A 109,991-nucleotide genomic window follows, 5' to 3' on the forward strand; every position below is an offset into this window, starting at 1 on the left:
TAAGGATATTATCAAGAAAAGCTACTGCGATCGGCCCTTCAAAACAAATTGATACGTTAGTAGCCGTTATCCTACCGATACCCACATGGTGCCGCAAATTAGTTCAGTGTACAATTTCCATGGCAATCAGAAAGAGCAAGGGGAATATGGACTTCCTTTGCTGGAGTCCCTTAGTCATTGGGCTGTGATCCCCTACTTTGCATTCGCTACTATGGACACGAAGCCGGATCCATGATTGTCTTGATCATTGAAATGGCTGCCGCGATGCCAAGTTATGTCTAGTTTCATCCAATATGTCCAGATAACTTGATCATCTAGCCCGCCGCAGATAACTTGTTTGCCACCATCTCTTAATAGTCTTAGTGTTTGGAGAACCTGAACAAACTCCCAACCGTCTAAATGTGTCTTCCTTCGGGGGGTGGGAGGGGAGGGAACGACAACACTGTGGCTCGATCGATGTCATTCACTACAAGGCCTGCGAGCTCACATGAGGACCCATCGCTCCAACCCAACTACTATGATAGTATTTCCATTGGGTTTCAAAATAAAGTGCGTCTGAGTCGTTCTTGTTGACAGTCCTGGTGAAAGTGCTCTACTTGGTCTTCACTTTTCAAGAGGCCACAATCTTTTACGAGCTTGTTAGAAAGGCAAACTGGACCTATCACTCAGAGCATGCCTTGTTTTGTCACCTACACACTTGAAGCTTCATTGAGAACTTATTTGATCTATTCCTACTCTCACTCTCTCCACCTAATCTCATGCCGGATCTCGTCGGTCTACCGTTCTGATCTTTGGACTAGGTCTCTTTCAGGCAGCCTCACCTCTATACTAAGGGAGCTTCACTGAAATTTGTCTATGAAGTCTGCTTTCTGTTTCTGTTATTTACCTTTTTTGTTTCACTGCCCATGGCCCATTTCGGGAGCATTTGGAAACACGAACATTTGTTAAATATTCCATGAATCTGTCTCTAAGATTAAGACAGGTCTATGGAATACTGGTTCCCCAGAGTTTCATGAATTTGCTCTAATCTTTCTAATAAATTTATGAAATACTAATGCAATATTTCCATATTCTAATGTATCCAGAATGCTCCTTTTGCCAGTGTAGTAGGTGCGGGCTGTGCAGCCTTGCAAGGTCTCGTCTCTTCATCTCCTTCTGAAAGCTCATTGATAGTTGTCCTCTTTTCACATTTCCTTCTTTGGCAAAGTTTCATTCCAACTCTGCACTTCTCATTCAACACACTTTTACCGAATACTTTTTTTTTGCCTGAAAATGAGACAAAAGATTCTATCTCTAAAAGAACTCATCCCAAACTTGAGAAGTTTGTATGGGCAAATTTTTTCTTGCTGGAAAACTTTTCCCGTCAATCAGATTCCCCAGCATATTGAAGATAGCCATAGCTGAACATTATAAGAGTTCACAAAAGCTACAGGCTGCAATGTTTGTACACATGCTCTTCATGCCAACTAACCCCAGCTTGCTAATTCATAGCGATGTTAAGAATTAGTTCTAGTTTTTCAATAGCGAGAGATAATGGAGCAAAAGTTGTTGAATAACTACAAAGCTAGTTACCAAAATTAACGAGGTGAAGCAAATAAAGAATGTGGCAACCCAATTGCCAATGGAAAGGAGGAGAATGTGAGGATATTCTAATCACTTCAGCTTCTTATATTGTGATAAACAAATGAAAATGTGTTTTTACTTGTGTTATTTGTTAACATTGCAAAAGCTTAGATGTGCTTTAATTATTGTTGAAGCCCCAGAATTTTAGGCATATTATGACAAAAACTTGTGGTATATGACAATTAAGCCTGAGCACCGGGCCGGGCCACCGCCGGGTACCCGTACCCAGCCCGACTCGGGCCCAAACCCCAAAAAAACTGCCGGGTACCCATACCCAGCCCGACTCGGGCCCGAACCCCAAAAAAACTGCTTAATGGGCTGATTTTGTCAGGCTTTGGATTGTGAAAGTCGACGGCCTGAAAAGCCCGTCAACAACTTAAAAAAATTATGTATCTTTTTTGAGAAAAATTAACTTAGGGTTTTCGTTCTCCTCTAATCTTCCACTCCCTCTGTGCTTGCGGCTCTGCGAGAGGAGCGGGCTGCCTGCCTCCTCCGGTCCTCCCCATCAGCTGTCGCCGTCTCCCATCGGCTGCCTCCTCTAGTTATCTGCGCAGGCCGATTGTATGCTTTTGAAGAAGCTCACAGGTTGGATTCAACATCTGGTGGATGTGGTGTTCGTCAGTTTAAAACTGTGTTCTTCAACTTTTAGAAAGGGTAATGGGAAGAACACTGACGGTTCACGTGCTTCAAACTTGTGGCATTGTCATCTCAGATGTATCTAACCATCGAGCAAGGATCTAACAAAAGCCTAGGTGTCTGGAGATCGTCCCTACACAATTTCAAAATTTTTGAAGTTCATGGGAAGAATCTGTACATTTTTTTAGTACCGTCTGTCTTCAGGAAGCCGCTTGCGGACTGCTTCCCCATTCCTCTTCATATTTGGGAATTATTGCACCGGTGATTTTTTGAACATTATCCTTACTTTGTAACATGTGTGAACTCAATTAATATGTGAAATGCGTTATTCTTATTAATTGTGAGAGACGATCGGGTTGAAGAATCGCGTATCCTCTGTTGCGGAAGAACCAGGGAGCATCTGAAAGTTACAACGAGAAAGCCTGGCCCAGCCCCGACAATAATCCGAGGTCCGATAATACAAAAGCCCGGCCCGATATACCCAACTCTAATGACAATATGTTTTCTCGTATATTTCAACCTTGATTCTTTGGAAAAAGAATCCCACTGCCTGAGTGAGAGCCGAAGGCCCTCTTCCTCTGTTTCTACTGTAGACAAATGAACCACCTTAAGAGGTGGTTTGATTGTTGTCCATTGAGAGAGAACAGACAGGACGTCCTGTCCATTACACTACTGTCCCGTTCTCATGGACAACGATGTTCCTTATCCACTGTTTAATGATTTCAGGAACAGAACAATACGTTCATTCTGTCCGATGTTTGTTTCACATATGTCTGTTCTGTCCATCCTGTCTAATGTTTGTATCTTCTATGATCAGTTCTGTCTGTTCAGTCTGTCATATCTGGTGTTTGTTTAAGTTATATTTGAAATGTAATATACCCTCTATAGTTTCAAGAGTAAAACATCAATAGCTTCGCTTGTTTTTTCTTTATCAGTTTAGAAGTACAGTAGTAGATAAGAAAATTAGTTTAGAAGTACAGTAGTAGACAAGAAAATTTTAAGTAGTACAACCTGGTCGAATCATCCCAGCTCATAAATTGGGGAGTTGGGATATGCCCTGATCACGGTCTGATGAGAAGAATGCTGTTGGTGGTTTTCTACATGAATGTAAAATAGGGTAAATAGCCCATGCCCCAAAGTCTGACCCAGCATCCCCTAATTTTAATCATCATAGCCCAGTCTGATTGAAGAAGTTTGATAGATTAATCATCATCACCATCATCGCCATCTTGCTGATCACAGCTCCACCTTTTCCAACCATGCCATTCCCGTCTAAGCCTTCGCCTCAACCTTCATATATCATCCTCAAATTCTGCATTTTGCTGGTTCCCACCATATTGTTGATTCCTCCATTCTCTTTCCCGATCAACAAAATGGTCATGTGAAAATCGGTGTTCACCCTCTTCTACGCAACAAGAAAAAAAAAAAGCACGTTAGTTAAGGGAGGAATGACCTGGACAGGTCCACAACCTTTCTGATGTGATCAATTTGAAAAATGTAACGTTCTTCAGGGAGAAGGATCTCATCTTGGAATATAAATTATAATCCATCATGAATGTGAACAAAATGCCTCAATCCCAGAAGTGAAAAACGTGTTGATCTATAGATATAAGCAGTACTAGACTCTAGTGACTTCAAGCATGACATGAATGGTCATCCTTAAGTGCCGTTGCAACTAGACATAGATGATGGCTAAAGCTCACCAACAGTACATTCATCTGAATGGATGATGCAATGCGATCAATAAAGGCCTAAATATATGTGAAAGCGTCTTGGTTGTCTCTGTACGGGAGTCAAGAGTATCTGTCAGCCCTTTTGAACCTTTGATTCGTACGAATAATCAGCTACATCAGCGCCAAGCAAGCTATCTATAAGACCTAGCTAGTTAAATTCATTATTGGTTTGTCATCTTGGTCCTGTCTTTCGCAAAATATTGTGTGTTCATTAACTTAAGATTTATGATGATCAATTTATGATGATCATTAACAGAAAAAAATGTAGCAGGACCTCAGCATTGAGTTGAATCTGCAGTACCCACGAATTCATTCTGCTTTTATTTGGGCTGGCAAGGCAAATTAAGTTCGAAGCTTTGGGTTGAAAGAGATCTAAGGTTTAATACTTTATTGCGTGTTTTCTCTTTTTCATTCTTTTTTCTTTTACAAAAAGAAACAAAGTGATAACATCAAGACAGAGGGAAAAGAGAAAACACACAATAAAGTATTAAATCTTAGATCTCTTTCAACCCAAAGCTTCGAACTTAATTTGCCTTGCCAGCCCAAAGAAAAGCAGAATGAATTTCTGGGTACTGCAGATTCAACTCAATGCTGAGGTCCTGCTACATTTTTTTCTGTTAATGATCATCATAAATCGATCATCATAAATCTTAAGTTAATGAACACACAATATTTTGCGAATGACAAACCAATAATGAATTTAACTAGCTAGGTCTTATAGATGGCTTGCTTGGCGCTGATGTAGCTGATTATTCGTATGAATCAAAGGTTCAAAAGGGTTGACAGATACTCTTGACTCCCGTACAGAGACAACCAAGACGCTTTCACATATATTTAGGCCTTTATTGATCGCATTGCATCATCCATTCAGATGAATGTACTGTTGGTGAGCTTTAGCCATCATCTATGTCTAGTTGCAACGGCACTTAAGGATGACCATTCATGTCATGCTTGAAGTCACTAGAGTCTAGTACTGCTTATATCTATAGATCAACACGTTTTTCACTTCTGGGATTGAGGCATTTTGTTCACATTCATGATGGATTATAATTTATATTCCAAGATGAGATCCTTCTCCCTGAAGAACGTTACATTTTTCAAATTGATCACATCAGAAAGGTTGTGGACCTGTCCAGGTCATTCCTCCCTTAACTAACGTGCTTTTTTTTTTTTCTTGTTGCGTAGAAGAGGGTGAACACCGATTTTCACATGACCATTTTGTTGATCGGGAAAGAGAATGGAGGAATCAACAATACGGTGGGAACCAGCAAAATGCAGAATTTGAGGATGATATATGAAGGTTGAGGCGAAGGCTTAGACGGGAATGGCATGGTTGGAAAAGGTGGAGCTGTGATCAGCAAGATGGCGATGATGGTGATGATGATTAATCTATCAAACTTCTTCAATCAGACTGGGCTATGATGATTAAAATTAGGGGATGCTGGGTCAGACTTTGGGGCATGGGCTATTTACCGTATTTTACATTCACGTAGAAAACCACCAATAGCATTCTTCTCATCAGACCGTCATCAGGGCATATCCCAACTCCTCAATTTATGAGTTGGGATGATTCGACCAGGTTGTACTACTTAAAATTTTCTTGTCTACTACTGTACTTCTAAACTAATTTTCTTATATATTACTGTACTTCTAAACTGATAAAGAAAAAGCAAAAGAAGCTATTGATGTTTTACTCTTGAAACTATAGAGGGTATATTACATTTCAAATATAACTTAAACAAACACCAGACAAGACAGACTGAATAGATAGAACTGATAATGGAAGATACAAACGTTAGATAGGATGGACAAAATAGACATATCTGAAACAAACGTCGGCAAAAGGAAAAGGAACGTATTGTTTTGTTCCTGAAATCATTAAACAGTGGACAAGGAACATCATTGTCCACAAGGACAGGACAATAGTGTAATGGACAGGACGTTCTGTCTGTCCTGTCTCAATGGACAACAATCAAACGACTTCTAAAGGGAATATTATAGCTAGTCGAGCTAGGAGTCTGCAAAGATGCAAGTCACTAGTTCAATTTTTGCAAGTGCCATGCCTTTGCTTATTAAGTGGTGGGACACGATACCTCAGTTGAATGGTACATGTCACACGACTGCTCTTTCTTTCTTTTTTCTTTCAAAGAGCCGAGCACCATAGACCTTTCAAGGCCAAGTCTTTTCGTTCATTCAGGTAGTGTTTGATGGCAAGGAAACCTGGAATTGGAAATATATTTCTGGAAATATATTTCTTGGAATAAAGGAATGAGAAAATTTTTTCCGATTCTCATTTTGGTGTGTGTGTGATGACTGAGAAATATATTTCTAGAAATATATTTCTGTGTTTGATGATATAGAAACATATTTCCAGAAATATATTTATGTGTTTGATAATAAGGAAACATATTTCCATATTTACATAATCTTTATATAGTTTCTTAAACACATAGATAAATACAGTAACCATGTACGAACTCACGACCATCGATAAAATGAACATGATCTTTACTAAGCAAGAACTCCATTATCAAACTCAAATTTACTGACTGAGAATGTCATAATCAAGTGTCAACTTTCATGTTCAAACTAATAAAATTCATATCCCAAAACAGCATGATAGAAAGTTTAGTTGAACCTTCCAAAGCAGCTGATACACATGCAACTTGGCTACTCTCAGCCCCACTAGCAATATGGGTGGCGTCATTCTAAGAGTGGGCATCCCCGTACAAAATGTTAATTTACATATGATAGAAGCATCAACGTTAAATACATAGCACAGACAAAATGTAACTTTCATCATGTATATCATTTTAAACAAAAAGGTTCTTCCAAAATATGGTGATTGTATTTCTTCATATGTCCCTTGAACGACACTCGAACATGACATTGTCAGAGAGTCAGGGCTTCATCTCCGATTACCTATGAACATAAACATAAAGATCAGCGTGATCAACTCAAACTCTACATACAGTAACAAACATAAGTAAAATATAAATAAAATAAACATATGAATAACTAATAATCATCAACACAATTGTTTCCATGTGTCATAAGTTCCTATGCACCTACTGCAGCACTGGGTAGCACATACAAAAAAGTAACATTCGTCAAATCTAATCATACCATCTACAAATAATACATTCTAATATGCAAAGCGGAAAGGAATTAAGAGTCATAAAACGAACATGTATGTATCAAGTATAAAGCAATTTCAATAGCATATAAGTTAGAATGAACACAAACAAAGAATTATGAAGAAGTAAGAGAACATGTACTACTTACTATTCATGATTGAGATTAAGCAGCAACCAAGGAACACGTTCGATAGGCAGAAGTTTGAAGAAGATGGCTGGCTTATTTCCCTCCTCCATTAGCATGAGGGCTCTTAAGTGCAATTGATTATCAATCTCTCCTGAGTTGAGCATTTCACGCAATATGTCCAAGCATTGGTCTAGTTTTTGTCCTGATGATGTGTTTACTATTGTTCGAAAACTATCGGCTATGTCATGGAATATCGTTCGATATTCCTCATCGTTCGTACTTAATCTTGCTCTTTTGTTTGATGAATTTGTTGCCCTACTATCAGATGCAGCAGGTTGTGAATCTTGTTGAACATGTGCTGGTGATGGAAAAGTAGAGCAAATTAAGAGCAATTACGTGAAAATGAATAGAAGCATACTACCATCACAAGAACATAGATCAAAACAAAGTCAACAAAAAAGTATTCTCAACTCCATAGTTCATACCTGGCCAAGAAAGCTTACAGCCACCACAGCAGGAATGGAAAAGGCATTTCGTACAAACCTCTGTGCCAACAGGGAATGCAGCTATCCAACTGTAGCGACAGTTTATAATTCTCTAGTGACAGTTTCATGGTTGTTTTAGCTACTCATGTCAAATATTTAGCAATTCAATAAGATATGACAGTCGAATGATTTATATATATATATATATATATATATATATATATATATATATATATATATATATATATATATATATTAAACTAAAAAACATCAATTTGTCGCAACTTTTTTAGTGAGATCACGTAAATGATTTTAAATTTACAACCTCAGTTACAAAAGATGAGGCAATGAAATAGCCTGTAGCGTGCAATCAACTCGGAGATAAGGTTTTTCTGCTTCAAACTTTTCCAACAAAACTTCTTAATTTATAAGTAAAGTTGAAGGTTCTGCTGAAATACAAATCAGACTTGATGAGCTGACGGGTTCATCTCAGCTTAGAGCTGATGACACGACAAATGGTGCAGCAACTATTTTGTTTCACAGATTCTTGATGAAGTTGAAGCTGCTATATGATCACGATATTCGTTACAAGACAAGAAGAGGCATCAACATCAACTACTGTCATGCTTCTTAATGAATGCTTCTGATGAACACAGATTCAGATAAAATGAAGGCAAGTCTGCAGAACCGTGTGAAATAAGAGGCAGAAAACAAAACAACAAAAAGAAGCGAACAGATAAAAGGAAGGCAAGTCACGCACGCACGGACAGGAAACCAGAAAACAAAAAGAACAAAAATGGCAGAGCTAAATATCTGGAAAATCAACCAAAAAGTTTAAAGGGGGAGAGAAGGGAACTGACCTTGGTGAAGGTATGGGAGAATGAGAGAAGATGAAAAATAGGTGACGGAGCAGGAGGAGCAGGGGAGGGAAAAGCAATCTCCTCAGTTGTTCTTCTTCGTCTGTCAATCGACCCCAACTGCTTCAACGACAACAAAATCAGGCTATCTTCAACAACAGCAAAATCATGATTTCTACCCCAGCAAGGATTTTTAGGCCACGCCCTATGTTTCCTTTCGACATACAGCCCTCTATCCGTTCGCTGAGGAGGCGCAAGGAGGAGAATCAAGAATGTATCCTGAAAGCAGAGGGACCGTCAAACGCCTTCACTCGTATAGAATCTCAAAGGTTGCCAAATGAAAAGGTAGAAATCAGAGTGGAAGAAAAGGGGAAAACAAGGGGAACTCACCGTGATGGTCTGCAGCAAAATCAGGCGTTCACGCACAGGTAGGGAGGGACTCGGGAGGGAGCGACACGGCGTAGGGAGGGAGACAAGGGAGGCAGCGAGAGAGATATGAGGGTGAGTCTCCGGAGCAGGAGAATGAGAGTGCGTGGGACGACGAGGACGTAGCGGCTATGGCTGGGTGAGGAACTCGCGGTAGGGAAGAGGCAACGCGAGCTGCGAGCGCTGATGCAACGGTCCGAAAAATAACTCCGGAAACATTATTCCACCCCTCCGGGTGGAATAGTGTTTCCGGAAACATTATTCCGGAATCGACCTGAACGGTTGAAAATATAATTCCGCGTTTGATACGCTGGAATTTTTTTTCAAATTTGAATAATTATTCCGGTGCTACAGTAGAATACCAGGCTATCAAACACTACCTCAACTAAAGAATGGACTGCGCAATTGCTTTCCAGATACATTCACAAGGTCTGGCAGATGGCCTTTTATAAGTGCACCTATATTTACGACTTAACCAAATTTACAAGTGTATATAGAGAGAAGAAAGCATGGCACTTGGCCAACGACCACATGTTGTTGCTTCAGCCTGCTCACCTTTCATCGAAGGATTGATCCCGCCTTTTTCCACCCACATTTGAATTTCAAACATTGAAGTGGTTTAGCCATCCGAACAGCCCATATCTCTAGTGGGATTTGGGACGATCGTCTACAGCAGTCCAATCGTGTGTCACCCACTCCTCTCTGCACGGTTGGGCCAACCAACCAGTACAAGGCCTTTATCCTCTGAAACATGCTTGCCTGCTTGGATACTTTGAAGAGTCTCTGTCCCGAATATCCTCATGAAAGAACCTGTTTGAGCAGTTACCATAAGATCTTTGTCATTCATTGACTGCCCAATGGTTTAGCCAGTTCTTCCCGTCGTGCACCAACGAGTGCCTGCTTCGGATGTATGATGTTTGCTTAACTCAGGAATCACCCTGAGGTTAGACATAGGTAACTAACTCCGAATAGTAGCTTTAAACAATGCCACCAGCTATGTCTCGGCAAGCAAAGAGTTTTTCCTTGGCCAAGTTACATGCCTTCCCGACCTACTGTGTTCAAAGTCCCTATTGAACCAGCGAGGTAGTGTAGCACTTCATCCTCGAACTGTCAAAGGAAACTATCTCGTTACCAACTATTTTCACCATCCAGGAGGCCTTTCCATTTCACAAAAAACTCCTAGTAGTAGCTGGTCTTATGTGTTTTTTAGTTGATGGTCTAATATTCTTTCAATCTCACATTTGAACTACGTCCTTACACACGGAGGGGCTCGAATAGGGCTTCGGCCACTGAGCAACTTGCTCGCCCTTGTGGACGGGCTTGAAGAAGCTTATATGGAATACTGAGTGGGACTTGATTCGAGCTAGAAGCTTTAAATTATAAACATTACTGCCAACTCTTCGCACGATTTGGAATGACCCATCATACCGTGGGACTAAACCATGGTGCACCAGTTTTCAATTGATTTTCTTTCAAATCTGCAACGTCAACTTGAGCATCACCTCATCACTAACGTTGAACTTACTTCATGTGCTGGTCAACCATCTTCTTCATGAGATGGATGGCCTTGGCATTTTTGAGTTGCTCCTATTGCTCCTACATGACTCCAGTCATAGCTGGGCACTTGTCCTTCTTGGCCATTACTAGGTCAGTGGGAGTCAAGGGTTTCTGGCCATTGACTACCTCAAACGGGATGCTCTCCATTGCACTAGTTTTCTGCAGATTGAAGCAAAATTGGGTGACATATAGAAGAGAACACCAATTCTTCTAGTTTCCCGTCACGAAGTGCCGAAGGCACTCCTCAAATACAGTATTTACCTGCTCAATTTGACTATTACTTTGCGGATAATTGCTTGTGCTGAATTTGAGTTTTGTGCACAACAACCCAAATAGACTCATCCAGAACTGTCCAATGAAGAGTGTCTCAATTGTTGACAATGTCCTAGGGCGCTCCATAGGACTTGACAACGTCTTGCAGGAACAGTCTAGCTACCTTTTCCATGAGCAACGATGAGGCGCAAGAATGAAGGACCCGTAGTTGGGGAAGCGATCGACCACCACCAAGATCGAGGACATGTCGTCCACCTTTGATAGGCCAGTGATGAAGTCCATGGACACACTTTGTCATGAACACTTCAATAGAGGCAACGGGATGAGGCAAGTACGCACAAAGTGTTGTACATCACCCATCAACCTTAGCTAGAAGTAAGAATAGACAACCAATGCATAAGTTTGATCTTGCCCTGGATGCCCAGCCCACTTGGTGTCATGTAATTCTTGGAGTATTGTGTGCCTCAGGCCATCAACAGCTGAGACATAGGCCTGTGTCCCATGCCATCCACATATAGGACTCTTTCTCAGAGTTAAGAGCACGTCCCTGCTTGTACATATTCCACTATTTGCCTCGTCCCTTGGTCGGCTGAAGTGGTCCATATAAGGTATTTTAAATGATCATGCCGATCACGTCACCATGATGATCATGACCACATACTCCACCCTACTCAATGCATTTGTAGCGGCATTGGACTAGCCGGTCTGATGCATAATAGTGTAGTCAAACTCGGTTAAAAACTCCTACCACCTAGCTTGTTTTGGTGGTAGTCTTTTCTGAGAGGAAAAGTAACTGACTGCTAAGCTGTGTGTAATAGTCATGTCCAAAGCATTTATTTTCACTTCAATTGGTCAGCTAAAATTAAGAAGCCAAAGCATAGGTTCTTGGGCCAAAACATAATTCAACCAATTGAATACTTCATGCAATGGGTCGTTCACTTCCATAGCTATCCTTCTTCTACAACTCCATTAGGGGCGTCGCTATATGAGAATATGCTTGGATAAACCATCTGCCATATCTACATTCCTTTTTTCAACAAAATGCCCTAAAAAAGACACTCATTTCTATGTAAATATGCACTTGTCTCTCTTCAAGTATAGCTTATGTTCCTTATGTTGCTCGAAGACAAGCCGATAATATTTGCAGTGGTCTTTTAAAAGGTCGCTATATTTGCAGTGGTCTTTCAAAAGGTCACTGTAGACCGTTATCTCATCGAGATAAATGAATACAAAGTCATCAATGTATGGTTTGAATACATCATTCATTAGAGAACAGAAAGTTGTCGGACCATTGGTAATCTCAAACGACATTACATGAAATTCAAAAAAATCAGTTTAATCTCCTTAAGCTATACAGACCTAGTAATTCCTTGACTCCTCAAGTCCAGCTCTGTGAAGATAGTGGTCCGACTAAAATGATTAACTAGATCCTCCACCTGAGGGAGCAAGTGTTTGTTCTTGATCGCCAGCTTGTTCAGTGCCTTATAGTCGATACACATCTGTAGTGTGCCATCATTCATTTTCTGAAATAGCACGAGAGCTCCAAAAGGAGCCTTCCATGGCTAGATGAAGCCGACCTCCAACAATTCATTCAACTGTTTTCCGAGTTCTTCTAACTCTGGAGAGCCATCCAGTAAAGGGCTTGAGTAGGGGCCGAGATCTAGACAACTCAATGGCATAGTCAATGTCTGGGCGAAGAGGCAACACCTTAGGCTCACATCTTCGTGGTCTTGCATCAACTATGTTACTTCTTTGGGTATCTCCTGCTCTGAACATGTCCTGTTCACATTTTTAATGTAGACAAGGTATGTCATTTCCCATCGACAAAATCCATCTTTCAATTGGAGAGAAGACAGTAAAGGGGTTGATGACGACGGTTTGAAAACAAGGCCACATACCACTAAAATAGTGTAAAGTAATGACTCGTCCAAGAACATCAGCAGCCGTAAGTGACGAAACATAACTACTTTGGCTTGCACAAAGAACTCGGCTCCAAGGATGACGTCAAAGTTGTCAAAGACCACAACTGAGAACTTGTTCATTACAAGCCAGTCCCCCACCCAAGTTGGCACTCGCATCAGGTCACTTGTTGCATTTGGAGTAGCATTGATGGCCTTTACAAGATGCAACTCCTCGGACATCCTGGCATGTTGCTGCAGAATCACTCGCACGACCACAAAATTGTGGGTTGCACCAGTATTCAGCATTCAAGTTACCAGTATTCAACATTCAAGTTATCTCTTTGTCGTTGATGAGAGCTTGAATATAGAACAGCCCTGGCAATAGCTCAACGGGATGGCCCTGCAAAGTGTGAAGCATTTGCAAATGATTCAAGCATACCTCAACAATGGAAGAAGGCTCAGCCTACCCCTCTACGAAAGCAGTGTTCAAATCCTTTCGTTCGGGACAGTCATTTGCTCTATGGTGACCTTTACAGATAAAGCACCCTGTCAAAAAGCTAGAGTTCGTAGTAGAAGTAGCTTTGCTCTTATTGTTTTCCTCATCTTCTTGTTGGGTTGGGTCCAGCCTCAAGAGAGGACCCGACCCGGCCCGTCACTTAAGTGACGGGCGGGCGATAAAGGGGAGGGCACTCGATGGTGCCCCCTATTCCTTTCTCACGTGTCTCTCTCTTTTGGGTCCTCTCTTAGGGTTTCTTTTTGAGGAAAAGAAAGGGTGCTCTCTCTTGGTGGCTAGACAACAAAAGGAGAAGAGGAGAGGAGAGAAGGAGAAGAGGAGAGGAGAGAAGAAGAAGAGGAAAGCTAGAAAGAGAAGGTTGCGAGCTTGGCTTGAGCAAGATTCGATTCCAACGAGGAGGCGGAACGCATCTCCTCCCAATCCACGTTTTGGGCATTCCATCGGTGATATTTTCCCTTCTTTTCTCATATAGTTTTGATGAGATATTATTGTTTGAGGGTTGGCTTTGTGTAGCCCCTCGTGGGAAAACTTATATCATTGATTATAGTGGATTGAGTTTTGGGTCGTAGTACCCCGTGGTTTTTACCCTCATTGTTTAGAGGGGTTTTCCACGTAAAAATCTTCTTGTACAATTTGTGATTGTGATTGCTTTGTCGTTGATCCGTTGCTTATTGCATGATCGGTTTGGGCTATACTTCGTTGTTGAATCTTTTTTAGTAGATTCGTGTTTATCCGCATTTTTATCCCAACAAAGTGGTATCAGAGCCAACATGGTGGATAACAAAATTGATTTTGGTACTAACCGTATGATTAGTCTAAATGGGACTAATTATAGTCTATGGAAAAATAAGATGAAAGATCTCTTATATGTGAAGGCTATGCACCTCACAGTTTTTGCCAAAGAAAAGCCCGATTCTAAGTCTGATGAAGAATGAGAATTTGAACACGAACAAGTTTGTGGTTTCATTCGACAATTTGTGGATGAAAATGTTTATAACTATATCCAAGATGAAAATCATGCAAGTAGTTTGTGGGCAAAATTAGAAAATCTTTATGCCTCCAAGACAGGAAGTAGTAAATTATTTCTTCTGAAAAGATTGATGAATTTAAGATTCAGGGAGGGCAGTTCAATGTCAGATTTTCTAAATGATTTTCAGGGGGTCATTAGTCAGTTATCCAATATGGGCATTAAATTTGAAGATGAGATTTTGGGATTATTATTGCTTGCTACTTTGCCTGATTCGTGGGAGACATTTAGAGTCTCGCTTACTAACTCTGCAGCTAATGGGGTTGTTGCTTTAGAGACTATTAAGTCAGGTATTCTCAATGAGGAGATGAGAAGAAAATCCCAGGCTTGCTCTTCTCAGACGGAGGTTATTTTTACAGAGAACAGGGGGAGGAGTAAATTCAAGAGTGACAGGGGCAGAGATAAAAGTAGAAGCAAGTCCAAATCGAGATATAAGAATTTGGAATGCCACCACTGTGGAAAGAAAGGACACATAAAGAAGTACTGCTTCCAGCTGAAGAAGGAGAATAAAATTGGGGAGAAACAGGAGAAGAAAATGACCGAGATGACAATGTCGCAGCTACTGCACAACATGAAATGTTTGTTGTTTGTGATGCTAACATGATTAATGTTGCGAGAGACGATACTTGTTGGCTTGTTGATAGTGGTTCAACTCTTCATGTTACTTCCCATAAGGTTTTTTTCTCTTCATATATTTCTGGTGATTTTGGTACTTTGAAAATGGGTAATGGTTCTTTGTCTCAGGTTGTAGGCAAAGGCGACGTCATTCTGAATAATGCAAATGGAGCTCTATTGAAGCTGACAGATGTGAGGCATGCACCTGACATGCATCTGAACCTTATCTCTGCAGGAAGGCTCGATGAAGAAGAGTATCACAACACTTTTGGTGATGGCCAGTGGAAGTTTACTAGAGGTTCCTTGATTATTGCTCGAGGCAAGAGATGCAGCAATAATCTTTATACTATGCAAACATCGATTTCCAGAGACATGGTACATGTGACACAGGACGAGAAATCTATAGAGTTGTGGCACAGGAAGCTGAGACATATGAGTGACAAAAGACTGCAATTCTTGATCAAGAAGAATCTTCTACCAGATGTAAAGAAGGATAAACTTGATAAATGCAGTCATTGTTTTGTAGGGAAGCAGACACGAGTCTCTTTCAAGAGTCATCCACCTTCCAGAAAGTCAGAAGCACTTAAGCTGGTTCATACAGATGTATGTGGTCCTATGAAAGTAAGTTCACATGGTGGTGCACTTTATTTTGTCATATTTATTGATGATTTTTCCAGGAAAGTTTGGGTCTATTCTTTGAAGAGGAAAGACCAAGTCCTTGGTGTTTTCAAGGACTTTCATGCACTGGTTGAAAGGCAGTCTGAAAAGAAGCTGAAGTGTGTTCGCAACGATAATGGGGGAGAGTATATTGGTCCATTTGATGAGTATTGCAGATCTCATGGCATCAGGCACCAGAAGACTCCACCTAAGACTCCTCCATTGAATTGCGTGGCAGAAAAGATGAACAGGACACTCATGGGAGAGTTAGATGTCTCCTATCTGAAGCTAAGTTATCTGATTCTTTTTGGTGTGAAGCTTTACATACTGCTGCTTATATGATTAACTTGTCTCCACATGTTCCTTTGGATGGTGATATTCCTAACAGAGTTTGGTATGAGAAGGATGTATCCTATGAGCACTTACGTGTATTTGGGTGCAGGGCATTTGTGCATATACCAAAAGATGAGAGATCGGAGTTGGAATAAAAAAGCAGACAGTGCGTGTTTTTGGGTTATGGCCATGATGAATTTGGTTATAGATTGTATGATCCAGTTGAGAAGAAGCTTGTCAGAAGCATGAATGTTGTATTTGTTGAAGATCAGAATATTGAGGATATTCAGAAAGCAGTAAAGGATTCTTCTCATAACAGCTATTTGCCAGTTGATGTGGACCCTATTCCCTTGCAGAATACTTCAAGAGCAGTGTCAGATGATGCTGTTGGGCAGATACATGATAGAGAAGGACAAGTAGACATGCCATATATTCTTAATTCGGATGACGAAGGTGACGATCATAATTTGGAGGGTTCTTCCTCAAATGTAGATCGGCAGCGAAGATCCACGAGGGAGCGACGTCCCTCAACTAGATATCCCGCACATGACTATATTTTGTTGACTGACAGTGGTGAGCCTGAATGCTATGAAGAAGTTATGCATGATGTGCACAAGGAAAAGTGGATGGAAGCCATGAAAGATGAGATGCAGTCACTTTACGACAACCACACCTTCGTGCTTGTGGAGTTGCCCCAAGACAAGAGGGCATTGAGAAACAAATGGGTTTTTAGAGTGAAGCATGATGAAAGCTCTCTAAACCCAAGATACAAAGCTAGGTTGGTTGTGAAGGGGTTCAATCAGAGGCAAGGAGTTGACTTCGACGAGATATTCTCATCGGTGGTCAAGATGTCATCTATCAGAGTTGTTCTTCGTTTGGTAGCCAGTCTTGATTTGGAGATCGAGCAGATGGATGTGAAGACAGCTTTTCTTCATGGTGATCTTGATGAGGAAATTTACATGATGCAACCAGAAGGTTTTCTGGTGAAAGGTAAAGAAAACCATGTTTGTAGATTAAAGAAAAGCTTGTATGGTCTGAAGCAGACACCTAGGCAGTGGTATAAGAAGTTCGAGTCATTTATGGGGGAGTATGGCTACACCAAGACTACTTCAGATCACTGCGTCTTTGTGAAGAAATTCTCAGGTAATGATTTTGTCATTTTGTTGATTTATGTTGATGACATGCTTATTGTTGGCAATAATATATCGAGAATTTCAAGTTTGAAAAAGGAGTTGAGCAAGTCTTTTGCTGTGAAAGACTTGGGACCTGCTAGTCAGATTTTGGGTATGAAGATCACACGAGATAGGAAGTCGAAGAAGCTATGGCTATCTCAAGAGAAGTACATTGAGAAGATACTTCAAAGATTTCACATGGACAAGGCAAAGCCTGTTAGTACCCCTCTTGCAGCGCATTTCAAGTTAAGCACCAAGCAGAGTCTAATGACAGATTCAGAAAAGGAAGATATGGAGAAGATTCCCTATGCCTCAGTCACAGGTAGTCTGATGTATGCTATGGTATGTACTAGACCTGATATTGCTCATTCAGTTGGAGTTGTTAGTCGGTTTGTCTCAAATCCAGGAAAGAAACACTGGGAAGCAATTAAATGGATTTTGAGATACCTTCGTGGGACTAGCAGTTTTTCACTTTGTTTTGGGGTAGAAAAATTTATTCTTATTGGTTATACAGATTCAGACATGGCAGGAGACATTGACGGGAGAATATCTATATCTGGTTTTTTATTGACATATGCAGGTGGTGCAGTTTCTTGGCAATCCAGACTTCAAAAATGTGTAACATTATCTACTACTGAAGCAGAGTTTATTGCAGCTACAGAGGCGAGCAAGGAGCTTCTATGGATGAAGAGGTTCATGCAGGAACTTTAGTTCAGTCAAGACGAGTATGTGCTTTACTGTGACAGTCAGAGTGCTATTCACCTTGAAAAGAATTCTACTTTTCATGCAAGGTCAAAGCATGTAAACGTAAGGTATCATTGGAAACGTGATGTTCTAGAGTCGAAGCAGCTTGTTCTTGATAAGATCCATACAGATGATAATCATGCAGATATGATGACTAAGTCTCTACCTAAAGAGAAACATGATATGTGGAGAGACTTAGTTGGGATGACTGCCTTTAAGGCAGTTCATTAATTTTGTTCATTTTTTGCAGGTATGTTTCCTCACTTGAAGGTGGAGGGGGAGCTTGTTGGGTCGGGTCCAGCCTCAAGAGAGGACCCGACCCGGCCCGTCACTTAAGTGACGGGCGGGCGATAAAGGGGAGGGCACTCGATGGTGCCCCCTATTCCTTTCTCACGTCTCTCTCTCTTTTGGGTCCTCTTTTAGGGTTTCTTTTTGGGGAAAAGAAAGGGTGCTCTCTCTTGGTGGCTGGACAGCAAAAGGAGAAGAGGAGAGGAGAGAAGGAGAAGAGGAGAGGAGAGAAGAAGAAGAGAAAAGCTAGGAAGAGAAGGTTGCGAGTTTGGCTTGAGCAAGATTCGATTCCAACGAGGAGGCAGAACGCATCTCCTCCCAATCCACGTTTTGGGCATTCCATCAGTGATATTTTCCCTTCTTTTCTCATATAGTTTTGATGAGATATTATTGTTTAAGGGTTAGCTTTGTGTAGCTCCTCGTGGGAAAACTTATATCATTGATTATAGTGGATTAAGTTTTGGGTCGTAGTACCCCGTGGTTTTTACCCTCATTGTTTAGAGGAGTTTTCCACGTAAAAATCTTCTTGTACAGTTTGTGATTGTGATTGCTTTGTCGTTGATCTGTTGCTTATTACATGATCGGTTTGGGCTATACTTCGTTGTTGAATCTTTTTTAGTAGATTCGTGTTTATCCGCATTTTTATCCCAACACTTCTTAGGGGCCGCATTGCTCTTGACATGCCCCTTAGACTATTGTCTCTTGTTCTTTGATGTTTCGTTCAACGAGACAAAATGGAAGTCTACCAATCGCCCGGTCGTACCAAGAGCTGATGGCAAATTTCTAACTTTCTACCTCCACAGCTCGGCTTGGGCCAAGTTTTGCAGGTCAGACATGAAGTTGAAGTGCTTGTCCTCCTCTAACATGCTCGTGACTTCAAGCAAATGCCCAGAAAAGGCTTTGACATAGTTGCGAATGGAGCCAATTACTTCAATTGGTGGAGGAATTCATGTGCTTGCCGAACGACACTCACGAGCAAAAACCGACTTCTTAGTTCCCACTTCATGTCCTCCCAAAGAAAGATAGGAGGCCATTCTACGAGCGAGTCTTCCTCCATTTTGGTTCATCAAGAGAGCTTTGCATCACCATGAAAAATACATGTCGGCGACAGTCACTTGATCACCATCATGAGTATGGGTGGCCTTAAATACTGTTCCATATCCGAAAGGTAATTTTCAAGTTTGTTCAAGCTTCGGGTACCATGAAATCCCTTCAGTTCAGGTACCTTATGGCATCAAGGTTCTCCTCATGCTCCTGCACCAATAATTCATTTAAAAACAATAAAGTCCTCTTACAGAGACCGACAGGGATCTTGCAGGGCCTATAGTAGTCAATACATCTGTCTTGATGGTGGTAAAATGTGCCTCTATGTCAATACTAATGACACTTACCTAGGAGTCAATCGTTCCAATGCAAACCATGCCTTAGTAGCGTTCCACAACAACTCATCGATTTGGGTGGAGAAACCTTCAAGCAATTCATTCATCTGATCAACACGACACTGAGCTCCCAGATCATGGTCATCTCTCGGCTCTAATACCAACTATCATATAATTGCTCTTGTTTTCTTTCATAAAGCCAGTAGTGGCTTAAGGTTCTCAAACCTTAACAACCTTCAGACCTCCTGGACAATGAAGCTTCATAGATAGGATGCTGTAGAAGTGCTTGCAACAGTACTTCCACCAAGCAAAGGCGGGGCAATACTAGAGATCTTTCAAAGGTGATGCCCTTCTTTCATTCAACTAAACAATGGACTGTACAATTGCTTCCTAGATACCTTTGCAAGGTCTAGTAGACGACCTTTTATATATGTGCCTTTACATTATTTAAGACTTAACCAAATTTACAAGTGTACAAGGCTGAAAGGAAGCGTGACACTCGGCCAACAACCATGTGTCGCTGCTTCGGCCTGCTCACCTTTCGTCGAATGACCGATCTCGCCTTTTTCCACCCGTGTTCAAATTTCAAATGATGAAATGGTTTAGCCGTCCCAACTTTTGCAGTAGAGTCTGCATCACCGACGGGATCTAGAACGATTGACTGCGGCAGGCCAAGCATGTGCCATGCATGCCTCTCTGCACGGCTTGAGCCAGCTTGCCAATACAAGGCCTTTATCTTCTGTAACATGCTTGCCTAATTGGATACTTCTAAAAATCTCTACTCCCAATATCCTTGCGAAGGGACTTGTCCGAACTGTCACCATTGGATCTTTGTCATTCATTGACTGCCCAATGGTCTGGCCAATTCTTTCCGTCGCATGCCAACAAGTGCCTGTTTTGGATGTAGAAAAGTTTGCCTAACTCAGAGCTTAAGCAGCAGGTAACTAACTCTAAATAGCGGCTAAGTAACAAGGCCGCCAACTAGGCATCGGCAAGCAAAGAGCTTTGCCTTGGCCGAGCTCCTAGCCGTGTTATAGTATACCATTTCCCTTGTTGATGCCAACCAAGAAACTAGGAATCGAAAGGTGGAGGGAATGGAATGAGTGGGGAGGGGGCTGCCGGCCTCTTTGGTCCAAAGAGTGGGTTGTTAATCCCTCACTTTTACTCATTACCCAAAACCGCAGACAAGTGCTCCCTTGAAAAAATGGAGCTGAATTCTACAAAAGGACAAAAGAAGAATTTGCCCTGGATCTAACAGCCCATGCTCTTTTGAGTGTTTCATATGTGAAGAACCCCCATTTACCGATTGTCTAAAGCAAGACTCATTAATTGATGTACTAATGGGCTCATAATGTTTTAAGTTATAACATGTTTACAAGCCACTTTCAAGTTTTGTTTGTGATATGAAATCATGTCTCCTTTTTCATTTGTTTTCTTTTGGCTAATTGTTTTACGTGCGATTTAGGCATTGTTACGGAAGAAATCAAAAGACATCATTTTGTCACACTGCTGTAAAATATGATGCTTGTGTTATCAATTTTTCTTTTATCTGCACCAACAACTTGTCATCATTGTTCTATTAAACGAGAAAAAAGGGTTTCTGGGCTCCTTTTGCGCTCTTTACTTTATAGGAGGCAGGGGAGACTTTGAGATCTTATAGCAATGACTAACAGAGGTAGTTAACATTTGTGCTTATTATTTGAAAAACTAAAAGTCATTATCGTATCTTTCAACATCACAACGATAAGTATACCAAATAATAAGTATACCAAGATGTAAGAGGGTGTTTGATAAGAAGAATATCATGTTCTTGAAATGCGTTTTCTTAAAATGCATGTTCTATTGTATATATTTTAAAGAATCAGTAAACTTTTTTTTTTTTAAATAAAAAAAAAACAGGTTCTCAAAACTTTGGAAAAGGAAAAACCTGAGAAAAAAATTTCGATTGCATATAAACAGGCCTTCAAGAAAATATTGCGGCTGAGAACTGAATCATACTATAGCTATTTGAATGCTTTTTCATAACAGGATGATTAATATACACTGCCAAGATGTGCTTTGAATGGTAGATGAAACAGTCCTACACAGCTCTCGACATTACGGACATGGCGAAGGAGTCCCTTCCCGAGACACTCAACCAAATCACATCGAAACATGGAAAATTTTGTCTGAAGTGCCATAAAGTAACGAGAAGAAAAGGTCGTGCGATTTTGCATTTCCGGACATTCTTCACAGCATTCAAACGCACCTAGGAAATAGACGGATTGGCAAATAATATTTATGCTTGAAGCCTCTTTTAGTAGTCAATAATAAGCCTCTCGCAAAAAAAATTGCTTGACTTCTTTTTACATTGATTCTCTTCATTGAATAAGTATGTTAATATACCACTTGGCCCCGCCAAGAATTTTAGTTAAAAAAATTTTCTACAAAATTTTAGTGCTGTAAGCCTGTAACAAAAAACATAGTTGATTCGGATTTCTTTTGTTTAACCACTTATTTTGTATGTACTTTACTAATTTATGCCGTCAAATGAAAGAAATAAAAAATTAAACACCTTTCTATTGTTGTAGCCTCAAACTGGATTATGCTTTTGTAATTTTTTTTAATCATTTTATCAATAGCTTGTGAACGTCATCGAATTTAGCAAGAACGCAACAGCTTTTAGCTCCTTTGGCGCTTTTTATCTATAGGAGACAAAAGGAAAGTTTGGGATCCTATACCAATCAATGAGGAAGCAAATTTTGTCCTCAAGATTTTTTTTTTTTTTTTAGAACAAGATGTGATCAAGATATTACTCTCTAACACCACCAAAATATCCCGAGGGCTTCGACCACCAGATAAGATTTAAAGTGGCGGCTCAATCTATCGCTTTCCCATTTTTGTGAAATTTGTCGGCATGGGAAATGTCCAAGGCCATTGTGAGCCTTTTGAAGTATTCTAAAGGTGTTTACAAAAACACTCGCCACAAGTTTCAACTGTTGTTCTTTGGCTCACACGCAATCTAATGGGTTTGAATGTAACACTCGTGTATCGAAGATTATGAGGGATCTTCAAAAACTTATAAAGGAAGACCATTAATGAAATGATTGTTTTAGTTGCTAGCCTTTTTTAGGCTGAAGCCGAAACTGCTAGGAAGCGGGTTGTGATCTACCGAACCATGGGCTCGAGCCTGGGAGTGGGTCGAGTTGCTATCACTTGTCAATTTGTTAAATTCATTTGAGCCATCTAAGTTGAATTTATTATAGATCGATCCAAACCCCAAAACAAGTCAGAACCAGAAAAACATAAGGATAGCATTGGGGACTTTATGCGATGACAATTTCTACTAAATAAACATAAAAAAGATCTTAAATACAAAAAAACCAACTCCATTTGGGTAGATTTAATTAATTGGATCTGAATTCAATTTTGCACGTGACTTTTTGAAATCCAATCCAGATCCAACAAGGGTAGGTTCTGATTCAATTTGATATTTAAACAATTAAACGAAACTGATAATATTCAATTTGAAACTAAACAATTAAAAATAGATTGGAATTCAGATCCATTTTTCTTATGAAATCATATTAAATGGATCCCATTTCGTATTGATAATGAGATTTTACCAAACCCATGGACGGGCATAGGCCTTCTTAGCATAGAGTTTACCTTGAGTGCCGCAATAATCTTTTCAAGAATCAGTAGATACAAAAAGGGATACTTCATAAGTACACTAAAAGGGTGTTTGTTTACTTGATTACTTGGGATACGATATCCAAGGTGATTTGATCCTAGATCGTTGAGATCTTAGATCTGAAGATTTGGGATTAAATCCTGCTCCCCATATAACTTCAAATCTGAGGTTCTGACTAAATAAATGAGATATAAAATCCTTGTTTTTATATGGTGACGAAATTCGATGTTTGTTTATTCGGTGCGACTCAAACAGGAGTTAATTCATATCAGGCGTCGGATGTAAAATCCGAAGTTATCAAACATCGCCGGCCCGCTTATTGAATGGGAGGAAAGGCCAGAGAGTGAGCTGGCACGGGCACACATTCAAACGTTATCCGAAAAGGTGGGGCCCGCGGGCTCCTCCCCTCAACACCGGATTACCCTTTTTTTTTTTCTTTTCAGAAAAATCCGTTAACTGCCGTCATCCTGTTTTCCGTTTCTTCCTGTGGGCCGCCGTCCCTCTCTCTTTATCAGCCCTCCGCTTTCATCCCATAGGAGAAGCTCTGATCACTTCATCCAATTCTGAACCCTATCCTCTCTCTCTCACTCGGGAAGAAGATATTGGGGTCTCTGTTCTCAGAGGACTCTTCTAGACGATTGATGGACTGTTGCCTTCATGCTTCCCTAGCGAAGAACCCGGTCTTCGCTCGCCATAGTTCGGCCGTCGCCTTCGTTGATCGCGCCTTCTGTCGTCGATCGTTGGCTGGATCCCGATCGCCGAAGCTTGGTTCCGTCTCCTTCTCCGGGTTCTCGTCCTGCTTCCTGGTTCGTTTCCTCGATCGGCTTTCTCTTTTGTTCGGGGGAGTTGGCTTTTACTGTATGAACTGATCATGTTTGGATATGCTCTTGACATTGGAAACCGTTCACTTGTTCGCGATTTGTTCGTTAGTCCAGGTTTCTCGTCTGCGTTTCTGTAGATTCGACTCTGGTAGTGGTGCGGGGAGTAGTTTGAAAATTTGACTTCTGGTTTGACTTTTAATTGTAGGGTTTACTTTTGAGAGATGGGGCCGGACAGTGTGGCAGTAGAGTCAGATACGGGAATTCGACCTGTGTGATCCTTCCATTAGCAAGCGCTGGAGTCAATGAGCGCGAAACCGACGCGGTCACTACGCCGTTGGAGCTGACATCTCCTGCGGGCAAATTCCTGACTGGTATACTGCGGAACCAGCGGCATTTATTTGCCGCCGCCGTTGCCGAACAGTTGGAGCAATTGGCGGAAGATCGACATGGTGCTATCTCTCGCAAGCGGAGTAGCGCGGACACCGTTGAGTGGTTGCTTCACAGGCTAGTATTTCTTGCTTTGCTATCACTCATAGTTTCGTCTCCTTGGATATACCATTAAGAAATGGTAATGTGAACTAGACTAGTTGCAAGCGAGTGGTGAATTTGATTATTTTCTCCCCTGATTTGCTGTCTAACCGTCCTCTCGAATAGGAAGGATGAAAGGACGACTAATAGAATAAAAACGACTGTCTTTCAAAATTATCATGAAGAGGTCAGCATTTGATCTATATAGACGGTGATTTACAGACATATCATCGTCACTGATAAAAGGTGACTATTACACACAACAGATTCTATAATCTCGATAGGTACAGTAAGAGAACTCTTGGTAATTTAGGAAACTTCTATCTTCACGTCCTTTCTTTGTGCCATGACTGATTCTGCTGGGCGAGATTTGTGGCCATATCAGATATGGTCTTCATCCTTAACAAAGGTTTCACGTCAACTTGTTTATGGAAAAAAAAAAAGCAAGTCCTAGCGTGGATTAAGATCCTTTAGAACCTTCGTAAATGGAAGACCTGTGGCGACGTTAAGATTGAGATCCTATTGTGCAGCTTCCATGATAATGTGCGCAGGTATTGGACTGGCTTCAATGATATGATCTATAATTTGCTGCTTGTTCTGGATTTCTGCTATCACAAGATTAGGAGCTAAATTAAGATCGGAAACAAAAACTCAAGAGGATTGATGGTTTCTTTTTCTGCTTCCTCATCTGGCATTACGTCGATGTATGTAAACACCCAATTGGCAGTTCTTAGGAGTTTGAATCATCTGTGCGCACCTCTAGACTATTTTCAGCCTAGTTTTGGGATTGCCTTTCTGAGCTAAAGATGCTTAGCTGCTTAAGTCAGCTCATCAAATTAGAATGCTGATCTATAGAATCCAAAGCAGCTGGATGCATCTGTAACTATGGCAACCTGAAGGGTGCTCATTGAATATGTAACTAATTTAGTCATTATAGCTGATTTAGTCACTGGTTTACTGGCTAACGTGTGGGGATTAACTTGTCTAGCATCGAGCAAACAGCAGAAACAGGGTACATGAATATCAATTGTGATAACAATGAACTTCAATTGATACAGTATGTTCATGCCAATGATTTGCTCCTTTTGGGGGATCGTTACATTTGTGTCAAAGTGGCAAACAGGGTCCGTCTGGTTCTGCCCCATGATTTGGTTTGGTATTACTTGATTGAGCTATGATATCTATTAATATTATAGGATGGGTCAGTTTCGGATTTATTCAAGTTCCTCCGTAATTGGATTTTCCAAGTATATGGCAGAGATTTGGTTATGTCTTTACATGGAAGTGGGAGCACTGATTTAATCAGTCAACTAGAAACAGTATATATAACCAGCGCAGTACATATAGTGGAAAAAGCAAAACTATTGAAATAGTGGTATTTGTGGCATAGTCAATTTGAAGTTTCCAGAATTACTATGATCTTGGGAAGCAGGTGGGTGTTCTGCATTCTACTTGATGTTTGGTCTAACTTATTTGTAGGTCCAGATGCAGACTCTCATCAAACTTGTTCAAAATTTTTAAAGTTGTTACAGAAATTCATGACATTTTAAGAGCCGGTTTATTGATGGCCTGTTTATTTTCTTTAGGTTATTGCCCAGAAGGTATAATAACAAAGGTAGGTGGTGCCCTGGTGGGACTGAAATATTTGTCTATCTTGAATTCTTGGTGGAGTATTTTGTTCTCTCTTAACTGTATTTCAGAATTGGTCAATCTCCTGTGCAGTAACAGTGTTTGCAGTAAGGTTGGAGACAGAAGGGCTCTGGGCTTGAATTAACACACGTACACACCATATAAATATATATGTACCTAATTACATTAATTTGGACTAGAGACAACCTGACAAACATAGATGTATCGAAGATATGTCAATGCAACAGGCAGGAACTAGCGCAATCTAAAAGAAACATAATACCCATTCTAACTTGGCATGCTTGAAACACAAATTAAACTATTAAGATATATATAATACGTATAAACATTATCACAATGAAATGCATATTCGAAAGAAAGAACAAAAGTATAAAAGTTGACTAGAAGATTACAGCAGCATAGCCCTTATAAAATAAATTTAGAAAACCAAGAAGAAGAAAATGAAGAAAAGGGTCAGCAACAGAGAGAGAGCGAGAGAGCTTTTTTTTCTTTTCCAATAAAAGTTAAGTAGTTTGAGTGGATTCCTAAAGCAAATCCTCTTTTCCTAAATTACAAATATAGGCCAAGCAGGGCATTTAGTTTTCACTATGTTTTGTGAATTTTCTTAAACTAGTTATTTCGATTTTTTAATTTAGGAAGGATCATGACATCTTCATAAAAGCTCTGGGGCAAGACATAGTACGAGGAAACTATTGGGGAGGCATAATTTATTCTCCAAAAAGTTTTTATGAACAAAATTATACTTCTCTAAAATTCCAATGAGTGCCCAGCCTCCTGGGTATGTCCCTGGGCTTTTTTATTTTTTCCTTTAAATTTTAGAGCACACCTGGACATGATTGCTTATCACTAAAGGGCAGAAGATGATTGACCAACGTGATTGTACTCTGTTATTGTTCTTGAAGTACTATGAAAATCTTTCCACTGAACCAAGTTTTTGGTATAAGTAATTTAGGATACTCTGAAAGGAATATCCATGTAATAGATGGTCGTCCTGAATCAGGTGGTGGATAATAGGTATGTGCATGCATAACACAATGTTTTCTTGCATGCTTATGATGCTGTTGCAGCGGAGAAGAAGAGAGTGAGAGAGAGAAGCTGCCGTGAGATTGAACCTTGAGAACTCTCTATTACGATAACCCTCATCTCTCTTATAAAAGAGATTAGGGTAAAAAGGGATTTACAAAATAACTCAATGGAAAATAAGGAAAATATTAAAGAGATCTTATAACTCTTTAATATTACAAGGAACCTCTTAAAACATAAAACTTTTCTTGTTCAACACTCCCCCTCAAGCTGGAGCATACATATTAAACATGCTCAGCTTGTCACAACATCTAGAGAAATCACCAATAGGAAGAGCTTTGGTGAAGATATCTGCAGCTTGATCTTCTGAAGGAACATGAACAGTGGCAATGGTTCCTGCTTAGCTCCTAGCATCCCTGTGTCCTGCAATAAATCAAGAACATATTTTCGTTGAGAGAGAACAACACCCTCCCCATTGCGAGCAACTGCTATTCCCAAGAAGTATCGTAGAGGACCCAGATCTTTCGTCACAAAGTGTTTTTGAAGAAACAACTTTGCATCAGAAATTTCTTGATCAGAAGCACCCATCAGGATAATATCATCAACATAAACCACGAGAACAGTTATACCTCGGGAAGCCTTCTTGATAAACAAGGAATGATCAAGAGGAGATCTCACAAAGCCACACTGTGAGACTACCTCGGAAAACTTGTGAAACCACGCACGAGGACTCTGTTTGAGTCCATAAATAGCTTTCTTCAGCTTGCACACTTTTCCACACTCCCCCTGTCGTTCAAATCCCGGTGGTTGTTGCATATAGACAGTCTCATCAAGATCACCATACAAAAAGGCGTTTTTGACATCCAGTTGATACATGTGCCAGTCATGGTGGACAGCCACAGAAATAATAAGACGAATGGTTCCCAACCGAGCAACTGGAGAGAAGGTCTCAAAGAAATCCACACCGTAGGTCTGCGTGTAGCCCTTAGCAACCAATCGAGCTTTGTATCGTTCCAAAGAACCATCAGAATTATACTTAACTGTGAATACCCACTTTGAGCCAACAATATCACATCGAGGAGGAGGATCAACAAGTTCCCAAGTGCCCCTCTGCACTAAGGCATCCATCTCATCTTGCATAGCCCGTCTCCATTGGGTGTCTAATAAGGCCTGCTGGTGACACGTATGAACTGTATGAGCAGCCAAAGCATGAATGAATTGTTGCATATTTTTACTAACCCCATCAGTAGACACAAAATGAGATATAGGATGTAAAGTACATTGTCGTCTGCCTTTGCGAAGAGCAATAGGTAAGTCTTGACAAGGATCAGAATGAGTAGGACTATGCGCTTCAGATGTACTTACCTCCTGAGAAACGGCTGGCAAAAGATTATGAGAAGGGTCCTGTCGACGTGTGTAGACCAGCGGTGGATCACGAAACTTGGACACAACAGACGAAGGAGATTCAACAGGGAACGACTCCAAAGGAATAGGAGGAATAGGTAGTGGGTCTGGAGACCGTGGCATCTCAGTAGACATAGGAGTGAGGCTATAATAAGGTTGAGACTCAAAGAATGTGACATCCGCACTGATATACTCTTTTTGAGTCAAGGGAGCAAAGCATTTGTAGCCTTTATGGTTTCTGGAGTAGCCAATGAAAATGCATTTAATGGCTTGGGCTCCCAATTTGTCACGTGTGGGTCCAAGAATGTGAACAAAGTATGTGCAACCAAATACTTTGGGAGCCACTGGAAACAAGGATCTTTGTGGGTGCACAAGTTTAATGGGGATCTGGTTATCAATGGAGGATGAGGGTAAACGATTGGTTAAGTAGCAAGCAGTAAGAATAGCATCTCCCCAAAAATATGCAGGGAGATTAGTATGAAGCATAAGGGAACGAGCCACATTTAAAAGTTGACGATGTTTTCGCTCAACTATTCCATTTTGCTGGGAAGTATGGGGACATGTAAACTAAGGAGAAATGCCATTATCTGAGTAAAACTTCATTAAGGTAGATGCCTTAAACTCAAGAGCATTATCAGTGCGAATGTTTTTAACAAGAATACCAAACTGGGTCTTTATTTCAATAATAAGGTTTTTGAGAGTACATACGACTTCAGACCTTTCCTTCAAAAGAAGAACCCAGGTGACTCGAGAATAATCATCTACGATGACAAGAAAATAACAAAATCTTGACCTACTAGCAACTCTGCTAGGACCTCACACATCAACATGAAGAAGATCAAATAGTCCACAACTGGACGTACTAAGACTCGATGAATAACTACTACGAGTGTGTTTGCCAAGTTGACAAGCTTCACACTGGAACGACTCTGGTAAGGAGAGATGTGGAAGGAGATGACGGAGCTTGGAGACAGATGGATGACCAAGTCTGAGATGCCACTGGAACGAGGAGGACAACGATGTGATCGATGATGCTGCAATACCTACGGGATCCGACATGAAGTAGATGCCCCCTTTCTCATAGCCTCCACCAATCGTCTTCCCAGTTGGCAAGTCCTGAAATGAACATAAACCATAGTCAAACGTAACACGACAATGTAAATCATTAACCAATTGTCCAACAGATAACAAATTTGTGGGAAACTTAGGAGCATATAACACATTGGGAATAGTCATAGATTGAGAGAACTTGATATCTCCATATCCCATAATGGGTGACAATCTACCATCTGCAAGTCTCACCTGACGTATCTGAGGTAGTGAGTGTAGCACAGTAAACATAGAAGGCATACTACAAAAGTGCCTCGATGCCCCTGAATCAATAATCCAAGTAGTACCTGTATCATGTGAGATAGTGTCAACAGACATAGGGCTGTCAGTCATAACTGTGGAGGCCGATGGCTGAGTAGATCTGTGTGCTTGAAAGTCCTCATACTCTGACTTATTGATACTCACAGTCATTGTCTCAGGCTGAGAAGAAGATAAAGACCCATCTACTACTGATGACGCTGCTTGGGCCGCTCCAATAGAAGACTGTAAAGAGTTCTTCCCCAGCTTTGATGTAACATTTCTGCCTAAGAATGGCGCTGCAGTAGGGCGACCATGTTTATCCCAACATCTGTCTTCCAAATGACCTATTTTCCCACAATAAGTGCACTGAAATCTCCCCCGACCTCCTCCTGACCCACGGCCCATGCCTCTTCCCCTGAAGAAACCGCGTCCACGTCCTCCTGAAGCTGCTAAGGCAGAGGCATGGATATCACTGGCCAGTGAAGAGAGGGTCACAGCAAGACGACTAAGCCTGTTGTAGGCTTCAGCTAGATCAGGGATTTCTGCTCCAGTCAGCATCTGAGCCTTTGCTACTGCATATTCAGAGGAGAGACCCTGTAGGAATTTCGCAACCATAGACTGTTCACCATGGATCTTATAACATGTTGGACATGGAGGACGTAATGCTTTAAGTCGCTCAGAGATGGACTTAAGGGAAGCGAAGTACTGAGCAAGACTTTGGTCACCCTGTTGCAGATTAAGTAGTTCCTCCTCTACCTGCAATATTTTGCTAATATTCCTGTCATTCGAGTAAGTCTGTTTCAAGAAATCCCACATTTGCTTAGCCGAGGTGTAGTATGCAATAGTTGATGCAATTTGGGGTTGCACACTATTCATGATCCATGACATGACAATATTATTATCTCCCTTCCATGAACTATATTTTCCACTCTTTTCAACAGGTTCGTTTTCTTCTATAACATGCTCCTTTTGATGTCCAATCACAGAATCATAAACACACGAGACCAAATCTCATAGTTAGATCCATCTAACTTTACAGTAGAACCATACGAAAATGGATTTCCTCCACTTTTAACTTCATGAGAAAAATCAGATTTATTACTTTCAACCATCATAAATCTGTCCACAAGAAATCAACCACCAATAGCGAGAGAATATATATATATATATATATTTCTATTGAAAAAGAAACTGATCAACAAGAACAGACATCCCACACGGCAACGTTAGATGCGCAGAAACAATCAACCTGCTGTCCAACTGTTGACAGCAATACCACAACAAAGAAGACTGCAATCTGAAGACAGAAAAACGCTGCTACCAGCAAGCCCACAACTGAAAACGAATCCCCACTGTTTGTATTGTTTGCGCTGACCAACGACTTATCTATTTATGCATCTAACGCTGCTGTACCACAGTTTATCCTTCACAGATCATGAATAATGACAGCAAATAAAACCATCAACATAAACTTGCCATAGACGTCATAGATAGCAGTCCTCCACTTGGCTGCGTTGATCATATAACATATCAAATCATAGGCGATTAATCAGCGCAGACTCCCACACAGCTGCGATACTATATACACTTCTGAAAAATCCACGGCTGGAGTCTATTCACGCATCTCTCCTAGCGTGAATAGACTCCTCCACACTGTTCCGTTGCTGGAAAACAGCAACTAGAACAGGCGAGAGGTGAAGGAGAAAGAAAACGGAGGAAGTAGAAGAGATCAAGCCTGAAAGGGGACGGAGGATCGCCGACGGTGTGCGTCACGTCCGCGCGCTGGCTGTGTGCTTCAAGTCTCCAGTCACGTCCGTAGCTCTGATACCATGTTGCAGCGGAGAAGAAGAGAGTGAGAGAGAGAAGCTGCCGTGAGATTGAACCTTGAGAACTCTCTATTACGATAACCCTCATCTCTCTTATAAAAGAGATTAGGGTAAAAAGGGATTTACAAAATAACTCAATGGAAAATAAGGAAAATATTAAAGAGATCTTATAACTCTTTAATATTACAAGGAACCTCCTAAAACATAAAACTTTTCTTGTTCAACACTCCCCCTCAAGCAGGAGCATACATATTAAACATATATTAAACATGCTCAGCTTGTCACAGGAATATTTTGTTGGTTGTCACCTAAGATTGTGAGTTTTCTACAAGCATAAAGCAGAAATATTTAGGAGCTAACATTCATGTGTTGCTCCTGAACTGCAGTTTGTCTTGGTCAAATGACATGTCGTTATCCCTACATTCGTAAGTCTAAACCGTAGTATTTTAACAAATAAGAGCCAGTGGGAACATGGTCTTTGCACTTATCATTCACAAACTATCCTTCCCGTTGGGATATTGTTAGTTGTAGTGTTTACTTCTGGGGACAATGTAACTTTACATGCTTGTGTTTTGCTGCAGCGGACCATGAATTGGCACACTTTGTTGTTTTTTTGTTCCTGAAGTTGATCTGTTGGTCGTCACCTAACGATCTGATATTATGAACTATTTGCATCTGCTTTCTGAATAATTAGCCAGAGCTCCTTCCTTATTTCCGTTCAGATTTTCTGTTCAATATGTAGGAATATAGATATAGAGTAAATTGTACAGGAATAACAGCTAAATCCGTGATATACTAAAAGATTTTCTTGGTTTAAATTGCATGACCAATATGCAGTAGGATAGCAGAACTCAAGGAAGAAGAATGCAAGGTTGCTGTTGAGGAGGTCATGTACATGCTGGTTGTTCACAAATTTTTAGAGATTGATGTCCCCATGGTTCCAAGGCTCACTAGATGCACCTGCAATGGCAAACTTGGTACATGGCCTCTAAAGGACCACGAACTTGAATCAGTTCATGGAAGTGAGATTCTTGAGATGGTAGAAGAACATCTCTGCAGGGTCCTTGGTCAGAGAGGGAATGCTGTAGCCTCTGACAACTGGACTGCAACCAGGATTCGCAGGCTTCACCTGGGACGAGTGTATGCTGCTTCAATTTTGTATGGCTATTTTCTCAAGTCTGCCTGGCAGAAGCATTGCCTCGAAAAGAACTTCATCAATACAGATCGAGATTTCCCTGTCACCTGTACCATAAGGCTTCCACCTCCTGGCTTCTGGCCCGGAGCTTCAGATGAAGAAGTAATTGCCACCGCTGCAACAGCCAAGCTTCAACCATATTCTACTTGTGCTTCTCGTGCACAAATGCAAATGAAAAATGTGTATAGAAGCACCTTCAAGAAATACATTCTTTCATTTGATATGGAATCTTTTCAAACATGTGCAACACTGAAATCAAAGGAAGCAGTGAATCTGGTGGAGAAGCACTGTTGGGCACTGTTTGGTCGATCTGGAAATGCTGGCCTAGGTGAACTCCAGGATGATGAGATACTCACAGTGACATTTTCCAGCTTGAGGAGGTTATTATTGGAGGCTATTGCTTTTGGTTCTTTTCTCTGGGATGTGGAGAGCTATGTTGACTCTGTTTATAGATTAAATGAGTAGGAGCGGTTTTGTGCATCTCTCTTTCTGGTTTTAGGTCTTCCATTAGATTAGTTTCAGGAAGTTCTTAACAAGAGAACTTGAATTTGAATTTCATCGACCGGATGTACAGTGTAATTAAATCTATGTGAATAGAGATGAAGCGAGTGGTGTTCCTTTGCCCAGCCCTTGTTTCCTCTGAGCAATTCCGTTTCTTTAGTTCTTAATGTACCAAAGCTTTATAGAGCTTGTAATAATTGCATACAACTTAAAATTTTCTCTTTGGGAGTTAAAAGTTCCTTAAAACATCATGCTTCATCTGTATTTCGGTCATTTTCCAATTGAAATTCCTCTTAGTGCTTCCAATATTTTCTACAACTAGATTTTTCTCTGCTGGAGTGACAGTTACATGGATATCATGTTTCATCCGCTCATTTCAGTCCTGTTACCGCCAACTTAAATTCCTCAGGCTTTTTATAGTAATAGTTCGAAGGAATCCACGAGGAAGGAAGTCTTATCGATGATTATACACGATTTTAATAGATAAAACAAAGACAGTTAACTTCCAGAAAACTCTAGCTCCAGAGGGAGATATTTATGCTTAAGAAATAAAAATGATTATGATCCAACATCCAAATTTGAAACTCATGTAACTAACTAAACCAAAGTAACCTACAGTATTTCAGCAACTTTTAACATGGCAGATTATACCCTTAAGAGTTAAGACCAATATTCTTCCAGCGCATGGTCCAGCAACTACAAGATATCTCACTGTTTATTCTCTGCCCTTTTTATCATCCAGGTTCACCTGGAGGGGTCTGCTGACTATTTCTTCTGGATCTATAGCTCCATGAAAAAGTCATCTGAAAAGTTATGCACGGAAAAGCTCCTCGGTATGATTGTTAATGGTAAACGCTTATAAGCTTACGCTTTTGTCAACAATAACTTAGCATATCTGCATCTCAAAAACATAAGCTTCTTGAGAGAAAGTTCCCCCATGAACTGTTACTTGATTGTGCATTCATATGATCACAAAATGAAGATAATTGATGGTTTTGTGCAGGCAACATTGTCACAGAAGAACTAACAGCAAAATATTCTTTCTCGTGTGCAAATATAAGAGAGTTAAAAGGAAGGATGTCGATGCTTTAGTGCTGAAAACAAGCAAGCAAGAAGCAAAGCTCCAGAAACGATCTATCCAGGAGAACCAGAAAGAAGAAAATGAGGAAGATTAAACATGCTGCCTAGCCAGGAAACAAAAATGTGGTCGCCAAGTGGTGGAGAAATGAAGTCTTCCTCCGGCGTGGGGTAGTGGCTCTTTGTTGTAGAAGTTGTGGCCTTACTGGACCCGGGTCGGTGCCCCTGAGGGATGAGACCCGACCCAAGCTGCTTCATTTCCGTCCTTCCACAGCAAGCGAAAGAGCCCGAATCGTCTGTCTGTCCAACGAGCTTGACAAGTCGCATCGTCGCCTAATGGCAACCAGGGTCCCGCCGTCGCCCACCGGCAGCCCACCGTGTGAGTCTGTCTGTCTCTCTCTCTCCCGCCGTCGTCCAGCCAGATCCCGCCGTTGCCCACCAGCCGCAGGCCGCATGACTCTCTCCCTCTCTTCTTCTTCTTCTTCTTCTTCTTCTTCTTGATTTGGGGGATTTTCCTTTGGCCATTTTGGGCGCTTGGCCACTTTGGGGTTTGGATGTGTGGGGATTTTTTGTTGGTCCTGCTTCGTGCTCTTGATTTTTTTGTCTTTCACATTGTATTGGAGCTGTATATGTCTTTGTTTTATGCATCTGTTTACAGGGCACTTTTCAGTATAAATGCACGTACCTGTTGGTAGACATCTTTGTGGCATGATCGTGGGCCATAATCATTTCAAATGTCTAATTGATGTATTCTTTTTCATGAAACTTGGAGAATTTGATTTAACGGTGGTTTGACGCTTATGCTGATTACATTCCGCATTGATGATCATCAAATCATCAATTACTTGGGAGATTTTGTTTTACCTCTGTTTTAAATTTTTGATTGTCCTTATCTATTATTTGTAATTGTGTCTTGCTAATGATTGTATTTTTCTGTTGCAATTATCTTTGCATGCGCACCAGAGGCATGGTAAAACATGTTCTTTTTCACAGGCTTGTGTAAATGTTATTGGCTTGAATAACATTCTAAAGTAATTGGGAGGAGCTACTTTTTCTTGGTCTGCAAAAGTCACTGAGGGCGTGTTTGATTGCCTAGATAAAGTATCAGGGATGCTCTTGCTGTTTAGGCAAACGCAAAACTATAGGTGCTGAATTTGTTCTCTGGGTGTAAATTAACACTGAAAAGTGAAAACATACGGCTATTATGGATTCCAGTATCAAAAATTTGATTTTTCATCCGTACTTGTAAACTATGACATGGCAAGCGCTTCAGATTTTAGCAGGCATCCTGCTGTTCTAGTTACCCCTTATGTTCATTCTATCCATTTCAGGTGAGACCATTTAAATGCTTGAGATCAAGGATATAGCAGTGGCAGCCTGGCTGCATTCACGTCTATAATAATGTAAAGCAATGTCTCGTTGATGCACTAAATGCTTGCTTGCATTCTTGCATAACTTTAAGTATGTTTTATCTACTATGTTAGTGCTACTACTAAGCCAAAAATTTCTGGCTCTGCCACTTTGGGTGTCATGGTTATAGGCTAATTGTTTTTTTGTGCAACCATGGCTGGATTGCCATTCAGTCACCTGAAATTTAAACAAAAGTTTCCACTGTAATTGAGTGTTTATCCACCTCCCAATTAGTAACCTACTATGATCCTATTCTTTCCTCTTTAGAAAGTAAAGAAAAAGAATAGGTGTATTTGTTGTTCTCCCATAACCAAAGATAACCATGAATGGAATTTGTCAGGTCAGACTGCCTGTATGTCCAAGTCAATCTTGATGATGTGTGTGATTGGTACAACTTGACAGATGCATTATAGGTAAGAAACCTAAATTTGGTCCTAGCCATGCTCCAGTCTTCCCATTTGTGCCTGAGACTGCATGCAAAAATCATGAGAGTTAATAGGAACATTGTGACTTATGCTTCTTTGCGGAATTTTTCATCTACGTGCCATGTGTCTTTATGTTATTCTTTTGGTACTAATACTGGTGACAACATAACGTGAAAGATGCTTCATACTGCAAATATATATATCCAACTACAATCAAATTTGCAGTATGAAGCATCTTTCACGTTATGTTGTCACCAGTATATTAGTACCAAAAGAATAACATAAAGACACAAATGGCACGTAGATGAAAAATTCCGCAAAGAAGCATAAGTCACAATGTTCCTGTTAACTCTCATGATTTTTGCATGCAGAATATATATATATATATATATATATATATATATATATATATATATATATATATATATATATATATATATATATAGATATATATATATATATATATATATATATGTATGTATGTATGTATGTATGTATGTACAGAGAGAGAGAGAGAGAGAGAGAGAGAGAGAGAGAGAGAGAGATTAATTCTTGTGGAAAAGATTTGGAAACGATAAGAAAGTACATAAGACCATTTACACTAGTATCAATGATATTTTTTAATTTCGTCTTTATGGTTTTATTTAATTCTTCTCAATTTCCCCTGTCCTACATATAGATATCCCTCCTCCCTTGTGCAATATAAAATCTCCCGACTCCCATTTTAACTCCTAGTGTAGAGATGGATTTTGAGTTAGTTATGGTAATTATGGCTTAGTTGGTAACCTTGGTTTGTTTGGACGTGAGCCAGGAAAAGGAATGGGAATGAATTGGGAAATACTTGTATTAGGGAACAAAATTTTCTTCCACCTTATCCATTTTCCGTGTGTAAGTGGACACATCAAATGATCACTTAGTCTTGGGGCATATGATAAGCTGGAAACTGAGTAAACTGCTCTGAACTTGTTTTGCAAACTTTTTTTTTCTATCATGCTTTTGGATAGTGAGTGCAGGAAAAATTGTTAATGGATAGGTTGATATGTGTCGCTTCTGTTGCACCCTATCTTGCCCTCTGTTGGACAATCTTATCCAGCATAATCTAAGTTTCTTCAGAATTATGGACCTTGATGAAAATTTTGGTTTCTTCCTCACTTCAATAATGAGGGGAAGTGCTGAGTGCTTTGGATGCTAACCAGAAGGTGTGCGTTTATCTGTCTTGTTCTTGTTGTCTCCCAATGTAAAACTGCTAAGTATCCTTACTTGCCCATCAGAAACGTCTCCCAATTGTTTGGTTGATGACAAACAGCTCATTATGCAGATATTAAATTCTACAGCTCTTTCAACTTGGAGTTTTTAGACCAAGCCACCTACTGAGTGTATGGAGCCCTCATGGGTCTAGCTTAAACTTGACTTTTTTCTTGCATTATTTGTTCTGTTTGCTAAATTCCATGATAAAGTTTGTCAAATAAAGCTGCAAAAATCTGATCTGTTTTGGAAGGCGTTGTCCTTGTTGTGAGGGCTACTATTTGTTCAATTGTTCTCATTAATTGTGTATGCCGTTCAAATCACTTGTTCAATGCACTGCATTCCTTTTTGTTATTGAATGGTTTGGTCATGTAACTTTTTGGGCTCTACTTTTCTCTATCTTGTCTCAACATTAGGTCTGAAGGTGGTTTGTGGTTGTGCAGATGCTTCTATTGCACTGGGAGACTGAGAACATGGTTTCTTTTCTAGTTTGAGAATTCCAGTTTTCCGTTTGCTCTTACTGAGAGATGATGAGGAGGAGGTTTGATGTCAAGGAGGAGGCAGGAGAGGAGCTGCAGGAACTCCTCAAGGGAGATAGAACACACTCTGTTAGTCAGAAATCTATAGATAATCCTCCTCCTGTGATCAAGGTGTTCGGAATTTGTCTTGTCTTCAGAATTGCCAATGCCCTCCTTATTCATACCTACTTCAATCCTGATGAGCACTGGCAATCTCTCGAGGTTGCACATCGCATTGTCTTCGGGTATTGATTTTTCTTCTCTGTCCTTGACAATTTTGCATCCACTGTTTCTCACCAGCATTTTTGGATTCTTGCAGCTACGGTCACATGACGTGGGAATGGAGTGCAGGCATCCGCAGTTACTTGCATCCCTTGATCTTTGCCTTCTTCTATAAATTGCTTTGGTTCTTTAATTTGGACACTCCCTCCATGATGGTAAAATTTTGTATTTTCCTTTTCCTTTTGCATTTCTTGTTCTTTTTGAACCATTGTATGGACTCATGGTAATCAACATTCTTGAACTTGCAAATTCTTGCCCACCATGTACTACCTAACTACAAACGGACTTGCAGCCTTGTCTTTGAATTCTCATCATAACAAATCTCTAAATCATGGCTACAATAAAATGATTTTCTTTACTTAATATCTATGATGGAAGCAAAGATGCTGAAGAAAATTGCAGAAATATGGATGCACAAAAATCTGACTCTAAGTGACATGGGTACGTGGGATGGCCAGGCATGCCTATGTTGGTATGCCATTTTGTTGAGGTGGGTTATGCCTGATAATGTTATGTTTTGGATTGGGTCTGGGTCACACCTGATCCAAAAGATCGACTCGTTAAACTGAAAAAAGACACCATTGACTGCCCTTCCATTGACGCTTTGCTTGCGGTTCACTGCTCACAGTGAGACAGAGGGAGAGAGAGAGAGAGAGAGAGAGAGAGAGAGAGAGAGAGAGAGAGAGAGAGATTCCTGGCCCTACCTTCATACATTTTTGTTTCTACATTCCCATGTCTGAACCCGTATAACTGTATCTGCACCCATGTGACTTAGGTGCGACTCTTTAAATGGGGTATTGAAATAATGTCTTTGCATTGTGCTATAGGTGATGGCGCCACGGGTTTATCAGTCCTTTTTTGCTGCAATTGGTGATGCCTACTTTTATCGGCTTTCATATAGCATTTTTGATAAGCAAACTGCAGATTGGGCTGTATCCTTGTAATTATTATGGTTTTTTTTGTCAATATTCTTTTGTCCATGTTGAAGAAAACTTTCTTAATCTTTTTTTTTTTTCAACTGCTCTTCTTTGTGGACTTAATTCAATCCCAGCTGCTTTCACAATTGACGAATTGGTTTATGTTTTACTGCATCACACGAACTTTATCAAACAGTCTGGAAGCTGTGCTTACCATCATGGCCATATACTATTGGCCCTCTTTGAAGTGCTCACAGTCTCCACCTTATGAGCTTCGAAGAACTTCACGGAAGGTTGCTTTGGTGCTAGCTGCATTTGCTTGTGCTATTCGACCAACAAGTGCTGTAATATGGATATATCTTGGCACTTTGCACTTGTTTGAGACACGTGATAAAGTTAAATTTGTGTTCATGGAAGTAAGCCCAATAGGGTAAGTGTGAAAACTGGACTTCCTTTTTTTCTTTTCCTTTTTGTAATCAATCCACATGCGTTTATAAATTTTGGTATTTATATGACAAAAGTAGTTTTAGAATGGCAACAAGAGTGTAGCTTACCAACAATCAAAACTGTAAAGTAAAATAAAACTGAATGACAAAATATTAAACCATGTCCCTGAAGTATTTCAATTAGTGGATGAAAGTTGTTTTGGGAGCCAAAAAAACTCATTTTGAAGATTCTCCCAATTCCAATGGAATGAAACTCGACCTAGTCTAGTATGAATTGGCAATCAAAACATGTATGGATACAACATATAAAGTTACAATGGGTTCTAAAAAAATATGTAACTTCTTCTCGGCCTGCAAGGTTCACTAAGATTTTTATTGGTTGGACCTTCCCGTTATTTTGGTAGGAACCTGATATCCTCATTTCAATCTCCGTAAATAGTCTTTTCTTTTTCCACATGGGATCATAATGTGTTTCTACGCTATCATGGATCTATTCATTAGCTGCTATTTGTGGTGCACAATTTTGTGGAGTGTAGGTAGTGGTTATGACAAATTTGATAGAAAAGAAGAAATAGTGTGTATTTTTCGTTTGAAATTTCCTCGAAATAGTTGTTGCATCTTCTTTTGATTCTGTATAAGAGATATCTGTTCAATCAGAATAGAAGTTAAAGAGGGTCTTTTTCCAGGGTTTGCTGAAAAATTGGATCATATGAGGTGTGCTGTGCACACACTGAAATGTTTTAAAATCAGTCTAAAAATAGCATTTGAAAAGTTTTCATTTCATTGTTAAATCATCTTCGTACAATCCATGATGTGATATAAGTGAGATATGATGGTGCCAAGCAACTTGGAAGAGCAGGCTTAGGACTATTTATATGCAGGTCTGTCATTACTTAAAAACTCAGTTCCACCATAGTTCCTTATCAATATGAAGGTGAAATAAAGGCAGTGTTGGACCAAATTATAATTTTTGTGTCTACTTATATGGCTAGCTTATAACATATTTCTATAAATAATAATAATAATAATAATAAGAGGCGATGAAATTATTTGAAACATAAAATTAATTAATAATTAGCCTTTATTAATTTTTCGACCAAATTAAACATTTTATTTTAGGTGAAGTACTTGAACGTCTCTCTTTGTAGAGAAAAGTACCTTAAAATGCAAGGACTTCTTTTTCTCAATATATATATGTATATATGTGTGTGTGTGTGTATCGTATTTTATTTAAGCCTGGCCAGATGGATGAGTTTTAAAAATTTAGTTACACTTATGCATGCAGAATTATAAGTATCATTGTTAGTGCAGTCATGAGTTTGAGTCTTAAGGATGCCTAGTTCATGTGAGACATAGAAGGTAGCTGGCAATTTACTACGGTTTTACTTTGCTGTTCTTCGAACTTTTATGCTGTATTTACTTTTGCTGCTTTTATAGGTTTGTCCTTATTTTCTCACTTGTCTTGCAAATTCCTTACATTTGCTGATCTGAGAATTTTTTTGTAGATAATAGTCCCTATTTCCATGTTGTCTATCTTCTATTGTGAGAGTTATCATAATTAGATATGCTTTATTCATTGCAATATTAGCTGGTAACTTTAGATAGAAAGTAGGTGTTGTCCCATGCGCTTGCATGTGAAGCTGTGAGACCATTCACAAAGAGATTTGCACCTCCATCTAAATTTGTTATCAAGGACAAATAGAGAAAGGGATGTTCACAATTTGCCTAATTTAAGTCTTGAACCTGGCCTATGGTTATTAGGTGGTGCAAGACCAAAGCTGGATGGATTCGATAACCAGTACCTTGTTGAAGAAAATACTGAAAGTCAAAGTTATGATATCTTAATTAATGCTGAAGGCATGAGTCATTTGTTCATGCTTCTTGGGCAAAAGTGATGAGCATTTTGTTCATGCTTCTTGGGCAAAAGTGATGAGCATTAAAGAGGAACTTGTGAATTGTAAGATGGAGGGCAAGACTGTAAATCAGGCCCAAAGAAACAACCTCTTCAAGTAATATCAGCCTTGAAGCTTTCACCAACAAGTCAATCTCACAAACCCTCAAACAAGAGGTGAAGAAGAACTTAAATTAATCACACAAAGAGATACAAGAAGTAGGCTAAAAAGCCATGCCTAAAACAATGGGAGAGCTGCCCTATTTATAGAGGAGAGGGCCAAAGAGAAGAAGGAGGAGGCAGTCCCAACGGCTAGAAATCTAGCCGTTGGGACTAGTCTCCCTCTATGAAAAATAGAAAAAAGAGAGGGATAAAAGGGGAAAACAGAAAATAATACATAAAGAAAAAATACATAAAGAAAGTGAAAATTACATAGGTGTCCTAAGTACCCAAAATATAAAATATATATATATATATATAAAGCATATATTAGATGACTAATATATGTGATATATATAAATGTATATATGTATACATATGGGATACATACATTCTAACACCCCCCCTCAAACTTACGGTGTGATAACCGAAAGTTTGCCAAGGAGAAAATTAAATCTGGTAGCAACGAGAGCTTTAGTGAAGAAATCGCCAAGTTGATACTCTGATTGGACATAGGAGAGATCTATGTTTTTCTGAAGGAACTCTTCACGAACATAATGGCATTCCATCTCTATATGCTTTGTTCTTTCATGGAATGTGTGATTGCTAGCAATATAGATTGCACTTTTGTTGTCGCAACAAAGCTTGACAGGATTCGTAATATAAATTCCCATATCTTTCAGTAAGCTTTTGAGCCACACTATCTCCATTGTTGTAGTTGCCATTGCTCGATATTCAGCTTCTGTTGATGATAGCGATACCTTATTCTGTTTCTTGCATCGCCAGGAAATTAAGGAGTCACCTAAAAACACACAAAAACCAGTGGTGGAGTGCCTATTATTGGGATCTCCACCCCAATCAGCATCTGTATACGCAACTAATTCTAATATAGAAGAAGAAGACAGAAATAGTCCTTTGTTGATAGTGTTTTTCACATAACGGACAATCCGCATTGCCGCTCCCATATGTATTGAGGTGGGTCTTTGTTGAAATTGGCTTATCACATGCACAGCATGAGCAATGTCAGGTCTGGTGATGGAGAGATAAGAGAGAGCGCCAACTATTTGCCGAAAAGGAGTGGGATTCTCCAATATCTCTCCATCATCAATTTTCATTTTTACTCCCAGTGCTGCTGGAGTATCCACAATTTTGTCATCTGAGATACCTGTTCTGTCAACTAATTCACTAGCAAACTTCATTTGAGAAAGAAGATAACCTTGTTTGCTATAAGCAACTTCAATTCCAAGAAAATAAGTTAGTCTTCCCAAATCAGTCATTTGAAAGCAACATAGATCTCTCCTATGTCCAATCAGAGTATCAACTTGGCGATTTCTTCACTAAAGCTCTCGCTGCTACCAGATTTAATTTTCTCCTTGGCAAACTTTCGGTTATCACACCGTAAGTTTGAGGGGGGGTGTTAGAATGTATGTATCCCATATGTATACATATATACATTTATATATATCACATATATTAGTCATCTAATATATGCTTTATATATATATATATATATATTTTATATTTTGGGTACTTAGGACACCTATGTAATTTTCACTCATGAAAACTTCTTCTTGTAGGTGACCATTTAAGAAAGCATTTTTAACATCCATTTGAAAAATAGTCCAATGTTTAACAGAGGCAATGGCAATAAGGGTTCTAACAGAAGTCATGCGAGCAACAGGAGCAAAGGTTTCTTCATAATCAATCCCATATTCTTGAGCATATCCCTTGGCAACAAGTCTGGCCTTATATCTTTCTAAGGTTCCATCACTTCTAGTTTTGATTTTATAGATCCACCTACAACCAATAGTCTTTTTCCCCGTTGGTAGAGGCACAATATCCCAAGTTTCATTGCTTTCAAGAGCTTTAAGCTCAAGATTCATGGCTTCAATCCAATTGGGATCTTCTTTAGCTTCAAGGTAAGAAGATGGCTCATGAAAAGAATGATGTGCCATAATACAAACTCGAAATTTTGGAGAAAAAGACTCATAAGAGACAAATCTTTGAGGAGGCCTAATGTGCCTTTGGGATCTCCTAGGAAGAGATTGATTAGTTTCTTGATTTTGGGGGTCTCTTCTTCTATAAACTAAGATCTTTTTTGGAGGGATGATATGAGTAGAATTATCATTGTTGACTTCTTCAATTGGTACCTCTATACCTTTATCGGGTTCATCATCATCAATATCATCATCATCATCAATATCATTAGTCCAAAGAAAAGTATAATCTTCTAGTTTCTTGGGTTCATCTTTGAAACCATCTTCATTTTCTAAAAAGATCACATTTCTAGAAACATAAACTTTATCTTTTTTAATATCATAACATCTATAACCCTTTTGAGTTTCGGAATACCCAATAAAAACACAACAAATAGCTTTGGAGGAAAGCTTATCGTCTTTGTCACTTAACACAAAACATTTGCAACCAAAGACTTTAAGTCTATTGTAATTAGGTTTAACATGATGAAGTCTTTCAAAAGGAGAAATATGTTTCAAAAGTTTGGTAGGCATTCTATTAATTAAATAGGTTGAAGTCAAAACAGCCTCGGCCCAAAAGTTTTTGGGAACATTTTTAGATAAAAGAAGGGCTCTAGTAGTTTCAATAATGTGCCTATGTTTACGTTCGGCCACTCCGTTTTGTTGTGGAGTGTTAGGACAAGATCTTTGATGAACAATGCCTTTTTCTTTTAGAAATCGTTGAAATTCATTTGACATAAATTTTCCTCCCGAATCACTTCTAAAGACTTTGATATTTGAGCCAAATTGGGTATAGATCATGTTGTAGAAATTCTTAAAGTTTGTGAATACTTCCGATTTGTGCTTGAGAAAATAAACCCAAGTATGCCTAGAATAATCATCAATAAAGATCACATAGTACAATAATCCTCCTTTTGACATAATAGGAGCGGGTCCCCACACATCCGAATGCACCAAATCAAAAGATTTTTGGGCAATAAAATTTCTATTATCAAAAGGTAAGGCTTTCATTTTAGCCCTAATACAATCATTACAATCAAAGTTCTTTTGACAAAAATTCTCCATGAATGGAAGATGAGACATTTTTTCTATATTGGAATGTCCAAGTCTTTGATGCCAAGTTTGAATGTCACATTCTTTGGAGATATTGCAAGATGGACTTGAAAGGTCCAAAAAGTCTATGTAGTAGAGATTATTTGTTCTAAAACCTTCCCCAATCATCTTCTTGGATATCCGATCCTGTATCAAACATTTGGATTGTGAGAAGATTACATCAAAACCAAGGTCGGCTATTTGAGAAACAGACAATAAATTTAAGTTTAATTTAGGAATATGTCTTACTTGAGGTACTTTTAAAATTTTGGATCCAAAAGCTAGGTCAAGATTTCCAATAAAATCAATTTCAAGAGAGGTACCATCCGCCGTTTTCACAAAGGAATAAGAATCATTTTTAGTGCATTCGGTGAGAAGGGATTCATAAGGAGTCATATGAAAAGATGCACCCGAATCAATAATTCAAGAGTACTTACTTGAAGAAGTAGATGCCACGGTCGCTCCCAAAGTCGAAGGTGTGCTTCCTCCTTTTAGAAAAGGTTGAAGAGCACTTATGAGTTGCTCAAGTTGGAATGAACTTGCTTCTTTCTTCTCTTCTTGAATTTGAGCCGCAACATTGCTTCTTTTATCAAAAATTATAAGTTTTGGACATCTTGGCTTGGTATGTCCTTCTTCTTGACAATGATAGCAAATAATTTTTCTCCTTGTTCCTTCATTTGTACGATTGAAGTGAGGAGGTCTATAAGGTCTCAAGTGGGCCCCCGGCCTAGATGTGGCAAGCACATTGTTGACTTTCTCTTTATCAAGACAAAGACGATTTTCCTCCATTTGAAGTTCCGCAATAGCCTCATTCATAGATGGTGTTTTAGAACGATGAAGTAAAGCGGTTTTGACACCATCAAATTCCGGTCTAAGACCTATGATAAACTTGTAAAACTTCTCACGTTGTATTTGCTTTTCTCTAAGAATAAGATCTTGTGTCCAATGTGGTTCAAAAATACTCAATTCATCATACAATTGATCCATTTCAGCCACATAATCTTTAATGGATCTATCTCCTTGTTGAAGATTGTGAATTTTGAGTTGAACATGATGCATATAAGCAACATCTCTCATGGTATGAGTTTTCTTTAGATATTCCCAAGCTTCTAGGGCAGAATTTAATTTAGAGATTTGCCCGCTAGTAGCATTGTCAACACAAGTCAAGATCCAAGTAATGATTTTGTGATGACCAACACTCCATTCTTCCCATTTTTTGTTGTATTCAGCCATTACCTTCTCTTTTTCGGTTGCATCCAATTCCATAGCCCTTCCATCAACAACTTTAGTAAGGACTAGTTGTGGTTCAAGTTTTGTCCCATCAACTAGTCCCCAAAGGCTTTTACTACGAATAAAGTGTTCCATAGTTCTAGCCCATTGTATGTAATTTGTTGATGAGAGTTTGGGAAAAGGAAGAGAAGAGACTTTGTCATCCATGGGCACAATCAACAAGGTAGATCCACTTACAAGTTATGAAGAAGATGGCAGCCACGTGAAAAGAAGTCCACGGCAAGGATAAAAACTCAACAATGATAGAAACCAGTCACCCTTTCAACAGCCACGAGCTCACCACCAAGGGAGCTAGATTTCGTCAAGAAATCACCAAAAAGAAGCCAGCAAAAACACTCTTCTTCTTGTGTAAAACTGTAGCAAGCAATATCTCGAACACTTGGAGTGCTTCACAGCTCTAACGCAAGAATAAAAACTGAACCTTCAATCTTGAATGGCAGCAAGACAAAGAGCCAAAGACGAGGCTCTGATACCATGTAAATCAGGCCCAAAGAAACAACCTCTTCAAGTAATATCAGCCTTGAAGCTTTCACCAACAAGTCAATCTCACAAACCCTCAAACAAGAGGTGAAGAAGAACTTAAATTAATCACACAAAGAGATACAAGAAGTAGGCTAAAAAGCCATGCCTAAAACAATGGGAGAGCTGCCCTATTTATAGAGGAGAGGGCCAAAGAGAAGAAGGAGGAGGCAGTCCCAACGGCTAGAAATCTAGCCGTTGGGACTAGTCTCCCTCTATGAAAAATAGAAAAAAGAGAGGGATAAAAGGGGAAAACAGAAAATAATACATAAAGAAAAAATACATAAAGAAAGTGAAAATTACATAGGTGTCCTAAGTACCCAAAATATAAAATATATATATATATATATATATATATAAAGCATATATTAGATGACTAATATATGTGATATATATAAATGTATATATGTATACATATGGGATACATACATTCTAACAAAGACACTCCCCTTGCAAAAATATAGAGAAGGAAAGTTTTTTGGAGTCTTGTGTTTCAAATGCCTCGTGGTGCAAATGGTTCAGATTGTGCTGCCTACTTTCTCCTCTTTTTATCGAGTTTGTTCTGTAAAAATTGCGTAATGCCTCTTGGATGGCATGTTTACTTTTTTCTAATCAATGGCATGTAAATGAGCTCTCCAACCTTGTGCTGTCAGACAGACTGAACTCAACCTCAGTTACAAGTTTCAATTGCTATAAGTTGATGATCCATTTTTATGCAGCATATCACATTAGCAGGCCTTTGTGTTTTTCTTCTTTCTTTCCCTTTTCTTTCCTTTTTTTTTGAGGTGGGGTGGGGGGTGTTGACTATGGGCGTACATTTGATTGCTTATGCCATACTGATTTTACCTGTTGCAGGGCTTCTGTACTTGCTTTGGCATGTCTTTTTGACCGATGGATGTATGGCTCTTGGGTTTTTGTTCCTCTTAACTTTGTTAAGTTCAACTTTTTCTCTTCTGGTGGAGATTATTATGGAACACACAAATGGCACTGGTACTTCTCGCAGGGCTTTCCGACAATGCTCTTCACCTTTGCACCATTTACAACAATTGGCATCTGGCAGTCTAAGGAGTGGAAGCTGTTTGGTCTTATTGCATGGGTTCTAGGAGTTTACAGCATCCTTGGGCACAAAGAATTCAGGTATCTTGTTGCCAAATTTAATATAAAATTAAATTTATGATCATTCCTGTAACTGCCAGTGAGAGATGGTCCTATTTGTGCCAGTAATAACCTACTAACCAAACCAAGTAACAGGTTCGTCTTACCAGTTCTTCCCATAGCTCTGTTGTTCTCCGGTTATACATTGGCCAAAATTGGGAAATGCCACTCGGTGGAATTAAATTGCAAGGGAATTGGAAGGACAAAACAAGCTCATGACTTCAAGAAAAAATGGGCCATCTTGTTTCTGCTGTTAAGCAATCTCCCGATGGCCTTCTACATGAGCATGATTCATCAGGTAAACTTTCTTGCTAAAAGATTAAGAGGTGCTGTTGCGTTCTTGTCTTTGTTTTCTCAATTATTTCAAGTTGCATTTGAAGTACCCTGCATTTAGTATTAGAATGAGTACTTAGCAAAAACTCTGCCAGACAGAGAGGAAGTGAAGATGCTATGGCTTTTTTGGCTAGAGAAGCTGCGATTGGAAAGGTCCACAGCGTCCTTTTCTTAATGCCTTGCCACTCTACTCCCTATTATTCAACTCTCCACCGAAACATATCCATGCGTTTTCTCGATTGCTCTCCAAGGTAGCATTTAAATTTTCCCTTAGGCTTCTAGCGTGTGTCTGCTGTGTCTAGAGTTGCACTCACATTTTTTGTTGCTTTAACAGTGCTGAGGAAGGTTATGTGGATGAGTCTGATAGTTTCTTATTGGACCCAGCGAAATTTACCTCGCTTATGGCATTAGACTGGAAACAGCCGAGTCATATTTTGTTGTTTGATTCTCAAGAACGACATCTGAAGGATTTCCTAACTTCACACTCTTACAAGGAGGTATTTGAAGTCTGGTTGTGATTCTGGCTAGATGTATGTCCTAAATTGTTAACTGTGCTGTTACAAGTAACTTTTTTCTCTTCCATTTTCCGTTATAGCAGATTAGAAGATTTTTCCATGCCCATTTTAAAGTTGATCGTGATCTTCAAGCAGCTGTTCTTGTATATGCTTTGGTGGAATGTTGAACTTGTTGCTTCGCAGGTCTGTCCTCTGCAATTGGTATTAATTGGCACCTTTACTGACTGCCCTTACTGACTGAAATCTTGCTCAGGTGGAAGGCTGGTTTTTGATAGAGCGGCATCCATTACATTGTTGTACAAACTAGTAAATTTTCATCGTGCAGTTTATTGGTGTTTGGTTGAAATGAAGCATCCATGACATACATTTTCTTCAATGACTACACGTTCTGCAACGTACTAATTTTCATACTTCATCTCCGATTATTTTATTGAAAATCATTGAACCCTCAAGAATCCATCTGGTGGTGGTTTGCATGTAGACTTTGATATTGCAGGTACATGGACCTCCTTGACAAGTGTCTGCATTCGGACTCCATGTTGGTACTTGAATTTGAGCATTTGTCACACCTGGGAAACCATATCGGTCAAAAGGCAGCGAATTTTTCTGTTGTAACGAGGAGTCAGGATCTGTCTAATCCTAACTTATCATTTTAAAAATAAAGATACAGAATCTACTAGGTGTAGGTGTCAATAGACCAGAGAATGTCTGTTCTCCCAAGGACCGGTGTGGACCTAGCTCCAACTTTAAGGTCATGCATGATGTCCAGATCTTGATGCACTGTCCTACCTTAGCAGAGCAGTTGTACACCATGAGTCACGACAGATCCGCAACTCGTAAAAGAATTATATACCATCTTTTAAAACGATCATACGTAAAAATTTGTCGAATTGAAAGGAGATTGATTTGCACATGGGCCTAACTATACAATCCAGAAACGTTTGTTTGATGGACCACTTACAGCTATAATTTCAAATATGTGCCCCACATTTCTTTTTTTTTCCTTAGTCAATCTGGCTCACTTTTACTGCCATTAATTGTCAAATAAGGTTCACCTTGGTCATTGTTCTTTAGCTTTTATTTTATTGAGAGGTACAAATGAACATAAAGGACTATCTGTTTATTATCAAAATGGGGACCGCGTTGTTCCTTTTCTCTTTTTAATTTTACATATCTATTTCTGTGTTTTGGCCAAGATCATGTACAGTATCGCTGCAAGTCAATGAAACAGCTTCTGCGTTTGGGGGTTTATCTTTAGATTGATAGCATGTAGGACGTAAGGCGATCGATCCACGGGGCTGCCGTGTTCATTCCTCACCATCTCTGTTGAATCAAGGTGGGATTCTTCCGATTCAGTTTTTCATTTCATTTCTCTTCCATCCCCATGGAAGACGCTGTAAGGAGATGGCAGCGTGCTGCCAAGCCCTTGGTGAAGAAGACTTGCTTCCGGGACCAGAGAAAAAAGGACTACAGTGGCAGATTGCTTACGTGCCGTGTGCGCGTGCCGGCACGTGAAATGAAGGTTGCGTGTTGACCAAGAGACGTCGTTTAAATGCTTCTGTATTATTATATAATATTTTTTCGAAGCCAGCCGCGTATGGGAGGGACATGATGACTGCGGGCAGACTTCCGGTGCAAGAAACGTCAGTTTATCCTCCTCCGGGTGTCAAGGTGCTATATAAGTTGGCTTGGGTACCCAATCAATGGGCGAAGCGAGTGTCTTTCTTCAGATTGGAGTAGAAAAGATCAAGGAAGGATATATCCACTCTCTCTCTCTCTCTTCCAAATATCTTCAAATAGTTAGGATCTTCTGAAAAGAGTTTTTTTGTTGCTCTGCTATGGCTTCATCCAGAGTCATGCATGCCGTCCAATACGATCATTATGGCGGTGGAGCATCAGCCTTAAAGGTCTATCTCTCTGTCTCTCTTAAGGAAGTGGTCTGGTTGTGCCTTTTGAAGCTGTGCTTTCTCCGTTGTTTTTTTTACTTTTATTGAATGGGATGACGATTGAATAGTCCAGTATTTAGTAGTTGACGTCTTGGAGATTCAAATTCTGCCTGTTTTCCTCGGGCTTTAGCCCGACAGGGTACGTTAGCGCCTTCCTAGAGATGGATTTTATGGCTGATTATCGTGACTACCCAGCTTAGCTTATTAGATGACTACCGGATTCTTGCGCTGGTCATGTTAGAATAAGTTAGAAAATTGCATATGTCTGAAGTGTTGGCGCAATGGACGAGTAAGGAGTCTTAGGTGGCTCATTTTTTGTTTCAGGCTACTTTGATATTAACTCTCTTCACTGCAAAAGAAAGAGAGGCATGGGGTAGGAAGGAGAAGGGTGCGAGGATGTAATATGTAAGTTAAAACATAATGAAGAGACCAATATGGTTTTGTATTGTATCAGTCTTTTAAATGGGCTTTCCATTGTTTGTTTAGTGAGAAACAAGCTATGTAGCAGTCGATGCAGATCTGTTCTTTGGTGCATTATGTCCTTGGTTGCCTGAATTTGGGTATTTATGATTTTGATATGAATTGCTTTACTAAGTATTTTGTTTGTTTGTTGTTTTCTTTTCCTCTTTACATGCCTCACTTGCGTCTTGCAAAAACCAGGCATTCAGTATATATCAACAAGTTTAGTTATGAAAGTTCCTGCATTGCCTTTATAACAAGTTCTGACCAGAATAAGGATTCTTCTTTTTTTTGAAGAGTATTCATGTTCTTAAAGGTATTCACCTGTGTGGCATTTCTTATGCAATATTTACGTTTCCTTGCAGCATGTTGAAGTTCCAGTACCTACTCCAAATAATGACGAAATTCTATTGAAGTTGGAAGCATCAAGCTTGAACCCGCTGGATTGTAAACTTCAGAAAGGGATGTGGAGACCATTTATTCCTCATAAATTTCCAGCCATTCCAGGTATCCTAACGATCATTAGTATTTAATTTGGTGTTCAACAACTGATGATGAAAAATGGAAGGAGCAGAAGGCCATTTTGTTTTAGCTCAATAACGTATGATCATGTCCATGAGTAGTTATACGGGCCATTCGGCATCGGTGATAGTATGTTACTGTTTCCTGTATTTGTCCCAAATATTAGGATAGATTTATAGAGCACTTAAAATACTATTCTATAGACCTTCAAAGAATAGACCTTCAATATTTGAGGTGAACATTAACATATTGTTACTGTTGCCAAAAAACCCTATATAGAGACGAACCTAAAAATGCAATCTAAAAGAAAGCCAAATTACCTACATGCGAAGCTTCTGAGCTATATTTGTAAGCGTCAGGACTTTGTCCACATGGGTTCATGATCATGTGGGTGCAGGTGGATGACGAAAAACTAAGTGTATCTACTCAAAATTCTTTAATAGCTTTGGTACAGTCAGATTTCTGAAAAATAGTAGGCACATGCGCTAGAGGCTCTGGGACCAGAAATGTAAATGGGTCAGATAAATCTGATTACCCGAACCCATTCGAAACAGTTGAAACAATTCTGGTAAAAGAATCCATATCCAGTTACTGATTGGATGCAGACTTTGTTGCAGTTTCGTAACCAAAACCGAGTTTGACATCCAACTGTGATCCGTTAAAAAATACCCAACCCGGTCAACGTCATTTGTTGTTCTAGTACAAATGTGGATCACTTAGAAAGGTCGGATTAGAATATCTGAATCCAGATCTAATTATGTCAAAATCTGATCTAAGTCGAATTCTGCAAATGCTAGATCTGAAATGAAGCTGAATTTCAACATCCTTTCCTTATAAACGATCCGGACGACAAAATATAATGGGGCATAAAAAAAGCAAAAGTAATCTTATTCATAAGTTCTTTAATTAAACATGTGTTCTTCTCCTGCCGTGTGTTGACTGAGCAATATTGTTTACCCACCCTATCTTCGTATATCAACTTTTCATATAAACGCTAGCATAAACAGAAGATTAAAAATAGGACCTAGCAGTCAAGCATAAAATGCAAAATTTTCAGCAACCAATTAACTAATAAATCTGTGACGTTATCACTCATTTAATAACTAAAGGTAACCGAGTCTACTGTTGTGTATACGTAGTTGGTTAATTGTACTTGCCATGGCAGATTGTTGAATTTATAGTTCGTTTTTCTTAACATAAAAAAATATACAAATGCTTGAACATCATATTAATTTTAATTGAATTAGTAAAAATTTATTCATACTGTCGGTAGGTAGATGTTTACGATTCAGTCTAAAGCATAAGCATGTCTCTTTTCATTTCATTAACTTTTCTCTGTCAGGTAATTTAATTTGAATATCCTGCACTGATATTGGTTACCAATTTGCTGTTTTCTTGTTGGAAAAAAAAAACAGTTTCTGATATATCTGGAGAGGTGGTTGACGTTGGTGCTGGCGTTCAGAACTTCAAAGTGGGAGACAAAGTGGTTAGCATGCTCAGTATGTTCGTAAGTTTACGCCACTAGACCTTTCTTCTGATTCTCAGCTAAATAAGTTGTTAGATTTTTTATTATCAATTTCAATTAACAACCTACCATCCAAAAAAGAGGTCTGAAAGTCTCTTTTTAGGGTGGAGTCAGAGAGCAGAATCAAAGTTTCTAAATTTTAATTATGGTTGAAATATTATTTTTTAAAATTTTGAGAGCAGAATCAAAGTTTTTAATATTTTTTTTTTAAATTTTTATATAAGCCAAGTGAATTTTTTTAAAATTTACATTTTTTAATAAAATAGAGCCAGGCCCATGCAGGCCCCGACCTTGACAATTAAAGTAGTTACATTATAAAAAAAAATGCAAGTGAAAGAGATTGATGAACATTCCTATAAATGAAGTTTAAAGCCACTGACGGTTGGCCCTTGTTTTCACCGTTATCTTTATGCAAACACAGCGAGGAGGTGGGCTGGCTGAATACGCAGTGGTAACATGTGACTGTACTGTTAAGAGACCACAAGAGGTGTCAGCAGCTGAAGGTGCGGCTCTTACCATGGCCGGCCTCACAGCTTTGCAGGCACTCGCCGAGGCTGGAATCAAGCTCGACAGCAGTGGCAGTCGCCGGCCTAAAGCCAACGTTCTCATAACTGCTGCCTCCGGCGGCGTCGGCCATTACGCGGTTCAGCTGGCCAAGCTCGGAAACGCGCACGTAACTGCAACTTGTGGGGCTCGCAACATCGACCTGATCAAGAGCTTGGGGGCCGACGAAGTGCTTGATTACAGGACACCGGAAGGGGAACTACTGAGGAGCCCCTCAGGGAAGAAGTACGATGCTGTTATTCACTGCGCAAGAGGGATACCATGGTCAGTGTTTGAGCCCAATCTCAGTGAAAGGGGAAAGGTGATCGACCTCACTCCTGATGCAGCGGCTCTGTGGACCTTCGTGGCCAAGAAGCTGACCTTTTCAAAGAAGTCGCTGGTGCCTTTGATCGTGTCGCGGAAGGGGGAGGACCTTGAAGTCTTGGTTCAGTTGGCGAAGGAAGGGAAACTCAGGACTTTGGTGGACTCGACGTTTCCTCTGGAGAAGGCTGAAGAAGCTTGGGCTAAGGTCATGGATGCACATGCTACTGGGAAGATCATTGTGGCCTCTGAGTAGATCTCAGGCTGCGACCTTCGCTGCTCGACACCCAATCATAGCCAGGTTTGCAAATGGGTTTATCTACCCCTTCGATTTTACGTTCAAGATGAAGTGTCTTTGAGTCATATTGGCTTGTCCTGTAAAGTATTATGAACACATCATTATCTTAATAAAGCTAGCATGTGATTCTGGTGCCATTTGTTTCCTTCCCTAAACTTGTGTTATGTGGTTCTTCTGGCTGGCAATTCCTTTCTCCACTCGGTTCTTCCTCCAGCAAAAGTGTTCTGTTCCTTTATGTTGCTGGTTCAGAGAAAGGCTGATATTTGTTGCTGGCACTGTTCAGCGTTCTGCTGATTGTTGGAAGGTTTATTTCTTTCTGATGCTGTTCCATCTTTTTGTGCTAATTGTTGGCCGGTGCATTCCTTCAAACAGTTTTTTATTTCTTTCTGTTCTTTGGTTCGGATTCTTAGCAGCAGCCGTTCTTCCCCCTTTTAATGCTCAGTGGAAGGCCATCTTTAGTTTCGTTTCTATAAAACTAGATCACACAAATGATTTGCATTGGAAATCACAATTGAATCTGTCATATTTGCAAAAACACTTATGTGGACGGGGACATCGTTGCTCCTCCCAAGTGTCACTGAAGACTCCAAAGTAAAAGACGTTCACTGTGCTGTCGGACCGGGTAACCGACAGGCTGAATGTATGTATGTACAAAATCCCAGCTGGTGGTTTCTGATATCAAAAACACCAGACATCGCCGGGAGGTTTCTATTTCAAAAACCTCTTTCTTTCAATAACGGGGATTTGTGCCCTCATTATTGCTAGTGCTTGTAAACAGTAAGTAGAGTCTCCAATTTTCTTTTTCTTCTTCCTTTTGACAACCAGCCATGCCTAAACAGGGAAAGGGACACCTGACTGGCTCTTGTTGGTTGTGTGGGCTGAAAAGTGTCATGGTGATGTTTATCACTTTGGAATCAAGTACACGCCGGAATCTCGATATGGAGTATATGAATAATCGATCAAATAAATACTGCAATCTGCATGAAACATGATTTATTGATCGAACCAATTTCCATTGAGCAATCAACAAAGATGATAAAGCAGCAACAACACCCACCCGTTGATCAAATGGTTGGGTTGATCACCTTGCTGTTTAGATTTTTGACCAGCCGGTGGTCCATCCAACCTGTGGGTTTTAATCCATGAATAATTTGTTGGCCTACAATATACTTGAATTTCAATAGAAGTTGAAGATGTGAGGCGCATAAAAAAGCCATCCGAAAAAACACTTGAATTTCAATAGAAGTTGACGACGTGAGCACATATAAGAACCATCCGAAGTATTCAATAGTTTAGAAAACAGAATCACATATGTGAATTAATTTGATAATCGTTACACTATGAGGATGCTCATAGCATGTTTTACAACCAAGGTTGTTGAAACATTTATAATAATAACAGAAGCAAGATGACAGTGCTTCTTTTCTCTTTGGGTGAAAAAGAAAAAAATCCCGGCAGGTTATTGAAAACATGAAAGAAAACACTGTTTTGAGAAAAAAAATAGGTTTTTAGAAACCCAGTTTCTTTTTATAAAAGTGAAAGTAAAAATTGTGAAATGAAATATATGCTGCTTTAAATTTTTTGTATAAAAGGCTCTATTTTAGGGAATGCATAACTCTTCCTTTTCCTTGTGACATTTCTACCTCGAAGTACCACAAGGCAGCCCTTTGGGTGATGAGGGAAAGAAGAAGACCTTCACTGAAACGTAAGGGTGGGCATCGGGCCGGTAAAGGCTGGCCCGATCCGGCCCGGGCCCAGCCCGATAGCATCTCGGCCCAGGCCCAGCCCGTTTAAAAATAAAAATAATTTTTTAATTATAAAATAATTTTTTAAATATAAAATATATTTATTAATAATAAATATATATTATTAAAACAAAAAAAAATAAAAAATATATATTTTTTAAACTTAAATGGGCCGAACCGGGCCGACCTATCGAGCCCAGAAAATCCTAGCCCAAGCCCAGGCCCAATCGGGCCGGGTCGGGCCGGCCCAGCGGCAGCCCGACCCGATGCCCACCCTTACTGAAACGGTGGGGTTGACCTCTCACTCACCCAAACCCAACCATTGTATCATAATATTGTTGCCTTCCACTCTTTTATTGACCCTTTCTTTTTCCTCCCATAAAGAAAACAATGGGCATTTGAACAGATCAATACCTCCATGACATCATAGATCATATGATTGGCTGATAAATAGTTTAAGTCTTTATCACCAATAAAGTCAATCGATTTGTGACCAACACAAATCTACAGCTTGTTCAACAGTGAAAATTAAGGCAGAAGTCGGCCGGGCATATTGAGTTTATGTGAACAAAACTTATTCACAATATATGGTTCTCATGAATATAATTCACCCTCTAGTTTGGTCGTTTATTTCTTTATCCCTTGATGTAAGAAAGAGACTCCAGCATCTTAAAACGGTGCTAATAAAATAAAAAAGAAAGAAGAAGAATCAAGGTAAATTACAGCTATTTGATCATCATGGAGCCTACCATCAATATTGAACGTCATTACTAATGTCACAATCTTCACCAAAGTCCTCCACCAATCCCCATGAGGTAAAAATAAATACCTTGAACAAGGTTCATTATAAAACATCTCCAACGATCATCTTTTCTTCTTCCTTAGATTGAGATCAGAACAGAAATGGTGTTCCTCGTCAGCTTCTTGGTGAGCGGCTTCTGCAGCCTGGTGGACCTCGTGTCCTTGTTCGTCTTCAAGTCGATAGCCATCGTCATGGTCCTGGTGATCCACGTTCTAAGAATTCCCGGCACTCTGATCGACGCCCTCCTCGAACAAGCTAAAGAAGCCGTGGTTTCTGCAAGTGTTTTCATCGTCGAATCCACGACAGATCTGGGAAAGTGGGCCGTCTCGAGCGCCGTCCAAATCCTGCATGGCTCGATCGAGGGTCCGGCCGGAATGGTCAGCTCCGGCGTGGCGGGGCTCGTGGAGATCGCCAAGAACGCAACCGAGAGCGCACCAGCCAAGGCCGGCGAGCTCATCCGGGACTTGTCGCAGCTCCTCGGTTCGATTAATACTCTGTGGAACAATCTTCGGGAAGCGGTTGCCTTTGCACAAGGAATGGCTTAAAGGGGAGTTCCCTTGGCCTAGTATTTCCGCCATTTTTTCCGTTCCATTGTTTGACGAACACTGACAGTGACAGATACGAAGATGTAGAAATCCGGAACATAATTACTTACGCCACATATTGAAAAATATGTCGAATATCTTGTCCTAAGTTAGTTTCAACGTTCATGATGATGAGAGGGGCGCAGTTTGTGTTCGATCGTGTAATGATAATGGCTATCACATGAAGCAAAAGTTATCTAGGAAACAGTACAATTAGTGCGTTTGACCTCTTATGAAGTGTATGGCCGGTGTTTTATTGCAAACGGTGGGATTTGATCCGGCTGAGCCCTGATTCATTGATCAGGTTATCTACTACTACTACTACTACTACTACTACTACTATATATATATATATATATATATATATATATATATATATATATATATATGTATATATATATACATATATATATATATATATATATATATATATATATATATATATATATATACATATATATATATATATATATATATATACATATATATACATATATATATATATATATATATATACACATGAGTGCTGTACCTCAATATCTTGGTGGCAAGCATGAAGTGATCGGGTTCATCAAATTCAAACAATTCACAAAAGCAGCGAAAGCTCATCTTAGACCTGCCTATTAAGAAGATTCTAACTTTAGCCATTGACCTAAGTGGATCTTTCACCCAACTTGGGTCCGCATCCTCTGCCCGTTCCTTTGGGGTGGTGACCACCATTCAAACTGCCTTGTGCAATAAAGTTGTTACTAAGCCAGGGCAGGGCATCAGCCGACCCGATAAGGAGCTGGGCTCGGGCCGGCCCAACACCCGAAACCTGGGCCCGGGGCCAGACCGACCATTAAAACCCGAGCTCGAGCCTGTGCTCGGCCCGGCCCGGGCTAAGCCAGATTAAATTAAAAAATATTTTTAACATAAAATAATATATAAATGTAATTAATCATAATAAAATATTATATTTATATATACAATTTAATAAAATAAATATAAAAAATTTTATCAGGCCCACCCAAGCTTATCGGGCTGCCCAGATGCCCCTTTTTTTCGAGCCTGGGCCCGAGTTGGGCCAGGTACCAGGTACCCACCGGCAACTTGGCCCGATGCCCAGTCTTAGTTGTTACTCGGCCTCGATGTCACAAAAATACTAAGATTCCTGTGTTTAGTCATAGCAATCTAGTTTTGCGGTTCTTCTGGTTATGGAGTTTTCAAGCCCAAGTCAGGCTGGGTACCGAGTACCCACCGGTGGCCCAACATGGTGCTTAGTCATAGTTGTTACTCGCCCTCGATGTCACAAAAATACCGGGATTCTTGAGCTTAGTCATAGCAATTTAGTTTTGCGGTCCTTCTGGTTATGGTGTTTGGCTTTTATTGGTTTTCCTTTATTTGTCTTCCTAATTCATTATGACGTCCCCGCCTTGGATGCTTGGTCACATTGTCCACCTCCCCACTTTGGGTACCCTTCATTAGCCCGTCATCTCTTCAGTTGGCTTCCCTATCAAGATCTCTGGTTTGCTGGACTTTTTCCTCGTACCACTGCTTTTGCTAGACTTGTCATTGCATGTCATATTAATACCTTAAGTGCATTGGCTTTCATCTTGCCAACCAATGCATCATCTATTGTTGGGCTGCTGAGTCACACATTCACCTTTTCACTTCTTGCCTTTTATTCTGCCACATCTTTTCTTTTGCTTGACCTTTCTTGCCACAACTGTTGCCTATCCCTCCCACTGCTTCCCTTCTTTTCTTGTTTACCACTTCGCCCTCCACCTTCTAACTTTGGCATTATACTTGACTATCATAGCTTATCAGTTGTCGATGGCAGATATGAGAGGAGTGCAACAACAGAGTGTTGAAAGATACAACCAGCAGACTACGTTAGCTACTTGGTGAAGGCTGATGTGCATCTTGCACTTTGCCTTGGCCAATAGTTGCGCTCGACTGCAGATTAACTATTCATTTTCCTTTTGTTCTCTATTCTTTCTTCTTTCTTTTATGGTTTCTTTGCTTACTTTGTTTTCCTTGTTTTTGGCCAACTTTTTGTTTTCTTTGTAACTATCCATCACCCAATTTTTTGTTAATGAATTCTCATCTTCTCGACTCTCTCACACTTTCTCTCTCATATGCTTTCTCTTTCCCTCTCTATATATAAAACATACATGTGACCCAATATCCATAGACAATGAAAGAAAGTACATGATGAAACATGTAAAGAAACATATGAGCAAAAAAAAGTACTACATCTAAACCATGTAAAACAAATATGAGCAAATAAAAAAAAAACTCTTTCTTTCACTAGCTACATATATAAATGACTTGAAAGACATACAATGAAATAAAATATCTAATACAGATATGAATGACCTAAAATCTCCATCGATGAAAAAAAAACACCTGATAAAACACGTCAAAAAATGTATGAACAAATAAAATATTATCTTTTTCTTGCTTTCTTGTTCTCGATTTTTCCCAGTCTACATATACAATTGTCTTAAAATGCACATACAACAAAATAACAAACCACATGACAAAACATATAAAAAAATATATGAGCCCATGAAAATACTCTTTCTTTGTTCCTCTCTATCTCTTGCTCCTTCCTTCTTATCTCCACCCATAAATACAATGTAACATCCACATATGACCTAGAATCCACATGTGGTGAAACCAAATATCAGATAAAACATGTAAAAAAACATATGCTAATAAAAATACTTTCACTGTACAAATACAACAGACTTAAAGTCCACGAAAAAAAAACACATTCATGATAAAAAAAAATACAAAAAAAAATAGCTAATAAAAATACTATATTCTTCTTCTCTCTCTCTCTCTTCATACACACACACACAATCAATTATACTCATTGCCACAAGGTGGTCTATCTATGACCAAGTGGTCCAATACTTGTTCTTTCTCTCAACACTGTTTAAAATTAACAATATTCATAGCTCAACGTGTTTGGTTTCTAACTGTCATGGCTCAACGTGTTTGATTTTTATGTTCTTGATCCTTGAGCTTTGCGATTTAAAGATGCACTTGCGCCATATTGGAGTTAACCCATGCCAGGCTCAAACATCTCATTGTAGGTTTGAAGTAATGTCTTCATAACTTCCATTTAACATGCATGTTCAAAGAAGATGCTATTGTCCCCAAAACAGATGAGCTTGCGGATCAGAAATGAAGCGCAAAACGCAGTAAGAGCTACTTGAATGGCAGGGCGGAGTCAAAGGGGGGCTGTAAGGGCCAAATTAAAAAAAAAACACGTAATGTTGGAAATTTTTATTTAGCTTATATAAAAATTTTGAAAAATTATATTTTGGTCATTATTAAAATTTGAAAAATATAGTTTGGTCACTTTAATGAAAAGTTCCTAACCCCTACTGAGCTGTATTAATGTATTAGTTATGCTTATCCAGAGAGAGAGAAGCGGTCATTCTAATAAAATAACTGACCTTTCACTGGATGACTGAATCTCCCTTACAGACTTACAGTTACCAACTAAAAATGAAATAGCTGACCACAGGATAAACGCACATGATAAACTAGTTCAGTTTCATTTTATATCATTCAAAAACAATAAATTGATCATTCAATTTGAAATGCAATCACTTCAGTCAGTAGAATATTCTTCAAGAGATAATACAACCGTTTTTTTGTTTTATGTAAAACTAGATGGCAAACCAAATACCATGATATATAAACCCATTTTGGATGAGGGGTTTATCCCTACCACCAGAGCAAGGCATGAAGGCTCTCATACCCCCTGCTTCTTTTGGGATCTAAATTGTGTTGTGTCTGTAATAGCATCAGTGCATCATTCAACTTAAATGACACGTCATATTAATGCCTATGAACGAAAGAAGCGAAACAATTGTGTATGGGAATCAAAAGTTCATAACAAATGAACAAATGATCAGTGCTAAATTACAGGCATGTCATTTGAAAATTGTCAACAAGAAAATCCATTCAAGTCAAGGCTCATGCAAATTAAATAATATAATAAAAATGATCAATTATTTTTTTTGTCTAAAAGTAATTTGAATTTGTCGATGCGAGCTAATGCGCGCCGATAAAAACAGTGCGTTAAATTATAGACATGTCATTTGAAAAATTGTTAATAAGATCCTGTGATCGTGAGACTAGGCACATACGTCGGCAACACGGTGTGTGTGTGCTTAGTAGTATTTTGTTTTTATATGTATCTTTCTCTCCTCATATAGGTCTTCTTAACAGCAAATCTGCTAGGCCATTTTTGTCGGTTGTTAATAACTCAGACAAGAGAAAAAGGAGATTCCCCACATGACAAAAAGGAGCTTCCAGATAAGAGAAAAAGGAGATTCCAGATAGATAAAAAGGAGATTCCAGACAAGATAAAAAGGAGAGATAAAAAGAATATTCTCAAATCAACTAAGAAAAAAAAAAAGATTCCACAAAGATCTATATAAAGGATGGAAAGCCACAAGCAGAGGACATGAGCTCCTTCTCGCCTCCTCCTATTCCGTTGTCTTGCTGCTCGCCTCCGCCTACCCCAAAGTGGTATCAGAGCCTTAGGCTTTGATGCTTTAGGGTAAGAAAGAAAGATACTAAGTTGAGTGAGATATTGTGTGAGATATACTAGATAGTGTTATGGAGTCTGATGCACAAATAGAGAGTGCCGGATGTGGCATGGATATCCCCAGCGATGTAATCTCCGTAAGTTATGTACTTATTATGTTAATGGAATAAATAACTATTCTTCTTGATTATCCTCTTTTCAATATCATAGAATCAGGTTTGTTTTGTTGGTATGGATGGTTATATTGTTTTACCTACTTTAAATACCGAAATATGATATACTTTTAATGGTAAGAAGGGAGATCTATTGATTTGACTGACACACAATAGGTACAAGTTGTTTATCCTTTACGGTAGGTACAAGTTGTGAAAGATTGTCAATAGACAAAAGGCAATCAGTGAGTACCCACTGAGGCAGAGGCTGAAAGGGGAAAACATTAATGTCATGTGGTGTGACAATCTGTAACAGAGGTGTACTGTGTGGATCACAGAGGTGTATTGTGTGAAGGAAAAGTAAATGGAAGAGCTTCAAGCCAGGACAAAGTATACTATATTAGGTTTATGAATTGTGTAGAATAGGAAAGCAAAACACACAACCGCACACACCAGATTGTTGGAAATTGAAAAAGGGATAGGAAGGAAAACGTTTAGAAACTTTTATAGAACATCCAATTCATACATGTTGTTAGAAAAAACTGATGGTATAAAAATAAATATTGAAAATATTTTAGAAAATCATAAAATGTTTTATGACATGATGTATGATACTTTAGTAAAAATAGATAACATATTAGAAAAGTTAGAACCAAAAGTAACATAATAGACCAGAAGTAAACAATAATAATAGATGAAAAAGATAAACAATCAGATTTAATTTTTAGTCCAAGATATAGTAAGAATACTAAAAGAGAAATATCATATAAAACAACACTTCATAATAATAAGTTAGTAATAGGAAGATATATTTATGAATCATTTGTATGAATTATAAAGAGCACATAGTTAAACAAAAATATTGTATATATCGAAACCAGAGAAAAAGTCTAATAAAAACAAATCTAGGCAGAAAATTTGTCTAAGTATATAAAGAAGACTGGAGACTAGTAAAACAAGTAAACCCATATATAATTGAAGGAGAATCTGAAAAAATGATAAGATTAAACAAAGGAAACGATAGAAGTAAACAAAAATAGAAGAATATAATAGAAGAAGAATATAACAAAAACATATATAGTTTTTTGTTCTAATATGTTACCTTATCCATTGAATCCTTTGATTAATAGTTTTGTTTTCTTTCCATTTTTCCTTAGGAAGACAATTATCTCTACAGAGATTTATCTGTGCACAATGTCTATAAAAGGGGTGTAGTATCTATTTTGGTATCCTTTTATTAGTATCTTAATTAAAATATATAAAAAGTTTTCTTTTTCTATTTTAGTTTGTGTTGTATTCATCGTACCATTCATCTATTTTCCTATTTATATCGTAAAAGTGTCCTTCTGTAAATAAGTATAGCTGTCTTTCTACCCATCTATCTATAACTAGTAGTGTTAAATTATCTATGAATTGTTTTACCTTGATTAAAATTTTGAATTTTTTGCATTTTTTCCTGGATTTTATTTATTTTATTTGTATGATATTTTGGGGTTATAGGACACATATATAATTATGGTTCTTTAATCTTCTTAGTCATATCCTAGGTATATTTATCTGCTTATTTGGGTTTCTATTTTTACTAGTTCCTTAGTTATAATGTAATCTTTCATTTTATTTAGCCATTTTGCCCTTAATATAACTTGTGTTTTGTTATCACTTCTTTGTCTTTGTATCTCAAAAGTTATTCTTATATCTTGTTGTCCTAAGATGACTAACTTACTTGCCAATCCAAGATAGTTTATAATGTTTCCTTGTATGTCTTTATACATATGACTACTTAGTAAGATCATGTCTAATTTTACCAAGTCTAGTGTAATATAATTTTCCTCGGATCCTATGTCGATTAGTATTTTTTGAATTTGTCTAACTATCAGACCTTGTATCATAAATTGTTGATTAGTTTTTCTAACTGATGGCTCTCCTACTGGGTCACATATGCTTAATCTTTTTTCAATGATTTCGAGTTCTTTGTTTTCGTTATTTTTCAAATAATATCGCTCTTTCCCTTCAATAACTGTGAGTAAATTTTGGAAAGGGTCTTCTATGCTTATGTTATCATTGTATTTTATTTTTGCTGAAATTTTGTGTTTATTGGTTATAACATATATACTTTTTGCCTTAACTGTCATGACTTTACTACCTTTTCCTAGTTCAATTCTTGATATTTCCAATATAATACTAAGCTTTTGTTTATATTTTCATCTATTAATGAGATAGTGTAGTTTTGTTTTATTATGAATTTTATCTTTTGATAAATCAAATTTCCTTTTAATTTGGCTATAATTATTTTATTTTACAAGTATTTTATTCTGTCATTAGCTAAATATAATTTCAATGGTGTATTTATTCTTTTTTAAATACAAGCTTTTATTAATATTTCAATTCCTCCAAAATATATATATTTCATAGGTTCTTTATGTTTTATATGTTTAAGTTCTCTTTTACACCTTCTTTGCTTATCAATGATACTTTAATTGTTCCTTTTGCTTGCATAATGTCTATTATATGTTCTCTACTATTATATACATAGTTTTCTTTTAATTTCTTTTTAGGATATTTTTTAGTATTTGAATTTTACTTAGTTTAGGTATCTTAAATATTTTGTCCGTGCAAATGTCAATGTCCTTGTTTTTTATTTTTTCAAAAAGTTTTTCATCAAATATTAATCTTTGATTTGTATAATTTTCTGTCCAATCTTCACGATATGGTATTTCTTCATGTTTTTCTAGTATTTTATCTGTCATTCTTCTTCGGATGTATTTTATATTTCACTATCTACTTCTGTATTATCACTTGAGTCTGTTTCTGCGTGAAATTCATATATTGTCTTATTATCTGATACATCTATCCCTAAGCTTTCTAATTGTTCTATTAATACTTTTTCTAAGAAGTTTATTGTTTTTGGGTTTCTAGTTGTCTTACATTCTTTAACTAGATGTCCATATTTTCCACAATTATAACATTTGCATGGTTTACCCTTTTTTGGGTATTGTCTTATGTATTGTTTTTTTTAATTTTTCTTAAACTTTCTTTTATAATTTTTATATTTTATTCACAATTTAATGTACTTCTTGTATCTTTTCTTTCTTTTATGATATTTATGTTCAGTACATCCAAAAGTTGGGATTTCATAGTCCGCACAACACTTGTATGGGTTTATATATTGTTTGAATTTCTTTTGCTCTATATATTTTCTGCATTGTTCTTTGTACCATATTCTTAAATATTCTATCCTAGATCCTAAACTGTCTTCTTCATGTGGATTTTTTTTAAATTCCTTAAAAATTTTATCTAAAATAGTCCTTGGCAATCTACTATAGAATATATCTAATGCAGCTTTCCTTTCTTCTTTTTTCAGTTTTGCCTTATAGTAGTTTTTACTGAAAGTTTGTATATAGTCATCTACGTAACACATATCACAAATAGTTATTTGTAAGAGTGCTTTTCTTGCTAATTCTTGTTGTTTTTTGGCATTTATTTTATCTATTCTTGTTATACGAAATTCTTTTTTTATTGTTTTTACATACTTGTTTAACATGACTATGGGTTGTAATGGTGTAATTCTATCATCCTCTGTTTGTTTTGGTAAAGTATTTTTTAAATCTGGTTTGATCTGTTCAAACCATAATTTTACATTGCCAACAAATGAGTTTTCAACATAGTTTGTTGTGTTTATAATGTCTATTTTGGCTTTATATGTTCTAACATTTCTATTTGCCATATTTCAATTATTTCCATTGTTTTAATTGCTCCATCTAGGTTTAACATTCTTTGTTCATGGGCTACTGTCTAAATATTTCTTTTTGTCTTGCTTCCCACAACTTTTTGTTTCTTTCAAGGTTTCTTGGATAATACAGTGGTTTTGAATGTTGGTTTATAAGGTCTCGAACTTCCTAGTTCTTCTTTTACTTTTACATCTTCTTTAAGGATTGTATTCATGTTAACCTCTTGTATATTGCTTATTAAATCTATATATGTTACTGAATCATTGTCACTCCCATCTTGTAAATCATTTATTTTATTTATTCCTAAGATTTCTACCTCATTTGAATATCAGACTTAATTTCATTTCTGTTTGCTCTTTTAGATCTATTTTGATTTCATAAATTTCTGTTCCTGTCTTGTTTATTTCGGACTTTAGATTCTTTATTGTTTTTAAATTATTAATGTCTTGTTGGACGATCTTTATTGTCTGCTTTAATTCTGTTTGGGAATTTTCTAGTTCTTCTTTTATCATTTGTCTTAGTTGTTCCAAGAGTATGGTATTTTGTTTATATTGTATTTCTTCTTCTTCTTCTTCTTCTTCTTCTTCTTCTTCTTCTTCTTTATTTAATAATGTTACATCTTCTTCTATTATATTGTTCTGTTTTTGTTTACTTCTATCGTTTTCTTTGTTTAATCTTACCATTTTTTCACATTCTCCTTTAATTATATATGGGTCTACTTGTTTTACTAGTCTCTAGTCTTCTTCATATACTTCGATAAATTTTCTGCCTAGATTTGTTTTTATTAGACATTTTCTCTAGTTTTGATATATACAATATTTGGTCTTCAGAAAGGAGCGAGTGATATTTTACCAATTAATAAAATGCTTTGCCTTGAATTCTATTTTATATGATGCAAAGCTTGGTGCTGGATCCTCCAATACCATGCTACACCTTTTGCTTGATAATCTAGAATTGCAAAATGCCTCTTTTTTTAGTGAAATTAATTGCACATATCACTTTATTATACTTGAAATAGTATCATCATATTGAAAATTTCTTGACCACCATAGATGTGTTTGCATCATGATCATTCACAACGACGACTTCTTACCTTTAGCATCAACAATAGAACTTTTAAGAGTTCCCTAAAGCTTCCATCTTAACATTAAATCTAATGGCTGAAATTTGGTTCTATTATGTGAGAATGGTCCCACTCGAACTGATGCTTGAACATATGACAACAAGGAAAAACAATTGAACTTCTATTATACTAATGTTTGTTGCCCAATCTATTACCAACAAGAACAATGTACCTGTTTTAGAAGATTTGCTTTAGACTTTCTAGTTAAGGATGATTGAGTTCAATATGTGGGCAGCCTATATTGGCATAATTCCACAATCAGTGCAACTTTAACTATGTTTTGATTGTTTTTTTCAGTACATATAATCTCATACTCCCACTAATGCTTGTTAATTGTATTTGCAGTACTCTTTTTTTCTATTTGTTCAACGTTTGAGCTGGCATGCGTTGTGCTTTATGCATTTGTCTTCCCCAAACTAGAAATTGTGAAGTATTATCGTTCAAAGGCAGCTTGTGAAGGATCAAAATCTATCTCAGCTGCTGCAGGATTACTGCAAGATACTGAGAGGTAAGTTTATGATTTCTATTTAGAAAACGTGTTTCCTTGTATTTCTGCAATTGAAGATTAAAGAAAATATGGTAGATTCCTTTGCTCACTTGAAATTTTGTCATGCCTTTTTAGGACTCAGATAATCTAAAGGACTTTCAACGCTTCAGCAACAAGCAACTCCTTATTCAGAATATAGACTATGCCATTGATTTGTATCTGATATATGTGTTGACATTATCCATATTTCCAGGATTACTGTATGAAAATACAGGGTCACGTAGCCTAGGTTCTTGGTATGGGCCTATTCTACTCTCTTCATGCTGAATTGATATGGTCATTTAGAGTCTTTTGTAGTATTTAACAGTTATATCTCATTGACTATGTGCAAAATATGTTGGTTTCATATTTCTTAAAGAAATGTTTACTACCTCTTATCTCCATTATCTATCAAATTTCACGACACAGTTGTCCTACTACTTTTACTTTATAATAAGAAAATCAATGAGAGGCATCACTCTAAATAAGCTCTTTATAGTGAAGAATGGTTTTTCAAAGTCTTAATGTTTTTGGAGAGTGACTGGATGTGCATATGCTAATTTTTTGAGTTGATTTGTTCAGGTATGGGTTGTTCTAGTTGCATCTTACAATGTTTTTGATCTGATTGGGAGATATACTTCTTTGATCAAAATGGTGAAGATAACTTCTACGTACTTCTTGACAATAGCATGCCTCTCACAGTTTCTGCTGATCCCTGCATTTTACTTTACGGCCAAGTATGGAGACCAAAGATGGATGATAATGTTGACATCAATCTTGGGGTTAACTAATGGTCACCTGACTGTCTCTGTCCTTACTGAAGCACCTGAAGGTCACAAGGTTTGTTTTCTTTTCTCTTACTAGCAGTAACTTTTCAACAGTTTTTGCATTCCCAAGTGCGTGATTTGATTAGAGTGCATATTCACGTAGAAGTGATCTTAAAAGCAAAATCTTGTACCATTTCTCTCCATTTGCTTCTTTCCTCTTCACTATTTTGGGTTCTCGTGGCTAGCAAGAAGATGAAACCAAATTTACCAACTAAAATGATTTTGGGGGTCTCATGATTTTATTGAAGACATGTCTAACTTTCAAAGTAGACCACATTTTGAAGATATTATCAATTGGAAAAGGTTCTTTTATGTTGTCATGTTAATGGCACGATGTATAATTATTTTATGCATTTGAATTCAGGCAGAGGCGAGCAGCAAGGCAGTAGAACAAGAGGAGGCAAGAAGGAGTTCATGCCCTCTACTTGTGACTTTCTATCCTTTATATAGATCTCTATGGAATCTTCTTTTTTTTTCTTAGTTGATTTGAGAATCTTCTTTTTATCTTGTCTGGAATCTTTTTTTTATCTTTTTTGAAATCGCCTTTTCATCTTGTCTAAAATCTCCTTTTTATCTTGTTTGGAATCTCTTGTTTGTAGTCTCTTTTTTATCTTGTCTGGAATCTCATTTTTCTCTTGTCTGCTTCTTTATATCTTGCCAGGAATCTCATTTTTCTCTTGTTTAGAATCTCCGTTTTATCTTGTTGAGAATCTATTCCAGTGGTTCTTTCAAGCATTCTCCACATCATGTTCTGAAGTATGTTTCATCATCTGACAATATTTCTTCAGACTTTCTGTTGTCATTATCTGACTTTTGATTGCTCTGGTTCTGGTAGCTTTATCTGGTTTGGCCAAAGATTTAAACCAATTTGATAATTCATGACGCTCATCTTTGTATTGAGTAGATTGTGAATATACTATTTGATAATTATCAGAATTGTAAATCCACATTTTCTTTTCTTGGAATTGTTGTAGTAGTTCTTCAAAAATAATATATAGTATCTGGCTCTTCTTTTGCCAAAAAATTCTGCTATTTTTTGTTGGAGTATCTCTGTGCCTGTGGCTCTGTTGGTATTATTCATTTGGTTAGTCCAATTTTAATACAATGGACTGGTGGGTATATGTTGTATCTAGTAACTTCTGTCATGGTTGAATATAATCTCACATATATCAAGTTTGCTTTGGTTATTCGAATGTATTGATGGGTATACTTGTATATCTTTGGTATTCCTTTTAATTCTGTGGCATCTGTCGTGTAAAAAGTATGTAACAATCCACAATTGTAAGCTGTTTGAATTAATTTAGAACTGGTTTTTAGGTATACATATAACTTGTTAAAACTTTGGAGGGGTAATCCATTCAGGTAGGCTCATGCAACTTTTTAAATAATACAATAATAATGATAAGTCATTTTGTAGTTAAAAAAGTAATTTGAATTTTGCCGACTCGAGCTAAAAGGCGCCGATGAAAACGGCGTCTCGAAAACACGATGAAAATAACGAAAGCGATAACTGACGCCTGAAGAAGTCGGTCCCACTTGCGCCTCCTTGCACTGCTGTCTGTCATCTACCATCCACAATCTTTGTGACGACGCCTACAGTGCCACGCCCGACGAGACTGTCCAGCCACAGAGCCGCTTCTCTCTTCTCAGAAGGGTTTCAGAGGATTCCGGACACCTTGGTCTCAGTCTTTAATTTCCTCTTCCTACTTCATTAGTACCTGAATCTATTTTGCGGGTCGCCATGGCTTCTCCGAGGGTCATGCACGCCGTCCAATACGATCATTACGGCGGTGGCGCTTCAGCTTTGAAGGTCTCTCTCTCTCTCTCGCTCTGTGTGTGTGTGTGTGTGAAGGAAAACCCAATTTGTTGTACCTCTCCAGAGCGTGCTATTCTAATTGGATTTTCCCCCTTTTCCTGTATCGTGGTGAAGCAGTTGATTAATCTTGGACCTTTGGACTCATTGGTCACGTTAGATGTGGACTTCCAGCGGCCCCGACTAGTGCCACCCTCCATCATCGTAGAGTAGTTAGGTAGTGTTGCTTGGGGCATAAGATAAGCAAGAAGTTGAGTAAATTGCACATAGCAGATTCTACTCTGGCTTCCTCTCCCTTTTTCGATTTTGAGGAGTAGTGTTACAGTTAGGTGGGTTCAGTTCCATGGCCTTCGTGAATCCCCCTTTTGGTTTACCTTGGTGGAATAGTAGTAAGTGCCTGACCTGGAGTGAATTCGAGCTCCATCTTGAATTTGCAGCTGCATTGTTCTGTTTGCTGAATCGCCAATGAAGTTTGTGGAACAAGATTTGAGAAATCTCATTTCTTTAGCAAGATATGATTACTATCCAAATAGTGGTTGTTGGTTCTCATTGACAAATATCTGCCGATCGGATCATCTTTTGTAGCTAGTGGCGTTCAATTTTGTTTGTGAGGAGTTGATTATTTCATGGGGAATGAGGGGAGTCTGGGAGCATGGTGTATATGTGGTCTTTGCTTTTGCTAGTATGCTACTGATTGCTGAAACTCATTTGAAATTTTTACCCGCATTGCATGTACATGCTAGAATTGATAACTCCTTAGGAGTTTCTCCTAGGTGTTTGACTATGATATTTGTTTGATAAAGAGCACCAATTTCCAAAGTTCTTGTTTTTCTATCCTGGAATTTTCCAAGGCAAGTGCATCATATAAGTCCCATGAGTTGTAAAATAATTATCTCATGCTAAAAGAAATAACAGATGATGGAAATGGGACTTTGTCACTGGTACTGCTTACTAAACTAAAAGCGTTATGCAGCACTGCCATTATCGGGACAATCTGCATTCTGTCATTCATCTGGAAGCTATGTCCATTAGGTATTTCCAGGGCCGATCCGATGCATACGAAACCAACTGCATCCATCATTATGAAGAAAATATTTTTATGGCCATTGGCCCATGCTTGTGACAGTGAAGCCTATAGTTCAAATGTTTAATTAATACCATTTGGTGGCTTGAACCTTTTATTATTCTGCTCCATTTGATGGCAAGAGCTGTATCCTGTTCCTCCAGCTGAAGAAAATGCCAACATGAAAGACCCTATTGTACACTATGCATCCCATTATTATCACTCTCTAAGACTTCAGAGACTTGGTGGTGTTTTATGTGATTTCCATTTGATTATTTAGTAATATCTTTAAATGGAGCATATTTGATTTTTGTATAATTGATATTGTGCTTAGGATATATAGTAAGTCCAATCATTGGAACAAAGATTTCAGTGTGATCTTTACTTGATTATTGGCTTAAGCCTTGATTTAAGCATGTTCTGGTTTATGCAAGTTGCTATGGTCTTTGCAAAAAAAATATGTCACGAAGTTGAAATTATGTTGTAGAGCTTCAACTGTGAGAAAGTTGCTGACCATACTGATGCAAATTTGGTTCATACAATTTGTTTGTTGTTGGGAATTTTCGCCTCTTCCCTCTTTTTCTCCTTCTTACATAGTTATCAAATACTCAACCTTTGCATGTGATATCACTTAATACTACCACTAGGCCAAAAGACAACTGGTTGGGAAATTCACGCTTCATTTTCAGATATTTCTTCTGTAACACCTTAAAGGAAGAAAGTGATGACTGGATCAGCAGTTCATTTTTGTGTAACAGTCTTCAAGAATAAATATAGAAAATAACTTTAATGAGTTATTCACAAAATCTGATATTTTGATTTTTTTTATTTAATTCTTACATATGGTTTATGCACTATTATGTTGCACTATTTTATATTGCAGCATGTTGAGGTTTCAGTTCCATCTCCAAAGAAAGATGAAATTTTATTGAAGTTGGAAGCATCGAGCTTGAACCCTATTGATTGGAAAATTCAGGAAGGTGTGATAAGACCATTTCTTCCACCTAAATTTCCATTTGTGCCAGGTAATGATGCTCTGTGCTGTTGCTATGTAATTTGGTCAGCGACTAATAATGAAAAAAGTTGGGCAGCAAAGTGGAAAATGGTTCATGATTTTAACCTCATTGGATATGTTCATATCCCTGTCAATTGTCTATTTTAGCAGCCAACATTCTTCCGAAAGGCATGAGAGAGATGAGTATTTTTCCTTTTTCCCTCTAGTAGTTACCCATAGATGAGACAGATTTGCTTTGCTCAATTCTATGTAATTTAGCATGTGCAAAGAACGCCTGCCGCTCAAAAAGGAAAGTGTTAGTAATGCAATGGACGCAAAATTTTTAGTACAAAAAGTATCCTTTTCTTTTTTATGCAACTTTCTGCATGCCAGATAAATTATTGTGAGAAATGTGTCTATATGCATCACGTCTACTTGGATGCAATAAATCTAGATTTGTTCATGGTCAGATCAATTAGTGAATAATTAGCAAAATAACTGAATGTTTTTCTTTTTTCATTTACTGTGACTTGTTGATATTTTACAATATGAAATCTTGAGTAATGTGAGGGGTGTGTGCATATGTGTGCATGCTGCAGGCATGTTCCAGTTGCTTATGATTCTTTGAAACAGTAAATTGCATTCCTAGATTAAAATATTCTGTTGGCAAAACGATTTGGTATCTGCTGACTTTAGTTGATCAGTTGAATATTAGTCACCATTATGTTGTTCAGTTGAAGTTTACTCTTCAATGTTATGCTTAACTACACTGGCTTTTGTATAGTGAGTTATTGTAATGGTATTTTTTGTGCGAGTGGGGAGAAACAGTTTCAGATGTTGCTGGGGAGGTTGTTGAGGTTGGTCCTGGTGTTCAGAACTTCAAAGTAGGGGACAAAGTGGTTAGCATGCTTAACACATTTGTAAGTTGTACCCTCCTGTTGATCACTTGATGTTGATCTTCATCTGCATTTCAGATTCTGTTTATTGTTGTTGGAATGGTTAAACTTTTAAAATAGAATAAAAAATGTGGGCGCAGGCCATATTATTGTTCCTTAGTTTCTATTGGCTCTGAAACTTAGTGTTGCATATTCTTTATTTATCCATAATTCTATTCCTGGCATTTCATCCTCCTTATCATCATTGTGATCCCATTTGAAATCAAAACGCAGAGGGGAGGCGGCCTGGCTGAATATGCAGTGGCAATGTCTAGATTGACTGTTAAGAGATCCCCAGAGATACCTGCAGAAGAAGGTGCATGTCTAAACATAGCTGCCCTTACAGCTCTGCAGGCACTCACCCAGGCTGCTGGAGTCAAGCTTGATCAAAGTGGGCCATCTACTAACCTTCTGATAACTGCTGCATCTGGTGGTGTTGGCCATTATGCGGTCCAGCTAGCAAAGCTTGGCAATGCTCATGTCACTGCCACTTGTGGGTCTCGCAACCTTGACCTGGTTAAGCGCTTAGGAGCTGATGAAGTGCTTGATTATAAGACACCAGAAGGGGCAGCTTTGAAGAGCCCTTCAGGCAAGAAGTACGACGCTGTTATCCACTGTGCAACAGGCATACCATGGTCAACGTTTGAGCCCAATCTGAGTGAAAAGGGTAAGGTGATCGACATTACTCCTGGGGCAACAGCTCTGATGACTTCCGTGATAAAGAAGCTGACCTTTTCAAAAAAGTCCCTGGTCCCTCTATTGTTGTTTCCTAAAGCTGAGAACCTGCAACTCTTGGTTAATTTGACGAAAGAAGGAAAGCTGAAGACCATAATAGACTCGAAATTTCCCTTGTCCAAGGCTGAAGAAGCCTGGGCTAAGATCATGGACGGTCATGCTACTGGAAAGATCATAGTGACCTCCGAATAGCAGGTGTAACTTTCCTGTCTGAGGCCATAGGCATGGGAAGTAATTCCATTTTCCTGCTTTTCTTTGATCTCTTCCTGAAACCGTGGTGTTCATAAGATGTAACTTTGGACAGGGACAAATACAGGATTGGTTTGTTCTCTTACTCATACATCCTTACCGTGGAGAACCTTCGTGCCTTCTTCTTTCATATGTGCTTCAGTTTATCTTCTCTAATCTTTTGAAAAAAAAGTACATGTAAAGTGTATCTTATAAGTTAGAAAAGTTACACAAGCCGAGCTAAGTCGAACTGTTTTGGTTGCATTTGAGTTGCTAATATTTGTTTGAGAGTTCGAATTAGATCTTGAAGTGGTGGACTTTAGCCTGACACTTTCACATCTCATTTTCTGGCCGTAAGTGTGGGGAAATTGAAATGCTTTCGTTATTGCTTGCCGATCGAGGCATACTCCATGCATGGTGAGCTCATGAAATCTTGGTCTCTCCAGGTGTATTTCGGCTGATCACAATATTGTCAGCTTTTCCCTGATAAGCTCGTGTATGAGAGGATTCTTATGTGCACACTGTTCAAGTTGGATGAAGCAGATGATTGGATTCATTTTAAACTTTACTTCTATATCCTTGAAGTGACATGAATATCGAGGAAAAGGCCATACCAAAAGCCGTTAATTTTGAAAGTTTACGGAGAGGTGCTCCCCAAGCAGCTTGCTGCACCGCTTCATGTACTCATTTCCAGGATATGACTCGTACATGTCTAGCACATGCTCTACCATCGGCAGATTGGCAGTGGCCAGTGGGAAGGTGCCCCTTAACACCTTAGTGCATGCTTCCTCCTGTGTCTTTAATCACAGCGTATCTCTCTCCCTTAAATTTGAATCTAGGGTATAGGCGTGCCTCTCACTATAAATATAGAAGCCAAGAGATCTCACTATAAATATAGAAGCCAAGAGATGTTGATCAACAATTTCATGTCATAGCGAAGGGACCCTGAAAAATCATGTTTCTATTGGCTCATATCTGTATGTCCATGCGGCAGGGCTGTTCACGAGCCAAGCTCCACCAGCTCGAACTTGGCTTGAATTCCTAAGGGCTCAACTCAAGCTCAGCTTGGCTTATGCTTAAGAAACTTGAACTTGACTGAGTTAAGCTTGAGCTTAGCCGAACCATTCATTAAAAAACATATATATACTTTTACCCCGAAGGAAGACTACCAGGTTGAAAGTAGCCTGGTCCTTGCTAGCAAGGAAGAACCCCATTGCAGCGCTTTGTTTTTTGTGATACTAATATGACACAATTTTTACAAATTGTATTTCCATGAAAGTTTAATGAGCCGAGCCTGCCCAACTCCGGCTCACCTTGTTTTGTTAACCAAGTTCATTTCTGAACTTGTATTTGACGCATTTATCAAATTAATCGAGCTCAAGTGAAGTTTAAACTAGTGAATTAGAGTCGAGCCTGAGTTGATTCCATTCCTGGAACATTCTTATCCATGTCGTCAACAAACTTATTCTTGCTCTAGGGTGCTGGCTGGGTGGAACTGGGATGCGATTCTACTTTAAAGAAATGTGAAATTCAGTTGGGTAACATGGGCACTCTCTGCCAATCACATTGGGAGTCAACTTAATTTATTACTCCACATTATCTCTCTCTCAAAGCGTGATGCGATGCACTCGCACATTATACTCTATAAAATGTAAAAAAGTAAACTTTTATTAAAGGTAATGCCCAAGGGAATCTGCTTGGGCAGCTTCCGCATAGTGGACGCGAAGGTGGGATCAGAGGAACCAGCAGCACAATAATTTTCATTGGTCTGAAATCTTCGTCTCTATCGTCTCCTGCAATTTGGATTTGACGAATGAAGTTTCGTTCACATTCAAGTATTAGAGCAATGGATAACTCGCGGAACCATTGAACGGAACAGAACAGAGACTGCCATTCTGCATATCAACTAGAGAAATCAAATGTGGGATGTGAAACACGTGTTCCTGCGTGCCGCAGAATGCTGTTTCGGCATTCGGAAGAAGGCCACGAGGCGCCGGAAAAGACACGCCGCTTTTAATGGGAGCCTCCATTCTTCGAGAATCAAATGCAGCCCCTTTGGAGGCCGTGTCATTTTTTGTGTTTTCTGGTGGTGTTCCAAGAAAAAGAACGGAACAACCGCAACCTATTCGACTAATCTGAACATGGTCTAATCAGATATGGAATTTGAATTTGAATTGAAAGACATGGAAGCTGGTGGTGTTCCAAGAACAAGAACGAAACACGCTTCTTTTCTACTAATCTGAAACGTTGTCTAATCAGATTCAGAATTCCTGAATTGGAATTAGCAGCGACAGATCACAGATGGCAGTTTGGATGATCTATTTTCTTATTTGGCTATTTGAATATTGTCTGATTTTATTTGGAGTCCAACTTGAATTCGCATGTGCGGAGGGCGAAGCTGAACTCAGATTCTTATCGGCTTGCTGTTGAAATCTGGATTTTCTTATCAAATTCCATTAAAAAAATTATATCAGAACCATTGACTTCCCTAACCTTACCATCTTGATGGCTCGGTCTTCTGTCCATGTCGATCGACTTCTCGTCATTAATATATTTTAATAAAACATTTCAGAAACTGCTAAAGTTTTGACAACAATAAAGAACACACTTAACCTTTGAGTGTCTTTCACATATATATTTGAGTTTTTCATCGCCAATAAAAAGATGTACAATATTATTTCCGCCAAGCTAACTATTTAATTAGTAAAAAAATTGTTATTTTGCCCTCTGAAAAATATAGAAAATATTAACATTAATATTGTGAATGCAACTAGGTTTACATGATTTCCTGCTACTAGTAAAAAAAAATCGCCTGACTAATTTATAGTTAACTTGAAGTACAATTAATTGTGTATTAATATGACTAGATATAGTTAAGGAGGATAGAACAAATTAATAAGCTTGAATCTCTTTTGTTTAATATTCCTGCATTAAACCAAACTAAAGGCAGTGATGCATCAACTATTGCCATTTTACCGGTTCGTGCATGAACTATTGGGTCTGTTATTTGAAAATTTGTCCTTTTAATAATATTCTTGTTAAATCTCGTGGCTGACCTCTTGCCGCCAATGTTGTATAATAAAAATTTCTCATTGTGTTGACGGTAGGAAGCGAATCTACTGTTACGACAGACCGGAACGAATGTCTATCTACTCCTCTGGGGAGACAGGAAAAGAGCGTAAGAACGCGTGAAGGCGTAATTACTTCCTCTTCCTCTTTGTTCTCCAACGAATATTTAAATAAAAAAAAAAATGAAGGGGAAGGAAGAAATGCTCCTACAAAGCCCGTGTCTCTTGTTCTTTATTTTTCGTCTTCTTTCCCTTCATTGGCACCTTTTCTGGGATCCATGGCCGCACCCAACGTCATGCATGCTGTGCAATACCACGGTTATGGTGGTGGCGCTTCTGCACTCAAGGTTGCTTCTCTTTTCAGTTCTTTTTTCCTGTTATCCTGTATATGTTCTTCATTTGGAATGTTATTGCTCTTCTCTGCTTCTGGACTCGAGGTTATTATTCTTCTCCTTTTTCGGTGCAATCACTGATCCATAAGATAATAGACGCAAATTAGAAAAAGCAGTTTCCAGTCCTGCATGTAGACATCAGTTCACGAACTAACTGGAAATCGCGAAGATCCCAAACTTCATTTTACTAATCAGAGAACAGGTAGTTTTACACGATACTGCTTATGAACCAATTAAACTGGAGAGTCTTTTTTGCTGTTTGTGAAATCAGAAGTTTCTCTATTTTGGTAGCAAAAGGTCTTAGACTCGTGTTTTATTATCGCCTATTAATAGTGAAATGGTGATACTTCTTTCGAGAAAATGGGTATTGGTTGCTTTGAAGGAAAATTGCTCTGCAATATGTAAAGGATCAAGAAATTAAGCAAGTGCTGCTTCATTAGTTGGCGAGAGCTATACTAACTTTCAAGGTCGAAATCCAGGGGCCTGTTTCTGCTGTTATGCGGGAGTTCATAACTTAAAATTTTTCATGGATGGCGTCAATATTGCCAGATGCAGTTTTTTTACCCCAATATCCGATTATCGTTTCCTGTGGCAGAATTTTTGGTCGTCTGTTCTTTATTTTCATCGGTAGATGCATCGGGCTTTCAACTAGAATGATTCTTGCTTCCTTTTGTAGTCTCTATCTGAGGATTTCTTAGAAGAAGATTGAGAAAGGTAACTTGGTGAATACGGCATCAGTAACTTCCATAATCTCTAGGTTGGAGGTGAGTGCAGAAACCATAGCAGTTTCAAATAAAACAAGTGTTCGGTATTGGGGAAAACAGGAAAATTTTCTTTTCTGTTTTACTTGAAGTAATACAAATTGGCTTTCTTCCTACAAAATTTCGTTTGTTGCTACTATGCTGTCGTGGTCTCCATCTCAAGTCAGTCAGTAATTAAGCTCCATAAACCCATTTCATGTTCAAATATTAAACTTTTGCACCTTTGTCTTTTGAGATATTTGCTGCTTGCCTGGAAGTGGGTCTAGATTCAACCGTTTGAGAAAATGAACATTTACAATCCTCTGTTTTTGGTGGCGACAGCTAGAACCTAGCAATGTGAAAAGTTGTTAACTGCAACTTATGCGGAGGTTTTTCCTAACCGTTATTTTTTCTTTTCCAAAATAACCTCTTTGGAATACATCCAAAAAACCTAAGGAGTTTTAGAATATGACAAGTATAGAAAATAAAAAGAAAGGTAATGTGACAATAGGTTTTCTACTAGTTTTCTTGAATAACCATAGGGAGACACTGAGGAAAACCTTCTGGAAACACAAAAGAGAAACGATACATGCTCAAGAATATTCAAAAGGGACTTGTTTAAAGTTTCAAGAAAGTATTGTAGTATCTCCTATGTAATATAATGATATTTCCGTTTTTGGCAGTAAATAGCAGGAAATATTTGTCACTATGGTCTTATGTTTTTCATTATCTTAAAAGACTACTGATGACAAGCTTGAATGAGGAAATGACAAAATCTGTCAGATCCTCGAGTTTTGATCTAGGTCGACATTGAGGAAACCTTGATGACAAACATCTTGGTCATTCTCATGCACATTGTAATGTTAACTTAATTTGTCTTGATTAAAGTTCGTGTAAGGGGTTCCCAGATTGACTTGTCTAAATGGAAGTACCCTTGATAAATTTGGTAAGCCTTCTGTCACTGCCTAATTGAAGTGGTTCCTTTATATTTTGAGTGTTTGCAGATTTTACGTATCGTTCTGAAAATGTTTTCTGAATGAGGCTAGGTGAAAGATGTATTTAGACAGAAATGAAGGATTTTTTTTTTTAACATGTGGTTCTTTGATATGGTGTATAATGAACCTTTAGTCAAAGCACTATCTGTTATTCTGGTGGCAGTTTGAGAGAAGGTGCTTCATCCAATGAACTCGTATGCTAAGCTACAGGCAGATAAAATCTCCTGTCCCTTATGTGGGGTATTCTTGTTTTTCCTTGTTATAAGTGTGGTGAGATGGACACTGGTGAGGTTGTCATGTTATATAGAAGTCGCTCTCTAGTTTCTATATATATATATATATATATATATATATATATGCACACATACATGCACACACTATATCCTCATTTACATATGTTCCCATACCTGGCTGCACAAGTGAACATTGTTATTCTGACGGTCTTGATTAGTAAGGTGCCAGAAAACTTATCTGTATATGTAGGAAACACAAGACTTTGTAGACAGAAAACTCTATTATTCCAGAATCAAATGTGACCAAGAATTTCAAGCGTGCATGCAAAAGGAAATTAAAGAATTGAAGGGTTTGCAAACCTATCTTGAAGCCAAAGGCAGAAAGCTTCCACGACAAGCTTGATGGTGTGCATATTACATATTCTCTTTCTAAAAGTTGCTCTTTGCTACAGTGTTATTATATTATCTCTACATTACTAGAACATGTCTTTGTTCAAAAAGATTGACTATAATATGAAGTGACAAGAATCACAACATTTGTTATGGCACCTTAGGGACTCGGGATAATGATGAAACCGAGTGAACACCTTCTGTTTCAAAGTCAACACTTTAGAATTCATTGTATCATTAAGAGGTTTATTATGCTTCACAGATGACCTAACCCATTCCAAGCATTCCCTGGAGCAGCAGACCTTTAAGCTGATCTTTTAGTAAACATAGAAAGTCCTTTGCTTCTCTATTTAATGCTGAATGAACCTGAAAGAATTTTCATGAGGAACATATTAGGGATGAATAAATAGTAACTATCAGCTAATATTTTTCTTACCTTTATGTGCTGTTTTTTCATGATGATGATTTACAAGGGGTTCGTTATTTTAATTTGTGATTGCAGTTTGTCGAGTTTTTATTTACACATAATATCTTGCATCTCCAGCGGAAGCACTTGATGTGATGTGATTTTTCGTAGACATATCTGTATCTTGCATCACCAGTGGAAGCACTTGATGTGATGTCATTTTTCATGGATATGTCTGTCGCTCATCTTTTTGGTTTTATTTTATTGGTGAAACATACTTATCTTTGTTGTTGCACGTTTCCAAGTCAGCATGTTGAGGTTCCAATACCTACACCAAAGAAAGATGAAATTTTGTTAAAGTTGGAAGCATCAAGTTTGAACCCAGCTGATTGGAAAATTCAGAAAGGAATGATTCGTCCATTTCTGCCTTCCAGATTCCCATTTGTCCCAGGTCAGGGGTACTATCCTTTCCTATTCAAACATCTAGGCAACATTCAAGAACTTGGAATTGTGATTTAGGAACGAAGAAGAAAAAAAATCAAAGTGCTTTTCATTTGCAGTTAGTCATAACATGGGATATGATCCTCTCAGATTGTTTATTTATATTCATATGCATGAGGACTCAACAGAATGCTTGAGCCATGAGCAATGTGAAGCGTCAGAGTATATAGGTGGTGACTTGTTGGCTTCACGCTTGGAAAACCTGCTTCTTGCTTCAGCTAAATGCTTTGTCATACGAGTCAATTTTTAGAAAGCACTACCTGCATTTTGTGCGTGCACGTGTGTGTGCATATATACTCACATTTCTGCTTTCAATATGATAAGTCTTGCAGGTGGAATAATTTTTCTGCTTCTTATGTTTCTGTTGTTGTGTAATAATTCATTCTGTCACTATAGATGCAGTAATCCACTTGTATGGCCGTGGTAAAAGACTGTCATATAAGTGAAACATCTTTCTTCACATTACCTACTTAGTATTGAATGTTGTGCAAAATAATTTCTGAATCCTGATAAAGTTCTGGACAGTCTTTTAGCCTTATTCTTTCACCATGGTTGGTTATCTTTCTGGCTTTTTTTATTTTTGGAAACAGTTACCGATGTAGCTGGAGAGGTGGTTGAGATTGGCCCTGGAGTTCAGGGTTTCAAAGTTGGCGACAAAGTAGTTAGCAAGCTCAAATTGTTGGTAATCCCAAAGCCATTTTTCACTTGGATTCTCATTCTCACACTAACATGGATGTAAACAAGTAAAATTGTGTAAAATGTTGTTTGTTGCTCCTGGAATTATCTTGGAGCTCTTAGGTTGATAAATTTTTAACAAAATGTTTTTTGTTTTCACAGTGATAAACAAATCTGGCAGTTTATTGATGATATTTTCGGAAAGCCTGCGATTCTGTGTTTTAGATTTAATTTTCTGGTTGAGTTATATGCTTATACCCATCTCAATTTTTTCTTTTGGATTTTTATATTCATGCCATGTGAATGAGAACACAGAGAGGAGGCGGACTTGCTGAATATGCAGTGGCTACAACAGAATTAACTGTGAAGAGGCCCCCAGAGGTGACATCAGCCGAAGCTGCGGGCATACCAATTGCTGGTCTTACAGCTCTAAGAGCACTTACCAAAGCTGGAATCAAGCTGGATGGAAGTGGCCCGTCTGCTGACATTCTGATAACTGCGGCTTCTGGTGGTGTTGGCCATTATGCAGTGCAGTTAGCAAAGCTTGGGAACGCACACGTCACTGCTACATGTGGGGCACGGAATATCAACCTAGTCAAAAGCTTGGGGGCAGATGAGGTGCTTGATTACAAGACACCAGAAGGAGAATCTCTGAAGAGCCCGTCTGGCCGGAAGTACGATTATATTATCCATTGCGCAACCGGCATAAGATGGTCCACGTTTGAGGCATGCCTCAGTGAAAGAGGTAAGGTGATTGATATTACGAGCCCTACAGCTATGCTAACCTCTGTTATAAAGAAGATGACCTTTTCAAAGAAGTCTCTGGTGCCTCTGGTGCTGAACCCTAAGGGTGGGGACCTAGAATTCATGGTGGAACTGTTCAAAGAAGGAAAGCTTAGGACTGTAATTGACTCGATATTCCCTCTGGCGAAGGCCGAAGAAGCTTGGGCTAAAAGCATGGATGGGCATGCTACTGGGAAGATCATTGTGACCCTCGAGTAGCAGCATTACCTTCGATATTGGAGTCTGAGCTTATGGTTGGCTTCATATATGTAAATTTTACACTTTACTGTTCTTTATAGTTGTTTAAATGATGGTGCTTGTAAGTTGAGTGCATGCAAACTTGAATTTGGGCTTCTGCTTTTAGTAATAAGAAGAGAGTGGTTTTCTTTAGCCTTTTCTTAAATCAGCCAAATTATATATAAAGAAATAAAGTTAAATTTTCTTGTGATCTTAATAGACTGAAATCAGGCGAACGGACTGCTTCCTCCACCTGTTTAGAGGGTTGAACTTAGGACCTTCAACCTGGGTAACATATTCTGGTAAGAGCAGATCGTGGAGAACAGTAACCATTATTTACAGCGACAGTTTACCTGTGGCAGATCTGTTACCAAATGTAGAGATTCAACTTCTGATATGGTTCATGAGGAGACGAGTCCCGCACCTAAGGAAGCTTATCACCTAAGTTAATTTGTTGTTCTAAGTTGAGAGGACGGTTATTCCCACCACTCGAGTGAAGGCAGAAGCTTCCCTTTCTCCCCTCATCCTCTAGAGTCTAAGGCTAAGGCTGCTTTTAATGCAGCAGGGTAACGTCTAGAGTCTAAGGCTGCTTTTAATGCAGCAGGGCAACGTTCTTGTTATGCTTGGCGTCCCTCACAGAGGGTTGAACCATTGCGCCAACCCCTTTTGGGATCAGGTCAATGTTGTTATCAGCTAGATTTACTGCTTTGGATATCAAATGCCTCTAATATGTCCTGCATCTCAAAATGTAATATCTCTATGATAGCAATTGATCAATTGCGTTCTTAACTCGCACTGAGCAAAAGCTGAATGCCTTTCACGTAAAGGACATCGTGTTCACTGCTAATTAGCTCTGGTTATTCTTTTGACGGATAGATTATCTGCCTTAAAATGAAACTGAAACTTACGGTGTAAAGTTCTACCTGGTACAAGGCAAACTTTTTACAATTAATTAGTAGGCACACTTTTACACGGCGGTCCTGTCTAAATATAATGCTTTGAATTAAAGTCCGTAGTTAATGATTCTCACTAAAAGTCTACCTGATGCAATAAAATATTAACTTACTGTATAATTTAGCTTAATAAAAGTCTGCCCCATTTATTTAGTTTCAAAATTCAAAGCACAATCGACTTCTGGGTGGAGAAACTTTTGCAAGTCCCAATAGAATAGGCTTCAAGATCTGTTTCACCAATTAAAGCTGCAAGAAGAAGGAATCACGATGAAACTTGTGAGCTTTTCTTTTCTCCCTTTTTTAATTTTGACAGTTTGGAGGAGAACTCAAACTGCACCTTCGTGGAAGTAAGCATTTGTATACATTGGCTTGCTCAAGGACCGACACTCATGTCAGCACTTACTGCACTCTGCATACATTTTATATTAATAAGAACGTTTTATTTGACTTAAATATAAATGGTTGGGTTTGGGATGCGTGTAGGATTCGGCGGTTCTCATTAGGGTTGAAATCCAGGACGGAACGAGAATGATTATCTAAGTTTAAATACAACTACAAGCCCAATACGTACCATGTTCAGCGAAGGGGGCATCTATAATAAGAATCAGACCTATGATCAACACTTAAAATCCTCAACCTTCCACATGGACTGGTATGTGCACGCAGGAAAGCTGCCACGGAAGGCCGAAGATTAGGCTACCATATTTCAAGTTCCAAAAACGGCTTCTCTGTTATTAGACAGAAAACCATTGACGTTTAAATTGGAAATTGGACAAGTTTCACTAACGGTACTCAAAACCTGTCACACAGGTGCTGGGTGAAGGTGCAGGTGTGGGTGTCAGTATCGATGCGGTGTGGGTGTCAGTATCGATGCGGCACATCTTCAAAAATTTAAGTGTAGCGATGCCACGAAAATATTTATTTGTTATTATTAGTTTATTATTATGATACATATATTGTTATTATTAATTATATATATATATATATATATTACATATACATATAAGAAGAATTAAGAAATTTGAGTATACACTATAACCTAGACACTCTCCACTACACACTTTATACACTTTATGGATAAATTATATATGAATATTATATAGTACATACTTATAAATTATAATGTATTATGTATATGAATGTAACATATTAAGCATTATTACAAAGTACAAACATTAAACAAGTAAATAAAAAACAACATAATCAGAACACAAAAATTGAAAAAAAATGTTAAACCTTTATTTTAACGTTAAAAATTTTTAAAATAAAAAAATAAAAAAAAATGAAAAATAAGTTTGATGAGGTTTGACTGCACACGACTCGAGTCAAACGAGAGTCCAATGGGTGTCCAAAATGTTTGGACAAAAATAATCGGGTCCAAAATGTTTGGACAAAAATAATCGGGTGCGGTCAGTTACGCCCAACCCTTGTTGACCCGAATGAGAGTGGGAAGTGCGAATCTGAGCTACACCGGCACCCGAGTCATGTCCATTGCAGCGTGTAACTTAGCTGAAAATAAACGTGCGTTCGACAACACATTTATTGACTGCTGTACAATGACTTGATTAGAAGAAAGGAGAGAAAATTTGTTTGGCAGGAGACAAGCACGGCTTATATGTCTCTCATTTACATATCGGTATCTTTTCGTTTGTAAAACAAGAGAATTGATGCCACGAACAATCGAAACAAAAATTGACCCCCAAGGGACTCAACTTGACCTCGCCGGAAATTACGAGGATGTAAACTTAAACGAAGTTTGTGGTGCATAATACATTTAAAGCCAATTTAAGCGCATCAACGACCAACAAACATAAGGCTTCAGGAAAGGATAAGGAAAAAAAAAAAAAAAAAAGTGACTCGCTGGCGATCAAGAAAACAAGCGAAGATAGATCAAAGCAAAGAAAAGGATGCTTGCTGCACATATAAGGACTGGCAAGAAGGAAGAAGTAAATTTTGCTGCTTTAATGGCTTCAGTCCCAGCCTGTGGCGTTGAGACCAACTTCCTGAGTTGGGCTACGAAGTTGAGGCTGTACTCTTGCTGGGCAGCCTCGTCGAGCAGGAACTCCTTAAACTTGGCATGGTTGGCTCTCATCGCCTTCATCTCTTCGGTCTGTTCATCCTCTTTCATCATCATCGTCTTCACTGCCTTGCACACGCCATTCCTGGTAAACCACCCGTCGCTGTAACGCCTCTCCAATCTCACTCCTATCTTCAGCTCCTCCGCCATGAGCTTTCCATTAAGAAACTGGTCTGCCTTGAGGGGCATCAGCACCACTTGGCAGTCGGCGACGACGGCCTCCACCAACGAGCTGAACCCACAATGGCTGACGAACCCGCCGACGGAGGGGTGCCTCAGGATTAGCGGCTGCTGAATCCATCCACTTTGCACCATCCCTCTCCCTCCCATCTTCTCCCCTAACAGTTGTTCTGCCGTTGCCAGCTCCTCTTCCTCCTTGGAAGGAAAGTTGAGGACCAAAAGGAACGGCGAGCCGCTCATCTCCAACCCGGCGACGAGCTCTCGCATCTGCTCGACGGGCAAGCACGTCTCGCTCCCGAACGCGCAGAAAACGACCGACCTCGGTGGGAACCTTGACAGCCATTGGTCACACCTGGCCTCCAGCTCCCCGGACGGCGGCTTCGGCACCAGTAAGCCCGTCAGGAGCACGGGCTTTTTCCAGAGGGAGGAGTACCACTTGACATAGCGGCTCTCCGTCTCCAAGGCGCTCCTCACGGCGTTGGCGGAGCTCAGCATCATGGTGGTGACCATGCGGCCGTACATGGAGAGAGTCGAGCCGTGGTGCATTTTCAAGTAGTAGCCGGCGTCCCGAGCCTCGTAGAGCTGCAGCCCGGCCAGCGCAGCGTGTACGCGCGGCGGGATGACCCGCAGGGCAGCTAGAATGAAGTCCTTTCCGGGCCATAGCATGGCCGGGGCGGCGGAGTGGGCCATAGCTATGGCAATGAAGATGGAAAAGTAGACGGACTTGATGCCTAAGGAGTCGGCGAGAGGTGGGATCCAGTGGTAGGCAAAGTCGAAGATGACAACGTCCGGCGAGAGTTGACAGAGGAGCTTGGCAATCTGAGGCCGCACTTGGTCGGCGGCCTGAAGGAAAAGCTCCATGATAGTCGGAGCTCCGAAGGTGGATTCGACGCCGGCGGGGATACCCTTGACTGCCGGAAGATGGTAATTGAGGATGGGAATGTTGGGGTCAAGAGCGGTTCGGATCTTGGTGACAAGGGAAGGAGGAGAAAGGAAGGTGATGTCGATGCCATTGGCGTGGAGTCTGTTGGAGAGTTGGACGAAGGGGAAGATGTGGCCGAAGCCCAACCAGGGGAACATGACCACGCGAAGAGGGGAACGAGCATCATCGTTCGTGGCCATGGCCATGGATCCACTCTGCTTCTCACTCACCTTTTCCTTCTTCGTAGAGTTGTGCAGTGTGGTATTTATTGAAAGAGCATTTTTTATGACACTCCCCACCTTAAGATAATTCTTTGATATGTATCCTTTTGGTTCCCCAAATTCTAGAACGATAGCTTATAAAGTAGGCACTATTATGGGAAGAACTTATTTATAAAATGTGATGTACATGATTCAAATCGCGATAAAAAAGATGAAGGTTATTCCGATGTCTCTAACAGAGTTATTAATTAGTTGGGAACCTGTTAGTGAAATTAAAAAAATACATCGGGGACTAGGAAGTGGTTAATTTCTGTTTCCAGCTCCCAAAGTGTCAACTTCTTGTAATACACATATATATAATTCCTTCTTTTCATCTAAAGAAATATAATGAGGTAGCAGATCGACTTGCTTAAATATATTTTTATGAAATTAAATTGCTTGTTCACGGAGTCCTCATTTAATCAATTAACTTGAACTTAGTCCCAATTGAAAAAAATAGTCGCTAGCTGCAACTTGGTGTTATATATATATATATATATATATATATATATATATATATATAATTTATTATTTTTTATACTATTAATAACTCAGAGGCTTTTCAGGTTTCCATATTCCGAATGAATCATGGGGGCGAATTTGATCAGCTTAAAATTCAGATATATATGAAATTGACTGTGTAAGGATGAGCTACCTGATCACCGCCATATTTCGAATACAGGACAACATGATGGAAAAGTTCAGATAATAGGTAGGGTTAAAATTTGACCATGGGGGCGAGGCCATCACAGAAATGTCTTTGCTTTTCCAATAATTTATTGAATTCTTATAAATATTTTTGAAATTAAAGAAAAAAGTTCCAATATCTATCGGCCATAGTCAAATTCCCTAGATCCAATCTCCTTCCCGGCTGTATTATATAAATGAAAAAATACGGATTCGATTTGAAATTCAAGTTAGATACAATATGGTATTCCAAGTCAATAATTGCTGCATTAACTGGCCAGATCCATAAGCCTGACAACAACGCTGAACCTACAGATAGGTGGCGCCAGTTAAATACGAAGTAGTTAACATGGTTTCAGATGATGCTACCAGATCCACAAAGGCAGCAGGGCGATGTAAACGCTAATCAGGAGGAAGTGCGGATTCCTACTTTCGGTTCAGGTTTCTGCAGAGGGATTCATAAAATTAAAAGAGATCAGATTCAGAAGTTACAGTTTTATGATATGAACTTTTTTTTTCTTATGAGAATCAGCTTATTTACTTAACTTTTCAAAGAACTAATGGACACAAAAATATTTTATTTTATGAATCCAAGGGGCGCAAATAGAATATAGTTTTTTTTTTGCCGACACCCCTTAACTTGAGAGAAGACATTTTTTTTTTCTCTCCATCCCTCTAACAACAATTGTTGTCAAAAGAATATATAAATTGTGTTAAAATGCTATATATATGAAATTAAAAGCTGTTAAGGTTGGACACCCGGCCGGGCTGCCAGCGGGTGCTGGACTCTGGCTGGCCCGGGGCAGGGAAAATGGCCACTTCACCAGCCCGATTCTTTATTGGGTCGGTTCGGTTGGGCCCAATAAGTTCAAGTGGACTCGATAATTTTTTATATCTATTTTATTAATATATATAATATCTTATTACTATTAATTACATTTATATATTATTTTATATTAAAATATATATTTTTAATTTAATTTGGCTTAGCTCGAACTTGGTTTTAAATGTTTGGATAGAACCTGAGTCCTAAGCCCAATGCCAAGCTTAAAAGCAGTAAAATTATTGAGGCGCATTGACATTGCCTTGTTTAGTAACACCATTTTGTAGGAAAGACATATTTTCGAACTCGAGATCCATTAGAGGTCGTTTGATTGCTGTCCATCGAGACAGGATAGACAGGACGTCCTGTCCATTACACTACTGTCCTGTTTTCATGGACAATGATGTTCTTTGTCCACCGTTTAATGATTTTAAGAACAGAACACTACGTTCTTCTTGTCCGGCGTTTGTTTCATGTGTGTCTGTTCTGTCTGTCCTGTCTGACGTTTGTTTTTGTCCTGTCCGATCTATTCGTATTGTCCGATGTTTGTGTTTTACATGGTTAGTTCTGTCTAATGTTTGTTTATGTTCTGTTCAAACTGTCTGTTTTATCCGGTGTTCAAACAAACCACAAATGCATGTCTGCAGCTTTCTTGAGAGCAACTTCTATGGGGTGGTGAATCGTAGACTAAAAACATCTTAGCATTTTTTTTTCAACAAATACTTCACAAATATGAGAGTTGACCGACCATTCTGCACTTCTCGTGTGTGTGTGTGTGTTTGTGAGAGAGAGAGAGAGAGAGAACGAGTTAGTTGTCGAGACAGTGAGAAATTTTACCATGAAATAGGATGAAAGAAAGTCAATCGACTGCAGCTGTTATATCAACAATACTCATACAACTAAGACATATATCCTCCAGCTTGCAGACCTTAACTGAGTTGTATGTGCCAACTATTCAAACAACCAAAACATAAGACCCAAAACAGCTTGTTTTTTCTTTAATGAAGAAAGTTGACAAGCAAGCTAAAACCAGTTAGCCATGTTGAACCAGAAGTGGTGCATCTAAGATTTCGATAGTAGTTTTTTCTGACAATATCAAGGAGATGTATGAATAGTATATTATTCAATATTTGAAGCCCTTCTTTCTACAAAAATGCCCTTGTCTACAAAGATCAATCTTTATAAATTTCAATGTTCGGCCATCCTTGTTCAGCCTACGACTTCACAAACATGGCTAGGAGTTGTATTTCATCATCTTGCAGCCTAGCTCCGAATGTACACTGACCTCTTGACCTGCATTTCTCACCAAATCCCTGCAATAAAAAGCAACAACCTTACTTAAATATCACACCCTAGAGAGAGAAAAACTTGTAAAAGCAAACAGTCAGTGTAGTCACCGGCATGCTTCCCTTTCCATAGTATGTGATTTCATATATGCTCTCTTCAGTTGACACACCATTCATGGAATAATAAAGTTCGAAAGGAATTGCTCGATTGGTATCTCCTTTTTCAGCCTGGCCTGCAAAGGAAGAAAGTGTGATGCTAATATAAACTACTAATTTGTTACCTCTCTAGATCATTATTGAAGAGTGTCGCACCCTGCATGCATACAAGAGAACGAGGGGTTCCAAGCATGAGAATTCAAAAACTGAAAGGTAAAGTATGCATCAGAAAATACTCGTTAACAAGATTGATTGGATGCTTTGAGAACCACTTACAGGTTGCATTATGTTCCCATCATCATGGCATCCAATGCAGTATTTCACTTATTTGGGTTTTGTCTCCATGCTCTATGAACACAAGTTGGAAAAGAGATTCATCTGAAAAAGGTCTTGAAATTATTAGGAAATCAAAGAAGAAAAAAGAGAAAGGGATGATGAAGGAGGATCCTGGATCTGGACCTGATATGCCAGTTGATAATGCATCTAACAATGCTTCTAATTCTCAAGATCAAAGTGGACTAGAGCATGGTGTTGGGGATGGTGAACATGGTAACACTGCCGTGTGAGTACTCAAATGGAGAAGTCAAATGATACAGGTTAGGCACTGACCTGGCATGGGTTTAACTAACCGTTAGTCCTTTATTCGGAGCAGTTCCAAGAGTGCAGTGGACTGCAGTGTTTTGGAAGTTGAAGAGGCTAATAAAAAGAAGAAAAAAATAGTGCTGAAACTGATCAAAACATAGATATCGACCATGTCTCAATGTTAATGGCATTGTCACCAGATTCACATGGGCAGATTCAATTCAATTTGACAATACTATGGCTCAGTTTTCCTGAATATTAAGATGCCACTGCCTGCCACAAGTAGAACTAGTAAGGCAATAATTTGAGCTCCAAATGAGCAATAGAAATTTTTTAAATACCACTCAGACAATTGAAGCCAGACCTTTAACAACCCACCTCTAAGGCAAGAATTTTATCTAGGCATGAATTAAGGGATCTATGAAATCTCCACATGCCAAAAAGAATAGCAGCACCTACAGTAATATGGCGAATGTTTAGCTGTTTGGTAGGAATGAGAGCAACGACACTGATAGTGACTGAACAACTCAGAAACAGGAAAATCATGGACATTAGTGAACAACCTCTTTAAGCTTTCGGTCTCCCTCTCCCTCTCCTTCTTATGCACTTACACAAATAGGAAAAAGAAAAAAAATGGAAATTGTAGTCCAGCAATACTTCCAAATTTGAAGCTTAGAAACCAGCAAGAGTAGATAAAAAAACTAAGAGTAAACCTAGACAAAAGATATAGATAAGCCAAAGATGAGCAAGGACCTTTTGGTGATTTTTATATGTTCAGGAACTTTGTCTCACAAGTTCATGGTGCTCTTGATGCCTATTCAGCTGCAAGCACTAAACTTTCAACATAGACACCTATATGATTAGGATGTATGTCGATCAGGGTCCTAATAAACAAGGCAAGATGAATGAGATCAAAATCAGCTCAGACCAAGTCCACTGCCTCCAAGCTGCACCTAGTTCATTCAGTTTAATATCTACACTCTATAGCAATACAATAACTGTCCAAATTACATGACCACGATCATTTTATGCTGGATTCAGAAAAATGCTTTAGCTTAACCAATATAGCTAAGCCAAATTGTCCTTGAACAAGAAGAAAAGTAACTGAACAAAAAATAAGAAATTGATGTGGCCTTTGTCATCCACAAATTTGTATACTGTTCGAGTGAAAGGGCTATGCCTGATGAGGCTAGATTAGGCTTCCGGCCAAGTTCACATGATCAAGCAATCAGCAGTTCAATCTGGATTTTACCATCAAAGAAGAGACTTACAAATTCAGTTGGTATTTTGATCATTGCTCACCCTTGTGCATGGTTTTTAGTGTATAAGAATGTGCACATAACCAGCTACGTTCTTTGCACAAGTTTATTTTTTGCACACTGACATTGGAGGTACAATCACCTGTATAACCTAGCAATCAGCGTAATATGGAAGAAATTGCTATTCAGAAGCTACACAAAACACAACGTAATTCAGTAGGATATCAAATTACAATGGCTCACTAATATTTCAGACAGAATTAGGCTTGTACAGTTGGTTTTCTGCTGATACCAATGGCTGATTTTCTGCTACTAAGGAGACGATTGAAAAAAGTATTATTTTTCTATGTTCAAATTTTCAACATAATGGATTTGGCCCTTCACCGGGTGAAGATGGGGAGACTTGTCGGTTGACTAGGATGAACATCGTTTCGCACTCGCTTAAATGTAGGGAGCCGATCTAATGACCCGCACCGCCTGCGCGAGGGAACCTGGATCCCATCCCTTACAGGTTCCAGCCGAGCCAACTACTGGTGGTGCTGGAACCAACATAACACAAGAACACCAAAAAGAAGAGGGAACCACGCCGATATCATCGGATCTCGGACATGAGAGAGAGAGAGAGAGAGAGAGAGAGAGAGAGAGAAATGTCCGACCATGGAGGTAAGCAGCGAGGATCCCAAGATGAGCAAGCGGTATTGAACCAGGACCTCCTGGTGAGCGTGGCGCAGGCATTGGCGATGGCGAGGGGCCAGATGAAGAACAGCTCATGCCAAACCAGCCCCACGAAGAAGAAGGGACGCTCCGAGGCGAGGTAGTCGCCGAACCGATCTTTGTACCAGGAAGCAATATGAAGCAGGGAATCCGAGAAGAGGGTGGAAGGAAGCGCGGCCAGCACGTCCAGGAGAGGAGCGCAGACGATGAGGACGAGGAAAAAGGTGAAGAGGATTACGTCCAAAACCAGAGAGGAGAGGAGCGCAGACGATGAGGACGAGGAAAAAGGCGAAGAGGATTACGTCCAAAACCTGAGAGGGAGGAGAAAGGCAGTTCGGGGACGAGACAGAGGAGGAGAGAAAGGCAACAGGGTCGGGGGTGGGAGGCGGGCTGTCCTATCTGTTCCGAGGGTTAGCTCGGAACAGAATGGGACAAAAAAATTATTTATACCCTCGTCCAGTCGTCCGTCCTGTTTGATGAAAAAATCAACTAAACAGAACAGGCGTGTCCGATTCTACGTGTCCTGTGGCCATCAAACGACCTCTTAAGTTTCTGGCAGGATGGGCCTCGTTCGTTTCAAAATAATATTAGAAAACATCAACTGTTGCTATCAGACTACATTTTATTGCATAGGTGCCTTCGCTAACCATTTTTAATATATAAAGTCAAATTAATTGACCGGGGTTTTGAGCAGGTCATAAATTGACTGCTTAGACCAACTTGTTTTGAATTTTGGACGACAAATGGATGTTAGGTTCATGTTAATTTGAATATAGAAAAAATTTGATCCAATTTGTCAAAAGGAGGATTTGGATATATGCATGTAGGAAACATTAACTTATAAAAACCTGTGTAAAAGATCTAACAAATCAGACGATCACTCAAATGATAGGCGCATGTAAGCTGATGTGGGCATGCAGTTGCCTACACAAGCCCATTAAAATTGTCTTCGACGTCTCTTTACCTTTTACTTATTTATATATGAGTGTTTCCGAAAACTTAAAGTTTAAGGGGGTATTTTGAAGATACAAAATGGGCTTGAGAAAAACTTGGTTTTGACCAAAACTTAGTTTTGCAATAGGAAGTGAAAAAACCTGAACCAGGTTTTAGCTATGTCACCCAAACACACCCAAACAAATAAACAAAGTTTTCAAAGTTCATTAAAAAGCTTAGATTTCATAAGACAGGTTTTACAGAACTAGTAGATGACAGTCGTTCAAATGCCCTCCTTAGACAAAGTTCCTTGTTTCACCCACTTGTGTTGGAACTTGGAAAAACAAGAATTAGAAATCGTCCGTACCTTATGAATGGTGTAAGTGTGCAGGGACCCCGAATTTTGGCTTCTAGCTAGAAACATGATGTTCCAAAGGGTTATATCATAGTTGGCAAACACTGGCGATCTGACTTGAAACTGCTCAAGTTGGATCGGGATCGTTCACTTACTGCATCACGAGTTAGGACCCAACCGATTCACACCAAGACTCGGTTGGCTCGGATAAGACGGCTGTTTCAGCCAAGTCAGGCACAATATGAGTTTTGGTGATATTAATACTAAATTAATGAATTGATTTTGATCCAGTTTTTTTTTTTTTTTTTTTTTTTTTTTTTTTTTTTTTTGAATCTGTATGGGAAGACCCCAAAAAAAAAGAGGAAGAGGGGAGAGGAGCTGAATTGGTTGGTTGGTTCTCTCTCTCTCTTTGATGCCCCAAGTGGTTGGTCGGATCATCAGTGACCTCCCATAGATGCATTTGGATCCAGATTCGGATTTCTATACATGAGAATTGGGCGATATTCGCGCCCGAATAAGGTCCAAAACCCGATTTGGTTGGAACCGGTCCCATAAGAGACTGGCCCAAATGGGCCAAATCGTTAGATAGAGGCAGAATGGGGAAACCACCGAAGGAGGGTGGGGTGCCCACTGCCTACCACCGTTGATTATGGTGGGTGAGCAGCAGATTGAAGTGTTTGAAGTCCAAAAATCCTTGAAGGTTGTTGTAAAGTTATCATCAAATGTTTGAGAAAGGCTAAATATAGAATGTTTAAAAAATTTATGGTGATTACACTCGTGTAAGAAATGAAGGAAAGAACACAAAGACTGATTCTTTGGTTCTCAGTTTAAAGTTTTCATTAAGGATTGTTTTTAGGTAGTTACTTAGATATCTTCATTGTGGTGAGTTTTGCAGCCTTACATTTAATAGAACAAAATCAACAAGTTTTGCACACCTAATCAGTTGAAGTCTGATTGCGTTCTGGACATAGAATGACTCAAATGACATATTGAGAAATTCGATGTTTGACATGATGAACATTGAAAAACTTATCTTTGAAATATTCTTATAAGTGAACTGATGATTTTCTTCTTTGAAGTTTCTTGGCATCCTTGTGTAGATTACCTGATGATTATTTTTCGTCTATGTTTGTTTTTTGTTCTCTTTGTTTGTGTTTCAAGAGATTTGTTTGAAAAGCTTACATTCTACATTCAATTTCATTGCTGGTGTGTAGCACCATTTTCTGCTAAAAAAAGGTTAGAACTTAAAAAGCATATGCCATTTTCTAGTGTACTATATCTAAATCAGTTCCAGGCTCTTTAACATATGTTGTGTTTGAATTGTTACAGGAGCATCAACAACCAACTACGGGTAGGGATGTCAATGGATCAGATTTGGATCGAATATACCTTTAACTATGTCCAATTTTTCGGATATTCATATATTCGGATTCAGACTTGGATTTGAATTCAGATGAAAAAAATTTATACCATATCCAAATCCAACTTTAAAATCTACATCCGAATCTGATTTTAAGTTATATTTGAATCCGATCCGAATTTGAATTTTAAGTTATATCTGAATCCGATTCAAATCCAGCTTTTAAGTTATATCCAAATCTGATCTGAATATGACTTTTAAGTTATATCCGAATCCGATTTATGACTTTTAAGCAATATGCAAATCTGATTTATGTACGAAAAATATATAATAAACACCAAATGAACTATGAAAATCCAATTTTAACATCACACTAGCCCAAACTTGACTGGTGATAATTTTCAAGCTTATTAAGAGAGAGAGAGAGAGAGAGAGAGAGAGAGAGAGAGAGAGAAAGAGAGATAATATATATATATATATATATACACACACACACACACTACATCATCAAACTTCATTTTCTAGAGCATACAAATTTAAATTTCTAAAAGTTGTACTTGGTTGTTGTTCATTGATGCAATAAGAGACTAGATGAGTCATCATTGGCAACTTGAAAAAAAAAACATTTCACCATATAGTATAAGCTTACAAAATTTTTCTTTCAATGCCTTCATTTGCCACGACGTATATGTTATTTCTATTTGGATATATACTTCAACTATGTTGACACTATATTGAGGTCTTGAGGATAATGCTATTAAATTAACCTGCATTTTGCAAACAAAAATTTTAATTAAACAAACATCTTAGGCACAAATAACTGGAGGTTTTAATTGATGTAAAGAAAGCAGATAAGTACAAACGAATATATACTTCTAGTTTATGATTCAGTTTCAATGTATGCAGATGTAAATGGTGCTTCCTCTTCAGGCAAAGATGTAGGCAAATCAGAATAATCTAACAAAAGAATAAAATAAACAACACAAAAATATGCTTTAAAGCATTAATAATAAGTAAATTACCTTCAGCCTCTGATCTCACAACCAATCTTGTTCACAAATCAAAGCCTCCACGATCTTTATACCTAATCTACTTTCGTATAAATCAAGAATACATTCACATGTGCTAAATGTTGACTTTGATGCAACAGTTGATATAGGAATAGTAAAAAAAAATATCACATACTATATTAGGTAACACTGGGTATTTAGGTGCATTGACCTTCCACCATGTCAAAATGTCAATTGGATTGTTTTTGGTTAAATAGGTTCTTCCAAATGCAACTCCAAATCTGATTTTGTGCGTTGGCTTTGTGATGATTCTTCAATAAAGTCATTTAGTGCACTTATTTTAGGCTTCTCAGGAAAAATAAATTCAATTAAAGAAGTAAAACTAGATGCATCACTCTCATTCTCAACAACAACACTATAACTAGTACAAGTAGAGAATGTCTTCAACATCACTATCATTCTTTATATCGTAAAGTTATATCAAGCATAAGAAATGTTGAGTTTCATTTAGTTGGAACATCAAGACATAACTTTTTTTCATAAGTAACTTTGACATGACGCACGCTTGATCAAAAATTTCACGTCAAGCAGGAGATGCCTTGATATATTTTATGTTTTCTATGATCTTATCAATCAAATCACTTATTTTTTTGACACCATCTTGCACAATCAAGTTAAGAATATGAACAGCACATATAACCTGAAAAAATTTTCTGTTACAAACAAGTGCATCCTTTTCAAGAAGCCACTCTATCAATTTTGTACCTACGACATCATTTGTCAAACAATTATCTAATGTAATTGAAAATAACTTGCAATCCATGTTCAATTTTAATAAACAATCTTTAATGACTGATGCAAGTTTTTCTCCCGTATGAGGTGTTTCAATTGTAATAAAGTTGAGATTTTTTTTAAAAAAATTCTCAACTATTATCAATATGATGTGCAGTCAAACATAAATAACCACATTTATGTCAAATGTAAAACTAATTCTCCTATTAGTCTTCTCCAAAATATTACGTAATTTTATCATTTCATTTTGATAAATGTGTATGCAATCTGATCTGACAGTGTTATGTGACAATAACTTGAACTGTGATCGTAATAATTTAATAAGCTTCTGAAAGTCTGAATGACTAACTATACAAAATGGATAATCATGAAGAATAATCATATTGGCTAAATCAAGTCAGCTTTTATTTGAATCAAACTTTACCAACAATATATTTTCTATCATTAGTCTTTTCACCAATGACAAGACGTTGTTGACCTAATTCTAAGTTAGGTCTTTTAGGATATGTCTTCAAACAATTCTTTAAAGATGTGGTGCCATCTTACTATTACAATGTTGACAAACAACATGCTGAATATTTGATTCACTTTATGTACAGCTAATCTTAGTGACTTGGCTTTTATAAGAAACATGTTAGTTTCTATATTGTTAGCAGAAACAGAACTAGAAACATTGACACCAGATGTTGAAGAATCCATAAGCTGCATATATAAAAAATAGAAAACTTTGACTAAACCACTAACGATATATGGCCTCACTAGACCACTGTTATCACCCCAAATTTTTTCGAAAAGACTGCATTCTTTTTACCCAAAAACAATTCAAAACTCAACTCTAATTTAAATTTAAAATCCAACTTCGAATCCAAATAAGATTCAAAACCCAAGTCTTGATCCGAATTCGTTATTCCAAACTCAAAATCTAAAACTGAAATCACGACAACAAAGATTGAACATATAAGAATTGCACGCACGCACACAGACCATCCCTCGAATCCAAATAAGATTCAAAACCCAAGTCTTGATCCGAATTCATTATTCCAAACTCAAAATCTAAAACTGAAATCACGACAACAAAAATTGAACGTATAAGCATTCCACGCACGCGCACAGACCATCCCTTTGTTTATGCTTCGTTCTCGCACCAAAATGTCTTTTTAAGCCTTAGTCGTGCGCTAGAATGCGTCAGCAAAAAATTGAACCAAATCCGGATTTAAAACGAGTCTTGAGTCACTCGAAACAGAGTCGACTGCCCATTTGGAACAAAAACAGAGCCACGCGCTGCTCGCTGACAAGCGCCTGGAGCGCAACTATGGCTGAGCCAGGGCCTGCAAACGGCACAGGCCCCATTTCAATGACAAAAACCGCCCCCGAAGGGCGGTTTTGGGAATGTTGGGTGGGCATTAGCCTGCCCATACTCCAAAAGAGTTTTTGCAGGGCTAATGACCAATCCCACTTAGTCAAAATCTATTTAAAAAAAATAAAAAAATATTCAAAAATACTTAAAATTCGCATGAAAATGTTATGAAATTAAAGAAAAATTCAAATTTTGAGTTTTGGCTCTAAAACTCTCTATAAATATCCCTACAATCTTCTTTTTTGGGTATGAACTAGCATTTGGGGAACCTCTAGTGCATTCTCACTTGAAGACTTAGAGTTTTCCCTTAGCTCTTTTTTTCTATTTCTCTCATATTCTTTCCTTCCAATTCCTCTTCTTTTCGAACCTTGGGAGCAAACTTCTCCAAATTTCAATTCTTCAAAAGAGCACAAGGAGATCTCTTGGAGCAATATCTTCTTCATTTTAAAGCTTCACTCAAGGCGAATATAGGACCATCCAAATAAAGGGTATTCATTTTTCTAAAATAATTATTGTTAGAGGTATGTAACCAACATCCCAATCCTTTTTCTTTTCCTAATCTTTCTCTTCTTCATCTCCTCATTACCATATAAGATAGCTCTCAAACCTTCACTTCGGAGTTAAGAGCTATCCTTGAGTGCACCGGAAGCATAGGAAGTTGAAATGATATTTCATTTTATACTTGGAACATGTTCTTTCTTTTCTTGAATATTGCTTTATTTTAGTTTCGTTACTTGCTCTCTTCTTCATCTCCTCATGTCCATATAAGATAGCTTTCAAATCTCCTTTTCGGAGTCAAGAAGCTATTCTTGAGTACACCAGAAGCATGAGAAGATGAGATGATATATCATTTTATGATTGGAACATCTTCTCTCTTTTCTAGAATGTTGCTTTGTTTCAGAATATTATTCATGCATAGTTGATTGATTTTTCCATTTATATATGAATGAACGGTGAAAATGAATGTTTGGGTTGGCATTCTTCTCTATTGTTATGTTGATGTTTGAGTTTGGGATTTATCCAACCCAAAAAAACCCTCACAAATATGTACATGTTAATATGCATTTTCATATTATTCTTACGTTTAGGTTCTTTCTTAATCTTTCAATTAGAAACCCTAATGAGTGTCCTATTATGTTGCTTGATTTTCTTCCATACCCAACGGTGGAAGAAACATATTTCTTTGTAACAAACGAAATATTTATGTTTTATATGCACATATAAAACTGTTTGAGGTCGTGCACTTCAAAAGAATTTCAAAAGCAAAAACCCTCTCTAAAGAGGCTTTGGAGGCCTAACTTAGGCTCTTGCATGAGCTCAAGTCCCTTTCAGGCCTACATAAAAATTGAAGTCGAATATTTTAAGTTATTTCTTGATTTTTAATTCTCATGAAGACACATACGTATATACATGTTATATAAATATATGTGCACATGATGATGTTCTTCATATTTTTCTCTTTATGTTTCCATATTTTATTTTACAAATTTTTATATACACATGAATGAATATATATATATATATATGTGTGTTTTATTTTTTCTCTCTAAAATCTTTTATTTCTCTTTTCAAGTCAAATGTCTTCTCCTAAAAATTATATATATATATATATATATACATATATATATATATATATATATATATATATTTCTTTTCTTCTAAAATCTCTCTTTCTCTTCAAATCAATATCCTGTTTTGTAAACTTTCATATATCTGTACACACGTATATGTGCATCTCTCTCTCTTTCTCTCTTTTAAGAACTTGTTTTTCTTCTCTATTTAAGTTAATATTTCATTTTTAAAAGCTTTTACATACATACATGTACATATATGTAAAAAAAATACATATGTACATGTACGTATATACGTACATATAGAGATACGTATCTCTTCCTCTTTTAAAACCTTTCATTTAGTGATCGTTGAATTTTTTTTCTCTCTTTCTTTTTATGGGAGTATTTCATATTTTCCATTCTTTGAGTTATTTTTCTCCAAAAATCTAATCTTTTAATTGTTGACTTTATCATCACAAAAAAATCAAGTAATGGCCCAATATTGGAATCATGCTTGATGGTCTACAACTCCATTCCATTTTCAAAAAGTTTTCTCTTTTCATAACAATATTTATAACAATCTTATAAATAAAAATAAAAATTTTAGATGTATGTAATGATAAGATTGTTTGTAGATGAATGTTGTGGTAGGAATGCATTATTATCTTCTAATAATGTAGGATCAATGCATTCATGCATTTATACTCACTTAATATCACTTATAATCACAAGCAGCTCTCCAAAAGAGCATAAGCAAGATGAGATGAAGCTATAACTAGGTGGTAATTGAATTAGAGCAAAGTTTCAAACCTACTTAATTTCTTAAGAGAATACTAAAGTTACTTCAAAAATCAATCTCCAAAGTTTTTCAAATGATATTTGTAAAACTCTTCCAATTCAAGATTTTACTCAAAATCAAAGCAAATGACTCTGCAAAAAATTTTTACAATAATTTAAAATATCAAGTCTTTAATATTTTCTCAAACACCGCACCACATTTAGAATGAAAATGATGTTTAAGTTAAAACAAAATGCATCAATGATAAACATAGCCCTTGGATTGATTACTCCCGGTAAAAGCACCGGGAAGGATTGATCCTCATACTGACGGACGAGTCCCTTTCTCTCTCATTCAAAATAAATTCTCATTTTTCTAGAGCACTTCAAACCAATATTTTTTTGGGGATGTGAACCGATTTAGATCGTGATGGGACACATCATCGTTTGGCTACGATTATCATTGATGCATTTCTACTAACTTGAACATCTCATATACTGCCGATGATAAAGCATGTCCTCTTTTTTGGCCTTGACCCTATTGGCATCATTATATTGCTTGATAATTATATTGCTTTCTTGCATATAAGACTAATTTAGGAGGATCAATCATGTTTACTTAGATTTAAGATCAAATACAATCCTCCTCAATTTAAGGTTTGATTGAAAACAATGTTTGCTCTTCTACTTATTTTAATCACCATCTTAGACAATATTGCATTAGAGACATCCGATTTTGCATGCTTGCTCATATTTCAAAACTTCTAATACTTATTTGTCTCGGTCATCATGTTGCTCGGTTTGGTCTTAGGCGGCAGAACAAAACTAAGCCATACAACTAAACCACACATTGGGCGGGAAAACTCCATCGTTAGTACCATGAGTGGTAACTTGTGGTATATCGATGAGTGAAAAAAAAATTGATAAATCCTACTCTTAGTTGCGAAAGAAAGAATCTATGCTAGTACTAAGCCATTCGGCTAAAGTATATAAGCATAACTTGACATTGGATTATCGTGACACAAAATTATCTCAATTAGGTCCCTACACCCATTTTTTCTTCAAAATTATTTTACATGATGTTGATGTACATAAAACCTTATGTGACAATTTACAATTTCATTATATACCACCACTTCATATTGTCTTTGTCAACCTAGTCAATCTTTCCCACTAATTTAATCTCTACCATTCATAGTCATCATTCAAAATGTATTTTTTCCAACATAGTGTCACCTTCCCTTATGATCACATCCTCTTCGATGAAAGACCCGAATGGTCTACTTACATCTCTCTTGAGTCTAAATCTTTGGCTCCCGAATGGTATTGGTCTTGGCATTCAACCTTATCTTGGATGTTTCCTTTCTACTTTGAAGAATGTGGGATAGTGACAGTAGCAGCCGAAGGATTGCAATCAGTAGATGGGAATTTGGTGCATGCAATTGCCGAATGATGGAACCCAAGGACGTCCTCTTTTTGGTTGCCATGAGGAGAAATGACAATATTATTGGATGAATTTACTGAAATACTAGACCTCTCCACCCCGACTTGTAATGATCTATTAGGGAAACAATTCCTCATGAACCCGACTAAGATTAATGCAAATGACCTTATTGCTCACTTTACTAGACAAAAAACTTGGCCCCTAGTAGACAACCATGAGAGCCACAACATCAACTTGAAAAATTTGTACGAAGAATTGAAGCCTATGTTGAACCGTCCACTTTACCTCGAAAAGCCATAGAAAGAATTAAACATTACATGATGCTATGCATAGTGGGAGTGACCATTTTCACTGATGGAAGTGACCTCCTAAATGTTCGTATTACCAAATTTTTCAGATATGGGGACATAGTAGGACCCGACACTTGTCAGTAGCAATGACAGCCTTGGCTTTTCTCTACTGAGGACTCACCCGCTTCACCATTGAAGATACCGACTTCACAAAAGGATGCACATATGCTTTGCAATAGTGGTTTCTCAGGCACGCAGGACCCCAAGCCAGTCTATTCAGAAAACACTAACGGAGTATTGACGGTCTTGGAACAATACCGCCGTTTGATCGAGCAGTTGGATGAAGATGAAATCATTTGGGACTATTGTGATCGTCGTCAAAATCTGCCTCGATACGCTCACCATTATCATGGGCGTACCATACTCCTATGCCCTTATTTCATAATTAATTATTGTGCTGATAGATGCATGAGACAATTCTCTGAGAGGTAGAAGATGGTTTCTATGAATGCACCAATTGGAGCTATTCCTGAATTCAACCTCAGCTCTCTTCAATGGGCATCATCATTATTCGCAGTAGCTCGACAAGAGTGGAAGACACAAATATCGTACACTTGGTTCGCATGCCCAATGGTAAAGAAGAAACACGTTCAGTGGTGGGATGCCAACCGACCACCATCCATCATTCCTTAAAAGTTTATGTTGTCAATCTTGTACTCCATATATCATCTTCAGTTGTTGTCATCTTTGTTAGTGTTTTCTTTGGATGTAACTTTTGAAAACTCTTAATGCAATGAGAACCTTCATTTTGTCATCATTTCTCTCCAACGACTCTCATTTTCTTGTCTCATAAGGTGAATACTTGAAAGCTAACAAGATGGTTGATACCAGAACACAAGCTAAGCAGACTCCTCAGAACGAAGCTTCATCTTCTGATGCTTTGCCAGATACACTTGGCTTCCCAGAAATTGAACCAGAATGCTACCATATGTTTCAGTTGTTCATGGAGCGATTCATGAGGGAGCAAGAAGAACAAAAGGCCCTGATGGTTACTCCAAAACCAGAGACTGAAAAGCTTGTCAAGCATAAGAGAAAGAAGAAAAACAACAAATCTTCTCATACAGATCAAGATGAAGACCATCTAGATTCAGATTCAGCAACTAGTAAGGAGGAAAAGCCCAAACTGCTTCATCTCAAAAAGAAAAATATAACAATAAAAACAAAAAAAAGATAAGAAATTATAGAAGAAAGCAACTCACTTATCCCTATCACCACCGAAACCTTAGAGGAGAAACCCAAAAGAAAGAAAAAGCCTGCCAAGAAAAGAAAAAAGACAAAGAAGTACATCTCAAGCAGTAGCTCGGACAGCAAGAGATCTAAAGAGAAATCAGTGGTCAAGGGCAAAAAGAAAAAACAAAGCCAAAATTAGTCAAATCAAGTGACGATGAAAGTCCACCTATGCACAAGTTTTATGAAATGGAGAAAAGAATGAGCAACATCGAGCTTTGAGAGAAAGGAAAATGCTCATACTCATGCTTGATTACTACCTCGGCATTGAAGGAGACAAGGACGTGAAAGGTTTGCCCAAGGAGTTCGTCCAATGTGATGGAACCACCTGCCCACATGTTCACCTTTCAACATTCCTCAATGATTGCTACAAGACTTGGGCAAATAACAGAGCTTTGTTTCACTACTTTGCAAGAAGTCTTGAAGGCATCGCTGCACAATGGTACAAAGAAAATGTCAACCCAGTTGAACTGAATGAATTTGATAAATTTGTTAACATGTTTGTCAAGAGATTTGAGCAAAATGTTGTCATTGCTCCAACCCTCAGTACCATTTGTAGTCTCCACGAGAAACAAGGAGAAAAGTCTCGAGAATTCATAAAAAAATAGAGAATCCAATGCAACAAGATGAAGGAGCCCATTTCTAAAACACAAGCTTTGTCACTTATTGGGAAAAATCTCGCCCAACCCTTGAAAAGTCTCATCTGCAATGCTCCAATCAAGACCTTTGCTGAGTTGATTGAACAAGCAGATTCAATAGAGGAAGGTGATTTTGACGGAATCATTGCTCCCAAGTACAAAGAAGAGAGCAAGAAAGGAGGAAGGCCAGAATTACCATACTTCATAGCAAATGCCGACATTTGAAAGGACAACGACAACAACTATAAGCATGATAAAGAAGCCAACCACAGGAAGAAGACACGGTTGTCTAAAGAAAATGATGAAGGGAAAAACAAGCACCTAGGTTGGAGTTATGTCCGACATTTCACTCTTCTCAGTCAATCTCGTGAGAAGATCCTAGAATACCTCTTCGCCAAAGGAACTATCCTCTTGCCAAAAATGTCACAGCCTCCTAAAATGATGGAATGTAATAAAGAAAAACTATATAAGTTTCATCGTGCCCTTAGTCATATGACACTGATGATTTTTTTGTCCTCAAAAACATTATCAAAGATTTCATCAACAAGGATCTCAAGGTTGATGATGATAGCATTCTTGAAGTGTTAAAGAATCCATTTCCTGATCACGAGAAGGCGGCAGTAGCCACGATCACCATAGGTACTCCACTTCCATATCATTCACAGGAGTACTTCTAACCTTGTGATGAAAGCAGTTCACACAAAGTCATAATGACAGATTAAGGTGAGGAGCCTCTAGATTTTATTGCTATGATGAACAACAAGGCAGAAAGTTCATCAAAAAAACTTGTCATAATTCCAAAGACTTTTATCCTACAAGGCGGCAATGATGAATCATCATATGACTCCTTGAACGAGGATCCATGCTACTTGGATGATGTCCTCCCCTTGAAAGAACGTATGGTTAAGGGAGATTGGATTCGAGCCTCTAAGGACAAGTCAATTACCTTTTTAGAAAAGGACCTCTTAAAATGGAGATATTACCATGAAAATGCTCTTTACATCGTCGTCCAGGTCAATGGGACGACTATGTCACATGTATTAATCGATGGAGGAAGTGGCTTAAATATTTGTCCTGATCTCACGGCCAAAGCTTTAGGATTTTGTGAAGACAAATATTGCTCTAATGATATCAAAATCTACGGATACGACGACTGAGGTATGAACATCAAATGTACCATCAACATGAACGTGATCATAGAAAACACTAGTCATTGCATTATATTCCTTGTGGTAGACGTACCACCATCATACAACTTACTCTTGGGACGACCTTGGATCCATTAAGTACGAGGAATCCCGTCCACTCTTCTTCAATGCCTCAAATGAAATTTTGGCCCATCAGTCATTACCGGATCTGGTTTATATGTTGGTGCAACCAATGCCCCCTTGATTCGGTGGATATACCCAACATAATAACAATGAAGGAATGACATTTGAAAGAATGGATGCAAAACATGAAGATAGGCTGTTTGCATCCCAAAATTTTTGGTTGGTTTTGAAGTGCTCCAGAAAAATGAGGTTTTGTTTTGAAATAGGAAAGAAATGGACTAGTCCGTCTGTACGAGGATCGGCCGTTCCCAGTGCCTTTACTGGGGGTAATCAATCCAAGGGCTATGTTCTTCATTGATGCATTTCATTTTAACTTAAACATCATTTTGAAGAGGTGCTTGTGATCATAAGTGAAATTAAGTGGGTGAGAATGCGTGAATGCATTGATCGTATATGATTGGAAAGAAAAATCATTCATTCCTACCATAACATTCATCTAAGAGCATTCATACCATAACATTCATCTAAGATTTTTGTTTTGATAAATAACATATATAAGAAGGAAATGTTTTTGAAAATAGATTGAGGTTGTAGACCATTAAGCATGAATCCAATATTGGGTCTTTACTTGATTTTTGGTCTTAGTGAAGTCGCTAAATAAAAGATCATGAAAAAATGTTTAAAGGAATGGAGGATATTCAACATTTTTATAAAAAGAAAGAGAGAGAGAGAGAAAAAGACTTCAAAGATCATTGGATGAAAGATTTTAAAATAAAAGGAGATATATATTCTCCATATGTATGTATAAATATTTGTATAAGCTTTTAAAAATGAAGTCTTTAACTTAAATAGAGAGGGAAAGAAAGATATATATATATATATATATAAGAAATGTATAGGATAAGACATTTATCTTGAAAAGATGAACAAAAGGTTCTAGAGAGAAAAAATAGAACACATGTATATATGCATTTATATGTATATGAAAATTTGTAAAATAAAGTATGAAAAGATAAAAAGAGAAAAGAAAATCTTCATGTATACATATATGTTTATAACATGTATATACATACAGGTCTTTATGAGATTAAAAATCAAAAAATGAAAAATAACCGACTTCAAATTTTGATGTGGGCTGGAGGGGAGCTTGGACTCATGCAAGAGCATAAGCTAATTCTCCAGAGCCACATTAGAGATGGTATTTGCTTTTAAAAATCTTTTGTAAAATATGATTTATATACAGGCATAAAATGTTATTATTTGGTTTATTACAAGGAAAAATCTTCCACCGTTGGGTATAAAAAAAAATCAAACAACATAACGAGACACTCGTTAGGGTTTCTAATTGGGTGATTAAGAAGGAAACTATATGCAATGACATGAGAATGCATTTTTAACATGTACATATTCGTGAAGGTTTTTCCGGGTTGGACAAGTCCCAACCTGAAAAATTAATATGAAGATAAAAATAAAGAACCTCAAACCACACTCTCATTCTCATCATGCATTCACATATAAATGGAGAACCAAACAACTATGCATAGGTAATACATAGACAATATTCAAGGAAGGAAAGATAGAGAGAGAGAGAAAGGATGATGGAAAAAGAAAGATTCAACTAAGAAGGAGAGCATGATGTAACTATGAAATGAAGGATCATATCATCTTTCCATGCTCCTGGTGCACTTGAGCATAACCTCTTGTCTCTAAGAAGAGATTGAATGCTATCTTTTTTGGCCATGAGGAGATGAAGATGATAAGAAAATAAAGAAATAAAGACAATGCTATATTCAATAAAAGAGAAAACATGATTTAATCATGAAATGAAAGATCATCTCATCTTTTCATGCTCCCGGTACACTTGAGCATAGCCTCTTGTCTCTAAAAAGTAGTTGAGTGCTATCTCCTTTGGCCATGGGGAGATGAAAATGAGAGGAAAATGAAGAGAGAAGTGAGAGGGAAGATGAAGAGGAAAATGAAGAGAAAATGATGATTACATACCTCTAGTGAGAAATGTCCTAGGGAAGATGAACACCTTCACTTGAAGATCCCTTTGAGTGAAGCTCCAAGATGATGCCTCCAAGAGAATTGTTGCTTGCTCCAAGTTGGAGATGAAGAGGAGAAATGGAAAGAAGAAGAGGGAGAGAGAGAGAGAGAGAGCTCAAGAGATACTGTAAGACTTCAAGTGAGAATACTCTACGGTTTCTCCCAAGGGCCAATCTTACCCAAGAGGGGGGGATTGGGGGTATTCAAGTGAGAAGACTTCAAGTAATCTTCTGTTATCAATTTCAATTTTGTTCAATTTTTCCTTTATCATCCTCTTTACAGGATGTCAGAACTCAATATGTCTCAGTTTCTTCTTTTTTCTCAAAGTTCCCACAGAAAGCATTTATCAAACAAGTAGTCGGTGAAGTTGAACCTACGACAATACTCGAGTCATAATTACTGGAATTCGCTCAGATTCGAAGAGAAGAACATTCATTGCCCTTAGCTAATGATCCGATTGAAGAGATTAATATTGAAATCAGTGAGAATCCTAAGATCCTTCAAATTGGCACTACTTTGACAGTAGACGAGAAGGAAAAATTGGTGGACTTTCTTATAAGCCACCAAAAAGTTTTCACATAGACCTATGAGGATATGCCGGTTTTAGACCCCTAGTTGGTTGAACATCATTTGCCCCTTAGCCCTAATTGCAAACTAATTAAACAAAAATTACACAAGCTTGATCATCAACTAGAAGGGCCCGTAAAAGAAGGATTAGAAGATCTACTAAAGGCAATATTTATTCGTGCCATGATTACTCCGAATGGTTAGCTAATATCATAGTGGTCCCCAAGAAAAATGGCAAAGTAAGATTGTGCATCGACTTTCGAGACCTAAACAAAGCTATGCCGAAAGATGATTATCCACTTCCAAACATTGATTTATTGGTAGAGAGTACTACAGAACATGCCATGTTCTCTTTTACGAATGAATAGTCGGGATATAACCAAATCAAATTAGCAGTCAAGGATCAACGTAAGACCACTTTTACTACATCCTGAGGTACTTTTTGTTCTATGGTGATGCTATTTAGGTTAAAGAAAGCTGGAGCAACTTATCATAGAGCCATGACCACTATCTTCCATGACCAGAAGCACAAAATCATGGATGCATATATCGATGACATATTGATTAAATCTAAGGTAAAAGAAGACTACATTGAAACCCTCACTCAGATGCTTGAGAGACTATTACAGTGCAAGCTTCATTTGAATCCTTAAAAATGTATGCTTGGGGTTGACTCGGGTAAACTTTTAGGTTTCATAGTCAGTAAAAGGGGAATCAAAATAGATCTTACCAAAGCTAAAGCAATAATCGATATGCCACCCCCTACCAATATCAAGGAACTGTGAAGTTTGCAAAGGTGAATCCAGTCCATTAGACGATTCATTTCCCATCTAGACATGAGATGCGGACCATTCAACCAGCTGCTGAAGAAAGGCGTCAAGTTTGAATAGGGTTTTGACTGCCAACAGTCATTTGAAAAGATCAAGAGATACTTTCTAAATCCACTAATCTTGAAACCCCTGGTGCTGGGTAGACCATTGTTGCTTTATTTCAGAGTGAATAAGTCAGGATGTGGCTGCTTTTTGGCACAATACGATGAAGGAAGTCGCATCAAACATGCAATTTATTACATTAGCAAAACTTTTGTCCAATATGATAAGAAATACTCTCCGATGGAAAAAACTTGTCTAGCATTGGTTTGGATATGTCAGAAACTGAGACATTATTTATTAGCTTGTGAGGTCAAGATATTCTCCAAGCTAAGTCTTCTTAAATACATCTTGGAACAGCCATTCCTTAATGTGTGCATTGTCAAATGGCAAGTTTTGCTGATGTAATATGATCTTGAATATGTGTCCAAGAAGTCAATAAAAGGACAAACAATTGCAGATCAGTTAGCGAACTTTCTCTAATACGAAGAAATCAGAACGAACGATGAGTTTTCAGACGAACACATGTCAAGATTGGAAACAGTTTCGATATTGAAGATGTACTTTGATGGACCGAGAAACGAGATGGGAACTGGTATAGGCATTTTGCTTATCACTCCGAAAGATGAAATGATCTCGTAGTCTTTGAAACTCGACTTTTCATGTACCCATAACATGGCTGAATATGAAGTCCTCATACAAGGACTTCGTTCTTTACAAAGTTTTCAAGTGAAAATGGCGCAAGCCTTTGGCGACTCTTAGCTTATCATCAATCAAGTGAATGGAGAATGGAAAGTCAAAGATGAAAAGTTGGTGCCATATCAAGAGATCGCCACCACCTTGATACGTCAGTTTGAAGAAGTACAACTAGCTCACATAAAAAGAGAAGACAACCCTATTGCGGATGGCCTCGCAAGTTTAGGATCTACTATCTCTTTTCAAACCAACAAATCAATCCGTTCTTCTAAGATTGGAAGATTAGAACACCCTGCTT

General features: G+C 38.2%; 7 protein-coding genes and 1 long non-coding RNA gene across 18 annotated transcripts; 6 read left to right on the forward strand and 2 right to left on the reverse strand.

Annotated features, from left to right (window-relative positions):
- The first annotated feature begins 23,619 nt into the window (after nucleotides 1-23,619).
- On the forward strand, nucleotides 23,620-33,580 carry LOC116247950 (UV-B-induced protein At3g17800, chloroplastic-like). Its single transcript, XM_031620435.2, has 3 exons — nucleotides 23,620-23,963; nucleotides 24,184-24,482; nucleotides 32,597-33,580. The coding sequence occupies exons 1-3, from the start codon at nucleotides 23,799-23,801 to the stop codon at nucleotides 33,417-33,419; spliced, it is 1,287 nt and encodes a 428-aa protein (XP_031476295.1). The 5' UTR covers nucleotides 23,620-23,798; the 3' UTR covers nucleotides 33,420-33,580.
- A 1,131-nt stretch (nucleotides 33,581-34,711) lies between these two features.
- On the forward strand, nucleotides 34,712-50,047 carry LOC116248872 (mannosyltransferase APTG1). Of its 9 annotated transcripts, none has more exons than XM_050076467.1 (11): nucleotides 34,712-34,911; nucleotides 38,056-38,375; nucleotides 38,450-38,567; nucleotides 39,240-39,344; nucleotides 39,464-39,759; nucleotides 47,558-47,839; nucleotides 47,954-48,155; nucleotides 48,290-48,441; nucleotides 48,525-48,687; nucleotides 48,786-48,888; nucleotides 48,959-49,081. In XM_050076467.1, exons 2-10 carry the CDS (start codon nucleotides 38,140-38,142, stop codon nucleotides 48,870-48,872), a joined length of 1,641 nt encoding a protein of 546 aa, XP_049932424.1. In that variant the 5' UTR covers nucleotides 34,712-34,911; nucleotides 38,056-38,139; the 3' UTR covers nucleotides 48,873-48,888; nucleotides 48,959-49,081. The 9 variants fall into 9 exon arrangements, with proteins under 9 accessions (XP_049932424.1, XP_031477750.1, XP_031477752.1 ...); XM_031621890.2 differs by adding an exon at nucleotides 35,864-35,935 and having other exon boundaries at nucleotides 34,713-35,677; nucleotides 48,786-49,081; XM_031621892.2 differs by adding an exon at nucleotides 35,864-35,935 and having other exon boundaries at nucleotides 34,713-34,911; nucleotides 48,786-49,081.
- Nucleotides 50,048-50,472: 425 nt separating this feature from the next.
- LOC116248873 (chloroplast envelope quinone oxidoreductase homolog) lies at nucleotides 50,473-54,456 on the forward strand. The gene is made up of 4 exons (XM_031621896.2): nucleotides 50,473-50,612; nucleotides 51,476-51,617; nucleotides 53,048-53,139; nucleotides 53,579-54,456. The coding sequence occupies exons 1-4, from the start codon at nucleotides 50,544-50,546 to the stop codon at nucleotides 54,275-54,277; spliced, it is 1,002 nt and encodes a 333-aa protein (XP_031477756.1). The 5' UTR covers nucleotides 50,473-50,543; the 3' UTR covers nucleotides 54,278-54,456.
- Nucleotides 54,457-62,024: 7,568 nt separating this feature from the next.
- Nucleotides 62,025-69,361, forward strand: LOC116248249 (uncharacterized). Its single transcript, XR_004170980.1, has 5 exons — nucleotides 62,025-62,142; nucleotides 67,354-67,516; nucleotides 67,631-67,791; nucleotides 68,117-68,374; nucleotides 68,726-69,361. It is a non-coding gene; the product is annotated as an uncharacterized LOC116248249 (long non-coding RNA).
- A 542-nt stretch (nucleotides 69,362-69,903) lies between these two features.
- On the forward strand, nucleotides 69,904-74,280 carry LOC116248248 (chloroplast envelope quinone oxidoreductase homolog). Its single transcript, XM_031620927.2, has 4 exons — nucleotides 69,904-70,171; nucleotides 72,121-72,262; nucleotides 73,060-73,151; nucleotides 73,401-74,280. The coding sequence occupies exons 1-4, from the start codon at nucleotides 70,103-70,105 to the stop codon at nucleotides 74,091-74,093; spliced, it is 996 nt and encodes a 331-aa protein (XP_031476787.1). The 5' UTR covers nucleotides 69,904-70,102; the 3' UTR covers nucleotides 74,094-74,280.
- A 2,983-nt stretch (nucleotides 74,281-77,263) lies between these two features.
- LOC116247090 (chloroplast envelope quinone oxidoreductase homolog) lies at nucleotides 77,264-82,702 on the forward strand. Of its 3 annotated transcripts, XM_031619048.2 has the most exons (5): nucleotides 77,264-77,544; nucleotides 78,266-78,353; nucleotides 80,663-80,804; nucleotides 81,445-81,536; nucleotides 81,845-82,702. In XM_031619048.2, the coding sequence occupies exons 3-5, from the start codon at nucleotides 80,762-80,764 to the stop codon at nucleotides 82,529-82,531; spliced, it is 822 nt and encodes a 273-aa protein (XP_031474908.1). In that variant the 5' UTR covers nucleotides 77,264-77,544; nucleotides 78,266-78,353; nucleotides 80,663-80,761; the 3' UTR covers nucleotides 82,532-82,702. The 3 variants fall into 3 exon arrangements, with proteins under 3 accessions (XP_031474908.1, XP_031474906.1, XP_031474907.1); XM_031619046.2 differs by lacking the exon at nucleotides 78,266-78,353 and having other exon boundaries at nucleotides 80,659-80,804; XM_031619047.2 differs by lacking the exon at nucleotides 78,266-78,353.
- Nucleotides 82,703-85,369: 2,667 nt separating this feature from the next.
- On the reverse strand, nucleotides 85,370-86,908 carry LOC116247419 (UDP-glycosyltransferase 79A6-like). Its single transcript, XM_031619604.2, has one exon. The coding sequence runs from the start codon at nucleotides 86,885-86,887 to the stop codon at nucleotides 85,370-85,372; it is 1,518 nt and encodes a 505-aa protein (XP_031475464.1). The 5' UTR covers nucleotides 86,888-86,908.
- Nucleotides 86,909-89,623: 2,715 nt separating this feature from the next.
- Nucleotides 89,624-90,509, reverse strand: LOC116247421 (cytochrome c6, chloroplastic-like). The gene is given in 5 exon segments (XM_031619605.1): nucleotides 89,624-89,764; nucleotides 89,849-89,912; nucleotides 90,019-90,050; nucleotides 90,170-90,216; nucleotides 90,503-90,509. Coding segments are annotated over 5 exon segments (291 nt in total).
- Between the last annotated feature and the right edge of the window lie 19,482 nt (nucleotides 90,510-109,991).

The sequence above is a fragment of the Nymphaea colorata genome, chromosome 2 (assembly GCF_008831285.2).
Source record: "Nymphaea colorata isolate Beijing-Zhang1983 chromosome 2, ASM883128v2, whole genome shotgun sequence".
NCBI lineage: Eukaryota > Viridiplantae > Streptophyta > Magnoliopsida > Nymphaeales > Nymphaeaceae > Nymphaea > Nymphaea colorata.

What these genes read in the sequence shown, in the direction of transcription:
- LOC116247950 (XM_031620435.2), top strand. Translation starts at nt 23,799, where the DNA reads ATGGACTGTTGCCTTCATGCTTCCCTAGCGAAGAACCCGGTCTTCGCT. An exon ending in GGTTCTCGTCCTGCTTCCTG is followed by an intron (nt 23,964 to 24,183) that starts GTTCGTTTCCTC and finishes TTTTAATTGTAG; the next exon opens with GGTTTACTTTTGAGAGATGG. An exon ending in GTTGAGTGGTTGCTTCACAG is followed by an intron (nt 24,483 to 32,596) that starts GCTAGTATTTCT and finishes ACCAATATGCAG; the next exon opens with TAGGATAGCAGAACTCAAGG.
- LOC116248872 (XM_050076467.1), top strand. Translation starts at nt 38,140, where the DNA reads ATGATGAGGAGGAGGTTTGATGTCAAGGAGGAGGCAGGAGAGGAGCTG. An exon ending in GCACATCGCATTGTCTTCGG is followed by an intron (nt 38,376 to 38,449) that starts GTATTGATTTTT and finishes GGATTCTTGCAG; the next exon opens with CTACGGTCACATGACGTGGG. An exon ending in CTTGGGCACAAAGAATTCAG is followed by an intron (nt 47,840 to 47,953) that starts GTATCTTGTTGC and finishes ACCAAGTAACAG; the next exon opens with GTTCGTCTTACCAGTTCTTC.
- LOC116248873 (XM_031621896.2), top strand. Translation starts at nt 50,544, where the DNA reads ATGGCTTCATCCAGAGTCATGCATGCCGTCCAATACGATCATTATGGC. An exon ending in GTGGAGCATCAGCCTTAAAG is followed by an intron (nt 50,613 to 51,475) that starts GTCTATCTCTCT and finishes GTTTCCTTGCAG; the next exon opens with CATGTTGAAGTTCCAGTACC. An exon ending in TAAATTTCCAGCCATTCCAG is followed by an intron (nt 51,618 to 53,047) that starts GTATCCTAACGA and finishes AAAAAAAAACAG; the next exon opens with TTTCTGATATATCTGGAGAG.
- LOC116248248 (XM_031620927.2), top strand. Translation starts at nt 70,103, where the DNA reads ATGGCTTCTCCGAGGGTCATGCACGCCGTCCAATACGATCATTACGGC. An exon ending in GTGGCGCTTCAGCTTTGAAG is followed by an intron (nt 70,172 to 72,120) that starts GTCTCTCTCTCT and finishes TTTATATTGCAG; the next exon opens with CATGTTGAGGTTTCAGTTCC. An exon ending in TAAATTTCCATTTGTGCCAG is followed by an intron (nt 72,263 to 73,059) that starts GTAATGATGCTC and finishes GGGGAGAAACAG; the next exon opens with TTTCAGATGTTGCTGGGGAG.
- LOC116247090 (XM_031619046.2), top strand. Translation starts at nt 77,381, where the DNA reads ATGAAGGGGAAGGAAGAAATGCTCCTACAAAGCCCGTGTCTCTTGTTC. An exon ending in GTGGCGCTTCTGCACTCAAG is followed by an intron (nt 77,545 to 80,658) that starts GTTGCTTCTCTT and finishes CACGTTTCCAAG; the next exon opens with TCAGCATGTTGAGGTTCCAA. An exon ending in CAGATTCCCATTTGTCCCAG is followed by an intron (nt 80,805 to 81,444) that starts GTCAGGGGTACT and finishes TTTTGGAAACAG; the next exon opens with TTACCGATGTAGCTGGAGAG.
- LOC116247419 (XM_031619604.2), bottom strand. Translation starts at nt 86,887, where the DNA reads ATGGCCATGGCCACGAACGATGATGCTCGTTCCCCTCTTCGCGTGGTC.